At 37.5% G+C, this 106633-nt stretch overlaps 1 protein-coding gene across 1 annotated transcript; it reads right to left on the bottom strand.

The window, feature by feature from the left end:
• Nucleotides 1-7886: 7886 nt before the first annotated feature.
• Nucleotides 7887-97223, bottom strand: SPATA16 (spermatogenesis associated 16). The gene is made up of 13 exons (XM_053460384.1): nucleotides 97106-97223; nucleotides 96694-96855; nucleotides 82044-82093; nucleotides 80097-80633; nucleotides 77065-77210; nucleotides 56212-56301; nucleotides 48055-48139; nucleotides 38443-38590; nucleotides 37785-37925; nucleotides 34910-35022; nucleotides 30969-31133; nucleotides 29665-29745; nucleotides 7887-8343 (listed from the first exon to the last, which is right to left on the bottom strand). The coding sequence occupies exons 1-13, from the start codon at nucleotides 97221-97223 to the stop codon at nucleotides 8146-8148; spliced, it is 2034 nt and encodes a 677-aa protein (XP_053316359.1). The 3' UTR covers nucleotides 7887-8145.
• Nucleotides 97224-106633: the final 9410 nt, after the last annotated feature.

The following is a 106633-nucleotide window of genomic DNA, read 5'->3' as shown; positions in this document are numbered from 1 at the left end:
TAAAGACAAACTTGGGTTTTAATGTAAGAAAATTGTGGCTGTAATCTCTGAACACTAACTTTTTTCGTTTTTGTAGTATAATTTTGTTTAGTGAGTGAAACCTGACATTTATTGAATAGTGCAGGCATTTAATCAGCCTCTAAATACAGAATGCTCCGAGGCTATATTTTAAACGGTTTGCATTCATAAAAAGTAACTTGTATGTAAATAAACTTGTAAAACATTTCCTTGGTCTATCTTTCTGTGGGAGAAGCTTTCATATTATGTTTGCTATGATTATTTTGTAAATGTATACAGTTTAGCTTTTAGGCATCATAACTTTTGTAATCATAGAGAGCGTAAAGTGACGGTGACTGTTAAGTAAAAAGTTGATTTGATTACGGTAAATGTGCTTTAATACAAGAGGACCTGATAATTTGGTCTTGTCTTGCTGAAGTAGCGAGTCCCCCAACAACTTATTTTTACCTTTTACACACACACACACACACACACACACACACACACACACACACACACACACACACACACACACACACACACACACACACACACACACACCCGCTCCCTAGTGCTACTCTGATGGACATCGTGTGCCTCTGCTGTGGTCTGGTGGTTCTGTCAGACATGGGCAGGTTCTCCCGAACAAGCCTGTGTTGGGTCTCTTAATTATACAGGCTACCAAGGGTAAGGAGTCCTTTGTGTTCTTCCTATATAGAGGAAAACAAAATAGTATATACAAAAACATAGACCAAAATACTCTCCTTAACGTGGATATCTGCAAGGACTCCTCAAATCCCAAAAATACAGCCAGTAAACAGAATATCTTGTCAAAAATAGCTCTCAGTAAAGCCGGACTGGATGACTCCCTGAGGAAGTTAAGTTTTAACAAAATGTGTAGGACGGAAACTACACCCTGCATATATTGAATATTAGTTTATTTTTTTATGCTAACAGAGTTACTGGGAGGAGAGTCTCAAAAATAGTTGACCGGGGAATGCCTGAGCACTGCACAGAAAGCACCTGATTCTGCACTACTTCTTCACAGAAGAGCACTTTATCTTATGGAGGTGTCCGGTAACCCTAATTTTATCAATGCACGTTTTGCACTTGAGCTGGTCTTCAGTGCATGTTCGTGAGTTTATTTTAAAAAAAATCTCTGTATATAATTTATTATCAGAGACAGTATTATACTATTTTTGTCCTTTCTTGCATATTTCCACTCGTGTCCCTGAGGGGGTCATCCAGTCTGACTTTACTAAGAGAGCTATTTTTGCTGAGATTGTTTTTTTTTTCTGGTTGTGTTCTTCCTGCCCTACCTTTTCGGGATGAAGTCTTTCTCTCCCCTGCTAGTGTTGTCTAAGGATGCGCTAGGAGCAGGAATTCCCTGGCAGTGATTATATGCTCTTGGGATCTGATTATACCACTATGTATAGGGTATGTTAATGGAGCTAATAGGTTTAGTTATGCAAAGAAGGAAAGAAAACCCTTTACCATGGTACAGGAGTTGTGTAGACCGACCTAGCCATTTATTACAGGACACATGCATTTCTGTCCTGCAGTATGTGACATGGATAAACTCACAGATGGGAATGCCTTGGTTATGTATCTCAAACCGGGTGTCGCTTTACTGGTGCTGGGGAAATGTATACACAACCTCGAAAAACTTGGCCAATGTGGTCACTATATCTCTGTTATATTTCAGTCTTAAGTTAGTGTATCCCTCCTCCTACGTAAATAAACGCTCTTTAGAATGCCTGTGTCATAACAGACGTTACCTTTACTGCAAGAATCTGGACAAATTCAAGCTCCTTATCCTGACAATAAATTGCAGCTGATAAGTCAGAATTGTACCTAATCCTCTTGGGTGATGTTTTCTGTATTTTCCATTTAAATGGTTAAATCACAAAATAAAACCCATGCAATAGCTCTCTTCCCCCCCTCCATGTTTCTTCATTGCCGTCTGAATGTTTTTACCTCGTTAATTTTAAAATATGTTGTAAGTTATGAACGCATGAATATGGCTGAAGGTTCTTGTTGTGCTGCAAGACCTCGTCCGTATTAAATACCCCAGCCTAATTGGTCAGCCGTTCTGTAGTAACGCTTGCTATGGCCATGTGCTCTGACAGATTTTGTCACAGTGTGTTACGGTTATCGGCAAGTGAATGTAAATACAAGGGTAATTGATTCTCAAAATGTCTGTTTTCAGAGCTTCTGTGTTACAGTTGCTATGTCGGTGAAATCAGCAGTGATTGCTAATTAGAAATTGGAATATGTTAGAGAAATTCACACGTATCGTTTTTTCCACTTAGTAAGAACTTCAGAAAAGTGACTTTTAACAAGAAACCGTATAATTAACTGCCATTTTACTTTTTTTTTTTCTTCTTCTTAAACGTTTCCTGACTCGTTCTTGTACTGACTGACACTCCTGTATTAAGTGCTAATTAATTACAGCGGCTGGCTATTCTATTTGGGCCTTAAACCATGTATGAAACTGTAATGTGCATGCCATGAATGTGTGTTCCTCCATTTTTAAGGTGCTGTTCCACTTATTCTTGAAATGTTAACACTGTTATATCCGGTGTCCCCCCTCCCTTGCGTGTCCCACCGACGTTGTGTGGGAAGCACTATTTCTCATGGGGGAGCAGATGTACTGCAATGCCGCTCCTGCAACTTGGAGTTAGAGCAAGTTACCAAAATTATTTTGAATTCTGCTGCCCCTCAATTTTTTTTTCCATCTCCATCTTGGTTCTCTGGCTACATGCATAGGAAAGGGTGCAATAAGGCGTAAAGGGGGTCTCTAGTGCTATATGTATTAAAATATTTAAAGCAAACCCAAACTAACCACTGTGCCAATTCATTTTTTTTCCTCCCTGTAACAATAGATTTATAAAACAATGACAACATACAAAGATTATAAGATCATTTTATCCTACTGTGTCTTTTCCCCAGAAAAAACAATATTGTAGACGTATTAGATATGCAGCTAAGGGTCGAGGGGGTTCCTAACAGTGTGTTTATATATCAAGGGCAAAAGAAAACCAAATTCTCTTCTTTGTGCAGCCTGAGCCTGTACCTCTTACCTGTTCCATTCCCTCTCTTTGCAAGCTAATGCCCTAATTTCCAGCTGTGACCTCAGACCACTACTGAGGTCAGATGACTGCTGAGTGAGAGAGCACTGGGTGTACATAGTCTAATGGTAGCTAGTAGTGTGCTGCATGAGTTGCATCTCCAGGAATGGAATGGAAAGAGGCATTGCATTGGCTCTGTTAAATGTGAGTGAACGGCAATCTAATACTGAAATAAACCCAATCGGAATTATCAACATCACATCAGTGCCTCTCCGATTCAGGCACTCCAAGCAGCTGCCTGGGTCGTCTGATAAAAATGGCCCAAACTGGCATGTTAGTGAATAAACCCACTTATTATTCAGTGATTATGAATTCAGTTCAGACATAAACAAACAATGCCAAACCACTTATGGTGAATTAGTGCTGGCATGTTTCAATATCAGAAAATACATATGTCAATATATCCAGGGATTGTTTTACATAGGAAAGGAACATCTATCTCTCTCACTCTCACTCACTCACCCTCTCTCTCACCCCCTCTCTCACCCCCTCAACTCACCGGCTGCTTTATCTGGCTACTCGCACACCTTTACCACAAAGAGCTAGTCCGACCTACATTGCAGTGTAAGGATGTTGCGATAATTGAGTGACAGGAGACAGAAGATATATTAAAAAGGTCTTATGAAGGGACCCATCAAAAATCTGCAAAAGGGTAGACTTTCCAGGAGGAATAAGCCAAAGGGCTAGTGATTTCAGTAAATTAGAATACTGGCTGAGTGTGGCAGCTGCAGTTTTTAATGTTGATAATGTAAAATAATGCTCTAGGGAACTAAATGTTCGAAAGTTGAAATGTTTTGTCAGCGAAACAGAAGAGATGTAGGAGTAATTCTTTCTGAGGACATCAATGCAAGGGTGTTGTAAAAAGCAAGCAGGGTGCTGGGTTGCATGATAAGAGATATTAGCAGCAGGTAGATGGAGATGGTTCTACCACTTTACAGATCTCTGCTCAGACCTCACCTTGAGTTTTGTGTACAGTTCTGGATACCTCATCTCCAGAAACAGATTGATATTTTAAAGAGAGTTCAGAGAAGGGCTACTAAAATAATTGAAATGCTGTCAAATGCTCTCACAATAGGAAAATGCACTTATTTGTGACAATCCTCTGGTTTCATGTACACTGCTCAAAATAATAAAGGCAACACTTAAACAACACAATGTAACTCGAAGTCAATCACACTTCTGTGAAATCACACTGTCCACTCAGGAAGCAACACTGATGGACAATCAATTTCACATGCTGTTGTGCAAATGGAACAGACAACAGGTGGAAATTATAGGCAATTAGCAAGACACCGCCAATGAAGGAGTGGTTCTGCAGGTGGTGACCATAGACCACTTCTCAGTTCCTATGCTTCCTGGCTGATGTTTTGGTCACTTTTGAATGCTGGCGGTGCTTTCACTCTAGTGGTAGCATGAGACGGAGTCTACAACCCACGCAAGTGGCTCAGGTAGTGCAGCTCATCCAGGATGACACATCAATGCAAGCTGTGGCAAGAAGGTTTGCTGTGTCTGTCAGCGTAGTGTCCAGAGCATGGAGGCGCTACCAGGAGACAGGCCAGTACATCAGGAGACGTGGAGGAGGCCGTAGGAGGGCAACAACCCAGCAGCAGGATCGCTACCTCTGCCTTTGTGTAAGGAGGAGCAGGAGGAGCACTGCCAGAGCCCTTCAAAATGACCTCCAGCAGGCCACAAATGTGCATGTGTCCACTCAAACGGTCAGAAACAGACTCCATGAGGGTGGTGTGAGGGCCCAACATCCTTAGGTGAGGGTTGTGCTTACAGCAGGACGTTTGCAGGACGTTTGGCATTTGCAGATGAAAGCAGGTTCACAGTGAACGCATGTGACAGACGTGACAGAGTCTAGAGACGCCGTGGAGAACGTTCTGCTGGCTGCAACATTCTCCAGCATGACTGGTTTGGCAGTGAGTCAGTAATGGTGTGGGGTGGCATTTCTTTGGGGGGGCGCACAGCCCTCCATGTGCCTGCCAGAGGTAGCCTGACTGCCATTAGGTATCGAGATGAGATCCTCAGACCCCTTGTGAGATCATATGCTGGTGTGGTTGGCCCTGGGTTCCTCCTAATGAAAGACAATGCTAGACATCATGTGGCTGGAGTGTGTCAGCAGTTCCTGCAAGAGGAAGGCATTGATGCTATGGACTGGCCTGCCCATTCCCCAGACCTGAATCCGATTGAGCACATCTGGGACATCATGTTTCGCTCCATCCACCAACGCCACGTTGCACCACAATGATGCTTTAGTCCAGGTCTGGGAGGACATCCCTCAGGAGACCATCCGCAACCTCATCAGGAGCATGCCCAGGCGTTGTAGGGAGGTCATACAGGCACGTGGAGGCCACACACACACTACTGAGCCTCATTGTGACTTGTTTTAAGGACATTACATCAAAGTTCGATCAGCCTGTAGTGTGGTTTTCCATTTTGATTTTGAGTGTGACTCCATATCCAGACCTCCATGGGTTGATAAATTTGATTTCCATTGAGAATTTTTGTGTGATTTTGTTGTCAGCACATTCAGCTATGTAAAGATGAAAGTATGTCATACGATTAGTTCATTCATTCAGATCTAGGATGTGTAATATTAGTGTTCCCTTTATTATTTTGAGCAGTGTACATTGCTCCTGACATTATCTCAGGCTTCTATCGCCCCTTAGTTTCTATAGTCTGGCTAGGAAAGGTGACACTCAACTATCGCAAACACAATCTACCGCAGTTAACTCACACTGGGAAAACAAGAACTAAGAAACAACAATGCAAAACTTCATAAAAATGTTCCTGCTCTTCTGTTTCAACTAACAATTACCCTTCACATTTCTGGGTACCCTACTGACTACAAATATGACGTTTGCAGAAAAAAAACCCAACAGTGTGAGTTCTCCTTTAAAAGCACTCAAACCCTGATCCTCAGCTGCCCACCTGTCTAGTTTAACAATATACTTAATGTGATGAAGAAAAACTAGTTTTGACAAATTAAATAGAATTGCAAATACATAGGAAGCCCTCAAACTAGAAATAATGTGTACTCTTCCCGTATTGGGAACAACCACCTTTATAACTGGGAACCCCCATAATGCTGCCCCTTTTGGCCCATTTCTGACTTATAGTGACGCTGGTCTGAATAAGGAAGGAGAGGTTATAAAGAATTGGAAATCCGCGCTATGGCCAAAAACACCAAGCCTGATGATTTAACAAATAACGTTTTTCATTCATCTTTGTCACTCCTTAAATCTTTCAGTTACCGATCAGGAAAAGAGAGATATTAGAGGAGACAAACTTGTGGAAGCCAAGAGTGGCTTGACTCCAGGGACACACCTCTGAGAAGGCTGTTTTTTTTCTCCCTCTTTAGCAGAAGAATATTTTATCCAGACGCCTGGTATGTCTCCCTCCTGTCTCTGTAAAGGGCTTAATTGCAATTGTTAGGACTAGGTGTGAGACATCTTAAAAGTACTAGGCCTCACTTGGAAACAAGCTTGCTAATTGCAGTGACCTCATCCCAAGTGGACTCATCGTAAGCTGACAGTTAATAGTTACATTGGTGGAAACTAAAATAAACTGCCATACCATCTATGCTCTCTGAACCGCACTCCCGCTGCCATTTATGACCTATTCATTTCTAACTACCTCAGGCTCCTTACACTTACTTAAACATAGATAACATCCTCCGATACCACCTCTACTGCTGCTCTTTCTTACAGTGTCTTACACCCAACAAGACCAGAAGACAGACAGACAGAGTGTCGGTGTTGGGATCCTTTTTCTCTATGTGCTGCCTCTGTGTGTTACTGGAGCCCCCAGCCAGCATTTGCAGAGAGTGTACTTCTCTCAGTTGACCCACCTTTCTCTTTTTAAATCCCCAACCACGCGCTTCCATTGAATGGCAGATTAACCCTATGTATACCTGATTGCCTGTTTTAACCTGTTACTGACACAGTAGTTCTGTACAACTTCTCATTTACAATGTGTCACCCCCTGTTTCCATTGAATACAGGTAATGTTTTGCTACTCACAGTGTAATTCGATCCAAACCCTCTTGAATAATTGAAATTTTGTTTTATTTACTCTTCTCATTTTCTGGGCTACTCCAAGGCTAAAAAGTATCCGGGGCATCCATTGCTATCCAAACAAAGGGTTGCCAAGTGGGTGAAATATGACCATCTTGAGTGTTCTTTTTCTATGTTCAAGCCAGTTGCTTGCTCTGATTGGCTTTATGGAGAGCAGGCTTTTGCAGGGAGAAAGCTGTGTTCTGACAGCCTGGTCTCCCCTCTGACCGTAGAAGCCACATTGAATTCTCCTCAATGACAGGCACAATGTAACAGTACTCACATGGATACAGTGAGCCGTTTGAAAGACCGACTCTAGTGAACACTGCTGCAAGAAAGGCTGATCTAGCTCACTTGTTAACGCCTGGTTAAATAAATGAGATATCTTTCAAGAACTCTCAATGTCAGAACCAAGTACCGTAGTAAGCATGGCCAACTCAACTATTCTTGCAGGGGATGTTCACTTAGACTGACACTAAATATTTTATTGCAAGCTCAGTGCAAGACCTTTAAACCCAGATTATTCTGGTTTTGATTTAAAAGGAAAACAAAACCCCCCAAACTTCTATATGGTATCTAAAAATATTAAGTAGATAATAAACATAATGCATGCATAAAAAGATGTACCGAGTGTGTTGTAATGTACTTACAACGCATCTTAACAAAAGCCTCGCTGCGAAATTTAATGCCAGTTCACTAAATTTATGCAGTCATTTTCTATCGCACATGCGAAGCTTTAAACTGACGTTTTGTTGTTATATTGCAATGCACAGGCTCAGTCAAAGTAACGGTCAGGTTTTCTACTATATATTTAAATAAACAGTTACAAATCATACTTCCCTTCTAAGACACATTTGTTTCTGCCAACTAAGACTAATGACGTGCAGGGACTCCTTGCTAGAGGAGAGTTGTTGTGTGAGGACACCTCATTAATTTCAAGACAGGCTTTTGTTTTCCTGTCACATTTCCATGGTGTTAATGTCCTTGCTATCTTCTTCTGAGGGTCTCGTGGATGCTGTAGCTGTCCCTACAGACTGACTGAGATCTGCTCTTTGAAGCTTCTTCATTTTCATCCTTTGCCTTCTAGCGGTCCGAAGTTTTTTTGCTTTTAAAAATCTTTCTTCTAACTGGTGCAAAAAATCTTCAATCATCTCAACCTACAAACAACGGCAGAACACAGCTCCAATTTATAAAGAGATATTTAAGATCTAGTCTAGTAAGGAAACACATCCTGTTTACAGAATGAAGAAAGAAAAGCAAATATATTGCAGAACTAAGTGTGTTTCTCTATGAAAAAGCGAAGAAAATATATATAAATATATATATATACAGTATATCGCCTTAGCACATTCCTTTGGGATTCAATTACTTTGCATATGTGAAACAGAGAAACTTCAGCTCTTTGAGTCTTACAAACTGGGAATTAGAATTTATCGCACCACTGTCCGTAAATGGCAGTGAAGAACAGCCACTTTAAAAGGAATGTATGATGAGAAATTAATCTCTGGCAGGTTTTTGATAAGAAAAGAATACCGGGTGGATAGAAGCTGTGGGATTTTAACATTAGGCAGGGATATTATAATAATGTATGTTCTTTTTATTCATTAAAAATATAGTTGTGCTCTTGACTGAAAGTACTAAGACAACACAGGTTGTGAAGTTACAACCCGGTGCTCTCTGGGTGTGTAGACAAAAAGGGAGAAGGAGAAGAGAAAACTGAGTGTCTGTATGTGTAAATGATTTAAGGATTTGTATGAGCGTATATGTGTGAAAGTAAATAGGTGCATGCTTCTGATGTTCCCCTTGTTCGGGAACACAAACTCTCTTTGGTCCAAGTCACCCTGCCTCCGTTTCCTACTGTATATATATTAGTATCAGTGCTCCACAGCAATACGGCACACAATTATACATGTTTAGACAGCGGGAGATGTGTTTGTAAACCGCCCCTAGCATGGTGCGAAGTAAATTCTCAAGTGAATGAAATAGAGGAGGACATTAGCATGCAAGGAGAATGGCAAGGTTTTATGTATCAACACTAGGGATGCATGGATCAGGGTAGGGCTGGCAAGGGGGGGGGGTTGTAATATGTTTCTTCTTGGTATGGGAAAGGGAAAAACACAAAATAAAGTACTAATATAATGTAGAATTGTTTTTATACCATGGGAATCCTGCAATCGTTATATAAAACCCCCTCCAGATGATCCATTCAAAAAAGAAAAATGAGCCTCTTAAGACAAGGCTCCAGGACATAAGATGTATCAGGAACATTGAGTGTTAAACATTAAGGTTAATAAATAAATAGCAAAAACCAGGATCTCTTGCCAGATTCACCAGCATACAAATACATTGTATCTGCTGACATTAAAAACTTGTATAGTCCACTAATCTGGTATAAGCGATTACTGCTTGTAGTCTCGCTTTAAAAAACAAATGCTACACTACTTTATTTTGTGTTTTTCCCTTTCCCTCGCTAAGAAGAACATCACAAAAGCCTGTGGTTTAAGTGTATTATTATATATACCATGCACACTCTCACATTTTATATAATATTTGACGTTTGCATGGTGGTATTTAAAGGGATATCCACCATGAGTGTCTTTTTGCTGCATCCAACCAGTTGTTTGTAATTTGAGAGAGCGCCCAAACACTAATTCACATTCATTTCACTGCCAAAAGATACACAGACCTCCCATCTAGTTTATTAGATACATTATTTCCTTTATCAACACCCCTTGCGGATTATAGTCTCTCTCGCATTGCCTGTTTTCTCTTTCCACCAGAGAATACTTTGAACTGTGTTCTCAATGACTTATCAAGGATGTCATCTTCAAAGGGGCTACATAGAGATATAACTTACCTACTATGGAGCAGTAGGTGTGTGCACTGGCTAGTACAGATTTTCCAGGCCCGGATATCTTTTTGGGTTTTTTAGATTTTATACACAGGAGGTGTTGGTTTAGGATACATTATTGTCCATCACAGAGCTGCACCATGCAAGGGAGCAGAACTATGCAACTTTTTGTCAAGCAGAGCCAGTGGTTGTGTTGTATTAGCACATTAGTACATTATGTTTGTCTATACTTGTATGCTATATTAAGTATGTTAGTGTGTGTGAGTTGAGGTTAGGGCTCTGTGTGGTCAGTCAAGTTCTTCCACACCAAACTCATCCAACCATGTCTTTATGGACCTTGCTTTGTGCACCAGGGCACCGTCATGCTGGAATAGAAACGGGTCTTCCCCAAACTGTTCTCTCAAAGTTGGAAGCATAACATTGTCCAAAATGTCTTGCTATGCTGAAGCATTAGACCTTCCTTCACTGGGCCTAGCCCAAACTCTGATTTTAATAATTAATAGGTGTGCTCCAATACTTTGGGCTATATAGTGGTGCGCAAATTTTCTGTTTCCCAATCACATAATTCTGTTCATGGGGGCTTAGATTTTCTGCTAATATAAAGGATAAAGTGCTCTTCAGTCTTAATTAATTGAGAGAGGAGGGCTCCAGTCTGATACTGGATTCATCACAATGAACTATTGAGGTATCAATTACAATAAACAAAAATACAAATCTCAGGGGTTCTTTGGGCCTTAAACTTCTGCTTGGATGTGGTTCCACATATCCACCACCCCTTCATTAAAGGAGGCCTTCCTTACATATAATAACTTTATTACATGGAATAAAAGTAAAAAAAGTAAAAATCTCAGGAGCATAACTTATTTATTTCAATGCCTGTAAGGAAAGCTGTGCATTAGTTTAGTTCTACAGACAAGTAAGAATGATATCATACTTTAGAGCAGCTTCTATAGCAGGCACTGAATGACTCCAGGTTACTTTGGATACTATGCGGAGGGATCCTGGATAAGGCACTAGAAGATGTTACGCTTCAGTCGAGTTTCGTTACGATATAGGTTACAGTTCATGGCTAAATTCTTTTGTCTAGCCGTTTTCACGATACCCCGTTTTATTACATCACAGCTGTGTTACAATGGTACTAAAAACATAGTTTATATTTTATTAGCAGTGCTGGGTAATGTGTCTTGGATTGATATACTTGGCACTTATACTCGCAGCACCTCGGGCATGTTGGTTGCTATGGTACAGTACACTTCAAGGACAGGGCAGATCCTTTTGTGTTTTTATTGTGGAGGTTCTCTAGATAAAAGTCCCCAGATTGTGTTTTTTGTTTTCAATTTAACTGTCAAGAGCCATGGAAGGTTGAACCAGGGATCCTGCTTGAAGTATACAGTTCACCTAACCATTTCACCTTTTTGATCTGGTTGATCTCTCCTTATGTCACCCCTGGGACATAAGACACCTGCCTGTTCCTGCCGCATCTATTGCTTGTTATGGTAATCAAGGGCCTATAAATACCTGCAAGAGCATTGTGTTCCTGTCCCTGTTTGTATCCCTTGAATTACTATATTGCGTTTTATCTGGATTTTGGATTTCTTTCATATCCCGCCTTTCTCGTCTTTCTTCCAAGCTATACATGTGAAGATCTTTTAACCTTTCCAGTAAGTTTTATCTTGCAATCCATTAAGCAGTTTAGTAGCCCTTCTCTGAACTTTCTCCAACATATCTATATCCTTCTGGAGATACGGTCTCCAGTACTGTACACAATACTCCAAGTGAGGTCTCATCAGTGATCTGTACAACGGCATGAGTGCTTCCCTCTTTCTACTTCTAATAACTCTCCCTATACAACCAAGCTCTCTACCAACATTTCTCTATTCCATTATTTACCTACCTTTAAATCCTCTGATATAAATACTCAAAAATCCAAAAATATTCAAATATTCTATACTCTGCTCTTAGGTTTTTATGCTCTAGGTGAATTATCTTGCACTTTAAATGCCAGTTGCCACAGATCTGATCATTTTTCTACTGTACCTAAATCATTTGCCATTTGGCTTTTCCCTCCAGGAGCATCAACCCTGTTGCAAATCTTTGTGTCATCAATAAAAACCTTTCCATCAAGACCTTCTGCAATATCACTAATTTAAAATGCTAAAGAGAATGGGTCCAAGTACAGATCCATGAGTACTGATCTTGAGGTACCCCACTGGTAACAAAACCTTGCTCTGAATATACACCATTGACTACAACCCTCTGTTGTCTGTCACTCAGCCACTGCCTAATCCATTCAACAAAATTGGGATCTAAACCCAGAGATTGCAGTTTATTGATAAGTCTTCTATGTGGGACAGTGTCAAAAGCCTTACTGAAATCTGACGCAATGTCTACTTGATTTATATATTGAAGTCACCCAATCACAAAATCAATAAGATTAGTTTGGCGTGATCTCCCTCAAGTTAACCCATTTTGTTCCTGATCTTGATGTCCACGTGAGTTTAGATGTTTAACAATCCTATCATTTAACACTTTCCATTAATTTTCCCATTACTGATGTAAGACTTACCAGCCTATAGTTCCCTGACTCCTCCCTACTGCATTTCTTGTGAATGGGCCCAACTTTTAACAATTTCCAATCTCCTAGGACTACTGCTTTTAACAATGATTGGTAAAATAAATCAATCAGTTACTGGTTTTTCTAGTACACCACACAGCTCATTTGTTAACTAGGGGTGTATCCCATCAGACCCCATTGACTTAATTCTCTTTACTTTAGATAGTTGAAGCAGAACCACTTCCTCTATTAACACATATAGTATCAAATTACTCATTAGTCTTTTTCCTGAGGTCCCTTTCCTTTACTTCCATCTGTACAAACTGAACACAAATATTCATTGAGGCAGTCATCTAGACCTTTATCCTCTTCTATATACCTTTCTTCTTTTTTAATTTAATTAATCCATGTTTTACTTTCCTTTTCTTATTCATAAACTTAAAAACCATTTTATCTTATTACCTTTGACCTCTTAGCCTGGACTTTGACGCCCATCTCGGATTATCCTTTAGTACCACTCTAATATTCCCCAGTCTGCTCGTTCTACAGACGACCTTTGCTGTCCGCTTTTGCTTCAGACTCCATTGTGTTTTGCCTGTACCTGGGACATCAGACCCAGTTGCTTTAAGCCTGTTCTTAGACTCCCTGTGTTTTCCAGTTGTGCCAAAGATAAAGCCTACCGTAGACAGCCGCCTGCCTCCAGCCAAGTTTCATCCAACAGGGACTCCAACCTGACCCAGTACCCGGGCCCCTGACAGTAACCAAGTATAATATTAAATTAGTATTTTGCAAAAAAATCCTAGTGCGTCCTCACTCTTCCTGTATATTCTCTGTAGTTAGAGGTAGCACCCAGGTTAATATATATATACACAGATTTTTTTTAATTTGTTACACTTATCTCCATGCAATACCATTTAGTATGGCTTTTAATCAGTGCTTCGATGAAAATGTTCTGGGAAAACTTTATAGTCATCAACTGATTGAGACTTTATAGGGAAACTTGTGATTGATTTAGTGTGGTCTTTCCTGGAAATGATCTCTTAGCAGTACTCTTAGGTTAATATGCAATATCTACATTCCCTATTTCCTTTATTTTGTTATTCTACCTAAGACACATTAATACTTGTTATAAACATTGTAGATCACCCTATTCATACATAAGAAGTGAGCTATATAGCATAAGTGTATATAGCAACATCTTGCCTCCTTCATATTGCCATCTCCTACAGTATCATACAATGTAAATATAACAACAAGGTTGTCTATGACCGTTAACAGCCCACCAGCTCAAAATAGCCCACAAAGTATATATTTTTGGAGAGAAGACAAGCCATTGTATTTCACTAGGAGCATTTGGACATTTTGGGAGTATAACAAAGGTTTTGTTGCTTTTTTTTCACAAAACTTTCCATGTTTCCTAGGATTGTTACATGCAACTACAGGGAAACCAACCAAAAGCTGCATCTCCATATTACAGAAATACCCCACTTTCTTGTATATTTTTTTAAGGACCCATTACTTTACATTCCCATTTCCCTGTGCAATAGCACACAGAATAGGGCAAGAAAATAAAGAATTAAATCATAATACACTGCACAAACACAGTTTAAATATAAAATATATACATCTTAACAAGTATGCCAGACTTTAGCTTTTTGCATACACCTGCTTTCGTGGGCCACAACTCCCATCAGCCTTATCATTGGCTTGGCTGAGGGTGATGGGCGTTGTAATCTACAGAGCGTCATCAGCCCATTTCTAAAAAAAAATAATCATTTTTTATTTATTTTTTATTTATTTTATTTGCATGTGTGGGGGTGGCTGATCCCCTGCATGACAGGGTTTTTAGCAGTTTATAGAACAGCTGCCAACCTGTTTTCACACATTTTTATGTTTTTTTTTTTTACGTTTTGAAAGATTTTTTTTTTTATTTTCTGGACAATCAGCAGTACTCTCTACATAAATGGAGCATCATGTTCTTTGAGGACGCATGGCAACCATTCATAAATGAAGGCTCACTTGAATGACGGTTCCCGAGGACTGCCACAGGAGCGAGGTAGTCCCCTGAGCCAGGAACCATCGTTTACAGCTATCCAGTATGCTCATGGAAAACAGAAAGCCTGGGATGTCATGAAGGTTTTAACAGGTTAAAAGCTGTGTCTTGGCTTGCAGGATAATATTGATCAGGAAAGACTAAGGGATCTTAATATGTACACTCACTGGCCACTTTATTAGGTACACCTGTTTAATTGCTCAAACCATGAAGAGATAAGCTACAGCAGCAGATTACCAAGTGGCCAGTGAGTGTATAGTGTAGCTTCACAAACACCTAAAAACATAAAGAGGTCTAACAAGGTATGGGAGGGATGTTTATTTCAAAGTAGGAAAAAAGTTAGAACAAGAGGACATAACCTAAAATTAGAGGGTAAGAGGTTTATATATAATCTAAGGAAGTTTTACTTTACTGAGAGGTTGGCAGATAAAGGGAACAGCCTCTCATCAGGAGTGATATATGCTTGAATATCTACCGTATGCTAGGGCTAGCCTGTGGTTGTCTTGTTCTGTGGTAACTTCACGGTAGTATGATACTGAAAAGAATAGGCAGAAATATTTTGATTGCCTAAACAATTGGGACATCAGGGGAAGAAAGAGGGGCAGACAGGTTTGGTACCCAAAACAGGCCTGCCCTACCTGGGAGGTATATGTTTATTCATTACACCCCTAGATAATTAACAGTCAAGCACGTCATAGCTTGTTTTAAACACGTATTGTTGTATGATGGCTGTAATTCGTATTTTTGTTGTCATGTGAAATGACCGACCCACTGCCCATAATAAATAATTTCTGTAAGAGACACAGCGTAAAATATTTAGCATTTGCTAGCACCGGTGCTACACTAAAACTGCACACTGGATAAAACATTCAATTTAAAGCCAGAAAAAATATTGAACATATCTTTATTTATGAAGAGCTAGAAGAAAATGTTCCTGTTAGTTGCTAGGATACCGGCAATAAATATCTCCTTCCATATTTTAGGACTGAGGTATACCACCATCCAATGTATTTGTAACAATGTGTGTGTTTCTAGGTCCTGCAAGGTCAGATGCTTTGCTGCCATTCCTTTAAGCATGAAATTGTGTGCTATAACTATCTGAATATATTGGCTGGTTACACTGATTATTTATTTTGATGTATCTGGTCTCTTTTGCAAGGTCACCATTTGCCCAGGTCAGAAAGCCTATTTATAAAGCCATAATGCCTTGTGGGACATTAGGACAGTCTCACAAATTATATCATCTGAATAATGCATTGAAACTTTTCCTATTCCCTAAAAAGCCTCACATTAGTAGAACAAGCTGATTCAAACAGACAGGTGATGAAAGGCCCAAGTCAGAGTAGAAAACAAGGTCAACATTTTAAAAATGACATTATATTTCACTTATTATTGATTGAAGGCTTCCAGGCATTAATATAATGTAAGTAGAGCAACAAGGGAGGTTTTTCTTTTACATACACTAACAAATGTTTTTCAGCCTTTCTAGACATGCTATTTTTTTTAAAAAAATGTTAAAAAAAGAAGCTCAAAAATCTATGTTGTCTACGGTATATTATTGCCATAAATCCCTGTGATAGACTCAAAACCAACAAACATTCTGAGCACCTCAAATAGAGGTGGTGTAAGAGAAACAGACAAAGAGATTTGGGTACCAAAGGGGGGCATTTAGAATGTATGAAAACTTTTACATATACAGAAAACTATAGCAGTAGTAATAACCTAAATAGCTGCTTCTCTGGGTCTCAGGGTCACTGGTCACCCAATGCCCCCTCCACCACTGCTGATCCATTTAATACCTGGGGCTAGCCTTGCCCTTGTCTGCATCTAGAAGCTTTACATTTAATACACACTATTGGTATATCCTATACCGTCTTTAATGCTCAACAACATTTCTTCATTTGGATATTCTTTTAACCTCTTCAGGGCATTAAGATATACTATATTACATCCTAAGTGAAATGCCCCAAACGTCCGCTAGGATGTAATAGAATGTACTAGTTATTTTGTACTAGGGTGACATCCCTCCTCCCAGGAGCCAGTATTTCTGAACTTGCCCTAAAGCAAACTTGCTTCTCAAAGTGAGAACACTTAGAAACATAATACGATGTCACCATGATGTCATGAGGGTACTGACTCATTTCAGAGAGAGAAACCTTAGGTCCATGAAGGCCCTAACTGCATCTCCAGTCAAAAAAGTGCCCAAAATCTATGTGCCATTTTACAAATATATACTGAAAAATCCCAGATAGTATGTAAGTGAGAATTCTTTATGTGTGTAGGGTAGTTTTGTACACAGGATAATTTGCAGAACAATGATTTTTATATTGTTCAATATATTCTTTATAATAAAAGACAGTTATTAAAAAAAACTAAAAAAAAGCCCTACCTGCCTTTGAAAAAACAATATATAATGTGGATGGGTACATTAACCATTAAAAGGGAAAATTATGGTTAATTATACTATACCCTTTTCATGAAGTGGTTAAACAAATAAGAATATTTTAAAATGCTGATAACTCTAGTGACAGAAAATACACCATAGCATGACTTTGTCTTTGTTTTGATTTTCATTTTTTTATTATTATTTTTGGAAATGAAAAGCTATAAGAAGGATGTTATTCAACCTAATTACCTCTTGCTAAACATGGCGTGCAGGGATTAAATGTCTAATGCTTGCATCAGTAAGCCTCCGGCTGTGTATGGCTTCTATGGTCAGTACGTTTTGCTCATAGAACGAACAGAAAACTATTTCCAGCGGTATAGCTCAAGGTAGTTTGTTAAGCCTTTTTTGTTAGGCTTATCATTCAGTAAATCCTCCTTCTCTTGAGTTACAGATGAACAGTTCTGTTGTTATAAAAGCTGGCTAATACTCTATTCATATAGCTATTTTTTTTTTTTCTTTGCAATGTTCGGCCAATCAAGAGATCCAATTAGCTGAACACCCCGGAATGCTATATAATTAACAATCACTTCTCTGCATATCTTTTCTAATGGACACATTGCTTTAATCTAATCCTTTTACATCTTTTTTTTTTCTTAAGATTAAATAACACAACCCCCCCTAAATTGATAATTGTTGCCGAACAGCAGTGAAAATGGGTTGTATTCATTCTGTTCATATTGTTATTGGAATAATTTCCAATAAAAAGAACAATAAAAGAAATTCAACCTCCAGAGAGATGTCCTTTAAAATGTTTTTTGTCTCACAACCTTATCTTCTTTTGTGTCCCTATAAATAGAATGATGGAAAGCCGTTCCCTCAACCCCCCCCAGTCACCACTGTTACATAAAGACACATAACGGAGAAATGGAAAGTGGTATTAACAAAAAGCAGCTGGTTGAAGAGACACAAAATGAATCACTTGTGTCCTGGTTTTAATACAGAAGCTAATACGTTCAGCTGCAAAGATGTCACAGTTACCATCTTTTAGTTTGCACGTCTGTTTATAAATGCATGCATTTATTCTTTTTTTGCAATATCTGAGATATAAAATATATATATTTTAAACCAAGCCTCTGCTTTATGCAATGACCTCTGGCAATCAAGGCCACAAATACCATGGAAGATTGAAGACAGCAGAATTAGAAAGCGCTTCCCTAAGTAGAAGGAAACTCAAAATGTCACATATGACGACTGGTCATTTTAAGTCCCGCTTACATACTTGAAAAGCAATTTTCTCTGATAATAGACAGAATTTGCCTTACTAATATAATGGCAGCTGTTATGCTGCACTTTCATAGTTATAGAGACACTGGTCATTACTAGTTCACTTTTCATTTTCAATCTTAGGCATTCAAAATGTTTTACTGAAAAAAAGATAAAGACAAAAGGGAAATACGTAATTCAAATTTGTTTTCTATCCAAGTAGATCTAGCTTATAAAATATATATTTTTTTAGAAATGCAATATTCCCATGCAGGTATTCAGGACAGCGTAACAACTCAAGACTGAAATGTTCTTCCTGTGCTCTCCTACTAAAGACTTTAAAGGGCAGCATTCTTTCAGTGTCTGCTTTCAAGGATAAATCAGGGATACCTTCACCTTGCAATTATCCTGAAAATAAGGATTCTCCATAGTGGCACAGCAGGGTAGGAACGGGACCTGTGCCTCTTTTCTAGTGTCTGCACAGTACAGATTATAACATCATATGGCCCCCTGGCTATTACTTTTTCCTCTTTCATTTCTTTCTCTAGAGGTTGCAGTATCTTAACTTATGTACCAAGCGATAGAAACCTGGATGTTATATCACAAATCTCCAGTCTTGTGTGGACATTTTCATGTACTGTAAGCATAGTAGTATTTAGGGAGTAGTCAGGACTGATTCTTCATATACTGGCCAATGAGAATGACATTTTAGTTCTAGAAAAGATATACAGCATTCTGAATTGATTAAACTATATACTCATGGTGATGAACAAGGTCTGTTCCCTCTGGTCTCCAGCTCAGTTTCCTCTTTCTCTAGGCAAGGGGATGGCACGTGGTTATGTTCACTCATGTCCATTTCCCTCATACTCCTTACCTACACCCCTTTCAACTCCTTAATCATCCTCTAAACTCTCTCTAGAATATCAATATCCTACTGGAGATGGGGTCTCCAGAGCTACAAATAATACTCTAGGTGTGGTATGACCAGAGAGCTGTAAAGTGGAATAACTACTTTGCTCATTCTGCCACTAATGCCTCTAGCTATACAACCCAAGCACCCTGCTTGCTTTTTGCAATGCTTTATTGCATTGCCTGCTTATTTTTAAGTCTTCAGAAATAACTGCTACTAAGTATTCCTCTCTTCTGTTGCTGACAGTATCCCAATGCTCTAGTTTGCCTTTAGATTTTTACATCCCAAGTTTATTGATTTACATTTATCAACATTAAACTACAGCTGACACATTCTCAACCTTTCTTGTAATTTACTTAAAATTTAAGTAATTTGGTTTATTCCAACAGGAATGTCTACCTTGTTGCAGACCATCAATAAAAATAAAACGTATGGGCTCCAGTATTGACCCCTGAAGTACCCCACTATAGTAAGAATGCCCTTTAAAAATAAACCATTAACTACAACCTTCTGTCTCCTATGAGTCAGCTACTGCCTTATCCATTCAAATATATTTTTAAGTATTATTATTATCTTTTATTTATATAGCGCCAACAATTTACGCAGCGCTTAATACAATACATATATTCAAGGGGTATGACAAGACGAGAATTAACAGACTAAGACAAACCGATACATTAGGTGGAGAGAGCCCTGCTCACAAGGTTACAATCGTGAGGAAGTAGTACTGTATTGATATATAATATGATTTCCAAGCATATATTGACAACATGCATATCATAGCTGATCAAGCATATACGAATCGACAGATAACCCTGTATAAGTATACAACGATAACATGAAATAAATTTAGATTATATAATTAAATCCATGCAGGCGCTCTGTGCAGGTGGTAATACAGACACAATCGAGTCACAAGTTGTCCTCTAACAATCGAAGAAAAAATAAAAAATCTAAAAATTGGCTGTGGCTTTTTCTTATCCATAATCAATGGTGTGTGGTGTCATTATCGGGGTTAATGGGGGGTTAAGGATAGCCTGGAAAATCAAGGCTACAACCGTCATGCAATGTTACAGTAGTTCGCTCGTTATTTGGACAAATGGTAAAATTCGGCACGGGAATATATTTGTATGAAAACGAATGCGCAAGTCTAATAGCTATAAGCATCTTAACTATCATCTTATATCTTGGATTGGCAAATTTGATTCAGATTCAATTAGGATTCAAATACTTCAAGATTCGATTCAGCTAAAATATGAGATTCCCAGGGGCCTAATGTATGGTGTTAGAGTGAGTTTGAAAGCTAGTATGTGCTTTAGTTATGAGGAAGGGGCAACAAAATACTGCGTCAGAGGCTCCACTAACCCTAGGCTCACCCCTGAATGTCCTAATCAAACCTTTATCCCTAAAAATAGATTTTGAGGCTCCGCTCTTGTACATTGTACTGTTAATGTTTTAAGCTGTTCTATATTTGTAACAATAAAACTGCTCAATATAAATCTATTTTAAAATCCAACATGGGAAATCACACTGAACCAGAACCATGTAGCTTTATTGTTTCCATTTTTGACAAGTACGTTTCTTGTGTGTAAAATCTTTTTTGATGGTGGTGTTTTCTTTCCTTTGCAAAGTAAGATGAGACTGAAAGTATGATATCAGAGGTGCTCATGGTCCACTTTTGCTGAAACATAATTGTGATACCACTTCGAAAGACAGCTTCTTGACACAATTTCCCATTGCAAAACAGAAGACAAGCACATGGACCAGAACGAGAGAGAAAAAATGCAAAAAAGGAGGCACACATAAAAACCATCCTAAAATCAGTTTTAATCGAGTTTATGATATATTCCCCCCCCTTCAGAAGGCTGTCAAAATATTATAGTTATATTTAGGTGACAACCAAATAAATAGGTTATTCTATACATGGTGAAAACTATATATATATCTTTCCAAGTTTAATCTAATTTAAGAAAAAACATGTATCCTATCATATCATTGTAAAATACATAAAAACATATATTTTTCCCCATTAAAAATGTAGGAAAAACAAAAATATTTTTGTACAATGCCCACATATATGTTTTTAACTTTCTAAGCAGATTTATTTGACCAAAACTGGTCATTAAAGCTACTCTGGATATGCTAACTCCTGCTAAGGCGGGACAATCTGCCTTTAACAACGGCATAACCTGACAGGGTGTCCCTGTGGCAGGAAATCAAACATGTCCAAATAAAGTTTGTTTCATTTTAATCTACATAATTGCAGACATTTTGGATGTTTTCTCCCAAATCTCACACATTTCAGTGTCTAGCATCAGCTAGGAGGCTAAGACCATTACATTTTTTAAAACACAAAAACTTACTCCAGGGGCTGGGTTCAATCCCATAGTGTTTTCTTTATGTAGCATTATCTGCAGTGAACATAATAAGCATGGTATTCTAAGCACGATTTTCCAGTGCTCTATGGCACAGTCTACTCAAGCATCCCCCTCATGTCAGATGCCATTGAATAGAAGTCAAAAATAAGTAAAATTACTCCCATGCCATGATTAGTGGAATGAGGGGGTTAAAATAATATTCACCCTTTGTGGAGCATGGTTTCAAATCATGTTTTCAACTGTACTTGGGATGGATGATGTGTAAAAGTCATCAACACTCTGCATAAAGACATGGTTGGATGACTTTGGGGTGGAAGAACTTGACTGGCCACACAGAGCCCGGACATTAATCGCATCGAATACCTTTGCAATGGACTGGAACGGTAATTATGAGCCAGGCCTTCTATTCCAACATCAGTGCCTGACCTTACAGATGCTCTTCTGGATGAAACGGGGCAAATTACCATAGAAACACTTCAAAATCTTGTAAAAAAGCTTCACAGAAGAGTCAAAGCTGTTATAAGCTGCAAAGGGAGGACCAACTACATATTAATGTCTATGTATTTACAATGCAATGTTATAAAAGCCCCTGTTGGTAAAATGATTGGGCGTCCCAATACTTATAGTATACATATGGCATATAATTATAGTATACAGTATATATACACACTTTTCATTCAGTGTACTGATGGATTCTGCTAATAGGTGGTGGTGGAGGAGCGTGCAAAGGTATTAAGTCTGTGCATCTGCTGAAAGAAACTTATCTTGAAGCAAACAATCTATGCTTGACTAATGGTGAAAAGAAAATTGACAATTCAGTTTTTTTTTTAATACCAAAAAGGCAAACATTTGATCCCATGTTTTTGTAGGTTTGTCTAGTGGGAGAGACATTTACCAACCCAACTTCATAAACTATTGATGACTGCATATTTAATTGGCAATCATTTACAATACTTTTTTATATGGATAAAGTAAACACCAAAAAACAGGGTAGTGCGTAGCAATTCTGGTGCAAAGTCGTACGTACTGTGGTGCTGACTGATCTACTTTTACCACTTCTCCCCCGATTGCTCTATATACATTCTACCCTTTATGCAATAATGTAAGCAAGAGTATCTATGGACATGAATTGGATATAAATAGCTTTGCTATCATTTTAATGATTTCAGGTGTTCAAACTTGTGTTATTTTAGATTCAATGGAGAAGAAAAAAGAAAGATCTTGATTGCAATGTTCAGATATACAGTTATCTTTCATAAGCTCCCATTAAGCCAATTGTTTGTATGATTAAGATACTATTTGTGTCATCATTTTACATTTAGTTGTTTTTTTTTCGCGAATGTGGATGAATAGGGTATTTTCTTCCATGAAAAGTCTGAAAGCAGTAACCAAAGAAAACATGCTGTAATGTGATCTGGGTCTTAAGAGATGCAGTTCATGTTTAGTGTTTGATTTGGAAATTAACAGACAGCAGTTAAAGGCCAAATGAACATGGTTTAAAAGCTAAAAACATTAATTACCATTGCTGAATCTATAATAATTTTAAGCACAAAAGGTGTGAGCAACCGTGCTATTAAAAGGACTATGTTTTGGAACTACTTCACAATATATATATATATATACATATGTGCAAATACATATTTTATATATATATATATATATATATGAATTTTGTGTAACTTTGTGTTTGACATATGTGACTGACGGTGGTGTGTGTGTGGTTGAATGTGAGTTTTTGTGGCTGACAGTGGTGTTTATATAGTAGAGTGTGGTCTGTATGGCCAAGAATGGTGTAAATTGTTGAGTGCTGATCTGTGGAGCTGCAAGTGGTATGTGTGTAGTAGAGTGTGATATGTGTGAAAGTGGTGATCTGTGTGTCTAAGAGTGATGTGCATTCCTTGACAGTTTCTTGTGGTAGAATGTGATCTGTGTAGTTAATTGTGATTTTGTATGCACAGTATTACAAAGTATAAACATACCACCCTCAATCACAATGGCCTGGACCGCTCTTGCCTATCTGTGTATGTCGAGACAACAGAACTGTCTGTATTCAAGGCAGACGGGATAGACTAAACTATGGACTATCCTGTGAACATCAAAACAGGTGGCAACTCTACCCTAGGTGGTGCCCTCATGAATAAAATAAAAATGATTTTTACAATAGGCTTAAACATACAATTGACAGCGCTTGACGGAAATGGGAAGCGTTGGAAAGATCTTGGTTACTAGGCACAGAGCGAAGACAGTTATGGTCTCCCATTTGCTCCCTATGGTGATCTAGACCCATGAGCAACATCATGAGCACTGCATTGTATCATTATAAAACAAGTTTCTTAGGTTTGACCCTTTGTCCCATGTCTCTAGATTATCTTTCTTCCACCTCACTTCTCAAGTACACAGAAAAAAAGCTAAACTTTTTAAAAAAGCGATAAAGTTCCTTCCAAAATTAATTTAAAAAAAAATCACAAAAAGACTGCTTCTACATAAAAAAAACTACCATAAAGTGTGTATACATTCTAATGATAAACATTTATTACTGCTTCCTTATCGCAATGTACTTTTAACTGGGTTTTTGAAATGCTCTCCAAGGCATACTTGAAAATGTAAGACATATTAATGTATTATTTCTGCTAAAACATGTTCTGAATAGTAGAAAATAAAACAAAGACAAGAAAGCCACGTTGTCTTCATAACAGCATGTGATTTCATGTGTTACAAAAGCTAAATTATTATTCATTACAACTTTTTAAATGATATGTTATACTAAAAACACAGTTGGGCCTTTACAAATGTTAGAACAGCTTTGCAAATGTCCACAGTATTAACATTTGTGCACACTTATTATGCTGCAGCTTACAAAAAACATTGATTTTTGCATTGTGATTTCTTAACACGCCAATAACCCAACAAAACACAAAAAGGCAAGCTTAGCATTTAATATTTAGGAAAACCAATATCACTCTGGACTTTAAAGTAAAATCTTCATTCTATAGTGGAACAAAAGACTATGATATTCCGGGAGAAGGTCAACCAAGAGGAAATCTGGGGTATTTTAAAACATAAAAAGTATGTTAATCTCGTTATACCCAAGGACAGGGTACATTTCAAATATATTTGAAATTTTTATTTTCATTTTATTTTATTTTTTTATTTGTTTAGCATGATTATATCATTTTGCCTTTTTAATGGCATCTCTGGTCATAAATGGTAGGTAGTCCATTGATATGCAATAATTATTTTCTAGTTGTTTTATGATGCAACAATGCTTTCTTTTTCAAAGAGGTATGTAAAATTCCCTAAAAAGAATGAATAAGTAAATGTGTACAAAGTACAAAAGTGTCTTTTTTAAATACATTTTGAATGTTAATGTAGGTTTAACTGCTGTGTGCATGTCCCCCATGCATTATGGAGGTTAGCGATGTCAGACATCAGACTTTCTCGCATTTTGGGCATTTACTAGGGTGAGTTTTGGCTGTTCAGTGCACACTGCAAACTACCTGTCTCCAAGACCTGCCCTAAACGATATTGCTCCCTATCCATATACCTCTCTGTTTAGGGTATGCACCCCTTCTCCAAACAACAATGTACAGATACGTTTTTATGAGACATACAATGGTCATTCATGATGACAGACTTAGTCTAGTCCACCTAAAACCCTACCAATCTCATGAGTTTTTGTTTTTTTTCCTTTCAAATTCTACATCAAAACAGTTCCTAGTGATGTATAATAAATAATGTTTGCCAGTTAAATAAAATATTAATAAATAATAGATCTGTTTAAAGTTGTTAAAGCTGTTGTCCCATGTGCTTATCCTGCTAAAGAAGATCACTTTCTATTTGCACTACAAGCCTTCTGTTACTGCAAAGGGGGTTAATGGTTTTACAGGATAAAAGCAGCAGATTCATCAGCCATGAGACACTCAGCCTCCCTTGGCTTTCTCATAAATGCCCATTCATTAGACAGAAAAGGAACATAGCAACACTTGAGGACAATATTGTCGATAATATATTACAAAAAGTAACAAATCACAGCTACACTAAAATGATGAATAAGGGTTTGAAGAAAAAAAAATATGAATTATTAAAATAGGATTCTGCTAAAATGTAGGTATGTGTTTTGCAATATTATTGATGTTAACAAAATGTTTTCCTATTTTAATATTTTGGTAGGTAAAATCCTTTTGTAAGGGAGCCAATAATTTATCCAGGGAATTTTGAAATATTCTTAAACATTCATATTGAAATAAATTGTTACCAAGAAGCAACTATCATTTATAGAAAGGTTGCATCATATATAGCATCAAGTGTAAACAAAACCAATTATTCTTTACTGGAATAACAGGTCATTGTAAATAGTGATGTAAACAATCAGTGACAATTAGTTTTAAGTTTATGCAGCACCTTACTAGCAAAGTGCTGACATTAAAAAAATCTATTTTTTGGAACGGCAAGATGGCTGGTTAATTCTTAATTAGAGATTTCAGTGGTACATATATTGAATGATACAAAAAGGGAAGTACACCCTAAAAAGCATATTAATTCAAATTTTGTGGTGATGCTGAAATGGCCAACATATACGTACAGCAAAGCAAGGAGTCAGTACAACCCCAGAAATACGATTTAAAAGTATCTGAAGCATAAAGATGACACTATACAGCCAAATATATTTCTAAGCCCGCCATCACATCAATTTATTGCTTATGATGGAGCTGAATCAGTGGGACTGTTTTGCTTTTTAAGCCACCTTAAACTGAAGCCCTCTCTGAAGCAGGGCCAGTGTTATTTATAGGTAAGGTAGATAGACTGGTGCCAGTGAGTAATTATTTAATTAATTACAGTGCGCCCAACTTCACTGCAGAGTGCTGGAATATGACGTCTTATTGCGGCACTCAGCAGTGAGGTTGGGCAGCACCATGATCACTAGAGGCAGCATCACGAGGGAGATATGAAATGTAAAGCCTGACCATATTCCGGCGCTCTGCAGGTCAGCCGCACCATCATTAAGTCCTTTGAGTGCAATCTGGGTGCCAGGGCTGGCTTCTGGGGTGTGCAATATGTGATCTATGCCACATATTATTTATTTGATCTATACCTTCAGTGATTTTTCAGTTGATCCATACCTGCAATGTGGGTGTTCATACTTACTCTATACCTGAACTACATGGTAGGAGACGTGTAGCACAGTGAAGGAAAGGACAAAGGGTGCTGTCAACACAGGGGAGGGGTGTCATGCATATGATCTGTTCATTTGACCCCCCCCAAGGGCAGAGTACAAAAGGGGGCATGGCACAAAGGAGTGGAGCCAAGGGGCGGCAGTTTTGCCTAAGGTGGCAACAATCCTTGCACTAGCCTAGTTAAAAAGGCACCTAGGTAGGGTGAATAAAATAAAAACAAGTAAAATGACAAGGCTTGCTAAGGTTTATTTGCGTAACATGCTAGAGAATGCAATTAATGTTTTGTCTAAGTAGAACAGAAGCCTTAATATGCTTGCATGGCAGCACCACCAAAGATGTCCGTTAAGAAAACAAGGGGTATAATTAAGTTACTATTCATATAAAAGGTATTCTATAAGCAATACAACAATTACTAATCCATTTGGGAAGAAGCTGTAGAGCTTAATTTGCTGATGCTTTTGCCTTGGAGCGTGCCTTTACAAGGATTTCTACAACCATCCACCATCACCTCATTTAAAATTCAGTCTTATGCCGAGGTCAACACTTTTCTAGGACTGCACATGTGAAATGGTAATTATCTTGTTTTCTTCTACTTCTTTGTCTGTGAAGGTAAGGTTAATTCCCAGGAAACCGGTCTTAAGGGAAATCACAAAAATAAAGCACAGATAAGTCTTGAGAGACTAAAAGAGATTTCAAACCCCAGAAACAACTGACAGCATCATAAAGCAGCAGCGCACATTTCAACGTATAGATATTTTGAAAATACCTTTTTTACATCATTTGGGACAGGGTAATTTGGTCCCTATTGAAGAATTCCCAACTAGAACATTTTAGCCATTTTGAGTAACAAACAGGGTTAATGTAGAACTTTCCTGATGATGTTCAATGAAACCAAAAATGCAATGTATTTAGCCTATAGACCCGATGTTGGCTGATTGCGCTTCTTGTACATTCTATTACAGACAGGATTGCTGGCTCTCTGGGGACAATGTGTTTTTTGTGTTTTATAGCTGCCACGTATTTGACATGGCCTGGCTGAAATAACTGCACCTTCTATAGCTTGAAGCTGTAGGTAGCTGCCTAACATTTACTCGTGAACAGGAGGAAACCAGCCTAGTGCTTTAGACAATTGTCTCTTATGGTATTATAGAGCAGTGGGGGGAGGTCAACTTGGAAGCTTGGTGCTCCTGGTGGCAGCCTACAACTGATTTATGGGAAAGTGGTCAACATTGTCCTTGGCCTCTGTTTTGTATAGACTTTTTGGCAGACATACCGATGCCAGGTCCAGTTGGTACGTTCACCTAAAGCTATTCTCTGTGTTAACATGGCCATGTCCATAGGATACTTCACAACTTTGACTACCAGAATAAAATTAGACCAAAACATTGACTTAACCTTAGTGGAGGAAAACATGCTATTGCATCCTTATATCCTTCAAGAGGATGAACCAGCATGAATGATAAGCACTTTGGTGCATTTGATTTGGTATGTCGGTCAAGGGATAAAAATGTGAGTTTGTGGGGAATTGTTAGATTTCAGTAAGGTTTCTTGGTTAATCAGACTATTTGGCAAGGTATTGATATGTGATTGAAGTTTGTCAGTATGTTAGAAAGTTGTGTGTGATAGTAAGCTGTGTTGCGATAGTTGGGAAATGTTAGACCTAGATATAGTTAATTAGTTGGTTAATTAATATAGTTATACTTTAGTTGATAAGGATTATTTAGGGCATGTGGGTAATTAATCAGTGGAGAATTTAGGCATGTTAGTTAAGGAATAATAAAAAAGTAGTATATTTTTAGTTAGGAAATGTTCGTCCTAGACATAGTTTATTAGTTGGTAATTAATTTAATATAGTTATACTTTAGCTAATAAGGATTTTTTAGGGTGGGTAATTAATTAGTGGAGAATTTAGGCATGCTAGTTAAGGAATAATAAAAAAGTAGTACATTGGTTAGAAAGTTAGGTAAGGTTGTGTGAGAAGGTGAGTATACATCAAGAAAATGGCCCCATGCCACAGCACCCAATGATACAAATAACACTAATGTTGCAGCATAACATTTAAGATATTGTTAAATTTGCACATATCCAGTAGAAGAAAAACTTTGAAATTGCAAAATTTACTTAAAAACACATTTTTTAGGCCACACAAGGTGTTGCTGTGGAAACAGCTGCATCAAACATGGCAATATATTCTCGGATAAATACCCATATAATATAATTTAAAATATATATATTTATAAATGGAAAGTGGAAAAAAACAAACAAGTGCAATTATAATTTAAAAAAACTTCAGACAGACATTGGCTGTAAAATATAGCATAACAGGCGTCAAAATACCTCTTGTGAGTTACCTTGGTTTATCAACTTTTTTAAAAAATACATTAGTTTTGATGGCCGGTCCAGGATTCTGTCGCTGTCATCATCGCCTCAGTCCAAGCATATATTGTTTTTTTTTAATCAGAAACAGTAATATTTTTATATTTGCCATATTGCTACCATAAAAGGTATTTTTTGACATATGAAATGCTTCTAAACTAATAAAATAATTTATTTTAAGCGTTTGCATTAACTATGTACAATATCAAAGGTAAAACTGTGTTTTCCCAAATTTGTGCCCAGCATATTATCTATCTATCTATCTATCTATCTATCTATCTATCTATCTATCTATCGATATCTATATATCTATATATATAAAAATATATGTACTGAACAAAGACATAGTGAAAATACTAATACACTTTTGTCCACACATTTTAAAAAATGGTGCCCCTTAACAAAATCAGATGTTTTTAGACTATGGGAGTGCATTAATATTTATAAAATGGCTTTATAACAAAACATTTTAATCCACTGCAATATATTTTAGGTACTATAAAAAACGTGGCAGAGTTCTTTTAAAACAATACCTTTTGTATTTTGTTCCAAGTGTATTCCTTTACACATCTCCCTTGGAGACAATCCATGACATCGGCTATTAGCGATTTCAGCTATTGCAACACAGAAAAAAATGATCAGGGGGGGGATTTTGTACTGATATAACACTAGCAAATGGATACATTTAAGCTTAATACACAAATATTCCCTCTTCCAACTGAGCCTTGACATCACAGGGGCATTGGCAAAAGTCATTGTCAATACTGAATGATCAGTTTTAAAGACCCATATAACTTGCTGGCTAAACACATCACATCATAAGACTGCTGAATGAAAGAAACAGCAGTATGACAAAATACATTTAATCGCATTTTGAAAGAGCATAATTTTCACACACTTTTCAGTCTATTAATTTAAGAGAACATTTGCAGGAGTTTTGGAAATTTTAGCAGCTTAATGTTTCAAGGGCAAACCCACAGTGAAATTCTCTGGCAAGAAAAGCTAAGCTGACCCTGTATAGTATATAGGTACTGTAGAAGAACATTTTTTCCTAAAATGCTCAAATGAATTAACTATACATTATACAGGGTTAGTTCAGCCCTTCATGCAGGTGAGGTCAGGTACTGATTTTGGATGAGAGGCCTGGCTCCCAATCTCTGTTACAGTTAATTCCAAAGGTGTTCGATGGGGTTGGGGTCAGGGCCAGTCAAGTTCTCCACACTAAACTCATCCAACTATATATATATATATATATATATATATATATATATATATATATATATATATATATATATTACATGTATAAACTATATAAGGACATGGTGAATCAGCTAATAAATGATGCTAGAATTATATAGAAGTCATTATATCATTGTATTCATTTTACCCACAATACAGCTTGTGTATCCTAGCAGTCAATTACAAATCATCAAAGCTGGCACAATAAAAGACATCTGCATATTTTTGTAACTTACTTTGTCAAAGCTGTGTTCCTTTTTTACAGAGGTAAAAATATTCATGTATAACTAAGGTATCACATTTGAAAACAGCTCAAAGATGTTATAATAAAAACATACATTTGAATGACTTATTTTTTTTTCATATCACTTACTGCAGGACACAAACATTCGAAAAAAATAGTTATCCCAGATGTAGCTTAATCTAGGAATATGTGTCAGTTGTGAATGTAGTGTACTACTGCTTTAATAAAAAAAAAGATAGTTTTAGAAACGCATCTAATAAGGGGATTTTACTCCCAGAAGACATGAAGCTATTGCTCTGTTTACAGTTATTCTTGCTGCTTGCATAAGCCACAAATGATTTAAGGAATGCTTACCAGTTCAACATCTTGTTGACTGATCTCCTGCAGATATGGGATAGTTGCTAGTTCTGCCTGAGCTTGATTAATCACTTGGGACTCTTCCTCTGCTTGTTGTAGCTGACTGAGAATGCTGGCATACTGCAGCTTCCCTATCACACCTGAGCATGGTGAGACACCACTCTTAGCACAGCAAATAAAGAAAGAACAATAATAAAAAGGATTATAAAGAGTGTAGTAAAAAAGTACAGCAACCTAGAATAGCAATCAAAGTGTGTTATACACTATCTTCAAATATTATGCAGTGCTTTGTACAATACATTTATTGACACACAAAGGCAAACCGATATATTAGGTAGAGAGAGCCCTGCTCGCAAGCTTACAATTTAGAGGGAACGGGGTGTGACATAAGCTATGGAGAAAGCAAATAGGTAGTGTGGGGTTGTATTAGTGGCAGGTACGTTCTCGCTACTGAGATGGTATTCTTCTCTGAAGATGTTGGTTTTAATTTGTCTTGAATATTGAGAGTGAGGGTGTATGCTAAATGAAAACATAAAAGTAAGGTTCGAGAAAGCATTTAATCAATTATATTATATTATATGAAGTTATGGGTCGTTGAATGGTAAGCATTTATTTTATTTAAATGTTTTCAACTTTTTAATGTATATGGGCCAGGTATCAGAAAATGTGTGTTGTACACATCCATCGTAATGGAAACCACAGTTATGATGAAAATGTTTAAATTATATGTTTTTTTCTTCTCTTTATAAAACTGCAGATCAATTCCAAACCATACAGACACATATCCATACCTGGGAATTTTCAGAAATTCCTCACCCTGATACCCCCCCCCAAAAAAATATATGTGTCTGATATCGCCACAACATCATAATGTAATAAAAGTATACCAACAATATTGATCGCCATAGTAAGTGTATTGTGTTAGACTGGCTGTGCGTATGTTAGGCCTATGGTGTTAGAGTAAGTGCATGTGTATGTATGTATATGTAAGTGTATCTTCATCATATACCTCTTAGCCATCATTTCCATCCTCCACCATTATCACTCCAAATTGTAACACAATCACCTTCCATGTTCATATCCCTACCGTAACTCCTCATCATCTCTATGCTCACCGAGCATTATTTCTCCACCCTTTCCTTACTATGCCCCAATTCAACATATTTCTCCTATCACCGCCCTGTTCTCGTCCTCTGAGTCTGACACTTTGCCTCTAAGTCTGTGGCGTGGTCTTGCTCTGCATGTCTGCCGGTCAGTGCACTGAATATGACTTCATATCCACTGTGGCGCCGACTGGCAGACACGCAATGCGAGATCTGTACCTCAGTTGTCTCAGATCCCTTTTTGTGGCCACACATGTAATTGGATGGCTGGCCTCCAGCCTACCCCCCCAGGAAAGGTGGCCCAGCTCACAAGTCATCGTTTGCATCTGCACAGCAGCTGTGACCTGAAATATTTCCCCCTTCTCTGGGTCTCCAGGAAAAACACAGAGGATTCCCAGGTGTGCACATATCATATATTAAATTCTACATGATTTCTTCTCTATCACATAGCTTTGCTCGCAGTGCTATAGTTGGTAATTTATAAATAACGTATATTATAATAATAATAATGGAATACTCCTTTCTGGATAATATATTGAATCAATTTTGTTGCATGGGGATTTCATATCAATTTCTCCATGGAAAATTCATACAGATAAGCTGGGAACCAAATACATTTTCTCATCTTAAATTATAAAGCTAAAATGCCAGAAGGCAGTCCTTGTGAAACTGATCAACTTTTAGAATTTATTGCTGGTATATAAATTGCATAATGTGATTAGTTAAGTGCTCATACTTGATAGCATATGGCCTTGACTGCAGGTGTAATTATTTGTCCTGAGGTGAAGCCAAATAGAGGCATCCCTCAAGGTATAGCCTGCAGCCAGAAGGCAATAACACCAATGTGTCATTAAGAATCACATTATGAGATATGAGAAAAAAAAATAGTTTCCAACATGCTGATATAAAATACACTGCTAGTGCTTAACATTTGATGTTTGGAATACCAATGGTTGAAAATAATGATGCTTATTATATTCAAGCAGCAATAGCTTTAATATTCTAAATGTAGTAAAAGAAATGCGTGTTTCAGCAGATTGTGTAGACTATAATATCATTCTTGTTCATGCATCATTGGTGACTGTGGATGTGGCGTGGTAATAAAAAAGTCAATGTAATTCAGTGGTGTATAGTTTGGAAGTAGCGTAGTAGCTTCTTTTTATGCTACACTTGGCTACAAATGGTTACTTTGGCATTGGTACACTTTTGCCTCTCCGTCCATATGCAGAAAGTTTTTTTTTTAAGGTCTGCAATGTAAGTTTAACCGAAGGGGCGGGCTTTGTCATTAAAGAGTTAAAAATGTATCCATTTAAATCGTACTTATACTTTGCACATCCCACTGAAACTGGTAGTAGAAAGTTAATTAAGGTTTATTGTATTGAGCTCATTACACCTTATAGATATCCTACCTGCCCTCTTCATTCCTACCATGACATGTGTCCCTCTTCTACTGCTAGAACTTTTTCCACCTGCATATGCGTGCTGAACCCGTTCTCTGGAATTCCCTACCAACTTCTCCCAGAATCTCTCCTACTTACTCTTTCTTTAAATACTCACTGATAATCTACCTATTCAGAGAAGCATACAACCTGGCCCTCTATTATACTCACCCTGCATCCTAAGGAACCCCCACCTGTGAGTTCTCCACCTCACCCTTGCTACAGTCAAGTCATCCCCACTCTACCGTCTAATTCTAACTCAATGGCCCAGTCCAAATGTACCAATATATCTTAATGTCTGTTGATGTTATTGTGAATCTTAAATTGTCTGTTCAATATGTTCACTGTTTCCTATTGTAAGTGTGCTATGAAACCTGCTGGTGGTTTGTAAATTTAATGTAATCCAATAGAAAAACTCTCCAATGCACGTAAATAAAAGCGATATCACTGAAAGTAATATAATCCACTGATGGGTTATGCCACACGCTCATGTTTTCACTTACAGTATGCAATTGAAATAGTTCTACAGGGTCATTTAGAATGACCAATTGTTACAGAACACAGAGGTGTATAAATGGGAGTTTGGGTATGAAAATGAAGAGCTTTTGAAGTGCAATTCTCGACTGTTATTCTAGGCGGTGGATGAAATAACAAAAGCAGATGGGAGATATATTTTAGCAACTGCTTCCAATATTGTTCAGATTGCTGCAGTGATCAAATGCTAAAATGAATTTATTTGCTCGACTCGGTTCTACTCATAGCTGTTCTCGGATAAACCCGAGGATTAAAAATAATGTTTAAATGCGCACAAGATTCTGAAATCAAGAACAATTGCCAAAATGTTTTTTCATTGAACACATCTTTACCTCTTTTGTAATGACAATATGTTATTCTGTGCTTTGCTATTACTTGTTTTAGTGTCTCCCCGTGCTTTAATTCCTTGCATTACACAAACGTGTTGAAAGGAGCTACAAAAAAAAAAAGTTACAAACTATTGCAGTTTTTAACTGGCTTCTTTGGGTTTTTGTGACATCGTTTCCCAATATCTTCTGAGAAATGACATTGAATGTTTAAAGAAAGGTGGTATATTAAAGAATTATGATTGGAATAATAGAATAATTAAAATACCAAGGATAATTTTGAATGCAAAGATTTATATATGTATTTCTTAAACATAGTAATATGTAAGAATTATGCATAATATTTCTCAATTGCCATGGTGATTATGCTACCATTATGCAGTAGTGCAGAGACAAAGGTCTATCTCCATCCACGATTTTGTAAGCCAAGAGTAATGATAACCAGTTGAATTATTACTCAATATTACCTTTTTGTATGGTTTAATGTTGGTATATATATATATATATATATATATAATTCATATGCAAATACCCACTAGAAACTTGGTGCATCTCATAAAATCCACGACGGGCATAATTCTGTTTCTTAAGATGTCCAAATGTCTCTCAGCTTCTTCTTGGGAAAGTGGATGAAATGGATTTCTGTCCTCTAAAATATAATTAACAAAATGATTCGGATGGCAGTTATTATGCATTTATAATCTATCATGTACAAAAAAAAATGTAGAGATAAGCTTATTTAATAATGTTTTCTCTGCTAAGAATAACATCTCCTGCCTGTGTTTTCATGTACATCTGTAGAGGTAGCAAATAACAGTGAAGTGGATCCTCAAGATGAGCTTCTGAAAGATAACAGGCTATAAAGGGTTTGAGTATGGATTTTGCAAAAATCTAAAATGTCAAACTAATTAAATTTGGGGTTGGTAATGGTCATAATTATAGCATTCAGCTCCTTAATAAGTCCTACAAGTAGTACTTCGCATTATGCAAAAAAAATAAAATCATCTTTGGTACAGGCTGTTCCTTTTTTTAAAATGCCCATTGAAAGAAATGTCACTAGTATCTTGAAACCTTTGTCTTAGCCATCCCTTTTTGTCTCTCTATATCTGTGCAGAACCCATTTGACATTGGACTGGCTTTAACAAAATGTGATAAGACATATGAAATGATCATCGTTTACTTCTCTCTAATATAGATATCACTCACCGACACTGAACATTTCCACCTTAACACCTCTCTTCACTTGAACCCATATTACTCCAAACATAAAAACATTGTATCAGTAGAGTGAAGTCATCTGACCCCTTATGTAAATTGTTGGCGCTATATTAATAAAAGATAATAATAATAATGATATTACAAATGGTGTACATTTGTCTAGGCTCTCCAGAGGGTCTTAACCCAAGACTGCCAGCTGTTTTTAGATCATGGCCAACAATCAGCAAACACTAGTGTCTCAAAGATCCCTGGGAAAGAAAAAAAACAATCTAGTTTTGTGCTGCCAATTGAAATTGAGGATTTATTATATGTTCACTTGCATCAAAGAGGAAATGTGTGAATGATCCCTCTAAACTCAATTTGTTCAAAATTAGGCGGTTGTGATGGTATTTGCACAAAAAACTTTAAAATGTACTAGCTTGAAAACTGACATTTGAAAAGTTCTCACAAAATTTAATAAAATATATCTGATAATTCCTAGGACCTATAAAAAAAAGGAAATGTCGAGCTGGAAAAATATGTAATCTTTACTACAATATAAGAAAATTTATGGGAGATATGGAGCGATAAAAGTCTTTACTACTCAAACTGAATTGAAGAAAAAAAAAACACAAAAAGAACATTTACCAACACCTAAAATATTCTCTTAAAATTGCATTTTCCATGAAATAACAAAAAAAGTGAAAAAGGTCCATTAAACAGTGTCTAATGGATATATTTCCAAGCAAGTTTACAATGTGCACAAGTTAGACCGTACCATATGGCAAAGTAGGCACCTGCCTCGGGTGATAAGCTTGTAGAGGGCACTGCCATAAACTTCTATCCTATACATGGGTGGACTGGGCAGGGGGGCAATTGTCCCCCAGGCCATGGGACCTCTGCCTCACCCATTTATCAGCCCCTTAGAACACAGAAGTTGCACAGAGAAACAGAGCTTAGACAAAGGCACAGTGTGAGGACCACTGAAAAAAGGACTGTGCAAATGCAGACCTCTCTCTCCTACTGGCTCCTGGACCACCAGTGATGACCCCTCCCTAGCCTCAAAGATAGGCAAGTTACGTTTTGATTTTAAATGAAGATGTGCCTGTGTGAGGGATGGAATGAGTGTGTATATGTAAATGTGTGTGTTTGTGAGTGTGTATGTGTATATTTGAGTATGTGTATGAATGAGTGTGTATGTACATGTTAGTATATGAAATAATTTAAGCAAACGTAGAAGAAAACAGATTCAGAATAACACATGCATATAAATATATTCATACTTTCAGCATGTGTACTGGAATAATATATTGTGTTCAGCCCACACACTAGGTAGAAAAAAAGATATGATTATTTATTAATGGATTTGCAAGCAAATGGTCAAGAGCAAAATATAGATTCCGTCCCGTAGAGGAAGGATGGGGCCGGATCTAATGTTATTTAATCCTGTATATCTTTAGGTCAGTTTGGATAGTTTTATTACATGATTCTGCCTCAAGACACTAAACTGCATTTATCCAGTTGGAAATGTGTTATATCAGAGCAGATGGTGCTCTGACTCATGTAACTTAGCTTTAGTCCCTGTGTGTTGTACCTGCATGTGTTATACTGAAACACTGGTTGTCTCTGCATGCCACATGCCACTGATAATGATATAGTAGCAGTCTAGTGAAGATTGTAAATCAGTTTTTAAATTAACATGCTTATTTTTTTTTATTTGATTTTTTTGCCTTATTTTTATTATAAATCGATAAGGGATTTCTCAAGGTTTTTAGAGTCTTAAGAGAAAAATTCCAGGCACCTACTTACTACTTTACTAATACAAGTAAAGTAAGATAAGTAACGAGTAATGTATTAATAAGACAATCGTGACATTTTATACGAAAGAAAGTGTGTGATTTTGGGCTGTGTTGTGTTAGTTGGAATACGTAATATATTTTTAATATGACTATTTTAAACGACAACAATGTCATGGCCTAGATCAGGTGAAGATGGGTGTCCACCAGGAGTTTGTGCATTGGCCAGGACTGCTTGGACACCTTCCAAGGAGTGATATTTCATGGATGAAGAATTTTGGGGCTGATATCTTACTTTCCTTATAACCCAAATGCTTGTCATGCTTTTGGTAAAAATTGGTTTTTAGCAGCATTCAGCTCTTTTGCCGCTCACAGGATTAAACAACAATGTTTAAGGATTAGTAAGAAAACTGCTTACCTACAAACACATGTGACTGTGATCTTTGTTTTTCTAGGAACACACCGTCTTTTCTTGTTTTAAACCCCAGAGTTAGCAGGTAGTGATGTGGAGGATCAGAAGACCAGTCAGTGGTTTGAGGCAGAATATGAAGCTGGTCATCTGGAAACATATGAAGTTACTGGCATTGCTTTTATTTTATTGCATAATCCATTTTCATCAGAATTATCGTCTGATCTTATATTTAAAGAAAGAGTACTGACAAAAAAACACAAACTGCTCTTGTGTAAGATAGCACATATGGGTTAGAATATGTATAATGCATAAAGTGTGCCTGCTACTGATGAAAGGTGTTCTGAAGTTTAGAAAAAATAAACATAATAAAATATGCAATATGCAATACAAACTGCGTATAAACCCAACACGTTAACAGTCTGCCTAAACAAGGTGGTTAACACCAAAATTATTTACTCACAAAAGCCCTAATGATCCAACCAATCACTCAACTTCAGTGGAAAGTTATTCCATATTATATTACATTATATGTCCTCGTTACCAGAGACGTATATGAAACAACCATTTCCCAAAGTCACTCATAAGGGAAGATTTATTGCACCCTATAGTCCGAGAATGTTAAAGTGAAAGATGAGTCTCATCATATTTCCATCAATTCTATTACCTGTATATACATATTTTGCATGCGTTGGGTGACTTTTTATGAAGGAGTCCTTTACTTTCTCAATAGTTTCTGGCTGCAGTTCTTCTGCCAGAGGTGTGTACATCACAGAAAATGTTTTAGCTCTGGCCATGGCTTCCTCATGCATGACCTAAGCATTGCAAGAAAAAGCATGAACTGGTAAAATAAGCTTCAGGAGGAAAGGGGAAATTAACAATATGATTAAAACTGACCATAATATTAACGTGTGTTAGGACACAATGGTACAGAAGCAGAAGAGGATCCTGCAAGCTTACAATCTATTAAGAGGGTGAGGGAGAATAAGACGAGGGAGCATGAAGAGCTTGGTTGGTCCTATATAATGCATGGTTCAATCAGTGATATTTCTGGAAATCCACTAAAGTTATTTTACTAAACATTATGGAGAGCGAGCGCAACCTTTCTTGTAGGAGAAAGTCGATCGTGCATAATGCAAATCTAACTCTGTAATCTCACCTGAAATCCCATGTATTTAGTGAATAATCCACAAAGCAATACACCATGAAACACTCAGTTTTATTTAACATCTAACAATTCAAAATGAAAATGTTATAAAAAAAAAACACAAAAAACTTAAGAGTTGTGTTTAAAATTTGTAACTGAGACGGGTGTTTTCATCACACAAGGCTATTCACTAATTGCAAGAAAGGGTAGGTAAGCAGTAGGCCAGCACTGGCCACATAAACATGGCTGGTGATTGATAACTTCAGATGTGACCTTCACCTTAGTTTCCATAACAACTTTATCATTAGTCTGTGATTTATGCTTTCTCACTGGGAAACATTGGAGCTGGCCACAGTTTTATTGTTATTGAACAAATGTAAAATGCCATTCAGTGAAGAGTTCAAGGAACAGAAATTGGTCACTTACACAGCTCAATATTGTGGCATTTCCTTACGAGTAAGTCAAATCACACAAACAGCACATTTTGTAACTATTTATGTGAGTAATTATACTATTTATGTGAGAAATAATACATTCGCCAAACACATTTTCCGGTCTTAATCCCCTCATTTGTACAGTTACTCCACATGTCTCAGTGTATGTAATTAGAAGTTGTCCTCTACAATAGTATATGTTTCGATGGGTTTGTTTAATGCTATCCGTTTATCGACTAGTTGTTGTAACCAATGGGCCATTTATAACATGCAAGGATATTAGCAGGTGTGTGGCCTTTACATATTACCCTTTTGTAAACTCCTTTTGCATTTGCAGAAATGTCCTCAATGACTACGAGTCCTGCCTTGGGCTAAAACAAAACTGTCACTAATACCGAGATGCAGATGTAATAAAAATTATTAAATAAGGCCTATATCTATTGTTGTTATTTATTATATCTGGAGGCTATATGAGACAATGGAAACATGGGCTGCAAAATAAATATAAGTTTGTTATGGTCTAAGGTCGGCACCGCGCTGAAGCTCCAAGGTCCCTATTGTTCATGCTGGAGACAAAATTTGATTTCATTTTTATTTCAGAATCCGGTCAAAATCTATTTATTTAAAAAAAAAAAACTGCCAAGCTGTGCATTTTTTTTTAGATAATCTTATTGCTCAATATTTCTCGCTGATTTGGTGGGAAGTGGGATGTAGTTATATGTTAGCTGCAGATCTTCTTGCTCCTCTGCTGGATCACCAGGGTTGGTTTCAAATGGTTCCATTGTAGTACCTATAGTTATACCACTTCCCAAGAGTTGGTAACTTTTTATACCGTATTGGCTCGAATATAGGCCGCACATTTTCCCCCACTTTAAGTCTTTAGAGTGGGGGTGCGGCTTATATTCGGGGTCCAGTGCAGGAATGCACAATTCGTAAAGGCAATTCGTAAAGGCAGCACGGATAGGATACAGATCCCCCGCAGCGTTGCAGGGGACCTGCATCCTACTCTCTGATACGCTCAGACAAATGGTGGTGTATGACTTCATACATTATCCCTCTACAGATCTGTGCCATCAGGTATAGCATTATGAAACATTCAGGGGCAGAGTTAGAATAGGGGAGCGATTGTGCACCCCTATTCTCTCATACTTGCTGGATTTCACCACATTGTTTCCTCTGATTCTTAAGGTTAAAATCTAAGTCTACACATTACTGCAGCTATGAACATGCATTTTTATAACTACATACAAAAAAAATAGGTTATATAAATTATTCAGTGTGTCTGTGCCTCAGACATTTAGTAACTGGGCTGTTCAGTTCTCACTAATCCATCGACTGATATATTAGACAATGGTTCTAGATATAGAAATGCGGTCTATAACTCTAGCAAATTAACACTCTGTGCTTTAAATAATACAAGGCATACATCATACAATCATTAGAGAACTAAAAGGGTATCTATTTCATGCTTGACTCATCATGGGATCTCAGGTCACTGGCATTGTCTTGTTGGCAGATACTTGACCCTTTAAAAGTAACTCTTCACCAACTACATACTACAAGACAGGGAAGGGCTAGCTGGAGGGGGCACGGTGGAAACGACCTTGTGTGCAGCTCTTATTTTAAGATTTATGGCCACTACTACGCTGGGTTCGGTGGAGTAACAAGGGCTTCAGGCAGCATTTAAACCCAACTGGGTTTTCTAGACCCTTTTTTGCGGAATATGTTATAGTCAGACCGGACAGAGTACGTTTATTTTTGTATAACAGGAGCCTCAATCCTCCCCTGCTACAGGCTTGAAAAAGGCTGAATTCCATTTTATCTTCTGTGCCTCGTACATTTCTCATCAATATAATCTCAAATTCTATCTACAAATTTCCCCCGTAAAATTCCTAACTAGTGTAATTGAATAGAAAACAGACATCAAAACATACAATGCATAAAAACACTCCATAAAAACAGTAAGTGTAATTCTGCCAGATTCCTGCCTCTATTTCTTCTTACATTGTTTATGTGGTTCTATACAATGGTACATTTCCCAATCCATAAAACTATATTTACAGCTAAAATGATATAACTCACAGATACTGTACAATTCCTTCTTGCATTATGTCTGCTATATATAACCAAGTATTGGACAATATATTAAACCAGATGTGGCCAGCCTGCCACCATTGTATGCCAGTAATGGCTGCCTGGGATTGATGGGAGTGTTCTATAAGACTACAGAATTGTCATCAAGGTGGTCAACAGGCAGCACAGTGTGTGAGATACTGTTAATGCCCATGCAAATTTAAATAGAGCAATGATAATTGATGTGATTTGGTTTGTACTAATTCACCCTGCCTCACCGCTAGGAATTATAATTAGAAAGTCAAGCCCTGGATATTAAGAGGAAGGGCTGCATGACTGGGCCTAGTCTAACAGAAAGCTTGTTGCCAGTCCTTAGGGGGTCAGATAAAGGACACCCTATGGGGTTCCCCGGCTGGTTGGGTGGGGTTTTTTGGCTGTCTATTTAGGTGACCCCTTTTTCCCGCCGCTGGTCAGATACTTTGACCAGCGCTTAAAGCAGTGAATCCCCGCCCTCCCTCCCCTTTTTTACTTGTCTCCTTCTTAATTTTATTTTAGCTCTGGCGGATGTTTTGAGATAGGTATGCTGTGTTTTATTGGTTGTTATACCATTCAGTTATGTGTATTTCAGTTTCTCCACGGGTTCAGTCCCTGGGGGAACTTTAAAGGGTAGGGTGTTCCGACCCAGCGGTCTCCGCATGGTATTTGGCGGGATATCCCTACAAAATGTTATCTGGTTTTAAAATGTGATGTATGCATAACCTATCTCATATCTTCTTTTATTTCTTTATTTGTCACAGTAATAAAGCGCTGTGGCCTTACACTTTTCCAACGACCTCATGTCTCACGTGTTTTATTTTATGTATTCAGCTGTATGTTATAGATAGTGCCCGAGTCAAGATTATATTACAGTGACACTTCCTGCATAATTGTATCTGCAGTTCCTTCTCTTTTACTCTCTCTATATTTCACTTTCACTGTAAGCAGTGTTGTCATTTTTAAAAAACTCCAGTTATCTCCACATCTAAATTTAGCTGTAAATTTCAACCTTATTATTGGATTTTATCCCAGGCAGTAGCACTGGCAGTTATTCTCCCCTGTTATACAACAGTCTGAAGTAATAGGTGACCTCCTCCTCTTCCTTGACTATGCACGTAGCAAGAAAAACTTACAGGGAAATTACAGCCAAAATATATGTTATTCATAATAATTACTTTTATAAAATCTGTTCTATCTTTTTTAATCATTTTTTTTATTTGTGAAGTAGAGAATTGTTGATCCTTTAAATTGTTGCTAGCATCAATATGGTCAGTAGAAAATACCAGATGACTTTGTTCCCTATAACCTTAATTAGGACATTTTGTGATAGTACCTTCTAATAATAAAAATGCCAATTTTGTATTGCTACTTAAGATCTACTGTTTTTTATTGCATACTTGTCCCATACACTCATGCCTGATTCTTGATTCTATATTATCTAACATATATTTGCCATCATAGGTTCTGAGCCCCTTATCCATTGGGGTAGAGAAAGGACACAAGTGTCTGAGACAAGGCATGTGGAAGTAATCGGTGACACAGTGAAATGTCTTTCAAAGTAGGTGGCCGTCTACCACTGATCATTGGCACAGAACTTGAGAAACAGATTTTAACATGAACTTAGATAAGTCTATGGTATGTGTGCTAAACCAGTGCACCTAAGTCATCAGATCCACTAAACCCACAATGTGGAGAGGCAGCCAAATTTGCTAAAGACTGGAAATAACCAGTTGCCAGCAAATCAAGGACGTGTAAAAAAAGTCAGGCACGGACTGGTCATCTGGCACACCAGGCAAATGCTTCAAGGTCAGATCCGGTGCAGTAGTGTGCGTCCACCACCTGGATATGCCTGGCTACCTGCTATGTGAGCATAAGAACGAAGTGTACAACCTGTCATATCTAGCCATCAGCCAATTTGACATCATTAGGCGGCTGCTGGCCTTAAAGGGCCAGAGCTGCCTCATTGTCCCCAGTCTGGCCATGTCTGAAGTGTCTGAAAATGGCTGAAGAATGGGGATCAGGAAGCAGCGATTCATTGAGGTAACCCTGCCTCATTTAGGTGGACCTTACTGTTGAGGTCAGAGATCATCTGGTAAAACAATTGCATATATCTAGGTTTCTATGGGTCTATTATGAAAACAATTCCTTCTCAAGAAGAATCAATGTTTTGAATTACGGCACTTGTATTAAACAGGGATTTCAACTGTGATAAAACAGTAAATTAACCACTAGAATATTATATCATCTCCAGACTATGATTCAAATCTATTCACCCTGAGACTTAGAGAAGCGTAGAATCATAGAAGCATAGGGAACACTGAGGATCATGGTGATAACAAAGGAAGCTAACCAGGTGAAAAAAACTCTGTAATAGACCCGACAATACATTGCAGTAAATACAGTCCATAGATCTTTATTCTAAAACAAGGAATACCAAAAGGTATTTTCAGGTTATACGGTAATTTGTTTAAATTGAAAATAGTATTGTCCATTTTTTTATGAATAATTTTATTCTGGTGTGAGGTCTGAGCTCTATTTTGGTAATCTTGTCTACCAAAAGGCCCATCTAATTTTCAGTGTCCTACTGTGCAAAATGATGTGCATAGAAACACCGGAAAACATGTTTATGAACAGATTTGTTTTCTAAATGTCAGTGGCTTAAATAGTTAAGGTCAAAAAGTCACAAAAGACTGTTGTGCACAGTGTGACAGCTCCTTTCCTAACTTAGTGGTCATTTCATGGGTAAAGTTAGTAAGTCATTAGGACATATACTTCTAAGGATCATTTTGTAGCTATGGCCTTTGGAATATTTCGATCCATAGAAATCATCTTGAGGGACATCTGGAGAACCCTTAATTTCTCCTCTATCAAAACTCTAAAACCATTCAGTAAGTGCAGTGAAGTATAATACAAATGATAAGAATCAAGTACCAGAAGAAAATGGAAGATGAAATGTTAAGTGAACATTTTTCCACTACAATGGCAGTATATCCTGGAGATGATACTACCGGTGCAAAATGCACACCCTTCTGCTATTAAATTGTGTTGTCTGTTTTCTGTTTAGTGTCAAAAAGGCAATAAAATATATGTTCATATTGTGACATGTGAGTAAGATCCCAAATGGTTTTCATCACTTTAGTGACATCTGCCACTATTCAATGTCAGCGCTTTTTCCTCTGTAATGCTGTAACACTGTTAAAAAGTAACTAACAAGTTACTATATCCAGTGAACTAGTGAACTAGTCCACTAGTCCACTAGTCCACCTAATCAGTGTGACATGTGAAATATTTTGTAAGTACAGTATGTATTGGTCATTTCAGCAGCACAATCCAAATTTATATGCTTTTAGGGTGTGCTTCCCTTTTGTATATATTTGGATGTTTTGACCCAGACCTCAGTTTAAGCACTTCACCTACCACACAGGTGCTACATTAACATACCTGGGAACTCTCTGGCTCAACACCCGCTCCCCGCCCATTTTTCATTTAAATGAGGGTGTTTCACATTATGTCAGCGGGGGCCGCCCACCGACATCAGTAGGGACCGACCATCAACATCAGCGGGACCACCTACCGATGTCAATGGGACCGCCCACCAATGTCAGTGGGAAGGGAAGGCTCCGGGTAGCCGGAGCTAAGAAGTTCCCAGGTATGTACATTAATGATGTATAGCTAGGGCTTAATATTGCCGGTGAGTGGGTTTAAAAGCAGATAGGACTCTTTGACATAGTGGCACAATATGATGGCTTTGGCATAGTAAGTAATATACGGCCATATAGTGTGATGCAATACTAGATAGGTGCTATAACAAAGGATTTGTTGGGTATGGATTGATTCATTGCTTTGTTATACCAAAATAACTAGCTGGCATTTATTTTTAATTTTATTTTTGAGTTTTTTTGGCAGAGAAGTTCTCCGTACAGGCTTTGCTGAATTTTAGGTGACCTTAAAAATTAATTAAAAGACCATTTACTGGAGACGAGTTAACTAGTCAGCATAACATTATAAGTGAAACATTATGCCCTGTAGTAATGGACGTTAAATAACATATTAAAAAAATTGTCATCACAATGATTTTTCTGTTTCAATTATTTGAAATCACTGGACCTAGCTCAACCTAATAGCTATAGTTCATAGTTACAGGAACAATAAACTACACCATGTATGCATAATATCCTAATGTACAGTGCTATGAAAAGTATTTGCTCCTTGCTAATTTCCTCTATTTTTGCACATTTGTCGCCCTTAAATGTTTCAGATCATCAAACTTATTTTAATATTAGACAAAGACAACCTGAGTAAACACAAAATGCAGTTTTTAAATGATGATTTTGATGTTTAGAAGGAAAAAAGCTATCCAACCCTACATGGCCCTATGTAAAAGAGTCATTTCCCCCTTTGTGACTAAATCAACCAATTAACCAAATTTCATTCATAACTGGGCTCAATTTCACTAGACACTCCCAAGCATGATTAATGTTAGCTCTGTTGAATATAAACATCAATTAAATTGAAACTGTCTTGCAAAGTGAAGTAGGCTAAATAGTCTCAAAAGCATTATGCCGCGATCTAAAGAAATTCAAGAACAGATGAGAAATATAGTCATTGACATCTATAAGTCTGAAAAGGGGCTTACAAAGCCATTTCTAAGGCTCTGGGAGTTCAGCGAACCATGGTGGGGCCATTATCTACAAATGGAGAAAACATCACAGGAATGGCTGACCTGCCCAAATTCCTCCAAGAGTGCATCAACAACTCATTTAGGAGGTCACAAAAGAACTCAGACTAACATGTAAATAACTGCAGGCTTCACTTGCCCCAGTTAAGGTCAGTGTTGGATAGTTGCAGGGCAAAAACCACTGCTGACCAAAAAGAACACAAAGGCTAATCTCATTTTTGCCAAAAAACATCTTGATGACATGACTTTTTTGGATCATATTCTGTGGACTGATGAGCCAAGTTTTTGGGAGACATGGGTCCTGTTACATCTAGAGTACACAGAATTCCACAAAAAGAGCATCATACCAGCAGTCAAACACGGTGGTGGTGGTGGTGGTAGAGTGATGGTCTGGGGCTGTTTTGCTGTTTCAGCATAAAGATATACTGAGGGAGGATGTCTGGACATCAGTGTGTGATCTAAAGCTCAAGCGCAGCTAAGTTATGCAGCATTATTATTATTATTTTTTATTTAAGTAGCGCCAAGGATTTACGCTGCACTTCTTACATTACATATTTTCATACATATTTTCAAGGGGTATGACAAGACTAGAATTGACAGACTAAGGCAAACCGATACATTAGGTGGAGAGAGCCCTGGACAGTGATCCGAAGCACACAAACAAATCCACATCTGAACGGCTCAAAAGAAAATGAGGGTTTGGAGTGGCCTATTCAAAGTCTTGACTTGAATCTGATTGAGATGCTGTGGCATGACCTTAAAAAGCCAGTTCATGCTTCAAAAGCCTCCAACGTGGCTGAATTAAAACAATTCTGTCAAGAAGAGTGGAGTAAAATTCTTCCACATTGATGTAAAACGCAAAGTTATCACAAACAGTTAATTGCAGTTGTTGCCACCAAAGGCGGCACAATTAGTTATTAGATTTAGGAAGGCATTTTTCTGTTTACTCACAGTGTCTTTGCCTACAATTATTTGGATGATCTAAAAAATTGAAATGTGACAAATAAGCAAAAATAGAACAAATCAGAAAGGGGGACATTTTTTTCTCAAAGCAATGTATACAATTTTTAAAAAATATTTTTAAAAATATTACATTATTTTTTTCTATATTAAAATTATTTTAACACAACCCCAGTGACATTAAAATGCCCTATTTCTTTAAAGAGAGACTCGTACATCATATGCACCTTTATGCACATGATAGCTGCGAGTCCCCTTTACATTTTCATATTGTTCCCTTGGCAATTATATGGGGGGGCACTTGCCCATCCCCCCACCTCCACCTCCATTTTTAATTTTAAATAAAAGTACTTTAATATGCATTATTTTGGTGAGGCTATAGCGAACCCTTTCATTTTCTCCACTTAAATGCACTTTTTCGGTTAAAAGGCCAATTACAGGAACCTTGTTTAATAATAGTCTTGCATTTGAGAAGCTGGCACAATTTTTTCTCAGCTTCCTTTCCCTTTATATGATTCTTTCTCTGCTACAAGCTTTCATTTTAGAATATTAGTGTGATCAAAAAAGACTTTGGATGAAGTTGCATTCATGGCCTATGCTACAGTATGTAAATCATATTAACAACATTAAGCAATTAAGTATACATATATATATATTTATATATGTATATATATATATATATATATATATATATATATATATTATACATATACACACATGCCCACACACTGAAATTTGCGAGTCATACATAATGAGCACCAGAATTGACCTAATTTGGAATATAAAACTCTTTTAGTTTTTAATTGATTTAGCCAAAAGGCTGAATGTTACGGTGGTTTTCTGCAAGATGCTTCCTTTGAGTAGCACCTTGACCTACAGTTTAATAGTGATCTTTACTGTATGTCCCACCTATCAGTATGGCTATTCCCCCTTTCCCTCGATCCATTTTACCTGCCAGTACAGTTTGATGAGCTTGCTTATGTTTGCGTCTCTGCCACCAGACAGCCAGTAGATATAGTCAGCAATCATAGCGCACCTAATGACAAAGGATAAAAACACAAGGGAATAAAAGGTTAACAATGTCTGGGGAAGTTGTCCAATTAAAGTGAATATGGCAACAATGTGCATTAATCATAAAACACTGTGCATATTTAACATTCAGCAGTTTATTTCTTACTGACAGCTATGTGTGATTTTGCAGACCAGTGTTCATTCAGTCGGATGTTGGGTTATATAAACCTTTAAGGACTCAAGAGGTTTCTTGTCTACATCTGAACCTAAACGCTTACGTGACTTTTGTCTCTTTCTGTATGAATGTAGATCCACTAAATTGTATCATAAACAACTTCCATGGGACCACTAAGGCAATATGCATCCTTGTATTCCAACACATATAGATGTTTTTATGAGCAGTGTTGATCTTATCTCCCAGACAGGACCACTGCATCCGGCATGAATATCCTTGGCAAAGGACAGAGAGCATGATTACTTGCCATACATGCAAATGCATATTGACATACTGTACATTATCCTCATTCTATTAGAACCACAGAAGGTGATCTAGACCCAATCACTGGCCTTGCCGTAGATAAATATTAATGATTTATTGTTTTGTGTGGTCCAAAAACACAAAACAATATTTATTGTTGCTTCCCACAGAGTGGAGTTCACATTTATAAGCAGCTCCGGTGATCCTTTGCTATGTCGGAATCATCAATGACAGCCATAATGCTCAATGAGACCCATCACTAGATTTTTTGGCTACCTCTACCATCAGTCACTTATATGTACCCTCTTAAACACAGTCCCTTCCCTCTTTAACCCAAAGAGCACCAAAACAAGTTGTAATGGCACCAAAAACGAGGAAATGAATGAACAAAACTTAACAAAATTTCAGATCTTTTGCTATTTGTTTTCATGTGTTTCATCGAGGGCATTCCTCTTTAGCATAGATTTTCTTGAATGCACAAACTTGGCAGATTTTTATGAAAAAAGAATTGGTTTGCATCCGAATGCACATGTCTAGTCTCCATGATTTTTTTCAGAAGTCCTACTAGTTATAATAGTGTTGATTTACAAAAAAGAATGGTAAATATTTTAATGAAAAAAATAATATATAGTCTTACATTGATACCCATTATGACCCAGTGTAGATCGTCTTTGACAGCTTGCAATGGCTGTAATGATAAAAAGCCTTTAAGTATTCTGCATGACTACTTCTATTAGGAATGCATATTACCTATTGATATATGGCTAAATTTATGTATTGTTCGCACACAATTAAAAATAACCGTTTTCTTTTATGGTTACTTGTCTAACACCAGAGTACTGTTACTCTCTAGAGATTCAAAATCCAATTATAAGTGACTAGATATAATTTTGAATCATCAGTATAGTCAATTAAACATGTAATAACGTTTTGTACCTAATTATGAACATCAAAGATTTATTTACGAGTGCGGTGTTAAAACTACATCTGTATGTTAGTTTGTCATGTGCATATGTATCATTGGCTTGTACTTCTGTACATCAAGAACCAAGTGAATTTGGGTGCAGCATAAATTCCTTTTTCACAGCTTAAAAAAACACACACAGTAGAAGCTGACTAAATCAAAGCATAAATTTAAGAACATCCCAAGATTTATAACATTGTATTATCCGGCTGTGTAAAGACTGATCATGCAAAACGAAATGCCTTGGCTATAGAATGAGCAAAAGCTGACTCATTCCCTTATTGTCTTTCGAAAACTCCTCTATGGAGAGGACATGAAGCTGTCAGACAGAGTTCCTTTTAAAATAGAAGCAATGTAAGTATGAAAGATGATAATGATGATAAGCAAGCGTAAAATATTTGTGCAGATTGTTCAAATGGCAAATATTATACTATTTGTAAGAATATGGGTGTATTGAAGAAAAAATCCATAATTGAAAGTAAAAAAGATTTTTTTTTTTTTTTTAAAGGATGCATAATCCCCTTCACATCTATGGGGTATTTGAATCATAAGCAAAAAAAACAACAACAATAAGGTCTGCCTATGGTGCAGCCATGGCTTCCCAAAAAACTCCCTGGCAGCTTTATATACCTTGAATGGAAAGAACTAGCAAATATGTGCTTATTCACATATTTTCCATTGTCAGTTTACTCTTGGTGGTAAAGATATTTTGTATCTGCTGGTCCTCAACATCGGGGACTGATGGCGATAAGCTGTATTAGTTCGTATCTGGTGCTATACAATACAAAATGCATTTGGCTAAAGTAAAATATTGGAACCTCCTACCATATCCCAAAAGAAACTCTGTGCTTTGTGCCTAATCCTTTCCCTTTTTGTGCACTTGCATCTTGAAATATCTAGCAGGCTAGTGTGCAATGACAAACACACAATGCCATTGAGTTGGAAAATCTAAATTTTTTTTGTTCAACTCTTCTCTTCTCTATAGCTCTTCCCAATTCGTCTGCACAAACTAAATGCAAATGTAAATGTTTTACTAAAATAATATTCGTTCTGGGTATGAATGTGTTAGTAATTTCTGACAATGAAAGAGAAATGCTTATTGGTTGTTATTTGAGTAATATATTAAAATGTTGAAAAACATGGAATGAAAGTTAGACTTGTGCATTCGTATTCGGGAGAACATGAAAATGAACACGAGTGTGGCGGTGGAAAAACATACATGAAGATGAAGACGCACAACATCTTTGTTTCTTCGTGTTTGTCTTTATAAATATCTCCCTAGTTGCCTTCCCCCATACAAGTCACTGCCTCTAGCCTACCTTAAGTCTTCGTAGTATAACAGGTGTTAACAGGAATCCGTAGGAACGGGCCAGGGTTTAAAGATAAGTAAGAGCGATTTTATTGGTCACCGGCAGGTGGCTCGTCTGGCATCAAACGATGAAGAGCAGCTGCCCTTCATTGGTTGATGCCAGAGGAGCCCCCTGCTGGAGACCAATAGAGTCGCTCGTACGGACAATTTAAGTCCTGGCGTCAAAGGCATTAGTCTCCCCAGGACAAGTTTCTCCGAGGTGTACCTTGCACTGCCCTTTGCCAGGGGGCTAAAATCCCCATTCCTTCTAGGCCAAGTTGCTCAGAGCAGCAACCCGGGACCAGGGACCTTAAGTCTAATTGTGGGACATGTGATCATCCTACTATGGAAGACTGTGCCTTTACAGTAAAGTTCCCATAGCACTCTTCCCCCTCACTGCATGTCCTTTAGAGGAAGGACACAAGACATGAGTTGGGTCCTGGGGGCTCTACAGCAAGAACTCCCATAAGTATACCACTGTATATCTCATCCTTTTTTTAAAAAAAAAAGAATGTACCAAGCATTGGTTTTGTCATTATGGAAAATGCAATGAAGACACAATCTCATGTGTTTATTTTTTTGAATAAATAATCATTTTTAGGTTGCCTACAAAGAAAAGTTGTGTATTGGAAATCAGTGTTTGTGGTGATAATTTTTTTAAGTTTACTTGTTTAAAACTATTTACTGCCAGATCTTAGATGAGGAGGTAAACAGATGCGCCTTTTTTCTTGTTAATTGCTATTGGTAGCAATAGAAATTAATGGGAAAAACTTCCATAATCTTCTGTTCTCTGTATAGAATAAGGCCCTGCGGGTGATATGTTATATAAACTGTTTGGTTTATCATGTTTTTAATGGTCACTTAAGGAACATTTATTGCAACCATAAAACATATTGCTTAATTAACATGAAGAGAACATGTTTTGTGCTTATGGTTACGACATCCAAACTTATGGCTATAACATCCAAACTGTTGCTGTCAAGCCTTTTAGCATAACTAAATCATTTTACAAAATGTACCTATAGCTTGTGCTTTGTTTGTCAATCAGTGTAATACCAGTAGTTTTGGTGATATTTAACCCTCTCTCTTTCCATCTGGATGTACAGGTACACAAAAAAGGTGCCAAGAGGTGCCTGAATTGTTGCACAGGGGATCGTGAATGTTAATATTTGTTACACTTTATCGTATGACCCTTAGATGTCACTTGAGGTTTTCTGGAGAAAGTCCTCTTGGTTGTTCCTGCAAAGATCACACTATAACAAATTATAATTTATTTGTATGGTGACCACTGGAGATAGGCAAGCATGCACAGAGAGAGAGACATCCAACTGCTTGGTACAGGACAGAATTTCCTCATTATTATCAAAAATTAAAATAATTGACAGTTATACAAATAGCCCCAGAGTAAGGACTGAGATAGAGTAGCAGGACTAACAGTAGTAAAGTTTGGGGGCTTGTCAAGGATCTGGCTAGTCCGACCGACTACCTCCGCTGTCTTGTGCTCCCTTAGCTTGGGACACCACACACTTTGCCCAGTTTCCCAGTTACTAGCCGAGACTCTGTGTAGGGTATAACCAAACGAAGACTGATTTATTTTGGACACACAGGGCTGGATATATGCAGAAAAACACATTAACATAAAACAAGATATTGGGACACAAACCGCCCCCTTAATCTGCCTCCCAGAGACAACAGGGGCAGTAACGGGATTAACAATACAATAGGGTCCCAACCTCCACTATCTTTTACTGGCCGAAACCAGTTCCAGGGATGGCCAGGGTAAATGTCTGTAGCGGAGGAACTGGGGGGGGGGGACTGGGGTTCTGACTTATACAACACATTAATGCACCATGGGGTGGGGGGATCTGATATTAAAGTAAAACAATGGCAGTCACTCCCTGCTTGCAGATTCTGTCTGTCTTCCAGAGATAATCCCCTCAGTCGGTGATGGGATGATATACTGCTGGGCATAGCCACAGAAGTCTTTACAAAGTCAGAGCCCATAGTCAACAGGCAATGGCACTGGTATTTTACTAATGGAGTTGATAAGTAGATTTTAATGCACCGATGTTTCAAGATCCCATTTCATGATGTGATGTATTTGTTTTGTGCTTGGTTAGCAAAACTCACAAGTAATTATGCCAATGTGTGAGTTACAGCACGTTTCAATGAATATTGACCACACCTGGCTATGTAGCAAAGCACTCTAGAATACTCATAAAGTAGGTATAGGGAGCTACTTGGTCATCAACATTTTGTTGATGGGACGTTCCCATTGCACTCGGGATAGCAGTTGACTGGCAGTGCCAAACAGGAATGATTTTCCTATGCCAGCTGAGTCAACTGTCTCAGTATGTATTTTATTTTATCATGGATTCCGTTAAGTTACCAGAAAATGGAGGAATGTAATATTTGCTTTACTATATTCCCATTATAACTGCAAAGTAAGTGAAGAAGCCTCAGCTGGCATTCTGGTGTTAACAAGGTCAGCCTGTTCTAACATGGCAAGGCTCAAATATGCACTGGAAACCGATTATTATATTTTCAGAAATATCTCTTATTCTAAAAGCAAAGTGATATTTTATGACAGAGATTTAATACTAATATCACAAATGGACTGAACAAGGTACAATATGCTACTATTAAAACTATGGTTTGACATTTTGCAGGGGAACTGATGGCAGCTACTGCAAGAAAAGCCTGGAGATATAATATTTATATTATGATTTATATTATAGATAATAAGATATCTATTGAAGGTAAGCTTTAACTGGTCAGATCACTGTAGAAGCCAATGGAATGAGCCAGTCCATTGTGCTATTTTGCAATACAACCCCTTTATATGCATAACCATCGATGTTACATTAAGTGTTCATAGAGGCTGTGACTTGTAATTATACTTAGCCTTTGGAACCAAATTTTATTTCATTTTATTATTTCACTATATATTAAGTAAAGTCCCCTCCCCCATGAAATTGGTTATTATAATTTGAATGGGGTAATATAAATAAGCCGTATAACAGCCTTCATTTCATTAGATAATGTACAGGTAAAAATAGTATATATGTTTTATTACATAACTATGGTATTGGTTATAACATTTTTGTTAAATGTGTTACAAAGTATTTCCATCTCTAGTGTTTGTCCCTTTGAATGATTTTGCAATGGGAAATGTAGGTGTATGTATGTGACAACACATTCTATTACTGTCAAAAGACACCAACATACCGAGGTTCCATTTGTAGAGCTTTATACAGGACCAATTAGCATTTCATGCTGTAATAATTCTAATAAGAGCCTAAAAGTCTTCCTTCAAGACTCAATTAATCTAAAGTTGTGAAAGAAGTATTATGGTTGTTAAGTAATGAAGAAGGGGCTGAGTGGCTAAATAATACCATTTATAAAATTTCACACTGAAAATAAGCTTATAAGGGCCAATAAGTATTGTCAAACCTCTTCAGAGCGGAATGAATTGAGTGATCTTTGAAGCTATTATTGTCCTGTAATATCCCCATGCAGTTACACACCAACATGTGACAGTTGTGCTGATAATGCTAATATAATGGACTGAATCTTTTTTTTTTGAAGTGACAGCAGAAGTGGCAGCTGGTCTGCATCAGTTCATGGTTTCTACTCAATTACAATTTCCTTACTAGTAAATTTGTGAGGTCCCTAAACACAACAGTCTGTCTGCTTAGAATAAACACTGCATGGAACATCATAATGCGACTTCAATATTTTTTGTGTTTTTGCAAACAAGCAATTGAATTAAGATTTAAATCATAATGTTTATACATTTTTTTCTGCTTACAGGTCTGGTAAAAGGATTGTTGCCACCTCTTGCCTCCACCCCTTTGCACCCTGCCCTTGGTGGCAGAATCATGTAAGATCATACATATGACCCCCCCCGCCTTGTGTTGACGGTGGCCTTTTACCAAGCCTTGCGTTTCATTGGTCCCTTACCATGCTGCCAGCGAGTAATACTGAGCACTGACTATAGATGGCGCTGGCCCTGTTTGCTTAATTTATTGTCCTTTTTGTTATTCCTTTTGATTGTGTTTTTAATTGAAATCTACCCTATAGCTCCCGTACTGCTGAATTGCTTGTGGAAAGTGCAGCTGCAACCATATTGGATCCGTCTTTGGTGTCCACAATATTCTGATGCGCTGTTTAAAGGATTGGCTTTACTACACGCTAATAACAAAACCTTGCTTAGTCCTATGAATTATAATGTTCGACCTTGCACAAACTCCAAATATGGTAACTGTTATCCTATATGTGACATTGTAAACATTATTAACTTTATTATTAGGCTGGATGAGTAACCAATGTGTACCGCAAAGACCCAACCCAATTTTCTTGATTGTTGATAAAGATGTGCTTTTGTTGGACGATAATTTCTTAGCATTATCAATTCATTTTTTAGCTCAGAAACATATGGGAGATTTTCTCGCATTATGGGGATTTCTAACTTGTATTGTACGCATCAAATTCAGCACTCATATAAATCAATGAGTGAGGGAGCATAGAAGTAACAACATTCAGTAAGTAGGTATTTAATAGATGTCAGGAAAATATGAAAAAATACACGTAACATACTTACAGTATAAACCACAAAACGATACTGTTTAGATCGATATGGATATTTACGATAATTTAAATTTAATTCTGAGCTGTTTAAAAATGATTACATTGACTGGTGCACTACAGACAGATCGTAAGAACATATTTTCAGGCTAGAACGTGTACTGAATGGCTTCACAGAGAAAAATAAAAACAGCAGCCATGGAGTTAAGTGCTGGAGCACTGTCCTGGATCAAGCCTGGGGCAGTGCCCATCAAAAATATACCATGTGTAGTCATGGGGGATATTTCGCTAGTCAAGTATTGTTGACTTTTTAAACCTTCTAAAAAAAACAGTTATATTTATAGTTATACAAAATAGTTATATTTCCATATGACATTTACTTTGGGATGGCGAAAATAACCATTTTTTTGCAGTATCTCTCTCAAATTTGTATTCCTTAATTTTATTAGCACTGGGCCTTTAAAAAAGGAAAAACAAAACGATGAGCAGTGTCCTATCAAGGTTTCCCATTCTGTTTAAGAGTCTTTGAAAAATAAACCATATAATAGATTTAAAAAAAACACAAAGAATTTATGCCTCTATATCATTTAATAGAGATTACATTTATTGAGTTTTATCAGACATAAGTGATAAGGAAATGACTTGCCTTGCACTTCTTTGTGTAACTTACTTAAAAGTGGTTATTAAAAGTACAATACAGATTAATAAGATCAACCCTACCTTGCAGCTTCAGAGTATCTTTCCAGAGATATAAACACTGTTGCTTGACGAATATGGTTTCGGAAGTATGATGGATTTAACGCTATACTCCTTGAAAAGATAAAATAGTATAGTAATTAAATAATTTATTTAAAAAAAAAAATCATTTCTTCTACTACACTTTGTAAAATCAAGTGTCCAAGAAAGAAGTCTAATTTTTATTTTTTACCTAATGCAATATCAACTTTATTGAACTAATTGAATAGTTCACCATGAATATCTGTACTAAACATCTATGTTAATTATATAAATACTATTTACATTGAAGCAATCAAGATATGCAATGTTGAGCAATGATAATGATCTGACTTTATCCATGCAATATTCTAAAAATCACTTGTGGGGTAACTGCTTCAGATTTTAATATAACGTGAATGGAAAATATAAGGATTTTAAAGTGTTAGGCAGCTAATGGAAAATAAATCTGTGTCCACCAAGTGGAATATTCAGTATTCTTATGACATAGTAATGCAGCGTTGAGATAAACAGGCCAAACCATAATGTAATGAAGCTCTGAAAACCATGTTTCTCTTTCGTGGCTATTTTCGTTCAATGTTCCCTTCTCAGTTTTACCATATGGTTGCAGAATTTATTTAGCACCTTCTGCCTCATGGGTAGACCACATAACTGCCAATCAAGAAGACGAGGACAGGTACATGCTGGTTAATATGTTCCAAGCATTTTGTGTATCACAGTATCTTAAGACCTACTGAAAATAATAGCTTAAAAAATAGAAACATACTTGCAATTTAACTAATTTAATTGAGTAAATAAGTATTTTTGTTCTCTTTTAGTGTTGCCGACAGGTTACACAGTGTATGGAGAACAGATAAGGTTAGAAATTAAATATAAAAAGCAATTGGTCAAGGAATGTTTTCTAATGTCATATAAAATTAAATAGCTTTGTTATCTTTACAAATAAATACCTGAGAAATAAGAGTGAACACTTTTTTTAATATTATAATTACATATCCCCCCAAAAAACATGTTTTATTTATAGGCACATAAATTATTGTAGTTTACTACAGAGGAAATTAAAATAACACAGGTACATTAAAAAGCAAAACATAACATAATAATTCTCTCATCTAATTTACATTTTATGGTTGTAAATTATATATTTAAATGGAGCGCAGCATAATATATCAACATTTCTTTGAAAATAAAATGTGCTCCTTTATGGCAAATAAAACTGGCCATCTGGCTTGTGAGGTAACCCTAATGTGGACATCTAAACTTTAATGACAAGTAGCTTTCTTCTCTGCGACAGAAAAGTAGTGAGCATTGGTGGCAACCAGAAAGTAATCTTGACAGTTATCTGTCCCAACTACATAGAAACACATCATAGTATTCACTGAAATGCATTTTTCTATTTGTAAATACAGAGGGGAGTTTCTCAAAATCAGTTAATGCATGTGCACTCTTTCCCCATCTCATTTAGTTCTTTCCCCATCTCATTTAGTTCTTTCCCCATCTCATTTAGTTCTTTCCCCATCTCCTTTAGTTGCAGGAGATGCGTTTGACCAAAAATATATCCTACGTATGAGCTGGCTCACACAAGAGTACCAGAGAGTCTTCCATTGGTTTCCTGTGATTAGCTAGGCCATTTGTGAGTGGGTTATAGAGTTCATAGAGGAGATCAATTAACAATGTAACAAAACCCAGATAGTTATAGCTAGATGTACTATTTTACAAATAAATCATATGATAAAGCCAGGGAGGGAATAAAAGGAAGCAAAGTAACAAACGTTACATGTATAGTGGCAGACAGCACTTAATTTTAGGCTTCAAGTAGCCAAAACAGGTAGAAAAATGGAAACCGGGGGGGTGCTTCTCGTAAAGTGCCATTTTGCGTTCTGGATGAGCAGCATTACTTAGCACACATTTTAAATAAATTAATTTACCATTGCAAAATGGATTGGATAATGGTAGAGTTAAAAGGAGTCACATTGGCTTGCAGCCACAACCATCTGTAGGTGGCACCAAATAATTATTTTACTAAGTAGTCAAGACCCTCAGAACTTCTAAACTCCTTCAAAACTGCTACTGCTAGTACAGGATACTAGGAAGCTTCCCAGTAGGCCATCTCACAATCTGTGCAGATTGAAGTATATTCGATCTGTGGCACAGATCTCCCACCGACTGCACATCCGCTGGTCAGCGCTGAACCGGATGTACCATCAAACCTGGTGCAGGATGACTAGCAGACAAGCAAAGCAAGACCGCACCGCAGACCTGGGAACAGACTGCCAGACTCCGATGGAGGGGACAGACAGGTGAGAGAATTACACTCTTATAAGAATATGAATCAGGGCATGCTTGGGAGGGTCTGAAAATAAAGGGGAAATAATGCTGGGTGGGTATAGAGATGGAGGGGAGTAATTTTGGTGCAGTATGGGGGATGTAAATGATGGTGGAGAGGAATATGATGATGATGGTGGAAGTTATGAATATGGCGATTGGCGGGACATGAATTATATAAATGATGATGTGGGTTGGTGTGCTGATGGTCAGGCATCTATATACACATACAAACACACTCTAACACCTTAAACACACATGCAGCCACTCTAACACCATACACTTACACATATATACATTTTTTTATTAAAATTGTAGATCTTCTTAGGATATTTATTAAAAACAATGTTATAGTCTTTTCCCTTAATCTCTATTTTTCTCAGTTGATCTACACCTGCAATGCAGGGTTTACATGTGACATTCAGTTGATCTTTATGTTTTCATGCAACTCTCTTTTTATCTTTCCCTGCAATGCAGGATTTACGTGTGTTATTCAGGCGATCTCTATGTTTCCATGTGATTCTTATATGATCTATACTTCAATGCAGAGTTTGCATGTGTTATTCAGTTGATGTCTATGTTTCCATATGGTTTTCATTTGATCAGCAGCAGTGTGTGAGCTGCAGCTCTGCTACCCTGGAGTGCGGTGTACCTGCCCTCAAGCTCCCCTGCCAATGCAGCTGTCCACTAAATGTTTATACATATGCTAAGTGTAGGCTCGCCTCTGATGTAATCTGGAGCGATGTCCTCTTAGCTGGATAACAAGAGCAGACCAGCATCCAAACTGGATGTCAGCAAAGCAATGCAGAGCACCCAGTCAATTAGGTTGATCAAATAGGTGTTTTTTTCTAAATAAACTAAATATTTAACCCTTTCAGTCTCCTTAGCACATACCTGTACTTCCTTAAAACCTGTGGCAAAAAGCCTGTTTGGACATAAAGATATGTCCCGACTTTGTTGTAGCAGCAGGGACATCTCTCTTCTATCGGCTGTCTCTCCCCTGTTGGCAGAAGTAAGCATTGCTGGCTTCCAGTAGATGTCACTGCTAAAAACAGGGACATTGTAGACCCTGCTGGGCTCTCATATTGCTTCCTCTGCTAGTGGATCACAAGTCTTGCAATCGGCAATGCAGGGCTATAGAGTCCTGCTTGCTGACCACAGTGTGATCAGCACAAACAGATTTTAAAAATAGTTTCTCCGCTTCAAAAATTTGAAAAAACATATCTAAAAAACACTATCACCAAGCTGTTGCTGAACATAAAAATGGGTCACTGTTCAGCTGTGGCACTTACCATACAGAAGAAAATTAAATTGAATTTATTTTTTATATTTTAAATACATTTTTTGTATTTTAATATAGTTTTTGATCTATTATCACTAATAATCTTCTATTGAACAAAATGATGTAGAACTTGAGTGGGTTCATCAAATATGAAAAAGGGTAATCATGGTTTAACAAACATATGGTAAAAATGAAAAAAAAATATTTAGGTTATGATAACCTAAAGGGGTTAATATTTATACTGACCCTTACTTATCCCCAGCAAATGGTCCATTCCTTGACCATATCCAAGCTGACCATTAGTACTTTTATAAAAAATATTAACAAATGTTTTGCACATATTTACCTCTGATGAGCAATATGCACGGTTTTGCAGAATGTTAAGCAAATATCTTTTTTTAGTCCCTATTCTGAAAAAAAAAGTATTTTGGCTAGGACCCCACGTGTGCCGTGTGCACAAATTTGGCACCATAAAATATGGGGCTGGTATTCAATTATTTCCATGGCTGATTTTTATTCCCAGTACAGCCCTGCTTGTGTCTAAGGATATACTTTAAAACTACACAGACATAAGATATACCAACTCTAAAACATTATGTGGGTTTGAAACAAAACACATATATGAGTTTGTATATGAAATAACTTTTTATATGGTTTTTAAAATATGCATACTCATGTTTTAATCAGGAACATGGATGATCCTATTTAGAATTGCAGAAGTGATATATTTTATTTGGTGAAAAACAGTACTGTACGTAATGAAACAGATTTAACGTTACAGTAAGTTCTGAAGTCATACATTATTACATGATGTCTAATCAATATGGAGTGACTATTTACCCATAAAAGTCAATACTGAAATATTACAAAGTCTTGTTTCATGGCCCGTTTACTGGCTAAAGCTTGATCTTTTGTTTCAGCCTTTTGCTTTATATTCTTACTCTTTTATATCTACCTTAATAACTAAATGGTTCCTTCTTTTATAATGGTCTTTTATGCGTTAACAAACCACCTACTAAATTTGGAGGTCTACGATAAAGAAAATGACTGTTTAAAACTGCTGTCAACAGCTTATAATAGTAGAATTGATTTTTTTTCAGGTTATTGGCTGTTTTGCAGATGAGCGTGGCAATTGTGCTAGATCAATAATTTCCTTAGCTTTCCATTCTCACACATCAAAAATGTTCCCTTCACTTCTACCTATTTTGCTTACAATACCATTTTCAAACTGCGATACACTAGATCTTGCACAATGCAGCGGATACATTTCTGTTGGAAATAATTACCATTTGAAGAAAAAAAGATCATTCCTCGTTTCTTCAGGCTTTCAACGGGTTTGATGACACGTACATATGTTTAGGGCATTATATCAGACCAGGCCCGGACTGGGACAAAAAATAGGCCCGGGCATTTAAGCAAGAGAAGCCCATTTTTATTTAAAACATCGGGGTTTTTTTTTAACTTTATTTAACATCCTCCATGTTAAATAAAGTTAAGCCCTGTGCGGCCGCACACCCGTAAGGCCGGCCCTGGTGGGGGCTTCCCGGCCCCTTAGAGTGGCGGACCCGGTCGCAGTTGCGGCGGGCTTAAGGGGCAGGTGCCCCTTATGCCCTGCGTTAATGAGGCCGCATAGACCCAGTCAGTCCGGTCCTGACTGGGCCTATTTTAAGATAGGAGCCTGGAGCTGCAGCTCCATCAGCCCCTAAGTCAATCCGGCCCTGCCGCGGCCCGGCCCACCGGGGAAATGCCCGGTGTGCCCGATGGCCAGTCCGGGCCTGTATCAGACGCATAAACACTTTTGTTTTCAGTAAGCATGAGATGTATGGAGCCAGTGCCAAAAGGGACAAGAATATCATGTGTTTATTTATTTGTTCAAGAAATCCACCATGTGTAAAAATAAACCGCACATGATGAAGCATCTTTGCTTACATTATTTTTATAAACATAATTAAGTCATAGTTATAGAGTACTGGTGGCTTTTGTGGGCCGCGTACATAGACGTGAACGCTGTCAAATTCAAGGAATTTAATATCCAAATTCCTGACATCACTGAGAAATCCCTTTAATCTGACAGTGATCCAAACGTGTTCAGGTCTCCTAGCAGGTTTATCTGCTGCTGATCACAATTTTTTGTGTGATCAGCAAAAAAGTGCAGTATAGCCTTGTGATCAAGAACAGGGAGATCACTTGGAACAGCTTGCAGTAGTTAGAAAAGGTAAAAGAGAAGTGTATGGTGCTCTATTAGCATTGTAGACTTGGATGGCAAAAGGAAACCCTTCTAGTAATGTCATAATGACATCACAAGGGTTTCCCATGTTTGAAAGGCGATCCTTGGTCCATTTGATAGGCTCATGGTTACCATCAGCAACAAAGTGGAATATAAGTAATGTAGCTTTCATTCAATGACATGCAAACTGGTAGCCATGTATCACAGTTATAAAATTTGCATGTGTGAATGACTTGTATGTAAGCATGAAATAGCCAATAAAACTATATCACAAATCCGAATACATTTTTAAAGGGTCCTAGTACATGTACACTAGGTCGCTTATGTTATAGTAACTTTGTACTCTTTTGACTGTACACCAGATTGTGAACACAATTTTCCTACTATTTGTAGCAATGTTTTCCACTTGTACCACAATAAAATCTGCTTTTGGAACATTTCAATATGTTTTTCTGCTCGACAATTCATTTCTGAACAAACACAAAACTTTTGTTTCGGATTTTTTATATATTTTTCTCACCAAACCAAATGAGCATGTTTCTCTCTTTCCCAGTACACACTGATTAGATAAAATTGTGATGTTTTCATGAGTCATAACATTTGATACAGCTACAAAAGCAAATATATTTATACATCGTAAGATTTGTATTCCCTTAATAACATCTTTCTTGTATATTCAATGAAATTTCCTATCTGTAAAATTATTTTAAGTATAGCAAGATGTTATAGTTATATCTATTACTTTCTGTAATATATAAAATGCTACTTTTTCCTAGTATGAAGCTCTAAATATTCTATTGTCTGGAATAAAACCAGTATTATTGTTCAAGGTCCTGCATAAATGCCCGAGGTGATTCTGTTCTAGGCTACGCTGCCATAACTTCACTCAGTTACTGGAACAATCAATATAGAAGTTAATGTCCACTTGCTTGAAATATGTCTTACTATTAATCTGTCCTTCAGTAATGTTCACTTATAGATCCAAGAACCTGATTCTCTCAAGATCATTATTCCATGTAGATTTCCTATGAATGGAATTAAGAAAATAAATACAGAATTCTAATTTACCAAGTGTACCAAACAGCTATTGTGAATTATGAGCGGACCCCAAAAAATAGACCTCATAAACATTGCTGAGCCGTAATTCATCTCTTTTCACCGATATGACGAAACCTTTGTAATTGATACACATGGAAGTACCTTAGTCGTGTAAGTAGCCTCTGCCTACAAACCACTATGTGTGAATTGGATGTGCACTCATGATTGCTTAAGGCAATTGTGTAATGCTCAGCTAATGCATTAAGGCAAATTAGGTATTACATGTATATTAATATAGTTATGCGTGTGAATGTTTCAGTGTGTGAGCTGCGTGTGCCCCTATTAATTGCTAGGTGTTGTTACTTTAGAATAAGTTTACACTCCTCCATGTGTCACTCACTGATGTTCATTTCTAGTCTCATTTTCCCTTCTGTGAAGATTCATTCATTTCCATGATCCCTGTTTTCATTCATTTAGAAATGTGGCTTGTTTATTACTGTAAAAGTAAATTTATCTATTCTCACATTTTCCCCTCTTTACATATCCACAGAGCCAATTACCCCAGACAAAAACAACTATGTATTAATGAATTTATGTATTGTATTAAGCGCTGCGTAATAGTTGGCACTATATAAAAAAAATAAAAAAATAATAATAATGACTATATCTGCATATTTGATTGTTTGTCAAAACTGAGCCGCCTCTAAAACTTTTTTAAATAAATCGATGTCATGATTGTAGACCAATTCACTGTCATCAACTTGTAGGTGTTAAGGCCTGTGATAGAACATGCCCACACACAAGTCACATTAATACACACTGCAGATGCCTTGCTTGGCGTTTGCTAGCTGTGAACTCTCCAAGCTGGTTCCACTAAGTTCACATCTTTGTCTCCCCACTTTACTCGAGCTTACCTGAAATATTCTAGATATTGATCAGGAGGGTTTTGCAAAAAACCTAAGGGTATCTGCTACAGCACTCCAATAGACACGCTTTCTAATTAAGGTGACACTGCAGCCCTAATTGGCCCTTTAATGTATATGGGAGCTGTGTGATGCCTTTTAATATTGATGGCATGCCATTGCAAAGACATGAGGGAATACTGCAGAATTCTCCCACATGCATTTGCCCCTTTCTCCACCCTCCGCTATTTTTTGTGTAGGAGAACCATACAACCAGAAGGAGGGCACCTTTGAAAAATACCATATTAAAGTACTCAGAGTACTTTAATATTTATTATTCTTATGTGGGCTTGTGAGGGATATTACATTGCCCTTTTAATGAGGAATCCGTAAGATATACATATAATATAGGAACAGCCTAGGCAATTCTCAGCATATGCACTGATGGGAGGCTTCCACAACAGTAATTGTGGACCACTGTCTTAAACAAAACTAAATTACAGTACCAGAATCCTGATAAAATGAAGATACAGAGGTTTTATATCATTAAATCAGGTAGACTCTTATCTGAATAATTTTGGTCATGCTCTTTTAGAATTTCTGAACTTGGTTCTGCATCATAAATATCAAAATAATATTTTAACTGTCATACATTTTGAGATACGGTATATAAAAGGAGGATAGATTCCAATTTACTTTTTTCTTCTGTAGTGCCTTTTCTAAATCATTTCATCATTTCGTTTCAACCGTTAATAATATTTCAACCTACATTCTGACATTTCCATTTTTCTTTACTGACACCTTGTCCTAAAATTAATTTAATGTTTGCCCTATTATCTTCTTTTCAAGTTTTCTGAAAACAATATGTGGACATCAAACCATCTTGGACTTGTCAGGGATCCTCTCTACCATTTTACAACAGGTTAAAACAAAGTCTTTCTCTGAAGATGACAAATTCTTTTTTGTCTTGTTAATGAACACATGAAAGTATTTAAAAAAAAGGGGACTGTAGTTCAAAATGAAAAAGCAAACAAACAAAAAAACAATTACATGCCTTTCATGCAAAGGCTGCAGTCTGCCTGAGATTGTATACTTATTTAATGCAAGGAGTTATAAGAAAATTTAAAGTAGAAAATAGGAATAAGTGGGGTTTTACTTATCTACTTAAATAGTAAAAACATACTGAGCTATAAAAATTGATCAATGTCTGTGCTTCTTCAACACAGACTTCAAATGTGTGGTGGCTGTATGTGTAGCGCAGGAAGGTTGATCGTTGTGCTCCCAGCCCCTCCTCTAACCATACCCACATCTACATGTCTTACTTCAGGCATCTTAAATCTTGGAGGATATAGGCATGGCCGGTCTGAGAATAAAAAGAAGCCCTGGAAATAGAGCTCATGTGCACACACCACACTTGGGGCATAACTAGAAACCACAGGCAAGTAACATACCTCACAGTTTCACCTTTGCCCCCCCCAAAAGCTTGTCTGTGCCATCTGTTCCCCCAAACATGTCTGTGCCACTTTTGTCCCCAAACAGCTTGTCTGTGCCTTCAAACAGCCTGCATGTGCCACCTCTGCCCCTTAAACTGCCTGCCTCTGCTACCCCCTAAATAGGCTTCTTGGGTCACCTCTGCTTCCTTAGCAGCCTGCCTGTGCCACCTCTGCCCCTAAACAGTCTGACTGTGCCACATCTGCTCCCTTAACAGCCTCCCTGTGCCATCTCTGCCCCCAAACACTTATACGTTAATTCACTCATTTACTCTTCCGCAGCCCATTACTTCGCCTGCAGGTTGTTCTGGTCCTGGGGCAGTCGAGCAGCACTGGGGCCACGTTGATGTCTATGACAGCCATCTAATGTGGGCCTGCAGCTTACTACTGTTACTCTCTTTTCCCACCCAGGGGAAGCAGAAGAAAAGAGAGTTTCCTTACACACAGTATGAGCTTCACAGTGGAAGTGTTAAGGGGGCTGTAAAGTGTACTCTATGTACAACAGCAAAGCCACTTCTACCCCTTTTTTGCTGATACTCATATCCAAGCTTCCCTCATACATTAACATGTAAAAAGTCTGGATGGCACCAGAAATAAGGTCCAATAATTCAGTTTATAAAAGTGAACCTCAATTGTGCTCCGTAGTGTGTTAAGAAAATAAACCTTAGCATATCTGTAATTGTATTCTTTCTACTGAAGGTTTTATCTAAAACAGACACTTATATTATTTTTTTTGTCATTATTATTCCCTATTGCAACATCCTATCAGAGTCTGTTTGCATGTTTCTGGGCTGTTGGTTTTAAGTGGTAATAAACAACATTTTACATATTTTTACCCACACAAATAAATATAAAAAAAGACTGATTACTATAGAGCTGAGTAATAGTAAAAAAAAAAAAACCATAGTAGTACACTGGCACATTTTACAAGCATGGGGTTTAGTAACACATTGAATAGTTTCCTTGTTACATATCAAAACCCAACACAATAACAATTGCTTCTGTCACTTTGGTTTTGTGCATGAGTAGAAGATTATTTTGTGGACAGTTGCAATTGTCAGGAACAAAGTGACATACTAACTCACCTAGTAAATGGGACATCAGTGAAGCTCAAAACAAACTCCCACACAGTGCAGAATTTAGATAACAAAAGCTGTGATACATTGAAAGGGAGTCTAAACAATTGTCAAATAGAATAGTAAAACTCAGCCAGGCTCAGGCAGTCAGGGCATTGAAATACCATCCCTATTAATTAAAAAAATAAGCGTGGACTCATCACAGAGGTGCATTTGTTTAAAAGAAATATCAATGCTTTAAGCAGGGTCATGCCAGATCACGAAGCTCCTTTAAGGAATGCACCAGAGGAATATACATTTTCTTCCGTGCAACCCAGGGAAAGATCCATATGATCCCTTCAGCCTACATCAGAGCTTAGTGGCAAGTGAAGAACCTAATTTTTATTATTAATATTTATTGTTTTATATAGTGCCATCAAATTCTGTAGCGCTGTACATCCCATGGAGCCTAAAATCTGCCAATGTGTACTAGCCAATATGTACTTTAAGAAAATCCCTCATATATACAGTAATAAATAATCACGCCTTTTTTTTTTTTAAATAAGAATTGTATGAAACCATTCTTTTCTGGTTGATATTCATTTTACCCACTCCATTAAATGGAGTGTATAATAGCATAGTGAGCCATCATGTGTTTGAGCCCAGCATGTGGCTTAGCCCACCTTATGAGTCAGGTGAAACTCCTCTGCCACCCCTAAAGAATATGAAGTATAAAGAACTGTGGGGGTCAATGTGAATTCATATACTGCTCCTGAATTAATTTGTATACGTAGGCAGAGCATATGTTATCGGATATATATGGATTATCCCTTATCACACGCACAAAATACCCAGTACAGTTACAGTATAGGTTAATTGTAGTTCTTTGAGTCAGCAGCAGGACCCTTATTTTATGTAATGTTTCACTAAATGATATCGAACAAATTGTACACAGTTGCATAATGGTGGTGCCTTATTAAGAAAAATAATCGTGATAATATGAATTTCTTTTTAAGATTCACAACTTGCGCATGGTCCAATGTCAAAGACAAAGTAATCAAAGTAATTCAGGAGAAAGGAAAAGTCATGCTGTATGATAATTGCACTAGGTGACCTTCTGGCCTTCTCATATAAAACTTTTAATTATGTCTTCTGTGCACACTGAGCAACTCCTTCATGGATACTGCTTCTACAGAAGGGAGACAGTCAGAAACAACAAATCTGTATTTTGCAATCTAATATATACAGACTTGTCACCATGGGAATTGTTGGTCATGCTGGGAAGGAGATCAAATCCAAGCAGAGTGTACATGTTGCACTCTGATTGGCCCCTGTCCTTCATAGAATTTGAATTCCCACTTCCCCTATGGTCTGAACTGCCCACTACAGCTCCTCTCTGATATGCCCTGTGCAACCCCCTCAGCTCTGCCCTGCCCCCTCTGCTCTAACATACCCCTTACCTCTCATTTTCTTAATTGCCCCATCTTATCACATCTTTTCTGAACTACCCCTCTAGCTTCCCTCTGCTCCTCCACATCTCCCACTACGAGGGGCTAAGCAATATACACTCACTGGCCACTTTATTAGGTACACCTTGCTAGTACCAGGTTGGACCCCCTTTTGCCTTCATAACTGCGTTCATTATTTGTGGCATACTTTCTATAAGGTGCTGGACACATTATTCAGATATTTTGGTCCGTGTGGATACGATGGCATCACACAGTTGCTGCGGATTGGTCAGCTGCACATCCATGATGCAAATCTCATATTCCACCACATCCCAAAAGTGCTGTATTGAGATCTGGTGACTGTGGAGGCCATTGGAGTACAGTTAACTAATTTTCATGTTAAAGAAACCAGTTTGAGATCATGTGAACTTTGTGACATGGTACATTACCCTGCTGGAAGTAGCCATCAGAAGATGGGTACACTGTGGTCATAAAGGGATGGACATGCTCAGCAACAATACTCAGGTTGGCTGATGCGTTTAAGTGATGCTTGATTGGTACTAAGGGGCCCAAAGTATGCCAAGAAAATGTCCCCCATTACACCACAACCACCAGACTGAACCATTGATACAAGGGAGGATGGATCCATGCTTTCATCTTGTTTAGGGCAAATTCTGACCCTGCCATCTGAATGTTGCAGCTAGAATCGAGACTCATCAGACCAGGCAACATTCTTGCAGTTTTCCATTGTCCAATTTTGGTGAGCCTGTGCGAATTGTAGCCTCAGTGTCCTGTTCTTAGCTGACAGGAGTGGCACCCAGTGTGGTGTTCTGCTGCTGTAGCCCATCTGCTTCAAGGTTCCATGTGTTGTGCGTTCAGAGATGGCATTCTGCATTTCCTTGAGTGGTTCTCCAGATCAAGACCCGAATCCTCCGGGTCGCAGGAGCCGGGTCTTGACACGCCCAGCTCCCCGCCCATTTTTCCTTAAATGGGGGCAGCGGGAAAGCCCCCCGACGTCAGCAGGACGACTCTGGATAGCCAGATACCAATATGCTTATTGGTCATTATTATTCTAACAGCAACCTAGGAATCTGAATGTGTATGCCCTTTATGCTTTTAAGGTTTTTGCACTCTCTTATTTTGTATTTTTTTTTCGTGCTACAAATATAGATATATCTAACACTTTAGCCATTTAAAGCATTTTAAAGGAACTGCCATTTTTCCACAGGAGTATTCCAATAATTATCATTTTAAACCCTCCAGCTGGAGTTAGTGTATAATGATAGGGAGTGTGCTGTATAGTACTATATGCAGTAAGTGGGTAGCAGCATTTTAGCACATTTTAATACTGTCTATTTCTGTGAAATAATTTCTTATGCTTAGATTCACCATTTTGAAAAATGGCACATTGACAGAACACAATGACGCCGACAATTGAATATAGTTTTTCTTGAACCATGCTGTTTTTTCTTGAGAATTATTTCTATTAATTTTTTATTGCACATGTTTTGCAAGTCTGCCTAGTAGTACCCTAGTTATTTTTAAGGGCCACATTTCTCCCTGTACATACTGCACTGTATTTTTATTTTTTCTTTCAAAGTGTATTTTAATTAGGAGGGGTACAAGGTATTTTTATCAGAAAGTAATAAAATGTGACTAGACACCCCTTTGAGGTGCGCATAAGTCCTCAGGGGCCTCAAAACAGGAGAGTACCCCTCATGATATCATGGTAACATTAGGTAGGTCTAAATTATTTTTTATATTATATTCTCTTTTTTATACTTTTTTTTCTAATTTGTGCTGATCACACTACTGCATATTTTTATAGGGATTGGAAAGTGGCATATGTTTAATTTTTATTTATCTGTGCTATGGATAGAGGTTGGAAAGTGCCAACAGCTCAGTCTTACACATTGTAAGTGCATTAATCACAGGCACAGTTGTTCCCTAAAATATTGGAACTTTATTTACCTTATATTATAATGATCATGATCAGAAAAGTAAACTTTACATTTAATGGTAAAAGTATGTACTGCATATTTTACTGTAAACCCATAGGAAATATCAGGTTATCCGAATGATGTGTTAATCTATTTTATGGGTGTCTCAAACAATGACAAGAGAAGGACAGGGTTTGATAAAAATGCTAATATTGATTTGGCCCTAAAGATACAAAATACTATCAGTTCATAAAGGAAAAAAATAAGATGTGCAAGAGGAAATTCCTATATGTATGGAGAATAGTTAAAGGTACAATGTAGCAAACCAAAACATGACAAGTACAGTGTACAGTAGGTTTAAGGTCAATCCTTTGGTAGGCAAAACTCTACAGAGAAGAAAAAAAAAGTAAAAGGGGGGGTAATATTTTTAGAGGTGTAACAAAATAATGTGATAGAGGGTCTCCTAGAAGAGTCTTAAAATCTTTATAGGTGGTTATACCAGATCACAAGAATAGGTGTAATCTGCTCTTCCACCTTGTGAAGCCAATCTTTGGAAGAAGTATCAATTTCTACTTCCAAATAACTGCAATTATAAATGTCATAGCTTTCAGCAATTTTTTTTGTAAGTGGACACAAACTGACCTCCCAAGATGGAATACTGCAAGGTGGTGAGTCTTATTATTGGATCTGTCATATGTCATTATTATAACAAATAGGTATGTGATGTAAATATAAAGATGGGAGGTCAAAACAACTTTGGGAAAACTGAAAAAAGTTGACATTGATGAACTTGAGTATTCCAAATCTACACATGAAGTAACATAATGAAGTAACATAATGTATGGATGTTACATTGTTCAAAATATTGCCAGAAAAGTGCAATTCAGATACAATATTTGTTCATGGAGACATATAAAAAAAAGTGTTCTATAAAATTGGGAGCTGAGTAACCATGGAAAGAATAGAGAAGTATGGAAGTAATCAGGATATCCATAAATCCTGATTTGTGATGCATTTTATTGCAATCATAGCACCTATAAGGAAATTGAATTTAACATTTTGTAGTTAATGGCACTTTAAATTATGTAATATATAATATAACTTCTTGGTTAAGTAGTCAATTGCTAAATTGATCATTGTAATTTCTTTGTCTCAGGCCTGAGGTCTCACCTTGATTTTCCCAAACACTACCCTTTCCTCCAAGAATTTATGTTCTACAAAATCCCACCTTAATACATAAAACGATTTAAATAGCTGTTTTAGTTGAAAACATGTAATGTTATAGAGAAAGAATAATAATATATTTTCCTATGTACATTTTCCAGAAATTGCTTTTTCAAGTTCTGTTACTTGTCCATCTGCCAATCACTATATGTTTACTCTGCTTCTTCCACTTTTGGCACGGATTTTGTAAATATCCTGATCTGTGACATCAACTTATTTACGGTTATTTCTCTAGTGGAACCAGATAAAAGTCTGTTGCTTAGTTCATTCAAGAGTTATATGGCTAGTGCTTAGCATGTCCATCAGAAGCCAAATTCATGCATCCTGGAGGAAACCATATTTTGGTATGCTTGTTTGTATTAATGTTTATCAATATTCCTAGTATTGAAACTGTTCCCTACAAAAATATGGTATTAATTCGAATTAATGGCTCAATTTACTAAACACAGTTAGTTGTCATAAAACTGAGGGGTTTTTTTTTGGGGGGGGCATTGCCTCTCCCAAATTTCACTGTCTACAAAGAAAGGCCAAATCCTGTAAACTTCTCCTTCAAGAATAGCTGAGCTGGCCCTACACAATGCACAGATAATTGGGTAGGATTTCTTTAAATTCCCCCAACTGATTTAACAATACAAAATGTAGGACTATTTCTACTATTTTGTAGGAGAATATCACTGGGGTTGACCTTTTATGAGGCATAGTGAAGTCATTAAGGTTAAACATTAATGTCTCTGCAAATACAGCACTTAATTGTCAGGTCGACTTTTAAAAATGCTTTTATATGCTTCACGTGTACACATTAAGTGCCACACTGTGATACTTTTCGAAAGAGTTATGCATAAGGTTGCCATATCTGCCATTTATTTCTGGACCCATGTTACATGTTGGTGACTACAACCTAAAAAGTGGTTTCTTGCATTATGAGAAATGTCTAAACTTGAGTAAGTAATTTATTTCATTCAGGAGATGTTATACATCCCACATCCTGCAAAGCAACAATGTAAAACTTAGATGTATCCTGGAAAAATGGCCAATGTGACAACTGTAGTTGTAAAGGGTCAACTTAGCCCTTCTTGCAGGCGAAGCTTATTGAGGTTTATAATGCAAAACACACAGTGGTAACTGGGAGTGAAAATGTTCAACTCTCCTACAATCCTCCAGGGTTGTGAATACACCTTCTAGATTGGTCTACAGTGTTTTAAATTTGTGTCTCAAACTTTCAAAGGCCAATATGGCAACTGTGGTTGTGCTACAGTCTCAAGTATGCAAGAATACCGGAGATAGAAAAAAGGTGTCTTCTCACATAAACATCCTAGAATTCTCAGCTAGTCATGGACACACTTCTTAAGCTGTCTGGCTACCATGGGAATTGTGTTTTTACACCATCTAAAGAGGTACCTATTGCTCAATACAATCACCTTCTATTCAAAGGTAACTCATTCACTGCAATATATGCTTACACCAAAAAAGCAAATTGCCAAAAACATGTTAAAATGGGACATCAACACCAGATTTCATAAATAACAGGTCACATATTATTTAAATGTTTAAATGCTGTGATTAATCTTTCTAAATTTAGCTTAGGATTTTTTTTTTTAAACTGTCCACTTTACAACATTCAAAGCTTGGATTTCAACGCTTCTGATCTAGATGAAGCAGTTTACTGATAAAGGTATGGAATAAGAAACACTGCTTTCTATAACACATGTTGTGGATTAATCCACAGTTTCTAGAACAAGTGTATTACAAATATCAATAAAGAAAAAACAAACCTTTTTTCCAAATTTATGTAAGAAGAATAATCAATGATGGCTGCTTCAGTGGCGATTGTGCTACCTCTGTATATCACTAACAGCTTTGCTGATTATATTATACCACAATTCAGATCCTCGTTGAGTTCATGAAAATCCTTTTATACGGTCTTTGAATACAAACTAATGTTTACTAGCTATGTAAAGATACCTGAAGCACTGCTTTTACACAAAGTTCTATTAAATGTTTCTTGGGCGATAGCTCATACCTCCGAGGTGTCTGCACCAGTCTTGCTACACCTTTAACCAAACTATTTATATTGAGCTATTTGAAATGTTTGGATGTATGTAAAGTAATAATGCATACTGTGACAAAGCCCCATAGTTGAGGAGCATAAATGCCACTTCCAATCATCTTAAGCAAGGTCTTCTAGAGCATTACGGCTCTAGAAGCATTACAGGAACAACATATTCAATTGCCCATATATATATTTATCATTTGTATGGCACCTGTGCACAAAATCTTAACAAATTATCTCCCTGAGGCTCACAATACTTGTAAAGGGATAGTGACATCAAGCATTTTGTTAGAAACCGGGGTCTTACGTATATATGAAACTGATCATTCAGGCCACCAGTATTCCTGGTTCCACCAACCATGGATTCTTACAATGTATATTGCAGTGCTACATTAAAATCAGTGCTGCTGTGCATGGTATGTTTTCATATAAATCTATGGGTAAAGGGTCTTAATACCTACAGCTGACATTATTTTTATGATTAAAACAAACAGAATGGATTAACAATATTATTAAAGAAACAAGAAGCCTGGACTATTTTACTAAAGGAGCATGGTCTTTTGCATTAAGTATTTAATAAAAGGACATGTGCAGCTTCCCCACATACAAAGAGTTGTAACATGATCTTAGTTACTAATTTCATCATGAACAACTTTAATGTTTATTCAGTAAGTTTAGCATTTACATGAAATTACACTAAAAAAATGGTTCGGTGAATGCAAATAAATTCAGAAAATTAACATTTAAATTTTGCTTCATGATTATCTCAGCCCATTACAACGCGAAGAATACATCAAACAGATTGGGAAGCAAACATTTTACATGCAATGGGTAACTGATGGCTCCAAGATATTTATAGCTCAAGCAATCAGAGTATTTTTTTTTCTTTTTTTAAAAGACTACTGCTATTGATTATGCTTCATATTCACACTTTATGCTAATTGTAACTCAACGTATTGCAATAGACAGTGTATTAGTATATTTTACAATATTTATTTGTATAGGTCTGGACTTTCTCTTTCTGGCTTTCCTAGTTTCTTTTAATAATAATCTTTCTTTTAATATTGATACATACTAATGCAAAATGTCCTCTGTTCACCTTTATCACCTTCATTAACCTTACAATATAACTGCAACAGACAAAATAAATAAATAGTTGCGTTTGAAACCAAAAAATGCCAAGCAAGGTAAATTCATAAACTGAACTAATGGTAGTAGAAAAGAAGTCAGGAATCAGACTGCATGGAGTCCAGAAAACAACCTAAAGTCAAAGTCAGGTAATCAGAAACATAAAAGAAATCCCAATTTACTGGTCTGAGTGAACTATTAAGCAGTGGGAAATGGCAGAGCTGCCTGCACCAATGTTGCAAACACAACGGTACTAATGGCTGCTAGTGTGATACCTAATGCAAAGAAACAGCATTGGAATAGTAGCAAAAAGCTGTCTCAGTAGCATGTAGAACATTAAGGTCTGGAACCAAGCCATCTAGAGTTCGGCTTTCTAATGACGCATTGTCAAAACAAATGGTCTCTATACAGAATTCGTTGAAGTGTATCTCCAAACAGTAAGTAACCAGGACATAAACATTCCATATCATAGGTTGGTGGTAAATCCATTGTTCTCACACCTTGTATAAAAAAACATTCTTGGTGGAATAATGCAGGGGGCTTGTCTGCCATCAACCAATGAAGTGGAATGAGGTGCCGGCGACCAATAGAGTTGCTCGTATGGACCTTTAAAATCATGGCGCCAAAGCTGCTGCGTAGAGCGTACCGTGTTAACCCTGTATTAACCCCTTGAAAACAATGCATTTTGAGCCCGTACATGTACGGGCTTTGTCATTAAGGGGTTAATCCCTTCTACAAAAAATAAAAGAACACAAAGAATGTACACGAATATTCGCCTGAACTGAACACAGGAACAGGCGGATAACGTGGAAGAGTTGGCCGGTGCCCAAGTCTAATAATAATCATCTATGAATTTGTTCAGCTCAGGGTTGGATACTGTACATCACTAGTCTCAGGGGATTATTGGAACTTTTTGTTATTCCAATGATAATTTGCTACATATATATATATATATATATATATATATATATATATATATATATATATATATAAATACAGGCAGTTAAACCAACGCATAAAAAAAAATCTAAAATGAAGAAATCAAATACAATGATTCATAAAAGAGAACACATTTGAAATATGCTAGATTCTAGTACTGGTTTCTGGTTTTTTTTTATAAACAAATAATATATCTAAAAAGATTTCATAAATAACTGGAAAATTACAGATTGTTTTCAATGACCACTGAATAAACGGGAACACTAATTGATACATTTGCAGATTTCAAGGTTCAGTGAAAAAATCCATACATCTACACAAAGATCTGACAATGACTTCGACATTTACTAATTTATTGATTGCTTTATTCAATTTTCCATTAAAAGGGATTCTTGTCAAGTTGACACGACAACAGTTCACATGTACACAGACGTTTCCTTATTGGTAGAGCATTTTAAGGTCATACGTACATTTCCGCTAACCATGAGGAAAATGTGTAGGTTTTGGAAATTACAGAGAATAACTTCAGGGGTAAAAAAAAAAAAAAGACATGCCGTTCATGTACTCCTGATTTAGTCATAAATAACCCTTTGTTGCTTAAGAGAAGAAGCAATTGGCATGAACCAAATGAACAGATAATAAAAATAAAAAGCATACTCAGATATGCTTAAAAATACGTTCTAATCTCAAACTCACCAAATAGATATTATGAAGAGCTAACTCGGGAATACGAATCCTACATGACCTATATACATACCTGGTAACCCTCTGGGTTTTTCATGTGGTGTCTAGGTAAAGCACTGCTTCCCCTGGTCTCCGGGTCAGTTTTCTTCTTCACTGGGTAGGGGAGTGGCATATGACCACACCCACTTTTCCTTGTACTCCCGGCTCACTTAAAGCACTTGGAGCTAGACCTGTTGTACGCACTGCTAGCTGCGCCCACTCAAAAAGCTACTTCCCTAGAAGAAGGAGAGTTCCAAGTAGCCTACCCTGTTAAGTTCCCAGATATGCCTGTACATGCATGATTAATGCGGGGAGATTTCTTAAATCACCTAACTCATTTACTAATCCATTATCCAGGGCCTGTTCGGCCCTTCCTGCAAGTGAAGTCGCTGGCTAGGCATAACAACTTATGTTAGCTGAAATGTGTATGAGCGGAATCCTAACAGTTTAGAAAAGATATTCAGAATCTCTCAAACAAATGTAATTAAAGTTAGCTACCGGGATGCAAGTGACTAAAGTACTTCCAACCGGCAAGAACTAAAGCATGTACTGAAAAACAGGAAGGCTGTTGGATGTTACATAATTATTATCACATAACTGGTGTGACTCAGTCCAAAACCTGTAAATCCAAACTTTTAGATCTATCTAAATCTCAAATAAACTTGTAGAAGGGTTGGAGACAGTTTTATACTAAATGGAATCATACAATTAAAAATGGAGTAATAATAATGGCAATCTTTTGTACTTGTCATGGACATTAAAGAGACAAGAGCATGTCTATCCAAGAATTCCAAATCATTATTTGAATCCTCATTTTAGATCCAAGTTCGAGTCAAAGCATTCCTTGGTGGTTAATTATACTATGTTACATTTAAGTCTATTTAGGAAGTTGTGTTCTTGCATATAAGTATTTCCCCAGATGTTCTTGAACTACAACTCTCATGATGCTTATTATGGATACACACCTAAAATACACATGTAACACTTAGAAATACGCATATAATCAACATTTCCATAACCATCACCAATAAAATAGGAGGTATGATCTCTATAAAAACAATCCTTACCGGTGTGCATGGCTGAGTGCAAGTTCAGGCTGTTTCATCCGCAAGTAGCAGGCAACAAGCTTTGTTTCAATAAAGCTGACGACACTTGAAATGTTCTCTGCAGATGCATCTGAAAGTTTCCCCAATGCATTACCTTTACTGCACATCTTTCAAAGAAAGACACAAACATTTATTATTACCTTTCAGCTATGCCATTCACAAGAACACAGGTTTGAACCTTTATGTGTTTAATGTTGTAATATTACTACACAAAGCTATAATGATGATTCTTTAACGGACGTCTTAAAATAACAATGTTATATAACTGTACAGAGCACCGCAGTTAGGAAATAATATCATTTGCATACAAGATTTCAGAGGGCCATAAGAAATGACAGAAAGGGCAGCTTCATTGCCTAGACCATTTCACTTGAGTTCCACTAATTATTGACCAAATCTACACATAATGTGAATCATTTTCTGCTTATGTCCCTCCCGCAAAGTCATCTGAATGTATTTTTTCTTTTGTAATGACTTTAAAGACTCTCAGAATACAAATCTGGACCCAATCGCAGCTGTTACTGGTGTTACAACTATGGTTCCACAGTCAGTAAACATAACCATCCAATGATTGTTTGACTACAACTCTCAGTATCCTGGTCAGATGCACATACTTCGATTCTACTAAATACAAGGTAATAATAATAATAATAATATGCATAATACAGACTGCTATATTCTTTCTCGTACCGTTCAAAACCTTTTTTTTTTCTTTTCTTGTTTTTTGTGTTTTTGCTGCTTTGCTGCATAAATTGAAAACATCAATAGAAAATATGATTGTAGTTTCACAGTCTTGTGCAGATGCTAGTGTGGTGTTCAATGTTTATTAATGGCCCTTTGCAACAATATCAATAGGTTCTTAGTGAAGGGTTATTGTATAAGGGCCTGCATTTCAGTTCATTATGTCAGGATATTGATCAAAACACCTTTAAAATGACTTTGATATCTGATCTACTTCATTAATGATTCGATCTGACAAGTGGAAACAGGCACAGTAAGAGGTGGCATTAGAAGCATTTCATTATTTCATTTACTTTGAGCCTAAATCAATATGTTTCACTGAAGCTGATATGCGATTTTAATCTACACATCTCCTACTGGGGTAACAATTAATTTCTAAAACATCCTGTTTGTTGGCATTGCCTAGAGAGTTTGTTCTACTGAGCTTTGATTTAGGAAGGACACGATCACCCATGCTGTTTACATTACATAATAGAAAAATAAAAATTTACAATTATCCATGGATGGTTGTTTATTGCAGTCCATCTGACCAGAATTTACTTTTTAATGTTACCGAGGCAAAGCACTGCTTAATACATACATGTATATCTTTATGATTGTCATGCTTTGTCTGATTGTGTAGATGCAAATGCTATTCTGCCTCCTTGTTCTCTGGAGTTGCCCTTTGCCTGGTCTTTATTTTTTACTACCTTCTTGTCCATTGCTCTCAGATTGTGAATAGAGATTAAACATAAGACGTATACAGTAGTCTTGAATATTTTTTAACTTTGCCTTTTGGGGCTCACGAAGTTACCTAGGCTTTTAAAGAATATGGTTAAATGCCATGGGAGCTTGAGTCATATGAATTTTATATTTTTGCGAATGAGTCAACTTGTACAGAATAGATATTTGCAACCAAAGTTCCATCGATTCCATCTAATGTGAGATAGTACACATTATGCTATGTACCTAAGGTAAATGGTTAAATAGCAATCGGTCCAGTCAAATATATTGAATAGAAATGTCTTTAGAAGACTAACATTACTGTAAAAAGATTGGTATAATTTATTGATGGCTCAATAAAGGTTTAATGCACAACAAGAGCAATGTCACATATATTCATTTCTTTAAACATTAATTCTAACACCAGTCAGGCCCTTCCTCATATATCAATATCTTACATATTCAAGCGTGTGGCTACATCTCCAAATTCTATCTGTTTCTATGAAGAATATTATTTGGCTCTAGCCTAGCTTCTTGTTCATCGTTATGCGCTATGATGTGAACCTTTTGTTTTTACAAATGGAGAGCTACGGATAGTATGTGGCTTGTAAATGTTTCCATCTTGGCCTTGACAAAAACCTTTTGGTCAAAATTTTGGTACGCAACTTAAATAATAAAAAATATATACATTTTAATGAGGTGTGTGTGGTTTCTGATCTCATTATTAGATTCACTTGGGATTGTTTATATTGTCTACTTCCCATTTGTCTATGTCCCTTGTATCTTCTTTCCTCCAAGCAATACAATACGGTTTTAGTAGCCCTCCCCTGAACTCTCTCCAACATGTCAATATCCTTCCCCAAAAGTTTCAATTTATGTATCTTTAACCCCTTAATGACAAAGCCTCAAGGCTCAAAATTCATTGTTTTTAATGGGTTTACGGACCATCCATTGTCCTTAAGGGGTTAATGCTTTTTTGGGCACACTAAAGATATTTCTGAAAATCAGTTTGCGTGTGTGTGTGAGTATGAATGTGCAAGTGAGGTGAGATGGAGTGTGTATTAGAATGAATGTGTACGTGTGTGTGTTAGTGAGTATGAGTAAGTGTGTATAATTTGTGTGTGTTTAGATATGCGTGTCAGAGTGTATGTTGAAAGGGGTGAAGAAGGTACAAACAAGTTGTGTGGGGGCAATGATGGCATAGACCAGCTGTTGAAGTTTGGGGCCCTGGGGCAATTTCCCACTTTTTTAACCACCTTCTTTAAGGCCCTGTGCTTTCTAGTTCCGCCCCTGGACTTGGATACTATTTAAGGACCAGCACTTCTTACCCACCACACTCTGAATCAATTAATACATTTTCGGGTGCATTCTACTGAAAAATGTAAATGGTGACTTTAACAAGTAGGGGCAGAAAATAACTTTTTGAACTATAACCAATATGTTAAAAGTACACATAAAAACATCTTAATGTCTCAAATGTCTTCACTTTTAATTATATATATATATATATATATATATATATATATATATATATATATATTCTCTCATACCTCCAATGCTGTTGTTAAACGTCCTGCTGCTGCTGCAAAATTATTCTGTCTGTAGCAATTACTGCCGCCTTCTAATATTTTCTGAAGAAATTTGTCAGTTTCTGGCAATAATATGAAATTACTGGTACTTTGGGAGCATATTTCTTCAGATGTTGGACATGTAGATAATAGATTTTGGGGCATCTGGGACTCTAGAAATTCATATGTAATGTCCTCCTCGTTAATGTAGACTAATTCCATTTCTATGTTCACTATAGTTGCTAGGTCTATGTGAGGCTGAATAACTTCAGGTCTGTCATGGTTGCCTTTATGAGTTTTAGCCTTTCTCTTTGTAACAATAACTTCCCCTGTATTCTTCAATTCTTCCTTCAAAGTAAAAGCCTCCAGTGAGTTACTAACAGTTTCTGCCGTTGTCTTTTCCACATTTTTATTTTTGTTTTTCTTTTTTTGCAGTAACGTGTCTTCAATTAGTTTCCTTGGTGTTTTTGGAACATCACTTTTTCTTGCATGGCATGCTGCATTCTTTTTTGATGACTCCTACAGAATTTTCGGCACCAAAAGAAATTTAATTTTCTGCGAATTATGCCAAAATCCCTATATGTTTCTAACATAAATAATACCATTACATAAGTTATGGTGGGTAAAAGGTGATGGAAACCCTTCCACTTAAATTTAAGGGGTAGTAGAAGTATTATAAAACATATATATATAGTGGCTAAAGAGGCAAAGGTGATAATTGTTAACCTTATTTGCATGCGCCTACCCAGAATCCCTTGTGGTTGCGAAAGCACTATGAGATTTCTGAGGGAAAAAACAAGCCTTCTGGCTTGTCTGGTGTCTGTAGATGAGTGTTTTATAATACGTCTACTAACATAAATAATAAAATAGTACAGGAGACATAAAAACAACTATAATGTTTACAAAAAACATAAATTAATTGATATTTTAATCTCGAAACAACCATCCTCTTTTTACACAGTAAAGACCTTCAAATCCAGGTAACCTTGCACTATGCCATGCAAGCTCATAGCGCAGCCTTCTACCCTGTGAATATTTGATTGCTTCTTTGATACCTAAAGATTAAGCTTATTTTGTACTGTTCTATTTCGTACTGTAAGGTTGTGTTTTGCTGAAACTGTGCATTCAGAACTTATTTAAGCACATTCTTTATGCACTGGTTTTAATTAAAATTAATAGTGGGTAATGTTAACAATGCTCCTTGAGCTCATCATGCTAATAACCTGAAACAAGCACTATATTAATTTAAATACTAGATTTATTATTCAAATTGCTTTTTGGCAAAGTCACTCCAAAAATTGTCCATGCCGCAGTTTTTACACATTAATAGGTATATCCGCATTGTGTTTGTATGTTTGAAGATGAGTAATTTGGGCTAGCCTGGTTACTTCAATAAAACCAATGTAAAATTACTACAGTATGGAGTAATGCTTAATTATTGAACTAAAAATCAAGTTTCAGTGGTTATCCCTTCTTTTTTTCCAAGGAATTGAATACTTTCAATGCAGGAAAGAGATTATGGCTGCCGGGAAGAGCACATCTAGCTTTTCATAATGGGATTTAAAGAAAAATCTCATGAGCCACTTAATGTCCAGCTAGCTCCTGGTTTTAGGTAGGTTGCAACGGTTTAATCCCACTGCCTTAATGATCACTGGCGGACAAAAAATATAATCAATGGAATATAACAGTTTCTGCAAGCATTTGTGTTGGAGCATTGATATCATAATGCAAACCCTATCAATAAGTAAACCTTAGTATATTTATTCCCATAGATTAGGATGGCACGTTTTCTTTTTCTGTTTGCCTTAACTGACCGAGTATAGAGGACATCTGATAACATGTCCTGACACAATTACTGAATGTGTACCTGCAAAACCTTTAAAATGTTGAAGAATATGTATGTATTGTGGCGAGCAGGGCTGTCTTTACCTTATCCATCCCTTGACTGTGATTTGGCATATGCAGAAATTTCAGAGCACCTGGGGTAGTACACAAAGCTTGGTTTATACCGTTAGACAGGATTTTAACCGTTAGGATTTGAATGACACTTTACGTCATCACTGCTGAAAACATACAGGGTCAAACCTAAGAATTGGCTAGATCTATTCTTCACCACTATAGAATTACTATACCTAAGTTTAATCGTACGATTCCATGTGGTTTTTATACCTACACGATCAGAAACTGGCAGATAAAATGGGCCAATTGATTATTTTTCCAACGTCACTATCTATATGTTCATCCTAAAATTCAGAACAATTGTTGCATTTAGGCAATGGGTTTCTTATTTGTTTTTTTTACATGTTGAGTCCTCATCTTTACTTTAATTTGCATTCCTAGTGAGAAAAAAGCCCAGAGCTAAAGCTGTAGCAGGCAATACAATGTGGTAATTCTGTTGGCTGCTTATATGGTTAGGGTGCAGTATATCCTACCAAGATACCTCTAGATACCCATAGATACCAAGATATGGATATTAAGCAGAATCCGAGGATGTTGTAACCACCGTACACTTCATGCCTTAACATAATGGCAAGCATGGGCAATTGCTTAAATAGGTGATTGTGTCTGTCCCCTGTTAACCGAAACATCTGGTAAGGCAACGGAGCATAGTATCTGGGCTAAATGTGGGACGGTGCATTTAGGGGAAAAGGTTATCTGTCCTCTGTGTCCTACAGGCACTTAATACTCAAATGCAGTTTTATCTGTGTGTGAAACGGAACATTACAACCCCCTATTTAAAGTCATGTTAAGTATATGCAAAATGTTAATGGTAGATTCACTTAATAATTGCCATAAATGTGCCACATTCACTGAAATACTGTTTGTTACAGCAATAAAATTAAATTACATTTTATTAAATTACATGTGTATTGATGGATCCCGCTCATGAGGATTGTATTCGTACAATTTTACCTTTTGTTGTTTTTGTTATGAATTACCATACTTTGATTACCACTGCTTTATCACCCAGTCAATGTATAATGTACCACGCTCATAAAAGTGTTTTGTTATACATTACTTTTGTAAAGCTACTCTACAGTTCTAGTACAACATAATATATTTCTAAATCTGAAATATTTAATAGCTCCCCTGAAAGATTGTTTTTTCTTCCATTTACAACAATTTCAGCACATTCCCTCTAAAGAAAAAGAAAACTAATGTGCAGAAGCTGACATGGCATCTTATAAATACATATGTTATGATGTTACCAGAAATACTCTTAATTATATATGAAGATAAAATAAAGTAAGGTTATGGGAAAACAGTGAGCGTGGGATAAAGTTTAAAAAGTGGTCTTATGCAGCTATGTATTCTAGCCTAGAACAACTAGGCCCCAGTTCCCTGTCTCCAAAGCCTGGGGGCTCCCTGCTCATTTGGCTGCTTACAAGGGATATCTTTGATGTCCCAAGTGGCCTATTAACACTATAGGGGACTATGCCACTAGGGCACAGCCTCCATCGGACACATTAAAAAACATTGTGCATCTTAAAGACATGTCATATCCCGGTGCTCCACAAAGAGGATGACGCCCATGGAGGGGGCATTGTATTGCATTGACTAGTATGCTGATAAGGCCACTTTTCAAATATGTTTTAACCACAGTAACGGTTTTATACATAATGCCTTACAGGGCCACCATCAGAAGTTTTAGGGCACCTTACAGATGACTCACTGAATACCCCCCTCTATACCACCAGGATTTTTTCTTCTACTCATCTTTTTTCGTGACAAAGATGGTTCAGACAAGCTGTTTGGGGACAAAGACGAATTGAAGCATTATAGGAGACTAGCAACGCCTCAACCACCGGGGGCTAGGGTGACCACATTTGATTTCAGCCACTCAAGTACAAAGTATGGAGTGGGTAGGATTACACACACAGGCAGATATTGTATACATATGTCACATACACACTGATTCACATATGCACACACCGTCACATACACATTTTACATTATAAAAAACTATTTAGAAGCCTTTGGAACCATGCAGATGTCAAATTTAATAACATATTTATCTTACAATATACATGCATTCATTACCAGACATGAGCAGTCTCAGACAATTAATCCCTTTATTATCAGACATGAGCAATGTCAGACAATTAACCCTCTTCATTACCAGACATGAGCAGTGTCAGACAATTAACCCCTTCCAATACCAGACATGAGCAGTTACAGGCGAATAACTCCCACATACCACACACACTCACACACACACACACACACACACACACACACACACACACACAGTGAGTTTATTACCTGGTGCTGAATGCAGCTTACACTGAGCACCATGTTGAGGAGAGGCTTTTGAATTTCAAGCCAACCAGGAGAGTTGAAAGGTCTCTCCTGATTGGCTAAGACATCCTTCATCCTAATGAGGGCTCCTTCCCCAGCCCCCTCTAATTAGTCATCTAGTGCAGAGTTAGTTTTTTTAACAGAGTAGTGGCCCACAAGGACAGCCGTGCACCTTGCAGTTGTAATGGTTGTACCCCCTGATGGTGGCCCTGATGCCTTATAAATTTGCATTCTTGTGTTGTGAATATGTTATCACAAGCTACTAAAGACATCATATTTTCTTGTAAATGTAATAATTATTATATGAATATGTAACATTTAGTCAAATAATACCACAAATTGTATTTCTAGATACAGTAATTGAAATCAAAAAGTGAGAAATTAGGAACGCTGACTACCATTCAAGTACATTTTTCATAGGTTTGCATTTTTTATTTCTTTCTCTTCTCTGTCATAGCAGGGTAAATTAAACACTAATTAACAAACTCATCTAAAATATTTCATCTACATTATCATCACTTAACATTGTTGTTCTTGTAAATTTATATGTAGATAATTTGACATACTTATTGGTAATGTAAATTGATTTATCGTTGTTCAAAATATTTGCAATCTGTCTCTCTTTGAAAAAATTGTATGGTTTTTTTTTATTAGCTTTCCTGTTAAACACTTGACAGTATCGCTGTGATATTTTTGAAGGCTGGATACACAGATTCACATTAACCATTTCACCTAATCAATGGAAATACATTTAAAGTCTAATGAATAACTCCCAACAGAGAAATGTAGGAACACGGCTATGAATATGTAAATTAAAATATCAGGACACTGAAATTTTTAATCAAGTTAAATGGAAGTAGGCTTTCATATGGTAATTTAACTTCCATCACTTTTACCAAAGTAACAAGTTGTTTGGAATAAAATGTGGACAGCAATTAAGACGTAGACCTTTTAGTTTGTTATTAGCTTAAGCTTTGTGGTTGATCTTTAAATGCTGTTTTTATGTTATGTAACGCATTTTTAAAAAAATGGTGTATAGACAGACATTATTACACTACATTACATTTATTAAAGCTCTAACAGATTCTGCAGTACTATTATAATTAGGGGAGAATATAGGTTTTAAACCATGAACACATTAGACATACCGGGGCGGGCTGGGCAGGGGGGCAATAGCCCCCCAGGCCGCCCGAAATCTAATCTAAACGGCCGCTGGGTGCTGATGCCGCCGGCCGCCGCTACTTTAATACTTTTAAAATTTTTTTATTTAATATGGCAATAAAAAAAGAAAGTATTAAAGTAGCACCGGCCGGCAGCATCAGCACCCAGCGGCCGTGTGCGATGGCCGCCTAGTGATGAGAGCAGCGTGAGGGGTGAAAGCTCCGCCCCCTCGCACTGACCTTTCACCCCTCACACTGCTCCCATTACTATGCGGTCATCAGACTGCTGGAAAACTAATCTAAGCAACCGATGCGTGCTGATGCCACCGGCCGGCGCTACTTTAATACGGATCAGCTTGCCATATTAAATTTTAAAAAAAATATTAAAGTAGCGCCGGCCGGCGGCCGTTTAGATTAGTTCTCCAGCAATCTGATGGCCGCATAGTGATGGGAGTAGCGTGAGGGGTGAAAGCTCCGCCCCCTCGTACTCAGACTGCTGGAGCACCGGATGTCGTGTCACTGACATCCTGTTTACATACAAAACAAGCTACCAGAGGTCGCTTGACCCCCCCCCAAAAGTGGAATAAGTAGAAGGTTAGCAAACCAATTTCTTTTTTCACAAACTATAATATATTTTTTTGTACAAAAAAAAAATCGGTATGTGTGTATGTGTTTAAATTATTAAATCTCTATCTGTATGTGTTCACAAGTTCAGCTCCCTGTGTCACCTCTGTCCCCAATCAGCCCCTCCCAGTGTCACCTCTGTCCCCAATCAGCCCCCCATGCCATTGCTGTCCCCATTCAGCTCCCCAGTGTCATCTCTGTCCCCAATCAGCCCCTCCCAGTGTCACCTCTGTCCCCATTCAGCCCCCCATGTCATTGCTGTCCCCATTCAGCTCCACAGTGCCACCTCTGTCCCCAATCAGCCCCTCCCATTGTCACCTCTGTCCCCTTTCAGCCCCCCATGTCATTGCTGTTCTCATTCAGCTCCCCAGTGTCACCTCTGTCTCCAATCAGCCCCTCCCATTGTCACCTCTGTCCCCATTCAGCCCCCCATGTCATTGCTGTCAGGGCCGGCCTTAGGGGTGAGACATACTGTACAGGAGAGGAAGAGGGAGATTGAGATTATGAGATTGCGACAGAAGGTGAACGATTGCTCGGGCGAGGATTGTTTGATAATAGCCAAAGCCTCATGAAGATGTAAGTGGTTGGGAGGACTTGAAGGTGGGGGAAACAGGTAGTTCCTAATTACAGTGTCCTTGTGACAAAGGTAACCTCCCTCCCATACAGAGATCCCCGCGGAGACCTTCCCCGGCTCCGGTGCGGGGAATTCTCTCTGACAGTCGGGGAAGGTGTGCGCGATGGACGCAGAAAGCGGAAGTTGCCTATGCGAATCGCGTAGACATCTATCTGCTGCCCGGACAACACACCGGGGAGTCATAAGCAATTTAATGGGGGGCATAAGGCATTTCTGTAGGCAGAGTGCTCTATGCAATGCCTTTTAACCCCCTTAATACCACTCTGCCTCCAGAAATGCATTTTAACCCTCTATACGCCAGTCTGGCTCCTAAAATATGCCTTATACTTCCCTATATGCCACTCTGCCCCATAATATGCCTTTTAACCCCCTAAATGCCAGAGTGGCAAATAGGGGTACAAGGCATTTCTGGATGCAGAGTGGCATATAGGGGGTCAAAAGGCATATCATGGAGCACAGTGGCATATAGAGGGTTAAAAGGCATATCATGGGGCACAGTGGCATTTAGAGGGTTAAAAGGCATATCATGGGGCACAGTGGCATATAGGGGGTATAAGGCATTTCTGGGGCAGATGTGCATAACTGGGGGGGCAGGTTGGAAAATAAAAGCAAATAAAAACAAAATATTTTTCTCAATCATAGTTTACATAGTTTACATGAATTAACATTTACTGGTAAAACTTTTTTCCTATATTCAGGTTTTTTTCTTTTTTTCCTAAATTAATATTCAGATTTTGGAGGGTTGTTTTATAATCAGGGTCGACTTATAATCGAGCAAATACGGTATTTTCTGCCCTTCTAATTTTTTGCGAATCTGAATTATTCTTGCCTAGGTCCATTTCCGCAAAAAGGCAGAGCTATGGGGACAGCCTCAATCAGGGGAGGGGGTATGCCATGTAACCCCACCCTTTTGTGAAAATGTACTGGGAGTCCAGGTTCACTGAAAAGTGCAAGAAGACGGAAGAAAGAAGAACAAGAAGAGGCAAGAGAAGAAGCAGAGTTACAGGAAAGGAAACAGAGACACACACCACAGGGATTTTCTCTCCTACTCATCTTTTTTGGTGGTAAATATGGCACTGACAGGATATTTCAGGGCACTGAAAAGCTATTTTGTGGCAAAGATGGCATAGACAATCTGGGATCACTGGCAAGCTATTTAGGGACAAATATTGTGTAGGTAAGCTGTTTGTGGTGCTCACAAGTTGTTTGGGGCAAAGGTGGTTCATGTTAGCTATTTGGGGGAACAGATGGCACATGCAAGCTTTTTGGGGTCATTGACAAGCAGTTTGTGGACACAGATGGCGTAGACAATACTGTCACTGAGGGCTGCTCCTTCAGCCCTCTCTAATTGATGGTCATTTGTCTCCCCAAGTGGGCCCCCAGGAAGCCATGTCCCTTAAAACTTTAATAGTTGTACCCTCTTGATGATGGCTCTGTGTGAGGGAGTGTATTTATTAATCATGATATAGCATAATGGATGTTGGCATGGTTTTGGTGGGCATAGTTTTGGTGTGTGTGTAGGGGGGGGTGTCAGATTTTCATCAATAGACCAAGGCAGCACAATGTCTGGGGCTGGCTCTGCACACTCCCACCTTTGTGAGTAGACCTCAAAGGTCCAAACGTTGTGGGTCTAAAAGACTATACCAACGTGTTAACAAACAAATTTAAAAATATATACCTATATCAAAATATAAACATATACAAATAGATCATATATATTAACAGCTGCAAATAAAATGAAAGTTCCAGAAAATCCCAGTAAGAGTAGGGTTTTACATAATCTATACACCTCTCACAGATTGTTTTACTGCTCAATCTATTTTTAAGACCTTATTGATTATTTATTGGCTATTTAAAGCTTATCTAAATATTTGTGCAAGATTCTATTTTTATATTATTTTATATTAATTGCAAGTTTTAATCTGTTCTACTGGTAATGTTATACAGTGTGTTTTTCTATGCCATTTTAACAAGAAAGGCTTTTTGGTGTTGCTGGAACCAAGCCCAGTAATGCATTTACAATGTTGCGAATAGAAGTGGTCACTTTAAAGAAGCATTCATATTTTTCTGTCTAGACTCGGTTTTGCTATACTCCTTTAATTTTAATCTAAACAATGTTGGAGATTAAGTATTGTACTGTTTGGCTTTTTGGATTTGCTTGTTTTGTGCACAACTCTGCTTGCATGAATGTTTTTCACTGCTTAAATGTGTATATTTACTTTTAAGTAGATGTGTTCTGAATACATGAAAAAGCCCACAGCATGAATTACAATTAAAATTGTTTACAAAATGGCCAATTCCTCTTTTACTGATTTTACTACTGATGTGTAGTCAGTGTGGTATTCTGGCTGCAGATCTGGGGATGGCGCCACTTACAATCGGGCACACTGGGTTGCCATGGGCCAATTGGTTCATCAGAGAGCTCCCTTGCAACTGTCCCATTAACACTGTTCTGGGACGTGATCTCATATATCCGTATATAATGCTCAGCATATTGGACAGCGGCCAGAGTGGGCACTTGTAGGTGGTGGCCGGGGTGCTGCTTTAGGTCAAACCAAAGGCAGGACCCAGCCAAAATACATTGCTGTGGGTAGTGACGTTATCGACCTAGTGGCCATAGGCTATGATTTGTATGGCATTTACAGGTTCAGTACTCTATGAATTGAAGAGATGCAGTGAAAATGTTTTCAGAAGGAAAACTCAAGTAGAGAAGTCCAAATACCATGAACAAGACCATCTGTGTCAGAGTTACAATTACCAGACATCTACATTTAATTCTTAAGATGAATAGGTGTGTTATATATATTAATCAACGATAAATTGAATTTCACAGTGTACATTTTGCTTTGTTAAACCATTATTAAGCTGTGCATGTTTCTGATTAAGAGAAAATTGTGGATTTATCTTGTGCTTGTAATTTGCTAATTGAATTCTTCCCAAGATAAAAAAAAATGCACAACACTGTCCTACATTCTCAATATCACAGACAGGGATATGCATTCTGTTTCAGTTCAGCTTCTGTAGACTACAATTAACCATGACCTCCATTTTCTGGCCGAGGATCATGCAAGTTTTGCAGCAGTTGATATGAGAGATGTTATCTGTCTTTAATTACCGACATGAATACTAGCATCTGTAAATGAAAACCCATCCAAACAGCTGACCAGACAGTTTAAATCAAATCTTGTTATTCAGTCAATTAATGAGTCATCTTTATTTAGCCATCTGTTTGTTTCCCTGAATTGACATTAATCTATAATGAAAACCTATGTTTGTTGTGGCATCTACTTCACGTGTAATATTGCTATCTTTGGCTTGCAAACAATATATCCGATTAGGTTTTGTAGTGCGGTAGCTTCATATAAGTGTATTATCGGCTCTTTCATAAGTTCAAACATTCTGCTAATGATAATAATATTCTTTAAAAGCCTCCCAGGATGTTTAACCTTACTATCATTGTAGCGTGTCAGACTCTTTGTCTGAGGCTTAGCCCTGATGAGGCAGATTCTACCTGCTGCTCCAGAATCTTGTTAAGCCTGACCTGATTTCCGAAGGACTGTGGCTAACTGCTGAAAAGAACCCTTATAGGAATTTAGAACCATAAGCCTATTAGTAGTATCTCTACATAAAGAGAATGTGGTAATCATACCTGGTACTACTAGACAGCACTGAGGGGGGGCTGGCACTTTTTGGACCAGGGGTATTGGGGGTGATCCACTGTCCACCTGCAAGGAGGGATTCTTTACAGTGAGGACAATAAAGGTATGGAATACAATGGATGCTTTTAAAAAGGTCTCTATATATATTTTTTTAGAAATGCAGAACATAGAGGGCTATACACAGGGCTGGCCCTGCCATGGAGCAGAGTGGGGCAATTGCCCCAGGCGGCACTTTTGAAGAGGCGCCTTTTTTTTTTTTTAGAGGAGGAGAGAGAGGGGCGGAGAGTGGTTTTCGCTTATCAAGTTGTCAGTACCCGCTCGCCGCCCCTCTCTCTCTCCTCTGCGAGCCCTCTAACTCGGTCTCGGTGCCAGCTTGTAATGCGATGCACGCTGCTTCACTGCTGAGCGCCGGAAATTACATCATTTCCCTTGGATCAAATACAGGATGGATAGGTAGAAGGGTTGAGCTTGATGGACATAGGTCTTTTTTTTAACCCTAATAACTCTGTTCTTATGCTTGCCAAGTAACTATATCACTAGGACAGCCCAATGTTAATGGTCAATTATCTCCAGCCATACTCCCTGACAGGCATAATTAAAGCGCCCGTACTGCACAGCTTTTTCTGGAAGTACATCTATCTGACCCAGCCTTTGTGAGGTAAAATTATACGAAATCACATCATAATCAAATCTAAATGAAGTAACATTTCAATAATTGGTAACCTTTTCCTTACTCATCAATAGCATAAAATGATATGCTGCGGAGCTAGAGAACAGTTGCCATTTTCTCTTTGTCTGGGCTGCTTTAAGTGGTGCAGGGTTCCTTATTGCTTCTCAGTTGATGGACATAACGGATTTGTTTTTACAATTCTGTGTTTTTTTAATATCACTGCTAACAGTTCAACTTTTAAGGTTATGAAATCAAGTGTGTCCCATTTTTTGACTTCTAAAAAAAACTGCACCTAAGATAGGTTGTTGTAACTGCATAACGAAGCTTATAAACTCAACATGTATAGCAGTTGGCACAATTTTAAAACATTAAGTATGAAATGAAAAACTCAAGAATATATTCTAAATGTTGTTGGCACATATAGAAAAATAGAAACAATATATATTTGATCACTCAATAGCAGACATTAGAGGAATTGCAAACCTCATATAAAATATCTGTGGCTGGAGCCCCTGATAATCCTCAGCAATAAGGACAACCATTTTTAATGAAGGTCAAAAGGGGTAGCTGTCCTGGACCCATGATTACATTTTGAAACCCATGACAGCTGAGCCTTGGGCCCTCTCAACAGCATCATAGTCCTCCCTCGCATCCTGTGCCTTCACTGCAGTTGGAGAGCACCAGGATATGACGTTATATCTGGCAGGAGGCAGGCCATGGAGCAGTGGCAAAATTTGACCAAGGTCTAGGGAGGCATGTCCTGTAACCTAACAGGGGCCAATCAGCTTTAAAAAAGGGAGATCACAGATCTATCCAATGGCTCCATTAACATTACGAAGGACTTTGACGAGTCAGCAAGTCCTCTATAGTCTAATGCTGCAAGTCCTTAAAAGTTGAAGCATCAGGGATCATATCCCAGCACTCAGTAGTAAGGAGAGTTTGGAGGAGGAGAGGCTGGTGGTGATATCCTGGGTTAGGTCTAGAGAATTACTGAAGTTAATATGTCCCTGCACTGGAGGAAGTGGAAGGTCTGTGCCAGTAGCGGCACTTCCACTTAGGTACAGTTGGGCACCCAATATGCTTGCAGCTTCTGCATATTTAATGTACACAAAACTGGTAAAACTGCTGTGCACACCACAGACATAGGGCTCACATTTAACAGACTATAAAGACTAATGTATTTTTTCTTTCCTCCTAAGTACTTCTCTCCCAAACTCAAGGCTTCACTTAACAGACCTGGGAATTCCACTCTGCCCACCAAATATAATTATTTTAGACAAGTAGTTGAATAGAAAGACATGCTTTTTCGCCAATAACTTGGGTCATTGGATTGGACCTCGCATCTGCTCTTTTATATGTTGTGTAGAACAACAAAAAAATAAGGGTCCATAAAGCACAATTACAATCATTGCAACAAATAGAATAAAGTTTATATATAGTTTAACGTCCCAAGCTAGGATAAAAAAAATAAAAACAAACAAATAAGAACCTAATTGCATGATTAAAGAGAGATGATCTTTTTCCTGTTATGCCTATGTACTCTGGCTGCATTGTTTCTTTTCATCTGTTTATTACATATTCCAATTGTCACTTGTTACAAATTGTTCCATTGCAGAGGACCTTTCCAGTAACAGTGACCTCACTGACTTTGCCTTTAATAGAATACCATCAACTGACTATTAAGTATTCCCTACTTCATCAAGCATATACATTAATATAATGCACAATGTGTATTTTTTTTAATCAGTATTGAAAAATGTGTTTTCATGATAATCTGCAATACAATGTTCACTGCCTATACTGTCCATTGTGTATCAGACACAGAAAGCTGGTATACCAAATGGACAAATATACAGAAAGGCAAAGTCGCCATGCCATTAGTATTAACATTTGTGTCATTAATTCACCAAATCACCAAAATAAAAACATGCATTCATTCGTGGTGATTAGTAAATAATTATACATTTCGTGTTTGAAATATTACTATGATGTTGCAGTTTCTTTTTATACATTTAGGTCTAGCCTAGTCTTTATTCATTATTAACTAACAATAGATACATGTACCATTTCCACCAATGGCATTGTTTCACAATTGTAGCATTAAAAGTAAAATATAACCCAAGGTTCAATTATTGAGTTGCACAATAAACACTTTAGTTTGGAATTATCAGATAATCAAGATTAACAAGGAGGGGCTAAGAATTTAGTTATATTCCATAGAATAAATAAATGAATATTATGAGCAATTAAGATTTAAATAACATTTCATGTGCTCAGAGAAACATGACATTTCACCCCCTAATATACTGTCAATGCTCCTACAAGTAAGCCACGCAATTTTGACCTTTGTGAGAGAAGATCACTGCTTTAGCACCTGGCCTTAGCTAACCAGTTGGACGGCTTTAGCGCCTGGCCTGACCACCAGCTGCCAGTTGGATGGCTGCCGATAATGTGATGTATCTCAGTAGTTTTCTGAAAATTCCAAAATAATAATAAAAAAAACAGCTTTGGCTTCCATCAGAGAAGCCAAAGTTATTTTAAATGTTTACTGGCACTTTAACCAAGGTACTCTAAACATGTGCCTATGTTCCCGTATCTTGAATATCCTGCCACAAGTCTTGGTACATTGTTAGATAAAGATGCCCCCTAAAGCAATTATTGTTTTTTTTATAGGTGAGGTTATATATTAGTGAAGCCAATCTGTATATTTATCATAAATGGTTTTCTCTCCCATTAAATCCCATCTGCTTAAAACTGAATGCAGACAGTGAATTTGGTGGCCATAATCTCTCTATTCTGGAAGTGAGACATTTTATTTAACTTCCAGCCAACAGAAGAGATTTGACTAGATCCAATTTCACGCAAAATCAAGCTTCTTTTACTGTTGTACTTGTAAAGCTGAAAAACGCAGGATATCCTAAAAGTGCACTGCATTTCTTCTGGAAATTCCAAAGCAAATGTAAAACATAAGCAAAAGTTATTTTTAAACGTTGAGTGTGGGTTTTTTTAAGAATAGTTCATTCTTACATGATGTTTGGTGTATATAAATACGAAGTGCCCTAGGCTCTTTGTCTTCAACAGAATGTGTTTTTGTCTTTGTATACATACACCTGTTGCCATGAACACAACAGTAACCAGGGCTGCACTGGTGATGACGGGGGCCCTGGCATTTTAAGGCTATAAGGCTAAATTTCTGTATTGGATATGTATCTACTATATTACACGGAATCAGAGTGATTGACATTATATTTATCTTTTGTAAATAGAAACGTAACTACACATCTTAACAAATTCCATCCAGAAAATGCCAAGAATATGATTATATTGTTAATATGGATGTCTAGCCAACAAACCTATACAAGGCATTCATAAAGTCCTGCTGTTTGATTTATTATGTTGGAAAACATGTTGTTGTTATTACCATTTGCACTTATTTATCTTGTTATTTTTAAAATAACATGCAGAATCTAAAACAATTACAGAAATATGTATATCTGTAAAAATAGACAAACAAACTGAGAACAAAAGCAGTTCTTTGGTGTGACCACCCAAAAGACAAGGGAAATGTTGTGGAACATATACGCAGTGGTTGTGTCATGTCCTGTTGTCCACTGAGAAGTGGGTGAAGAAAAAAGACAGAAGAACAAAAAAATCTGGTGCTAGAGAGCATGAGAGTGAATGAGAGTTGCTCATACGGACCTTTAACTCCTGACAGAAAAACTAGGCCTGGGGAGACCATTGGTCTTCCCGTTCCAGGAGTTGAAGGTTCGTACAAGTGACCAATAGAGCCACTCCTACGGACCTTTAACTCCTGATGGTGAAACTCACTGTATTGTTTAGTTATTATGTTTTTCTTTCTTTGCTGCTTTGTGCACTGGGGCACAGTCATGCTGGAATAGAAAAGGACCTTCTCACAAAGTTGGAAGCCTATCATGGTCCAATATGTTTTGGCATGTCCCCTTCAGCATTCATCACAGATCAACAAACTCCATTTTATGATGTAAACAAAGTTAGAATCAAGAAACAAGCAGAAAACTACATCAGTATTCATTTACTCACATAGCAGGCATGGATCACAGGTTGCACATCCCAGAGGCCAGCCCTGGCACCCAGATTGCATTCCTAGGACTTGCCCAGCACCCAGATTGTGCTGAGCAGTCACTAAAAACGTTTTCCTCTTTGTGTGTGCAAACATATGAGTATCAACCACTGATATATAAGTGCCCTTTTGCCGAGGTCCAATTCCTTCATAACTAACATACTGTAGGCCCAAATGCCAAAATTAGACCATTTACAAACTAAACAAACCAACCACCTCTCCAGAAGTGGCCACAGCTTTATTTACATTACTCGCCAGCATCCATAAGAAATATTCCAACACATATATATTAACAACACGCCAGCCACAGCTTATGCTTTGAGCAGGTAACAATCCCAACATAACCAGTCTCAGACAACCCATCAGGCCTATCTTGACTGCTATCTTGACAGCTTCTTACAGCTGTCTTTCAACCAGGCTGGCTAGGCAACCATATATGTGTTTAACAAGCTTAGACACTGAAACATTTAACTTCTTGGGGCAACGCACAATAGCCACCTGGGCCTTTGCACCAATCCATTGAGCTCTAGGGATTACCTCAAACCAAACCAACTGAACATTATCAAAAGGCGTAACCATCCTAACCAAACCTTGTTTAATCATGTTTATCAACTCCACCGTCCTGATTGATCTTAAGAAGAGACATAACTTCAAGGGGCAATCAGCTCCACTGCAGACCCCTAATACCTCTCCAATTAACTTTTGCCTCCTTCAAACTGAAAGCAAGGTTCTGCCAGTACGGCCTTACCTCAGCCTGTGAGATGAGGTCTCATATATGAGTTGTAGCACTGTGACTCCCATCTACCTATTCGCTGAATCTTGCTGAATCTGACTCAATCCTCCTAACAGGCTTTTCAATGAAATTCCAACTGGACACACTAATGTAAAAACATCCACAAATTCATCCCTATAAATGTTTTCCTTAATCTACACCAATAAATTCGCTCCTTAACAAATCATACCCATTGCAAATGAATCAACTGAGTTAGTAGTTGGTAGTTGAAGACACTGCCATAGAAGCTACACAGTGAGAACCTGATAAACTATGAGAGACACCAACACTCCCAAACCTATCTTGCTGTGCAGAAACAGCCAAAGCCATACTACACAAACCCTGTTTGCACTGCCACATTTGCTCTACTCAGCAGCCTGCACAAGGGCAATACCAGCTTCGCTTTAATGTCTTCCTGAGCCCCATAACCCTCCAATGCCATGCACGTCCCCTCCCACTGGGTCATAGGGTGTGAGTGTGGCTCAGGATATATTAAAACACTGATCAATCATCCTTGAAGGCAACAGCTCATTTAACCCTGCGTCAAATGCCCTTTTCTGGTCCCATGCAAATTCTATATTCACCACTGGGGGGACCAATGCACTCACCCCTTAAAACACCCCTGCTCCTCCTACTGACTTCTTAACCCTTTGAGTGGCTACCTGCCAAGACTGCCATCATTCCTGCTTTAGTCCTCAAAGGTGCAATGCTGTCCTTTTGTTCAGACTTGTCCACGTGCTCCCCGTGCATACTGCGGCACCAACCCTGAACCCATGAGGGTGTAGTATCTCCTGAGGCTGCAAGGCGTCTTGGGTTAGGCCTATCTGGGGGATGGGAGACTTATTTGTTAATGTGCATTTAGCTGGCGCTATATAAATAAATGTAATAGAATATTCTCCACTTGTCAAATTCTTTCCTGGGGCTGAAAGGTGGCTTGAAGTCTATCTAGAGAGTGAGAGGCCCTCCCCTTGTGAGTCTGTCACACTCCCAATGATTTCCCCTGAAGTAATAAGGCCAGGCTCTTTGCCCTCCCCCATAGCTGCTGTGAACTGTCACTGCTCACCTGCTCCTCACCTGCCAAACTGGAGAGGCCATTAGGCATTTCAGCCAGTATCCTCATCAACCATGCCCCGCCATGCCGATTAGCAGCTTTGCATAGAAGCCTGAATATCGGCTCCATATCTGGGGCCATGGTGACAGAGCTCGACAGATGCTAGAGGATGCTCTCTGTCAGCTTGTGCTTGACCGGGATGGCGCGCTCAGCCCTCCCCCTTTATTTTGCCATGTCAGAAGCCCCAAACCGGAAGCAGGCACATCCAATACGGCTGCCCCATACAATCACCGGAATGGGCCAGAATGCCTATGTCCTTACTATGTATTGGTGCTCCTTTTTTATCTCTAAAAGCTGAACAAAAATATTAATTCAGGCAGTCAGCTTGATTTTGTAGCCTCTTCTACATACCTCCCTTCTTTTGTTTTTAATCTAAGTAATACTTGTTTTTTCTTTCCATTTTCTCATTTGTTTTAAATAAAGGCTATATCTCCATTTCTTTTCCTCACTGGGCTAGTTTTCCCTTTTCTCTCCACGTTATGCGGTCCACTCCATTGCTTTGTCAAACCTCTGCATCAGATAATGTTTTGTTTTTAAATTTAGCAGCATACAAATTGTCCAGCAGATGGTGCTTGGTCATAAACATATAGGGCTTGTTTAAAGGATGAAATCTTGTACTTGCGCAGTAGAACTTTTTTCAAACATTGATGCCCTATATTTCCTGTGGGTCGATATTTTACTATATATATGTATATGACCAAAAGTATATAGCCACCTAATCATACGTACATTAGCTTGTTGGACATCCCATACCACACCCATGGGCATTAATATAAAGTCCCACCCTCTTTACAGGTATAACAGCCCCCATTCTTCTGGGAAGATTTTCCACAAAGTTTTGGAGTGTATCTGTGGGAATTTCTGCCCATGCAGCCAAAACAGTCAGACATTGATGTTGGAAAAGACGGCCTGGCTCGCTATCAGTGTTTCTATTCATCCCAAACTTGTTCAGTGGGGATATGGTCAGGGTTCTGTGCAGACAACTCAAGTTTCTCCACGGTTGTCAAACCATGTCTTTATAGACCTTGTTTTGTGGACAGGGACAAAGTCATGCCTTATGCCACTCCAGCTGACATTGCGCATTTTGATCTTCGGTTTGTGTGCAGCTGCTTGGCCATGGAAAACCATTTCATGAAGCTCACAACGCACAGTACTTGTAATGATGTTGCTTCCATAGGAAGTTTGAAATTCTGTGGTGAGTGATGCTACAGACGGCAGGCAATTTTTATGCTCTTCAGCACTTAACAGCTCCACTCTGAGTGTGCGTGGCCTACTGCTTCGTGACTGAGCTGCTGTTACTCCTAGATGCTTGAAATTTTACGAACTGATTTGTGGCAAATCCTATGACAGTTTCACATCTTAAGTCACAGAGTGCTTGAGCACAACCCATTCTATTGCCAATGTTTTTCTATAGAGATGACATACCTATGTATGATTTTATACATCTATTGGCAATGAATGTGGCTGAAACACATAATCTCAAGTATAAGTATATATATATATACATATACACACACCTGTATATATATATATATATCTATCTCAAATGGTATTGTTAATTTGTAAAAGAAATGCAGAGACATTATAAATGTTACAGTTATTCAAGGAAATAACTGGCCAACTGTATGTGATGTCCAAAATTTCAGTAAATCGGCCATAACATCTAAGACATCTTGTGTGAATGTAACCTGAAGAGAGATAGTGAAGGACATTGTGAAGGACAGTTTGTCTCTGTAATGTATTCTAGAATATATGCTTCCTGTTACACACCAGAATGAGTGATAGATAATCTGCTGTGTAGCAAATGAATGAACAAAGCCATAATATTAGTTAGGGTTGTCACTTCCATGGGGCAAGAGGCGCAGCTTCCCCAGGACCCCAGGAGGTAAGAGCTCTAGATATACTCAGAGTGCTAGTACCCAACAAACAATGTTGTCTTTTTCAATTGTTTGGTTAAAAATACCAATCCGGTTCATACACTTTAAAGAGGGGGCATGTCTGCGTATCTGAAATGATCAAAATATGATCTAAATTTTTAGTTGAAAATTTTACCTAATTAAAATAGCTCTTATTAAGCTCTGTTGTCATTGAAAAAGAATACAGCTTTGAGATTCACTACCTACACAGCCTCAGCTCATGAGTCAACAAAAATATATTTTGAAAAGGAAAAAGCCAAATGATCAGGCACAGAGATGTTAAAAATAGTATGCGGTCACACTCCATATGCGCATTAATATTTTACAAAAAAAAAATCTCATGTTTGCACTTTTAATTATTTCCAGTGGTATTGCCAGATATTATGTTTGATTTAACATTTCCATCTTTAGACAACTTATATTTCAATGGAAGCATCAGATGAAATCAAGGGTGAAGAAGCTTTTCCAAACTACTTTACAAAGCTCTCGGTGACTGTGACTCAGAGGCTGTGTTTTTTAGCCTTCTATATTTATTCTTGCTTGCATCATCTCTTGGTACTTTAGTATAGAACAGCCAACTGTAAGTAGGCGGAATATCTAATATGTGCTCCACAGATAAAAAAAAAAAGCTTTTAAATTAAAAACAATGCAGCACCTCTTCTATTGGGTCCAGGATGGAGTGATATTTCATTAATTGAATGTGTTTTAAACAAAATGAATTTTCAGAACCCATGAATAGTTATTTAATAGTTACCAAATTTTGCAAAATATCTGAATCATAGATAATTCTGTGTGTGTGAAATACATTTTTTAATCCAAATTCTGTGAATTTAAACCAGCGATTCCAGTATTGGAAATATCACCCTTGATAAAGCCTTTCAGCTGAAATGTTGGGGGGGATCTCCATGATATAGCTCGCTTTTCACTGGAATTGCTTTTTATTATAATTTATGCATATTGTTGTGTATATTTTTTCTTTACATACTTTTTCTGTACAGTATTGCTTTTTTTTTGCGATAAATAGCACATTTTACATATTTTAGCGTGTGCACCTTCTTCGTTTTACTTTTGGGAAATATTTTACATTTTTTTTTTTTTTTTTTAAAAAAGCAACTTAAGTCCGTTATGCAATCATCCCACTTGCTAGGAATAACGCAAATTTTCTTTAGTGAAATCCAATCTAATTCGGAATCAAAGTGAAGTTCTGTACTATGACATATGTTTTGCACATATTGCTACTGAAGCAGATGAATGACAGCATAATACAAAATATATCACTACGGCACACCAAGTCATGTAAATGTAAACTCAGAGGGAGAGAGGATGTGGAAGATACCCAAAATCAAAGCACAACAGATGCATGGAATATGTTGAAATCTGTTACGTGGGAGGATTAGAAAAAGAAAAGTAGATGAATCAAGTTCATTCAGTTTTAATGAATGTAGTAGGCAGGGACAGCATAATGAACACTCAAGAGCATATTTAAAGTACTTAAAGATTATATTTACAAGTAATTTTGTAGCAACATAAAGTAGGATATACTGAACCAAAAGGAAAGGAGAGTTTTTCGATAATAAAGAATATTATGGGATGGGAATAATAACACAATGGAGACTTTCTGCATTTCTCCATACCTGTCAGTGGCACAACATTAACATTAAAATACTTTAAAATAGTGTATGTGTAAAAGCTAAAGAAACAACCTGTGGTGTAGCTCTAGTTTGTAACACAAAGTGTCCATTGCAGGGGTGGATAAAGATCAGATGGGATCCTGGGGAACACTGTTACAAGGGGACACCTGCAAAATTATAAATATATATACAGTATCTCACAAAAGTGAGCACACCCTTCAAATTTTTGTAAATATTTTTGTAAATAAACATTCTTGTAAACATTTTATTATATCTTTTCATGTGACAACACTGAAGAAATGACACTCTGCTACAATGTAATGTAGTGAATATACAGCCTGAATAACAGTGTACATTTGCTGTCCCCTCAAAATAACTCAACACACACAAGTAGGCATTTCCCCTCCCCGGTGTCATGTGAGTCATTAGTGTTACAAGGTCTCAGGTGTGAATGGGGAGCAGGTGTGTTAAATTTGGTGTTATCGCTCTCATACTTTCTCATACTGGTCACTTGAAGTTCCTCATGGCACCTCATGGCAAAGAACTCTCTGATAACGACCCCAAACACACCACCAAGACGACCACTGCCTTGCTAAAGAATCTGAGGGTAAAGGTGATGGACTGGCCAAGCATGTCTCCAGACCTAAACCCTATTGAGCGCCTGTGGGGCATCCTGAAACAGAAGGTGGGGGAGTACAAGGTCTCTAACATCCACCAGCTCCGTGATATCGTCATGGAGGAGTGGAAGAGGACACCAGTGGTTGTGAAGCTCTGGTGAACTCCATGCCCAAGAGGGTTAAGGCAGTGCTGGAAAATAATGATGGCCACAAAAAAAAAGGTTGTCCTCACTTTTGTTTGCCAAGGTTTAGACATTAATGGCTGTGTGTTGCGTAATATCGAGGGGACAGCAAATTTACACTGTTATGCAGGCCATACACTCACTACTTTACACTGTAGCAGAGTGTAATTTCTTCAGTATTGTCAGATGAAAAGATTTAATAAAATGTTGACACAAATGTGTGGGGTGTACTCACGTTTGTGAGATACTGTACATATACACAGACACACACACCACAAGTTAGCTGCATATTTAAGGAGACAGGAAGGGCACCACAGGGGAAGCTAAAGGGAGCAATTATGCAATGCAGCTTTCTGTTCCCTCAAAGCTGGCAGAAAGTTAAGACAGCTGACTAAATATTCACATATAACAGCACAAATCAGACAAGACAGTATAAACATAAATAATTCCATATAATAAAAAACAATATTCTGCTTCTCTCCTTGTGCTGCTGCACTGATATGCCATGCATTGAGGGAGTTGTGTACTATGAAGAACTAATCCAAGTGAGTTTCTCTTGGGAAATGAGATGAGATGACCACGCATAATGCATGGCTAAGTCAGTTAGTACTTCATTGTCTCAAGCAGCCTTAATATACATTCTTCAAAATATTAAATAAGTAACTTAACTCCAGAAGAAGCTGCAGCTCCAGAGCTGCAGTGAAACACCTCCTCCATTGTCTGTTGGTTTGCACCAATTGGTTGCTTGAAGCAGTGATATCAGGGAGTTGAAATGGTGATTTCTCCCCTGCTTCTTATTGAATGAAACCACCCCCAAGGAATTATGCCTATGAACAAATACATACAAATATGCACCCATCAAAAAGTCATCCCAGCAAAAATGCTGTGACTGAAGGCTTGGGGATCCTGATACATTCAGACTTGGATTTTCCATAAAGGAATACTCAATTATCCCATGCACCTATGAAGAAATTATATTAAAGTACTTTTTACAGTCATCAATCAATTAAAAAATATATCTTACCTTCAGGGGGAGCTGCAAGTTGAGGGAAGCATGCATCATCCTCTCCATTACCCCATTTTCGCTCTACGGACTGGTGGCTTGGAGATATCACTGGAACTGACTGGTGGGAGACAGCAGGAGATATGTTTGGAAGAACATATCACCTACAAGGAGATGAGAGGCATGGAAAGAGGCAAATGCATATAGGGGATTCTGCAGAATCCCTTCATGCATTTTCAAGGCAGACCACATGAAAATAATATTATATATATATGAAATCTTGAGTGTCAAAGAGAGCCATGTAAGTCCTTCTCTTACTGACTGCAGTATGTGACTTCAAAAGAAGCTTCTTTTTTGCTAATTCTGTGACATGATTGGAAGTAAGACGTTCCCTTTGCGATGATTCATCAAATTTAAAAAATTGAGTCTATGTCTCTGCACAAAGGAAAAACATGTTGCATTTTACGTATTGTGCTGCAACAAATCAGTAGACTGACGCGTCATACCCTGAGACATATGAACATGTCCCTAAGTGCCCCTTTCTTAACTCATTCAGGAGCACGTTACAGATCTCCCAGGTTGGCAGGGCACCTCATGCATACCAACAAAATTGAGGCATATTCGTTTGTCCAGAAAATATGCAGTATATATTTGCCTACATATACAGTATATACTATATAAAATTGCTTTAAAAATGTCAGAGCAGCCGAGGGGAAAAAAATGAATCAAAACTACATTTAGACAATTTTTTCCTACATTTTGGCGATTTAGATGCCAGTACCAAGGATGTTACATTTATTTAGAACCTGACACAGGTTACCTGTAGAGAGATTGCCCATGGGATCAACAGCACTTTCTCTACAGAAGTTCACATCTTCCCTTTGCTCTGCATCTGACACTTTGAGTATATGGCCTCTGATTCTAATATTTCATTTTCCTGGAAATGCACCTGTAGATCTGTGGCTTTTGTCACAGATTACAATTTAGCACAAAATGCATTATGTACTTGTCACTTTACAGAACTACCTTTAAAATGAGACTGTTATTAACTTTGGTTCATCTAATATAGAACATTCTTAACCATTCTCTGCATTATATATTATATATTGTGAAATATATTATAGAGACATTTCCAGAACTGATCTGCGAGCTAAATATGGATTGTGGACGTAAGCTGTCCCCCGCCAAGCTCTGAACGTTGGGATACATGGCGCTTCAGTTAATGATGAATGTGAGATACTTCTAGTGTTCAGGTCTCAGATGGCATGCTGTTTTATGTTTCACTGATCACAGGAACTGCTTCACATTTAATACTGCACTTGCACTCAAGCGAGTTTAGGTTGGACATAAAACAAATTTGACATTAAAGTGGCCCCAGACAATAACATCATAAGTTGTTTATATAATAATGCCTCTGGTGCCTGCTACAGTTCAGATATTCAGTGCTCAGGGAAATATGCACAAGACACTGTGGGGTAAGGGAATGTTGTATATTTTACATCTCACGAGGCCAGAGAATGTGTCCATGGGGCCACTCCACTTCCATAGCTTAAGCCATATTCACAGCAAAAAAGCTTTATTTATCTTTATTTTCATTTCATGTATTTTGAAATATTTGGTTTAGCATCAAATTAGCAGAATATATATATATATATATATATATATATATATATATATATATATATATATATATATATATATATCTTCCTTATCTTTTGATGTACCTATGTGAAGAAACACGTTAAATAGGAGGAACAATCATGTGCATTCTGTCAAAACCAATCTGTCACCTGGAAAAAAAAAAACTTTAATCAAGAGCATAAAAATGATCTATATACTGCTTTGACATCTTATGAAAGGTTTCAGAAGCATTAAAGATAAAATGTTTAAAGGTTTCAGTATCTGTGTCTTCTGCTTAGAAAATAATATATTACAGCCTATACCCAAACTCATGTCTCATGTCGAATGTTCAGTTTGTATTGTTAAGTATGTTTTCAATGTGACAAATTTGAAATCTGTAGATTGTAGATACAGAAAAATGAAATGGGTTCTTTTTCAAATGTTGTATACCATAAACCTACAGCTGCCAACAGCCTTTTTAACTATACAAGCTTTAATCCTACTTCTCAGAAAAAAAAGACCTTGGTTGGGCAATATTCATGGCGAAGACACTATTATTCTGATGTGAATGAATTTAAGAAACAAGTTGTACCATTTTTTCAAAGAAAAGGGATATTCTAATATAATTTTAAAGCAGGGTTACTAACAGTTAGATCAGAATGTTTACAGCCCAAAAACACAGGACTAAAATGAAACGTTGATTGGGACCACTGGCCTAACTACAGTAGTCACACTGGTCCAGGTTTCGTCATGTGACCCCATGGTGAAACCAAGGCTGCTAGCACACCTGGTGAGAGGTAAGCAGGGGCAGAAGGAAGGTGGGATGTATGTATATGTGTATATGTATGTGAGCATGGATGTGCAATTATGTGTATGAGCATGGATGAGTAACTGTGTGTATGTGAGCATTGATATGTAATTTTCTGTGTGACCATGGATGTGTAATTGTGTGTCTGTGTATGTGAGCATGGGTGTATAATTGTGTGTGTATATCTGTGAGCATGGATATATAGGTGTTTGTGAGCATGTATGTGTACGTGTGTGTTAGTATGAGTAAGTGTTTGTAATTTGTTTTTGGGGCAATGATAGTAAAGGGCAACTGTTGAAGTTGGGGGCCCCAGGGCACTTTTTGCACCAGGCCCCTGTGGTTTCTAGTTATGCCCCCCGATTGGGACCTTTGGTATTGCTTGGTATAAAGTGAAATACATTTGTGACTAATACTGGCTAATTCTAAAAGTACAATCTGTGCTAAAGAACATCATTCATGAAAATTAAAGAGGTACTATTAATCATTCACATTTTTAACCACTTTTTCAGATAGGTACATGACTAATAAACTGTACCATTGGGTGTGATAGATGTTGAGGCTGTCTATCTGATCACCTGGCAAACAATATGTGAGAAAAATGATGAGATCTGGAAAGCATATTAATGTTTTCATTAATGATATTCCCATATCAGTCACCATACATATAACATTATCTCATTCATCAGATTCTAAACTATTTGTCTCTACAATAATTGATTAGCTATGTATAAAATCTGTCAGGAGGGGTGTTTATAACCAATTGTAGAGAAAACAATCATTTTAGATTTGTAAATTTAAATCCTTGGTTATCTCTGGTCTGGATGAAAGATTTACACCCTTTTTGTAAAACATTTGATGGTTATTCAAATATGGTTACATTGTATCTGTGTAGGCAGTCCATAATTTGCTGCAATGTTTTCATTGCATTTGGACACTTTCCTGAAGTATTATCACATGTGGTTAACTCATTTTTATCTTCCTCTGAAGAGCTGGGTTTTAATACATTATCTGAATTCAAAGGAAACATTTTGTCCCCTCAGTAGGTTTAAATGGGATTTTTTACATAGTTTACAAACATGTACTGGCTATGCCAAAATTATCTGGAAAGAGACAAAACCAAAGATTTACATTAGGATACAAAAGTTGTGAACCCCCAACTCCTAAAATACTAGAATACAAAAGTCTTTTTTGTGTACTTTTTTGTGTACTTTAACATGGTCTTTATTATATGCCTGATGATGGCTACACATTTATTTTACATTTCTTCAGGCAGCAAGACGCATAATATGCCAAAGTAAAAGTTAGTAATGAATACACTAACATAACATTTGGTATTAATGCTTACTACATAGTGTATACTTTACAATTTGATATCCAATAGATAGATCATTTATTTAGCTTCTGAACCACTCAAATTTCTGGTCTGTACTCCATTATACCTACTGTAATTACAAAAGAATGTGCTTTTGGCAGCATTTACATAGTGCTCCCTTTTACCAATGTACCGTAATTGTTTTGGGTGAATGTGAATTGGACAAAAGAGGACACACTGTGAAGGCCACCACTTGTGTTTTTTGGCTGCTATACTAATGGACCACTTTGCCAGATTAGTCAGTGATGCAAATGTTGCCAGCCGTCCTCTGCATCACAGCTAGGATTAAAAATTGTACACGATCTGTAGCTTAGTGTTCCGATATTTTCACTGTGCAAACCT

The sequence above is a fragment of the Spea bombifrons genome, chromosome 3 (assembly GCF_027358695.1).
Source record: "Spea bombifrons isolate aSpeBom1 chromosome 3, aSpeBom1.2.pri, whole genome shotgun sequence".
NCBI lineage: Eukaryota > Metazoa > Chordata > Amphibia > Anura > Pelobatidae > Spea > Spea bombifrons.
This window is presented reverse-complemented; position numbering and strand designations above follow the sequence as displayed.

Excerpts from the sequence above, each read along its gene's own strand:
- SPATA16 (XM_053460384.1), bottom strand. The coding sequence starts at position 97,223 with ATGGCCCCAGATATGGAGCCGATATTCAGGCTTCTATGCAAAGCTGCT. Across the intron at positions 56,302-77,064 it reads GCACTCAGCCATGCACACCG|GAGTATAGCGTTAAATCCAT; the intron begins GTAAGGATTGTT and ends TATCTTTTCAAG. Across the intron at positions 38,591-48,054 it reads TCATCAAACTGTACTGGCAG|GTCATGCATGAGGAAGCCAT; the intron begins GTAAAATGGATC and ends TGCAATGCTTAG.